General features: G+C 37.4%; 10 protein-coding genes across 21 annotated transcripts; 6 read left to right on the top strand and 4 right to left on the bottom strand.

The window, feature by feature from the left end:
- Nucleotides 1-13,624: 13,624 nt before the first annotated feature.
- On the top strand, nt 13,625-32,358 carry greb1 (growth regulating estrogen receptor binding 1). The gene is made up of 33 exons (XM_032559784.1): nt 13,625-13,778; nt 13,943-14,050; nt 14,558-14,734; nt 14,911-15,093; nt 17,134-17,247; nt 17,359-17,484; nt 18,257-18,418; nt 18,533-18,655; nt 20,131-20,316; nt 20,922-21,058; nt 21,173-21,449; nt 21,532-21,660; nt 21,748-21,957; nt 22,245-22,442; nt 22,565-22,748; nt 22,836-23,019; nt 23,106-23,242; nt 23,342-23,693; nt 23,805-23,920; nt 24,029-24,234; nt 24,328-24,892; nt 25,561-25,717; nt 25,803-25,905; nt 26,073-26,228; nt 26,355-26,491; nt 26,603-26,764; nt 27,339-27,543; nt 27,664-27,826; nt 27,925-28,043; nt 29,441-29,673; nt 30,213-30,413; nt 31,053-31,191; nt 31,505-32,358. Exons 1-33 carry the CDS (start codon nt 13,625-13,627, stop codon nt 31,666-31,668), a joined length of 5,967 nt encoding a protein of 1,988 aa, XP_032415675.1. The 3' UTR covers nt 31,669-32,358.
- A 5,721-nt stretch (nt 32,359-38,079) lies between these two features.
- On the top strand, nt 38,080-57,656 carry lpin1a (lipin 1a). 5 transcript variants are annotated; one of them, XM_032560746.1, is made up of 24 exons: nt 38,080-38,278; nt 41,855-42,055; nt 42,951-43,046; nt 46,459-46,555; nt 46,637-46,853; nt 47,661-47,735; nt 47,918-48,010; nt 48,198-48,306; nt 48,980-49,217; nt 49,770-49,919; nt 50,010-50,103; nt 50,403-50,599; nt 50,797-50,890; nt 51,252-51,321; nt 51,902-51,988; nt 52,222-52,314; nt 52,435-52,496; nt 52,590-52,731; nt 53,501-53,649; nt 53,802-53,888; nt 55,467-55,619; nt 56,118-56,232; nt 56,432-56,535; nt 56,657-57,656. In XM_032560746.1, the coding sequence occupies exons 2-24, from the start codon at nt 41,864-41,866 to the stop codon at nt 56,826-56,828; spliced, it is 2,886 nt and encodes a 961-aa protein (XP_032416637.1). In that variant the 5' UTR covers nt 38,080-38,278; nt 41,855-41,863; the 3' UTR covers nt 56,829-57,656. The 5 variants fall into 5 exon arrangements, with proteins under 5 accessions (XP_032416637.1, XP_032416640.1, XP_032416638.1 ...); XM_032560747.1 differs by having other exon boundaries at nt 38,081-38,278; nt 49,770-49,916; XM_032560749.1 differs by lacking the exon at nt 47,918-48,010.
- Nucleotides 57,657-59,952: 2,296 nt separating this feature from the next.
- On the top strand, nt 59,953-65,732 carry LOC116718622 (uncharacterized). Of its 2 annotated transcripts, XM_032560761.1 has the most exons (7): nt 59,953-60,072; nt 61,069-61,191; nt 61,298-61,414; nt 61,505-61,561; nt 61,662-61,826; nt 62,157-62,270; nt 63,268-65,732. In XM_032560761.1, exons 2-7 carry the CDS (start codon nt 61,069-61,071, stop codon nt 63,313-63,315), a joined length of 624 nt encoding a protein of 207 aa, XP_032416652.1. In that variant the 5' UTR covers nt 59,953-60,072; the 3' UTR covers nt 63,316-65,732. The 2 variants fall into 2 exon arrangements, with proteins under 2 accessions (XP_032416652.1, XP_032416653.1); XM_032560762.1 differs by lacking the exon at nt 59,953-60,072 and having other exon boundaries at nt 61,081-61,191; nt 61,272-61,414.
- On the bottom strand, nt 63,079-81,547 carry LOC116718620 (DNA damage-induced apoptosis suppressor protein-like). 3 transcript variants are annotated; one of them, XM_032560760.1, is made up of 7 exons: nt 80,058-81,547; nt 79,811-79,966; nt 79,180-79,288; nt 77,717-78,021; nt 71,928-77,581; nt 70,972-71,120; nt 63,079-69,251 (listed from the first exon to the last, which is right to left on the bottom strand). In XM_032560760.1, exons 1-5 carry the CDS (start codon nt 80,177-80,179, stop codon nt 75,955-75,957), a joined length of 2,319 nt encoding a protein of 772 aa, XP_032416651.1. In that variant the 5' UTR covers nt 80,180-81,547; the 3' UTR covers nt 63,079-69,251; nt 70,972-71,120; nt 71,928-75,954. The 3 variants fall into 3 exon arrangements, with proteins under 3 accessions (XP_032416651.1, XP_032416650.1, XP_032416649.1); XM_032560759.1 differs by having other exon boundaries at nt 79,811-79,972; nt 80,058-81,546; XM_032560758.1 differs by lacking the exons at nt 77,717-78,021; nt 79,180-79,288; nt 79,811-79,966; nt 80,058-81,547 and having other exon boundaries at nt 71,928-75,952.
- Nucleotides 81,548-84,802: 3,255 nt separating this feature from the next.
- Nucleotides 84,803-89,943, top strand: LOC116718939 (uncharacterized). Its single transcript, XM_032561243.1, has 9 exons — nt 84,803-85,096; nt 85,179-85,290; nt 85,383-85,537; nt 85,633-85,772; nt 85,911-86,073; nt 86,735-86,828; nt 86,937-87,006; nt 88,366-88,439; nt 88,520-89,943. Exons 1-9 carry the CDS (start codon nt 85,036-85,038, stop codon nt 89,433-89,435), a joined length of 1,785 nt encoding a protein of 594 aa, XP_032417134.1. The 5' UTR covers nt 84,803-85,035; the 3' UTR covers nt 89,436-89,943.
- Nucleotides 89,944-93,664: 3,721 nt separating this feature from the next.
- irf1a (interferon regulatory factor 1a) lies at nt 93,665-102,561 on the top strand. Of its 3 annotated transcripts, none has more exons than XM_032559770.1 (7): nt 93,665-94,353; nt 94,537-94,618; nt 100,065-100,244; nt 100,327-100,500; nt 100,600-100,652; nt 100,813-100,903; nt 101,757-102,561. In XM_032559770.1, exons 1-7 carry the CDS (start codon nt 94,201-94,203, stop codon nt 101,873-101,875), a joined length of 852 nt encoding a protein of 283 aa, XP_032415661.1. In that variant the 5' UTR covers nt 93,665-94,200; the 3' UTR covers nt 101,876-102,561. The 3 variants fall into 3 exon arrangements, with proteins under 3 accessions (XP_032415661.1, XP_032415660.1, XP_032415659.1); XM_032559769.1 differs by having other exon boundaries at nt 94,519-94,618; nt 100,330-100,500; XM_032559768.1 differs by having other exon boundaries at nt 93,667-94,353; nt 94,519-94,618.
- A 2,534-nt stretch (nt 102,562-105,095) lies between these two features.
- cdc42se2 (CDC42 small effector 2) lies at nt 105,096-111,267 on the bottom strand. Of its 2 annotated transcripts, none has more exons than XM_032560475.1 (5): nt 111,163-111,267; nt 108,970-109,216; nt 108,269-108,370; nt 108,097-108,180; nt 105,096-107,195 (listed from the first exon to the last, which is right to left on the bottom strand). In XM_032560475.1, the coding sequence occupies exons 2-4, from the start codon at nt 109,021-109,023 to the stop codon at nt 108,106-108,108; spliced, it is 231 nt and encodes a 76-aa protein (XP_032416366.1). In that variant the 5' UTR covers nt 109,024-109,216; nt 111,163-111,267; the 3' UTR covers nt 105,096-107,195; nt 108,097-108,105. The 2 variants fall into 2 exon arrangements, with proteins under 2 accessions (XP_032416366.1, XP_032416365.1); XM_032560474.1 differs by having other exon boundaries at nt 108,102-108,180.
- Nucleotides 111,264-114,265, top strand: nip7 (NIP7 nucleolar pre-rRNA processing protein). Its single transcript, XM_032560473.1, has 5 exons — nt 111,264-111,429; nt 111,541-111,627; nt 112,231-112,369; nt 112,486-112,626; nt 113,808-114,265. Exons 1-5 carry the CDS (start codon nt 111,374-111,376, stop codon nt 113,925-113,927), a joined length of 543 nt encoding a protein of 180 aa, XP_032416364.1. The 5' UTR covers nt 111,264-111,373; the 3' UTR covers nt 113,928-114,265.
- Nucleotides 114,266-114,509: 244 nt separating this feature from the next.
- terfa (telomeric repeat binding factor a) lies at nt 114,510-120,919 on the bottom strand. Its single transcript, XM_032560472.1, has 13 exons — nt 120,730-120,919; nt 120,020-120,115; nt 119,652-119,782; nt 119,235-119,321; nt 118,683-118,823; nt 118,482-118,594; nt 117,429-117,947; nt 117,198-117,296; nt 116,529-116,648; nt 116,291-116,434; nt 115,951-116,033; nt 115,813-115,859; nt 114,510-114,850 (listed from the first exon to the last, which is right to left on the bottom strand). The coding sequence occupies exons 1-13, from the start codon at nt 120,878-120,880 to the stop codon at nt 114,692-114,694; spliced, it is 1,890 nt and encodes a 629-aa protein (XP_032416363.1). The 5' UTR covers nt 120,881-120,919; the 3' UTR covers nt 114,510-114,691.
- A 2,283-nt stretch (nt 120,920-123,202) lies between these two features.
- zdhhc7 (zDHHC palmitoyltransferase 7) lies at nt 123,203-133,373 on the bottom strand. Of its 2 annotated transcripts, none has more exons than XM_032561155.1 (8): nt 133,195-133,373; nt 132,320-132,413; nt 128,629-128,979; nt 127,373-127,497; nt 126,915-127,011; nt 126,277-126,358; nt 125,623-125,753; nt 123,203-125,087 (listed from the first exon to the last, which is right to left on the bottom strand). In XM_032561155.1, the coding sequence occupies exons 3-8, from the start codon at nt 128,971-128,973 to the stop codon at nt 124,905-124,907; spliced, it is 963 nt and encodes a 320-aa protein (XP_032417046.1). In that variant the 5' UTR covers nt 128,974-128,979; nt 132,320-132,413; nt 133,195-133,373; the 3' UTR covers nt 123,203-124,904. The 2 variants fall into 2 exon arrangements, with proteins under 2 accessions (XP_032417046.1, XP_032417047.1); XM_032561156.1 differs by lacking the exon at nt 133,195-133,373 and adding an exon at nt 132,909-133,168.
- Nucleotides 133,374-141,492: the final 8,119 nt, after the last annotated feature.

Genomic DNA, 141,492 nt, shown 5'->3' with positions numbered 1-141,492 from the left:
TCCTGCCACTAACCCCTCCACTGCTAATTTCATCCCGGGGATTAGCCCCTACTTGCTTGTCTATCTTGTAATATTTCTGGAGGGTGGAATGGTGAAATATGGCCTTCTCTTGCTTATTATAGGACTTTCAGGGCTGGAATGGGCCATGCCTATAGTGTACCTCCCCTATTCTCCCTGTTCCTCCTTTTTCGTCCTTCTTTCTCCACTGAGACAGAAGAGAGTTGTTTTTTTTTAAGCGGGTAGATGTGGACGCAGAGAAAGACCAGCCCTGCAAGCGTGGCTGCTGCAACTCAAGTTCTACTGGGATGTGACCGCACAGAAAGGTGAAAGTGAGCACAGCGCAGCACTCTGGTAGTACCTGCAGGGCAATGCAAGCTGTTTCTTTTTGCATAAAAGAAAAGTAAGAAGGGTGGGTAAAAAAAGGAGAAAAGTGGCCAAAGGTTCAACATTCTGCATATCTACCATCCCATCTTTTGTTAAGGTACGCCAGTCCCCAGTTCTGCTACACCAGCTTGTTTCTAAGCCTGATTATTGCCATATTTCTATGCATTTGGCAATTCAATACCATAGATCTCTATCTGTGGTATAATTAATGGTGTTACATGGCCTGAATCTGACACTTTTGAATATTAACGTTTAGCAGGTGCAATCTAGAGCTAATGAACCTAAGCATACAAAAATATGTGTAGTTCAAGTAAAGAAATATTGGTTTTGAATGGATAGAAGTCAAATGGGACATGTGATAGAGAATATTTGGGAACACCTCGTGAACAAAGAACAGCACCGGTGGTTACTCAAGAGCCCAGCATGGTCAGAAACATCCAGCACAAATTAATAAGTTTGTAGGAAGAGGAAAAGGAGCTGCAACACCTTATTTTATTTTTAATGGTATGGTTTATTGATTTGGTTCAACAGTAGTAAAGTGGCTGCATACATGTGTCAGGGGGCTATATTGGTTTTTGAAGTCAGGGTTGGTTATAAACCGTCATTTGTCCCTCTTGTAATTATAACATCCGGGACTCTTCCTGTTTATTTTTCCAACTTTAATTTTATTTATTTTCTTTTACATACATACATTTCTTGTTTGTGACAAAATCCAACTTAGTGGAAAAGCACAACTCATTTTAGTGCTGTTTTAATGTGTTCTGACACTATGGTGGTCCTTGAGGTTGTACTTGACTGTTACTTTTGGCCAGGAGACGATTTGACTGAACTGGAAATAAACAACACATAAATTTAGGTTCAGTCAGAATGCAAATCTAAAGGTGCTAGCCAGTAACTGGAGCTAAACTCCTGTCTAACATAGACAAATCACAGCAAAACTTGCAAATAATTGTGCATTCCACAAGTGACAGAGATCCAAAGAGGTGTAAAATAGCTTTTTAAAGGAATAGTGCGTAATTCTTTTGGCCCCTCTGACTAGCAGCTTACTCATTTACTCATTCGTTCTACTTATTCAAAATGGTGTCCAAGGGTAGCCTCGCCATTGCCTTCCTATGCAATTCTGCTCAAAGAAAATTCTCACTTCCAGGACACTTCTCACCAGGGACGGCTGGTACAAGTGGGCTAGTAAGGCTAAATCCTCCCTGACATTTACAATTAGTGATGGGTCCGGCAACACCGATGCGTCGGCGCATGTGTCAAACCCAGAGACCAAACCCCGTATCGGTGCGCGTATTGCTTTCAGCAAGTCACGTGACCGATACAGGAACTGTTTCAAAATGACGCTGACGCGCCAAACTGTGTTTATAATGAAGCGAATCTGTCAGCGGGATGCATTTGCCAAAAATAATTCTTGATCTTTTACGGTACAGTGTTAACTATGGAGCAGCTTCAAGGCAAACGAAAGGTTTCGTAGTTTGGGAACATTTTAATCTTACGTCAGAAAATAAGTTATTGGTTCTCACTTCGTTGTTGTTTCATCCGGTTCTTTTCAGTTTCTACTTGATCTATCTGAATCCAAATTCAGCTGAAATTAACTCTTAGTTTACTTTCATTTTATGTTCTGCAGGTTAAGAGTTGCATATGTTTCTCCTTTTAAATTATACATTTAATAATTTTATTCTTAAATTACCCTCCATAAATAAAAATCTTTAGACAGAAAAAAGGAAAGTAAAGACAACCCCGCTATAAATAAATAAAAGACATTTCCAGCAAAACACATCCATAAAGAAATACGTACAAAATAAATATAAAAGAAAAAAATAAATTTATATGAACAATATACAGTGTCACTAAAATCTGTTTTATTTAAATAAATTCACCAGGCATCAGAATGAAGTCGCAGATACACCCAGGATAAACTCAGGTATACAGCCATTCTACAAATTACTCAGTTGCTTTTTATAAATTATTTCATATATTTTCATCACTTGGTACATGTTCACATTATTTATTGACTGTATCGAAGAATATCAAATATATTTTTAATTTAACTGAAGATATGACTTAATACAATATATAATATACAATAAAATACAATGACTTAAATCTTATTGTATCAGTCTAGCTACGTTGCCTGTAGGGATTTCTAATGTCCAGCAGGTGTCAGTATTCAGTGACGCAGTATCAAAGTTTTGCTATGGGTCGAAACGATACATGACGCCTCATTTACCCATCACTATTTACAATAAAGTTGTTAAAATAAACAACTTAAAAATAAATACATTTTATAAATAATGTATCACATGTTGTTAAATTTTCAACAAACCTGGTGTCAAACCGCCTGGGGAAGATCCCGGTGTCTTTCCGAAGGGCTAACTTCTGACTAGCTGATTGACAGGCGTCTAGCCACGCCCCCTCGGTTTGCGGCTCATTAGGGCTAATTTTTGTCAGCCCGCGGCCACAGGATTCATCCAATCAGGATGGACTTTCCTCGAGCTCGAGCGTGTATGGACGTGGCTCGCCGTAGACTGAGAAAGAGCGATGGCGAGCAATGTTAGCATAAACATGGTGGATTATTTAGCCTTTTTGCCCCAGAAAAGTCGTTGGATAAGGTAGGTTTCATTTAAAAACATATTGTATCTTGTTTCATTTGATCAGTGTGATTATGTCCAGTGTTGGGGAATTAATGCAGGGGAATTAATTTGGACAACTGCAGAGGCTCTATGCAATTGGTCTTTGGTATGTTTCCATGTTTTGTTTTGTTTTTATGGTTGTCTATAGCAGGTTTTCTTCTTATTTGTCAAATTGAATGGGTCTCTCATTGGAATTAGAAAAAAGAAAAGAAAAAAAGAATGTATATATATTCCACCCTTCAAATATCACCACCAGCTGCTTCTCACTTCTGGGATTTCTCTCCTTGATTCTGATTGTCTGGTCGATTTTTAACCGGGCCAATCAGCAAAGGAGAAGTTTTAGAATTGTAGTCTGTCTGTAGTTTTAGCAACGACAGGAAGTGTACAAACCTGTTCAGACCATATTTTCTACACTTCCAAATGTTAATTTAAAATTAACAGCCGCCTCATTCAGACTGGCACTTCTCTCTTTTGCAGTGGAGGGTTGTTGTTTACAGTGCAAGCAATTTCTAGTAAGCTTCCGTAGCATCAAAATGGTGCATTACACACATCATGGACAAATGTTTGAAATTTGTTCAAATTTAAAACTTAAAGAGAGTCCATGCCTCCAGGAAGCGATCATTTCCCAATAGCTGAGAGCCCAGACCCACTGTGTGAAGCAAATAACGCAAGACAAGGGGCTAGGTTTTACCAGGCTAGTGCAAAGAAGCTCACACTGCAGGTAAGATACTGACTTCTAAACTCTCCATGAATCCCTTCTTAAAAAGCTGAAGTAATTGATTAAAAGTAATCAAAATTATCACCATGGTAAAAACATTCATCTTAAACTTGATCTTGATGTTTCAGTTGAAACTTTGAGTTGTGTATTGAAATGATTATTTCCAAAATAAATTTCTATGTGACCTGTCAGTAAGCTTAAAATAAAACAAAAGGTCAGGCATAAGTAGAATTGCTTTTCACAAAAGTGACCATGTTCATGCAAAGTCACCTTCTGTATATGTGCACTTAGATGCACACAGGGCAGGTTTGGGTGTTCATACATATATAACACTATGCTGCCTGTGAGTCTGTCTATCAGGAAGCATCTGCAGGCATGTGTGTCTGATCATACAGTGAATGACCTATAGCCCCCTGTCTCTCACACACTCCTCTCCATCACTCCAGCCTCTCATTACAGCTACAGAAGCCCAGCCTGTCACGTAATTAAAGGCATAGTTATAAATGACCAGCAGGCCAAAAGCCATATTTCACAGGTGGCCATGTATTTATTTATAATTTTTCACCTTTAAATGTGTTTCTTATGCAAATGAGAGCCAGGACACTTTTCAATTAACTTTGGGGGCCAGTCCCTCTAAGTACCACAGGACCTTGTTATTGAAAATAAAGTATTTTTTTGTTATCAGGCATAAATTATTGCTGTCTGTGACAAAGGAATTACAGGATATAATGTATGGACCTGTTTTTGGTGCTGCCAGAGGTGGCAGGTGTAATTCTCATCTGTTGAAAACTTGGTGATTGCTTTTCTATGAAACCACTTTTATTACATTCTCTATACTATATGATGTCCACCCCCCAGGCTTTTTTTTGTTTTCCTTTACTTTGGTATTCTCACTTTCTATTACATGCACAACACTTCCATTTGCAGTACACTGCATAGCAATTTAAAAGTATATTAAATGAGCAATTGGAAAGCAGGCGGTTAGGTACGGTTCTTTCATGGTGGCACACTCAGAGCGCCCCTTTCTGTCTCATTTTCTCCTTAATTGACCAACTGAGGAGAAAAAGCAGAGCAACCCTGTTCCACTATCATATCGGGGAGAAATATTTAGAGAGCAGAGGACTCGACAAAGCTGGCTGTCCACTGGAACAGGGAAGGGGAAAAAAAAGTTTAGAGGAGAAAGTTAAAAGCAAGACAATGGCTGTTAACAGGGGAAAGAACATGTGTTCCCCCTGATCTCCTGTCCCGTCAGCAGCCCCGCACAGTGTGAGATGTGGAGGATATGCTTTGAGGTATGTGTGCGTTACATTCGTTACCCAGAGTGTGCATCACACATTGTGGTGTGTGTGCAGCAGTGCCCTCTCCATGGCGCGTAAAAAACGTCCATTAATTGAATTCCCCCCTAATTTCCCGTCAGCCTGGCCTTGCAGAGCGAGACGCCTGCCTGCCTGCCAGCCGAACAACGCCACACTTCAGGTATGGTGGATAATGGAGGATGACATTTCTGTCCCAACATGCCTGGGGGCAGCATGTGATACATGGCTTCCTCTATGAAGGTTAAACTCAGCTAACCTGCCTTTGGCGTTTCATTATCCACTTGTTAAATACTCTTTTGGTAATAAAATGATTAAAAATTTTATTGCTTCTCTCAAATGAGGCCTCTTTTCAAAGGGCCTTAACGACTTTAGAGGTGGATATGAGTATGTGCATGTTTGTGTGTGTGGGTGCAAGGTGTGTGTGCAGGCATGTCTGTCTGTGTGTTGAGTGTGTGTCCAGACAAGTGCATCTTTAGTTACGTACGACTAGTGTGTAAAAACCTAATGAGAGTGATATGCTTTAAAGCGAAACCACCATTATTCTCAGCCAAACGACCTGGCCCGTCATTATGTTTAAAGTAGCAATACCTTTTCCTCTGCCAGGGCACATTCAAATAGACATGTTTTACATACACCTCAGTCTGTGTCTTGAAATGATGTGAGGTATTTATACTAAAATGAATGGGCCGGACTATTTTTACATCTCAAGTTAAGAACCGTGGCTATAGCAACGGGACATAAAATATTATATTCAAGCCATTAACAGGATCTACAAGCCTTGCCTAGGCCAATATGTCTCCACTGTGGCTTAGAAAATCACCATATTCAATGTCATTTGCCTGTAAAATTAGCAGTAAAGAGGCTTAAGAAACTAATCTCAGATCTTAATTTGTGTCTGTTTTAGGCTCTGAATCACAGAACAAGAATTGGTCAAGGAAAGTCTTGCTTTAAGGCCGCACACAATGTGTTTTTCTTTCAGTTTAGTGATAGTAAAATAGGACGAAATTATTCTTAATCAAAAAAGTAATGTCTGGAAAAAAAATCTGCAATCTTTTAGTGTAACATTTTTTAAAAATGAAAACATCAAAGCTGATATTCTGTTTTTGTTGTTCTGTTTCTGTTGGGCATATGTGGTTTATGTTTGGGGATTTCTTAGATTAGCTCACCTCCCTGTTGGGTCTTTCAGTCCCAATCAGTTTTGTTAGGGTTCATTGTTGTCCTGCTGCTGCTCCCCCCAAAGCCCCCATCCCCAACCCCCGGAACCTACGCGCACATGCTCACACACTCACTCACTTAATAAATGGCTGGGTCCCCCTCCCTCGGGCCAGGGGAGTTGGTGCTGGCCGGTTCATCTGATATATCATGGCAGCCCGCTCCTCTCTGCTCCACTGGACCCTGTCCAACACCTGTTCTCCCATCAGGGGATGTTGTGTTGGCGTGGCATGGCTGTGCCACTGTACAGATTGGCACTGCCCAGTTGGGACAGCAGAAAGGATGAAGTATGGGATTCCCAGTGACAAAATGTAAGCTGTAATTAGGAGGGGGACTGGAGTCAGAAATGGTTAGGCCTTATGTAAATAATCAAAGGTTTTTAATCTGAAATATTAGCAGTATCATTTTGTTTTATGTAATTTCCTTTTTTGTGGTTGCACCTGTAATTAATGCATCAAGTATTATCTTATTCAAGTCTCCCTTTGTGCTTTAAGTTAAATGGTATTTAGATTTCTTTTAACAATTTCTTGTTTAATTATTGTATATTTGTAAATATTTTATCCCATTTTACAGTTAAAGTGGCCTTCAGGGGAATTTGAAACTTTTCACATTTTATCACGTTATAATAAGGTGATAAAACTAAATGCTTTGCGTTTTGGTCAAAATGTTCAGTTGTGATTTAATCTGAACAAAACACTTTCTTTCAATCTTTGCTGTTTTGGCAACATCTTTTTTGGTAAATATGTTTCCAAATATAGAAAATGTATATAAAATATATATAAAAGACAATATATATAAAATATTGTATAGAAATATTTTATACAATATTTATAGAAATATATATTTAGAAATATAGAAAATATATGTAAAAGACAGCCCTCATTTTATCTGTCACATGTGAAAAGCAGAGATTTTACATTTTCTTAACCTGGCTGTTAAATTAATACCAAATTACCAAAGTCCAAGAAATAATCTGTAGAGTAAAACTGAAACTCATTTGTGTTTTAACTGAAAATCTATATATGCTGAGCTTGAAAAACATTAATTATTTCATACTGAAAAAGGTGTCTTGAATGTGGTACATGCATGACATTTTTACATGGAAATGAATATTTGATATGTACAAAATAGATGATGTGTATCAATCACAATAAAGTACTTTGATAATTAAACCAATTATACCTTCAATGTGTGTAGTGTGGCATGAAAATTAACTCACCTGTTGGTTTTGTTGTTGAGGGTGCAGGAACACGTAGCACATGGGGGTCTTTGAGCTTGTGGAAGTTGTTCTGATCACAAATAGAAAACTGTTCACTGTTCTGATAACCTGACATCTTAAAAGAAGTCATGACTATTAGTTCAAGTAGTCAAAAAAGATGACTTCTGTTTATTATTAGCACACTGTTAACAAGTCAGTGTCTGTTAATCCTCCTTAATTCTACCTTAATCTGTAAAAACCCTCTGCTCAAAAATTTGATTTTGTATCACCGCTGAGCAGACATTATCCCCAAGTATTTTGTCAAGGTGTTGCTTACTTCTTTAATTCCCTTGCTGTCGCTGTAAGGCAGTCTTTTGTCCAGTAGAGAGCGACATACATCTTTTGTACGTCTGAAGTGTTTTATGAGTCGGTTTAACCTCCGAAAGAGTTTTTATTCCAAGATTTCCATCTGTAGGAAACTAGGACAGTTAGCTCTTTTGGCATTTGATATCATAATTAGGAGGTGAAAGTAGTTTAATAAAAACTTCTCTCTTTGGAGGGAAAGATTTTAGTTAGAACTTGTAAGTTGATAAAGAATAAAGCACAAGTAACCCATTTGTTGCTGATCTTCTTAGTTTATGCTGTTGCTGACACTTTTTAATTTTGACTAATGTGATGGGAGTGGTACAGTTCAAATACCCAATGTGCGTTTGAGTAATTTCCATGGAAAATGTCAGCAGGACACAGAAAGTTTTGCTTTTAGTTTTTTTTTCTTTAAGATGGATATGTTAAAAGAAAAACAAGAAAACTTGTTTAAATACCGTTTTAATCCTTACATTTAATTGCGCCATGACATGGTTACGTTTAATACCGTAGTATAAGATTAACACCAATAACCAATAACACCAATAAAACTTACAAACATGTTAAATTTAGCAAAGATTCTTTAATCCGTTTTGTTTTTGTCATTTTATTTGTTTGTTTTTCCTTTACCATCTATTTATTGTTCTGCGTCATTATTTCGTGGTCTGACTTTTTTAGACAGCTTTTTAACACAAACTGAGGAGACTGACCGTAACGCAGTTCCGGAAGAAAGGGGCGGGGCCTCGCGGCGGATCAGAGGTGATGACACGCGCGACACTAAAGCCAGTCCCGCTGCAGGTCTCGCGCCGGTGACATGGTGACAGCACGCGGGATCAATCTATTCGCTTTGTGAGAAAAGTAGTTTTTCGGATTCTGGCGCTGGAGTGTAGAGGTAAGTCCACCCTGCATCTTGTGTCTGTTTAGCTTTAGTTATTACAGGCGCTGGCTTCTAAATGGTAAAAAATTAAACTATCTATCTCTTAGCAAACTCAGTTGTTGGTGACGTTTAATAACAAATCGTTACCACTATGTAGTATTTTAGAATACCACACAGTTTCTTTACCTTTTAACATTTTACTCATTTATTTTTTTTAGCCTCATTTCAAAACCTCGTACTGAAATGTTTTAACAGCTTTGTGAAGTTGCATACAACTCTAAAGTTAAATATGAATTAATTAAGACTTTGAATTTACTTCACCTTTGTTTAAAAAACAAGGTATGACTAATTGTATTACTATTATGGACTAATCTACTTTTATCTGCATTTAAACAAATATTTTATATCTTTAATTATTTTATTTCCCATGTTAAAGACATTCCTCCAGTTAGAGAGACTGTTTTGTGTTCATTGTCATCAAATAAGCTTTAATAAGTTTTAATAATTTCTTTGTGATATATCTTTTTAATACAGTTATATCAAGTTTATAAGTTGAAAATCTATATATGCAATCTTGTCTTCATTAACATTTTACACATCTGCCTGTTTTTTTTATTTGTTTTTTATTTTTCAGAAATGGTGATGGTACAAAGTGATTTAAATTTTTAAAGGCATTCTGCATCATAAAAGTATAAAGCCAAACCAAAGCACATATTAAGCCAGATGTGCATGCATCTAGACAATACAAGTATCCCTGAAGTTACGTAAGCAGAACAGAGCAGAAGAAACAAAATCTGCTCAAGGACATTCTCTGAGATAGCAAAGCAACAGGCAGTGCAGCCACCAAACTTTCAGTGAGGAGCAGATTTATGGTGTAACATATACACTGACAATAACCTGTAACTTGCATAACCATTTTGTATAGTTATCTGCTGACATTATAAATAATTTTCCTGTTCATGCAGGTAAATAGAGCATTTGAGTGGGAGAAACTTTTAGGGATTTAGTGATTGAAGTATTTTTTATAGATATCGGTGATTTGCTGGCTATTACAAAGAGTGGATCAGTGCATGAATGCATACATGCCTATGGAGATGTTTGACCAGTTGGCAAATTGGTAAACCATGCAGTGTGTTTTGAGCAAACTGTGAATGGAAGTGTTTGCTGTGGGTCACTGCTTGGAGATGCTCCCATTTGAATATCCACTTCAGATGCTGTACATGCCGTCGGTGTCAGAGTTTATGTAAAACCAGATTTTTTATTTTTATTTTTCATTGTTTAAATTCTGCAACCCAGGACAGATAAAGATGCTGGATGATCCTCAGCTACATTATCTTATCTGTTTTGAATACAAAGGCACAAAAGCACACACAGTAAAAAGAGTCTCCCAGTCTGTGAAGACTTATCCCCACTGACCTTTCCCTAAATTACCTCATTTGTCATAAAATTAAGTGAATACTTGGTGTTCCTATGCAGTATGAACAACACATATGAGTCACAAACTGTCTCTGTGCAGTTTCTGGTAATGGTTTAACTGCATAAATCTTGTCCACTGTTATCTCCTCAGCTGTATACTGGGAATGTGAGTAAGTGGAGACCCCACGTGTCGAAGTGCACTGAAAGAAATAAAAGTCTTGGTATTGCTGCATGTTTTTTTTTATGTGTGTGGGTGTGTGTGTCTGTGTGACTGGTATGTGGGCTGGACTGAGAGAGAAAAAAGCCAGGGGTCTTTATTTGACCTCTCTCACCATGACCCTTCACCCCTCCCTAAGACAAGCCTTTTGTGTCCGCTTAGCTAGAGACCCTGGGAGAGCGTGTCTGGGGTGGGAGGTGGGGAGTCCCTGTGTTTGTGCATGTGTGTGTGCGTGTGGGGGTGCACTTGTGCAAGAAGTATAGCTCACATCAAAGCTTTACTTAAACATTGTTATCTCGGCTCACCTTTGACCTTGTGGTCATGAGACATCCCTCAAACTAATTCAGCCATGCCCTCACAGCACAGATGATATATGTGTGTTTGCATATGTTAGCTGACTTTTGCAACAATGGAAATATAGCTCTAATTGCAAACTTTTAAAAACATCTTTGTAGTGTGGTAGCTAGTATTTTTGTTTTAACATTCACCTGATACTGTAGTTGAGACTAAGCTTTGGTGTAAACACAATGCTGTTAAATATTTTTTTCTTCAAAGTGAGTTTAAATTACACATTTATAAAATGATATACATATAATACTTACATCCAGTTTAATATGTAAAGAAAGAATATTATTAAAAAATCAGTTAAAGTATTAATTTCTAAGTAAAAACGTATTTGATTGGTGGTATAGTGTTTAAATTTCTTTTTAAAGGATCGTAACTGCAACTGTGTGTGTGTGCGTGTGTGTTCGAAAATGTAGTAATGGGAATAGGGTTCAAGGGGTCATAAAACACCACAATAGTGTCTCTCTCCCTAGGGTGAAAAAGAGGCCGAAGGAAAAAAAAAGTAGAGGTGGAGATAAAAGGATCTCCCACTTCCATGTCAAGGAAAGAGGAAAGGGGGAGGTGGGAGGAGAAAAGATCAACAAAGCAGCCTTAAAAGTTTTACTTGCGGCTTATTGCTGTCATCTCTTCTGCATAAAGTTTTCTGCAATAAATACTGAATCCATGACAAAGCAAGAGCACAAGTTGAAACAGATGAAAGATAGAACTTCAGAATAAATTATAATCCTTCCTGAAGGTTCCTTTGTGCCAAATTAATTGAAACATTAACAAGAAGAATTTTATTTGAAATTATGCATTATTATTATTATTGATATTAGTTCCTTTGTTATTTTATGGATTTTTCACCAAAGAAGATTAAATTGTGTTTTACACCTACAGAAAGAAAAGCTTTGACTGTAAGCTCAGGGTTTTAGGCCCCCCAGTCTGTGGTCGTAAAATGAGCAGCATCCTCTTTGGTAGAAGGTGTGATTACTTCCTGTCAGCACTGGCTGTGTGGTGGTGACCGGGCTTTTTGTCTCCCAATCACTTCGTCTCTCTGCAAGGTGGTGCAAGGCCCCAAAAAGCCTGCGCTGCTCCTTTCAAAATGTGGGAGCAGGAGGTGGTCAGGAATGTGTCACTGCAACCATCTTCAGCCTAAATGTGTGAGGTGAATGTAAAGCTGGAAGTCTCGCAACAGTTGACCCAATAACATGTCAATGTTGAAAATGATTGTAGAAGGGACATCTGTTACTGATGTTGTACTCTGGCAGTTTCTTTGCAAAGTAAATGAAGATTGTATTGGAATTAATAACATTTAGAGATGCACTAATCTGATGCTGATTTTGACATTTCTTAGAGGTGTGACCTGACGTGACTTTTTTTTGTAGTATGACAAATAGAAGTATAAAAAGTTGCTATGGGCTCGCTTAGTAGTTTTGAATCCACCAAAAACAGATATTGGAACTAAAAGATTTTACCTTTTTATAAATTCTAACTGCAAAAACTACATCAAATTTCAGATTCTTGGTTTTATCTTTGGCGATAAATTTTCTTCAGTGTATAATCTTCCAATCACCAATCAGAGAAAATTAGGATCGATTGTTAAGGCTGATAGGGGATCATACATCTGTCCACAGCTCAGCCCTAAAATATTGTAATCCCCCCTGCAGATGTAGCTTTAAAGTAAGCTTTCATTTTTATTGGCATATTTTTTTTACTGTAAGTAATATTAATGATCTGGACTTAAATATTAGGAAATAGCAATGTGGTTTTCCAGCCTCTAAGACTTTGGAACTCATTACCAAAGACCAATCATCAAAATACCAGTGGCAAAGCTGGTCAGCAACTATAAGAGCAGTTATTGCTGTAATAACCATGAAGAGTTTTCCACACATTATAATGTAGTGTATATTTATTTTTAAAATGCTAATTTTTTATATCTTGTGCATTTTTAATGACACTTCTTTTACATTGCTTTATTATGTTCTAAAATGTCTCTGTCTCATTTCCTATCAGAAACAAATATAGCCATTAAATGAAAATAATTAGTCTCTATATGAATCTGTCTAGGTGCGGATTTTTGTCTGGCGTGTTTCTGTGAAAAATGTTGCCATCTAGAAGACGGATTAAGAGGGCTCATAAAACATCTTGCATTTTGAATGTAGATATTTAGTTTTTATTGTTTTTTGTTTGTCTCATAATACAGAATATGGTTTTGCAAAGCAACACGTCATTGTAGGACATTGATAGATGCAGCTTCTTATTGAAAACATGTGATGAGTGCTTTTAAGTCATTTGTGTGAATTTGTCAGCCAGCTTGGGAACTGCCAGAGTTTAACACAGAGGGATTAGGTTCATGCTCAGAGTCAGGTTTTATTCTTTCAATTAACAACTACAACATATTTGTCCTTCTAAAAATCTGAGTTTGTTACATTTATTTGTGTAAATGATTTGTTTAAGGTTAGCGCTGAGCTACATCATGGAGAGAAGGAGTTAGAGAAATGCTCTTGGAGAGAAAGTAGAAAAACAGAGGGAGGGAGTTGTGTCTAGGTCAGGGTGTTCTGACTGTCAGCGCAGCTGATTTTATATTATGCTCTTTGGTAAAACGCCCTGCACCACAGCCACATTTTAAGCCCCTGTTGGATCTGTATGTGTCAGTGAGAGCAGATGTGCTTCTGATGTTAAATTATTTAGCACAAGTGTGGATGTGTTTGTGACTCTGCTCACATAACTAAGCAAAGACTTTTTTAAAATTGATCCCAGAGAGATTTTAAAACATATACACATAAAATATGATTATTTAAATTTTTATAATCATTGAAACATCGGAGTTTGTGTTATTTGACCAAAACTATATCTGTGTTTGGTTCACCTTCAGTTTCTTGTGATCACTTTAGAGCAAACAAAAACAACCAAAAGACTTTTCCGTTCAGTCTGGGGTTGCTGTGTGTACTTCCAGGACGCCGATGGGGAACTCTTATGCAGGCCAGCTGCGGTCCACACGCTTCGAGGAGGTCCTCCACAACTCCATCGAGGCATCCTTGAGGTCAAACACTGTGGTGCCTCGGCCCGTCTTCTCACAGCTGTATCTTGAGACAGAGCAGCTGTTTATGCAGGATGGTGGGTTGAAGAAATATTCAGGTGAAGCAGCAGCGAGTCCAGGTTTAGGATGTTCACCATCTTTAGTCTTAAGTCTGAAACATTTGTTTTAATCATCATTTAAATTTTTACTATCACATGTCAATTTGCCCTGAAATAAAACAATGTTTCCGTATTCTAACTAGGTCGAACATTCAATGATGACGAAGAGGATGAAGATGGCTCTGAGTCTAACAGCCCACCGATACCCTATCAGATGAAACCTCCACCTGAGGGATGCTGCACCACAGATGGCATGTACAAGTTTATATATGTGGTGACAAAATTACAGAAAAGCACTTTTTCAGCAGTTTATGACAGACGTATTTTGAATCTGTTGTGGTCAAAGTGTGTCACATGGGGATTTTATTTTAAAATGTCAGTGTTGTCAATTAATGGGACACAATGAAAATGATTTAAAAAAGTGATCCAAAATCGATCCACAGCAATAAAACACATTCTGCCATGGTGGTACAACCAGATATTAATTTTCCATAGGTCCAGATTGGTTTGTAAACCATTTTTCTTAATAAATGAAGTCCCAATTTGAAAAGTTCCTGAGATTATTTTTCCTGATCATAAAATAGGTTAGTGATCTCAAACATGTAGACAAATAAACAAAACCGAAAGAAATGTGTAAGTGGACAAATACTTGATAAAATAATTTAATATTTCATGTATTTGTGTTGTTAAAATGGCTAATCTCATGGATCTACTTGGAATATTTAGTGAAAACATTTCTTTCCTTCTCTTCCTAACAGGTTTCTGTCAGGCTGGCAAAGATTTGCGTTTGTCCTCGCTTGCGTCAGAAAACTTGGATGTTCCTCCTGGGTTCATGCCAGTTGGGGTAAAATCCCCCTCCCTCCCTGACAACCTGCTGGTTTGCGCTGTGGACCGACGCTTTCTGCCAGATGAACGGGGTCGAAACGCCCTGCTTGGTAAGACAGAAGACTTTCTCAGGACAATGTGACATAATTTTCTGTTGAAAAGATTAGAATATGTAAGTAAAGTTCAGTCCAAAAATCTTTGGGTTTTTTTGCATCTGAGTGCATTGGTGATATTATCCACATAATCATTATACATAATGTGATCCGTTTGCTTAATCCTCTTTTAGGTTTCTCGGGAAACTGCTTGGGCTGTGGAGAGAAAGGTTTCCGTTACTTCACAGAGTTTTCCAACCACATTAACCTGAAGCTCAGCACCCAGCCCAAGAAACAGAAGCACTTGAAGTTTCATCTCTACCGCAACAACCAGGGCATGCTGGTTAAGGGTGCTCCCATTTGCTGGAGGGGAAATGGTAAAAGATGGAGCTACTGCTTTTACAAGAAATGTAGATTTTTCTTTTGACTTTCCACTTGAGGAATTGTACAATTTCACTATAAGGATGTTGTTAACTCTTTTATACTGTGTAATTTACTTAATCAAACATAAGTAGGGGTGATACCAGTTTTAAGAATTGCCTTGATGACGTTTCTCCATCATACACATCCTATTGAATGTATAAAATGGTAAATCGCAAAAGTAAAGCACTGCGATTTTAACCACTGGAGAGCCTTAGTTGTCATTTAGCTGTATTTTGAACTTTATAACTCTACAACAAATGCTTACTGGAGATGTTTTTTGTTTTAAACACATGCAACAAAACACCAGTCACAAAATTAACCTTTAGCCAGATGCTTGTGTTGTTGAGGATGATCTGGGTTGTCTGTTTAACTTGTAGCCAGCTTGGATTACCAGCACTGAAGCCGAAGAGCTTCTCATACTTTGCAAGACAGCAAGTATGATATAAGACATTTTACCTGAAGCAGTTACATGAATGCCTAGTTTTTCAAAAATATCAACACAGTCACCTGTAAAAGTGCTTTTAAAATTGGCAGACGGTAATCATGGTACAAAATGTTTTTACTATATCAATAAAAACAACTCATATTCACAACTGCTTTTAAAACACATGTCGGATGTTTTTCATACTCTGAAAATTGGATGAAGCTGCATTTTTGATTGCAAAGATGTGAATGTGTGGGTGTGACCAGATGGACTGGTCAAACAGGGTCTTAGGGGGGTCAAAGGTGAGATGTTAGAGAGTGCACAGAAGCAGCAGCCTGAAGGTCATAGTGAAAATGGACATTAGGTGGAGAAAGCAGTTGTGTGGATAGGTGTGAAGACTGTTTATAGAGTCTTAATGGGGTATACCCCTACTGTTTTTGGATGTTTTTGCTCATTTGGTAATTGTTTCAACTTGGTTGTTTGGAACTGAAAGTGTGATATTTAGGAGTTGATAGAAAGATGTCAGATTTTCTCCTAATCTGCTTTTTCGCTTGGGTATAGGTGTTGAGAGGCTGGAATTTAACACAAAGGAATTCTAGACTTATTTCCTGAAAAGGGTTTGGTTACATACGAACGCTGGACTAACAACCCAAAATACAAACAAAACCAGAGGTGAATCCTGTGCATAAGGCTGACATTATTGGCAAGTTTCTGGAGTCCTGTTTTATTATTTTTTTCTTTGCTTTGCTCCTCCAACAAGAAAACAATACCATGTTTTTGTGTTAACAAGATTGATCTCCAGAGAAAAATTTGATGGTTCTTGCAGATTCAAGCAAAAGTAGCTTTCACTGAAAACATTTGATCAGTTCTGAATTCCTTCCATGTGTGTCACCAGCCACTTCCTGTTGTATTCTCTAATCTTATTCTGGAATTTCAGACTAGTGACACTTGTTGATAGATCTTGAAATCAGAAGAAGAATACGAAGTGGAACTCCAGCTTAGAGCAACCAAAGGCAAAACATTACGTATAATATGCTCTGAAAATTATGCAATGAGGCTTTTTAATTATGGCTTTTTTGTTTATGTCTTTATCCAGACTTTGATTATTTGCACACACAATGAGTGAGTATGAACCTGTATGCATTTCAGAATATAACAGGATGATGCAACAACTTTCAGAATCAGATTTTGGAGAATTTGTTGCATTGTTTGCACAAAACTCAACCTTTGGTCTTCTGGACATTTCCTCAGGATGTTAGGTGAATCCTGCTGATACGTTTCACATACCATTTCAAAGATGGTATGCAAATGTGTCTCTAGAACCGAAGTGGATTTAGTTATTTTTTGGCGTTTGTCTTCTTTATGACAAGGCTTTATTTAGTTCAGCTCATCTCTCATTGTCTTATGTGCTTAACTTTTGTGATTGGTCAGAGTTTAGTTTCTGGTGTTCAAACCCTCACACTTCAAAGTATGCGCTACTTCTCACAGGCATGCCCATTCTCAAAGCATTAATGTGAAAGAGATTTCATTTGTCTCTGTTTGTAGACAACCAGTTTGATATGTCTTTCAGATGTCAGGATAAGACAGATCAGAACCAGTCTCTCAGAGGGCCACCTGACATTAGATGAACGGCCATTGAACCCGGCTTTGGCTCACTCGTCACACACACCAGGCAGTGCCACAGGTTAAAAATGACACAAAGACATATTACTGATTCTGGTCATTTCCTTGTTGTCTTCTAAAACATAATTGTCTCTAATAAATCTTTGTCATCTTTTTTTATTTTATTTTTAAGGATCACACGTGGAGCCTCAGACAGCTGATGTTCCCACCACGCTGATAAATGGAAACCACACAGCAGCTTCCTCCATTGCCCAGCCACCTTTAAATCAGTCGGGACCTGGGAGACCATCAGTTACTGGTACAGATTCCCCTTAACGGGTTTTTTCAGCTTTTTAGTTCTTTTAGGATGTGTATGACAATAGTGTAATTTCCCAGAATGGCATACACTATCCTACGTAGAATCCATGCAGGCCATGTCTGCTTGTATAACACTACTTCTTGTTTATATGCAAACGAGAAGTTGTCTTTAAGCTCCTCCCCTTTCTGTTCGTCTGCTTCACAGGAGCCCAGCAGCTACTTTTTATGTCAGGGGCGGGGGAGGAGGGTCCTTTGTTTTCCCTGCTTTGATTTGGCAGTCATCAGAGCACTAAACATCTACCTCTCTTTTCTCCTCTGTTTGCCTCTCTGTCCTTCTCACTCCCTGTCTCTCGCTCTGCCTCCTCCATAAACCCAGGTTGTAAAATTCCCTCTCTCTCTGTCTCATCTTTTTCCTCCTGCATTATATCTGAATGAAACACTTCCTTCCTGGTGGTGTTGGTTTTTTTCATTGCCCTTTTAACAAGCGCATCTTTTATGTGTTTCCATTATTGCAGCATTTTAACAGATACTTGAGAAGAAAAGACAGATAAATGCATGACTAAAATACAACTGTTTTGCATTACAGTATCTACAAAAGTCTCCCTGGCATCTTGTAGTAAATGTGTTAATTTGTGAGGTGTTGGGATGGGAAAAGTGACTTCTGTGTCCCTCAGTTTGTCAGTCTCAAAGACTCTAAATCACTGGAATAAAACACAAGATAGGACAAAATACTTAATCTAAATATGTCCTGAATTTTCTTTTTAACCTGACAGTTCCACCTACAAATGCTGGTCCCCCAAAAAAGAGACACAAAGGCTGGTCACCTGATTCATCCGCCAATAGTTTGACAGAGAGTGCTGGGAAGTCTGGACAATCGTCATTAACTTTATCAACATTATCAGTGACTTCTGTCATCACCAATGGAGCAAGATCAGGTACAAATAGGTTTTTGGAGGCGCTGTGTGTTTTTGTTATCAAGCTAATTAGCCTCATTGGAATTGTGTGCTAAATGTAAATACCTTTCTGTGTTTGTTTTCCTTTTGTGCCAGAGACTACAGCCATACAGAGTTCATCACGAGGATCAACAAGTCAACTTTCGGCCCCTGAAGTGTCTGTAACTGTGCCTGATCAGCTGCTACACACCTGCAGGCTGCAGCCTGTCATATTTAAAGGTAAGAGGGTCAGCGATGTGTGTCATTTGAAAGTCGGAGGAATTTCCAGCACCCTGTGTGGCTAAATCATCTTCATATATATTAAGAAATACCTAACACAAATCATCTTTTAAGTTTTTTCTGTCAATATTGTTCCCCCTTTAAAGCATCTACACTTCTGTTTCCAATAATTTTTGCTTGCTAGAGAACGTTGTTCTTAAAAAATTGCATTGGTGCTAAAAGATGTGACAGAAAAGGAGTTCTGCAGTGTCCAGTGCCAGTGTGTCTTCTAGGTAATTTATCAACATGCTTAGTATTGGAAACAAGGTTACAACCATTTTTATTTTATTCTTCTGGATTGTTAAACATCCAGAAGAGATGTTTAACAACATCTCTACCTGAAAGAAATAGGAGGTAAAAAAATAGAAAACCAAAACTCAAACATCAGCCAAGTGTAAGACCGTTAGACAAAAACACACCCAAAACAAAACTAAAAATACCGACAAAAAGAATTTTGATAAGTAGCTTCACTGCTTTTGTTTGATTATTTTAGACATTCTAGATGTGAGTGTTGCCAGGACACTTCTGGGATTGTTGTAATGTGATGTGATCTATTGTCTGGAACTGACATCTGTTTTTATAAACCTCCCTTGGCATCTGTCCAAAAATGTTTTCACTCTGGTTTATATCAGGGAAACAGGCAGGATGGAAAATATCTTTGTTAAACAGGCATTGTAAACTGCAGCATTTCCCGTTGAAACACTGTGTGATCGCCACTTGGGTGGGATGCCTGCTGTAACATCTCCTCAAAACCACTTGAGGTTTAATTCAACTTCACAAGACCAAGCTCCACTGTTTCATTAGTGGAAAAAGCTTCTATGATGGAACTACTCTAAAGAGATCTTCCTGTTATGTCAGCAACAATGGAAGCCATCAGGACCATAAGAATATATATTTTTCTCTTGATAAAATAAAGATTTCTTGATTTAAAAAAAAAACTTTATCTGTTGTCTGGTGCTCATTTGCACAAGATCATGATATAAAAGAATGAGGGGCCTTTAATATTTTTTGTTCCTTAACACGTTTCTCAGATGGCTTTTATGGTTATTGTGCTGCAGTCATTTATTTTGGTGGAAGATCTACTTGTATCTTTACACTTGATCTCTAAGCTCAGCATTTTTTGTGGAGGGTCTACCACTTGACTTTTTTGTTCCAACCCACTCAGAGTCATTTTAGGAATTTAAAGTCAGTCTTACTCTGTCTCTCCCTGGGGCCAACGGCATATTACATATTGAGTGTATTCTTCACAGATATCAAGGCTTAGTATTTTCCACCGTTTTGTGTCACTACAACTGCAATTTCTAGTATATCTTGCTGTAATATGAAAAAGGACGAATTAATTTAACAAACTGCTAAAATCCCAAAACTGACGTCGTTCAATTTATTCTGACTTACTCCCATGTTTTTTTTCTTCTGTACATTTCCTATTTCTCCAGGTCATGGCACTCTTCCTCAACTTACAGGCAACACAAGTGACGTACTCATCAGTTCTCTCCTACAGAGTTGTTACCTGAGCTCACAAACACTCCCCAGGGTTTACCAACATTACGGACCATCACCTATTCAACCTCTCTCTGCTGAGATGCAGATTCTGCTCACCGTTTACTACCTCGTTCAGCTAGGTTGGTGCAAAAGGCTTTTGAACACAATGTAATCTTCAAACCATGAGCTACAGTAATTTGACTTTTTAAATACAGCTACTACATTGTTGGTTATGGTCTTGCCTTTCTTTAACATCATATATATACTGCACACACTCTCCACTGCCATAACATTTAAGTGTTGCAGCAATATCTTACTTATAGTATTGCATAACCGCATTGTGTGCAATGCAGATGCTCGGTCTGCACAGTGTAAGATTCACTCACCTCCATGTGCTCAACTGTTTAACTTATAGCAGTTTGTCGTGTTATTGAATTATTTCAGCTAATAGTCACTAATCAGTGGGGAGAACTAATAAAACAATAAAGTTTAAGTCCAAGATGTTAGCAGAGTAACATATTCAACCCTGATGTGGAACAACAGTGAATTTGTTGTTCCTTTCATCCCAATACACATGACCCATACAAAACAGCCACTTACATTTTTCAAAGAGGGTAAAGAATTTCATTTTTTTTACTAATTGCTCTTCCTTTCTTCAGTCATAAACCTGTGCAACATATTTTTTATATACCATCATAAATGGTAAGATCGTAAAAAGTATGACTGCAGCTTTGTTCTCTCTCAGGCACTGAGCAGGTACCCCTCATTGAGGACTTGGAGCAGATATTCATGAGGTCATGGAGGGAATCTCACCTCAGTGAGATCAGACAGTTTCAGCAGTCACAGACACAAGGAACCCAAGGGAGACACTATGGCATAGAGGTCAGACGTTGCAAGAAAAGTATCAGCATTGTGATTTTTAAAAAATCAAATTTACATAAGCAACACTGATAAAATAATATACATCAATAAATGATTCAATGTGATCATCCTCAGGTACCCGCTAGCTTGCCCAGCCTCCCCCAGCATCTCTCTTTACCTCCTCAAAGTCAGCAGCCCCTCACCCCCAGTCAGCTTCCCTGGCTCGCCCAGCTGGCTGCCTCGTCCTGTGGGGAGGGTGTGGTGGTGTTGGGGGAAGATGTCAAATCCTTGGCTCAGGGGCTTCTGCAAATGTTCAGTAGGTTGGTGGATGGACGGCTTGAAAACACAAACTATGTCGTCATCATCGTCACTTCACCGGGACAAGAAACTCAGTCCTGTGTGGTGGTAACAGGTGAGAGTTGTCGTGTAATAAAAATAGTGATGCCATGGTAAAAGTGGACAGGAGATTGAATTCAACTGTGGATCTGTTTCAGGTAAACATCAGTGTCGTGCCTTGGCAGAGAGCATGTTTTCTCCCACTGAGGGACTGAAAGAAATCAGCCACCAACTCCACACAGGAGCTGCCCAGGAACTTGTCCACTATTGCAATTCCCTCGGACAAGGTAAGTCTCTATCTTTGGCTTGTTCATTTGCTATTGAAAATTTTGTCAGAATTTTCTAAAATATTTATGTGGCTTTCTGTTTCTCAGATGGTAATATGGATTTCCTTCTGGACAGTGCCAGTGTGGAGCACGAAGCATCACCCCCATCCAGTAGTCAGACGTTAGCTGAAGAGAAGACTCCCAAAGCCACAAATAGCCCCAAAGACAGACCTAGTCCAAAAGATTCACAAACATCCAGTTTAAAAGATACGCCCAGCCCTAAGGAGACAGCTTCAAGCCCCAAAACCCCTTGTTTAGGTAAGAAGAGGGCTCTTTGGGATTGAGTGTTATCCATTTATAGTGGCACTTGCATTAATGTTCACGTCCTTGAAGAAATGTAATTCTTTTTTACATCTGCATTAGAAGGCTGTCCAATTCAGAAAGGGCCTTAGAATAATACCTTAGATAAGATTTGCTCTTCAAACAAGTAACCATTGAAAAATCAGGATTTATTTAAAAATTTTGAGTTTCAAATTTCTGTTACAATGTCAACTTTATTTACATTTTGTATGTTATAATCTCAGTGTCCATCTTTGTGCTTGCAGAATACAGAGTAGAGTGGCGTGAGGTTCGTCCCATACAGCTGGCGGTGGCTAGAAAACTGCTGTCCCATGTTTGTGCCATCGCAGACTCCAGCACACAGAATCTGGACCTCGGTTCCTTTAATCGGGTCAGCTTCCTCATCCTTGTCCCGCCTTCCGAGGTCTCATTTCAGCAGACTGTTCTTCACCTCTGGAGCTCTGGTTAGTAGTCTTTGTCCCTTAACCTGTATATATCAGACAATAGTCATAAGTGAAGAGAAAGTGCTTTTAATTTTTTATATATTACTACTGATTTAAATTATTCATTCCTTTGTATTTTCTAGGTGTTCTTCAGGAGCTTGGGAGTTCAGAGCAGGAATTTGCGTCTCAGAGAGAGGCGGAGCGCTATGTGGTGAAGATGGATCAGAGCGCTCAGTCACGAATTGACAAGCTTCTCCAGGAAGCACAGAGCAACTCCTACACGCTCTACATCTTGGTTCATGACCATGCCCATTGGGATATTAGCAGGTTTGGATTAGGAAAGCTTAAATCAATGAAACAATTCAACAAAGATGAGCTCATTCATTGTATTTATGTGACTCCTGTCTCAATCAGCACATTTTACAGCAGCACAGACGGCAATCTGGGTCTTGTGGATCGGTTGTTAAACTCCCGGCAGGTGAAAGACGCCACAAACATCTTGATTCTGCACGTCACCTCATTCCCCTTTGCTTTGCAAACACAGTGCACTCGCATCAGCCCTTACAACGAGATTCACTGGCCATCTGCGTTCAGCAATGTGAGTTTAAGCTCTGTTTGGGATGGACATTTGGTGAGACAGTGGTCTGGTTGTTAGTCTGAATGTCAGCTATTGCTTGTGTGTAGGATGTGGACCTGTATCATGAGAGGACACGGTACTTTGGTGTGTCAGAGCTTTTAGAGTCGACCCGTTCAGGAAGCAGCCTCCCACTGATGCGATATGATTCCTCCTTTGAGAGCATGACATCAACCCTCGAAGAGAGGTTCAACACCCACATACACCATCCTTAATCAGCTAAACTCTAATAAAGTTTAAAACCAAGTCATAGTAGAAGTTCACTGTTTCTTCTTGGTGTTTTCAGATTTCCCAAACTCCACAGCGCTGTAATACGGACTACAGTTTTAGTCCAACAATACTGTGTTGCTCTGATGGCTGCATCTGGCAAGATCAGCAGCTCTCACAATCTCCACAAACACACCTCTGTGGAAACCATGGAAATTGTACAGTCTCTGCTCACCGCTGTTCAGCAGTGTCCCACCCATCATGGTCACATGGTCCTGCTGCGGATCCCCTCTCTGGCTCTGGCAGCTTGGGCCCACCGACGGCTGTCCAGAGTGAGGAGGCAGCTGGGTATGGAGGACAGTTTCGAAATCATTCTGGGGAATCCTAGCCAAGCTTTGACGATTGGACAGACTTTCACTGATCAGATCAAGGTACGGTGTTGATTGTTGATAGGATTCAGTTTGACACAAATGTCATTAGAAATGCAAAGCGTTATCATACTGTAAACAATATATATTGATATGTGTGTTAATACACTACAGATTTGGTTAAAGATCCAGGATGCTGAATGGGTTCCTCATACCTACTTAGAGCTGGAGGCTCTGCCGTGCATCCTGATCTTGTCAGGAGCCGAACCGCTTGGAGAATCATTACCGAGGTACTCGCTGAGCTTCGACTGCTGACTTTAGATTGCGTTTCTGATGAAAATTAGTAAGCTTCAATAAAGGCCACAAGCAGATAAATTTGTCTTATTTTCTTGTACAAGGTCATTGAAGTATTGCGACCTCAGAGTGATAAGCTGCTCATACCTTCAACGGACCACTCTGGAACAGGAGTTGGGACTAGCTGCTTACCTGGTGAAGGCAGAGTCACGGCCACCACACAACCCTGGACCAGGAAGTGACTTGATCGAAAGCGATGCTGAGAAACTCAGCAGCACTGACAATGAAGAAGAGGAGGGGCAGGAGAACGGTATGATGAGAAATTAAATCAGTCAACGTTTGCAAATGACCTGAATTTTTTATTCATTTAAAACCCTCTCTTGTCATTTGGGGTCATTTCCAGGAGACTCTCCTTTACAATCCTCTCAGTCTCTCCAGCCATGCCCTGATGGTAAAACTGTAGATCCCCTCCCATCTCGAATTACCACCTCTCCAAATGTTCCAAAAGAAACCCTGGACAACGTACAGTCTCCCTCAAAAGCCCAGGTTCAGCTTCAGCCCCAGACCTCCTCTCAGTCATATTTTCAAATTACCCCCAACTTCCAAAGCCAACCCCAAGTTCAAGGTTATCCTCAGGTCCAGCTGATCTCCCAGCAGCAGGCACAGCTCCAAGGTCAAAGTCAGTCAGCATCTCAAACAAATGTTCAGTCCTACAATCAAACAGCCATTCAGCAGCAGCCTGTTTCTCAACCTCAAATTCCCTCCAAATCTGCATCTTCGGACTCCTCATCTCCACGGGCCTCCTCTCCTAATCTGAGCTGCTCCTGGGCGAGAGGACTGAGTCGTCCCCCATCTGTGCTCCTCCCCCGTGCTCTCTATGACATTATCACAGCCAGTGACAGCAGTGGCCTTCCACGGTGTACTTCATTCTTGCCACACATATCTGTTGCGTGGGCAAGCAGTTTTAGGTAACAGAAACTCTTATTTCTCTATAATAAAATTGATTTGTTGGTTATCTGTAGCACTGTCCTAATGTAATGTGTTTAGGATAAATTTTAAGAATACACTACTCCTAAAACTACAAACTCTAATATCTTTATTGAAAAGGTTGTGCATATTGAAAAGTGAAAGCAACTGCATGACTACATGTCTTTTCCAGGTTCAGTGGCTGAACAATGTTTCATGCTCAAGTACTTTATATTTGTCCTGTCTTTTGTGTTCCTTGGTCTTCGTGATGTAGTTTCTTCAGTAATGTTCTCTAACAAACATCTGAGGCCTTCACAGAACAGCTGAATTTATACTGAGATTAAATTACACACAGGTGGAGTTCAGTTATTACTTAGCTGTCCTTAGAAATAAAAAAATTTCTAAGGCACTGTATTTTTCTTTTCTTTCTTCCTGAAATTAAGAAACTCCATTAGTTTACAAAAAGCAAACAATTGAAGAAGAAGATGGATTCATTTCAAAAGTAAGCTGTAAGAGCCATCAGCTATAAGTTGATTTGTACAATCCTAAAAGATGTACAAACAGCAGCAGCGTGGGAAATGGTGGAAACAACTGTAAACATAGTCTTGGGTGTAGATGAAATCAAAATGGCCTGCATTTTGAAATGAGTTTTTATTGTTTTTTTCCTCAGACCTCTGCTTAGCAAAATGATGACATGCACAGAGCAGTCGCTCTATTATCGTCAGTGGACAGTCCCTCGGTCCTACCACATGGACAGCAGCAATCGCACTGAAGGACGAACTGACAATTTTCACCCACGTAGGCTGTTGCTTAGTGGTCCCCCACAGGTAGTGTCAGTCTGGTTGACTTTCTTCTATTCATTTTATTAGTTTTCTTCTATTCAGAAGTCTTATTGTTTGTTTTCGTGGTCAGGTGGGGAAAACGGGGGCATATCTTCATTTTCTGGGCCTCCTGTCTCGCATGCTGATCAGGCTAATGGAGGTGGATATCTATGATGAAGAGGACATCCACTGCAGTAAGTTCTCACTTACATCGCTATATAAAAAACTATTTATCTTCAAATTCTAATGTAAAGATCATGTAATCATACCTTCATTTGTCAAGACATGTCTTCATTATGTTATGCTCTTAGTTCTGTCACTCATAAGGAATGTGCATTAAAAAAGCGCATTACATTTTCAGCAGCCGAGGTAGAAGGTGTGCAGTACCACCCACCCAATGCTCCATGGCCAAACACAGAAGTTATAAAGACAATGCCCTTCGACTACACCATCTATGACCCAAAGTATGATGACATCAGCATTGTATACTGTCCTGGATTTAAACCACGAGCTGATGGTATGAAGTCTGCAAATAAAGTCTTTCTCTTGGCAGTTTATTTTTTAATTTCCAAACGTAGTCCAGGTATCCAATCAGTCATCTTGCAATATTATTCCCTCCTCTCTCCTCTGTTGTGTTGCTAAGGAAACCCTGTCCGCCAGGAGGATGTGTACCTGCGCAGACGGACATCTCGGATAAAGCTGTCCAAGTACGCAGCGTACAATACCTATCATCACTGTGAGCAGTGTCATCAGTACCTTGGCTTTAACCCCAGATACCAGGTCTGCAAGTTACACACCTACTTACACTCAAAATAATAGAAGACAGTGTGAGAAATAACATTCAAGCTAGCTCTAAAATATAATTTGTAGTTATCTCTAATCAAATTCCAGATGTATGAGTCAACGCTGCATGCCTTCACATTCACCCATCTTCTGCTCGGAGAAGACATCCAGCTCTATTTCATCATCCCAAAGTCTAAGGAACACTACTTCAGTTTCAGCCAGCCAGGAGGCCAGCTGGAGAGCATGCGGCTGCCGCTCACTTCTGACTGGGTATGTTCTTTGTTATTGTTATATATATATATATATATATATATATATATTAGTTGTATATATTGTTATTATTATTGTGTGTTTGTTTATTTTACTTATTGTATATTTTGACTTTTTGCACGGGAGTTGCAATAGAAATTTCGTTGAATCCTGTTCAATGACAATAAATGCTATCTATCTATCTTTGTATTTTACATTTTTCTACAGAATTTGTCAGTGCCGATTCCCAGAGGGACCATTCAATTGTTGAATATTTTCCTTAGATTAGCTTTGAAAAGTGTATTAGTTTTTGTTTTACATATAAACATTTATCATGTTGTAGTTTTAATAAAGAGAAATTAATTTAAGGGGACATTATTCAAGGATTGGTTGCAGTTAAAACATTTCTCCACCAGGTGGTGGAATTGTTAAATCTTTGAGTAAATATACAAAAGCACAGTCAATTCATGTTTTGCCAGAAATACTAAATAATTTTATCCTATTTTCTTTTTTTATTCTTTGTCATATAGTGATATCTTGAATTAATAAAATGACAAAAATGTTTGCATTTTACTATTTTGTTGTACTTTTGTAGAGCCCAGACTGCATTAAGAGTCCAATCTTCACCCCAACCACCGGTCGCCACGAGCACGGTCTGTTCAACCTGTACCATGCGATGGATGGAGCCTCACATCTACACATCCTTGTAGTTAAAGAGTATGAGATGGCTGTCTACAAGAAGTATTGGCCCAACCACATCATGCTGGTGCTGCCCACTGTCTTCAATGGAGCGGGCATCGGTATGTGACTCTGATTAACTCTCAGTTATTCTGCTGTTTCATAGTTATTGTTTTTGTTTGGATTTAACTTTTTTTTTCAGATTAAATCACTTTTATGATCATATCTTGATGTATGTTCAGGTGCTGCTCACTTTCTGATAAAGGAGCTTTCTTATCACAACTTGGAGTTGGAGCGCAGTCGGCAGGTGGAGGGAGGTAGCCCATCGGTTGATGTCTGGCCCTTCATCATCCTTGCTGATGACTCCTGTGTTATGTGGAACGCAGTAGACAACGATAAACTGAGGTGAAAGAAAACCGTATGCTGTTGTTTGAGAAAGAAGATCTTATGGAAAAATTGCTGGGTTTAACGCAGTCCATGTTTACTTTTCGTTGTTCTCATAGTTGTCCTGCTGAACGTGCTGTGTCACTAAAACAAGTCTTGCAGCACATGGAGGCCTGCCCAGACCTTGCCCAGTATGGCCTGTGTGGTATAAGGAAGTGGAACAGCCGAGGAATAACAGGTGAGAAAACACAATGTCAGGGACAAAAGAAAGTTTCAGGTTGAATAACAAAATGATTACCAAAAGAAACTTTTAATCCAAAAAACTGCAAAACCTTATAGATTCCTTCATTTTAGTTTATTTGTTAAAAAATTACAGCAGATGTTATTTAATGATACTTTGCTTGACAAATAAGTTAAATTCACATCCTCATATGAATGAAATCTATACTTACTCACATAAATCCAATTTGAACACTTGGTCAGATGTAGTAACAATTAGTCAAAAGCAATCCCAACTACAGTGCATTATAGCCAAATCCCCTTTGCAACTAATTGTACATTGTTAACTGTTCAAAGAAGCCCGGCTGTTTGCAGCATCTAATTAAATTAAACACATTATTAGTTTATATAAATATGCATCTTTCATGAATTTTGATTCAGAAAATTGTAGCTTTGTTAATTTTCCTGACTACGTCATAGCCAGAAGTTATGTTGTTCTTAACATTTTTAAATTCAAGTATTTTACTGTTGTTGTTTTATTGTTGTACAATGTTGTTTTGTGATTGGCTTTCCCAACCAAGGAACTGTAGATGAAAATTAGCCCTGGCCACAATCTCGCATATTTACATTTTGTTCTTTCATATGAATTGACCCTTTACAATTAAATAAAAATACAAATCAAACTCATTGACTCAGCATCAGTCCTTCATTAAGCATGCAGCAACAGTGAAGAGGAACCACTTGCTTTTAACCTAGTTCAATATGAACTGCAATTTTCCATCACCTGTCAGGACTTGAGAGGATGGAGAACAGATAAAGACAAAACATGGTAGCACAGATCCAGGAGGATGTTCTTCAGCAAAAGAAAAGCTGAGTAGATATAGTCCATGGCAGCAACAGCTCTGTCACCTAATGTGTTGTCCTAAAGAGAAATAAAGCTAAACAGATAAACTCAGAGTCAGGTGTACCTACTGTTATCTGCATCCATTCTGTGATTATTTTGAGTTTTATATTTAGGAAGAAAAGTTTTAAAATCTTTTCTGAATTTAACATATAACTGCCATCTTCTTATGCACTAATGATATGTATTGTCAGTTTCAAGATCTAATTTGTATTGCAATATTATTAAAAAGTTTATTTATTTCAGTAACTCAATTTAGGAGTGAACGACAATATAGAGATTAATAGATGAATGTTTCAAGTTTTCATTTCTGCTAATTATGATAATTTACTTACATCAAATGAAAATGCATTTAAGATTAGAATGTTATACCAAGCCCCAAAAAACCCCCCTAAATATTTTCATTATTTTTCAATCATTTTAACCACTTTAACTCAAATCAACATTTTATTATATAAAAGGTAAAGCAGCATGTTCCATTAATTTCATCCTGCAATGCTTTGCTGTTGAATCAGGTATCAAACAGTGGGAGCCGTTCTCCAGAGGTCACGTTCATGACTTCCTCCTTCTCAATGTTGACCGGAGTCAGAACGTCCAATACGACCAGAACCGCTTCACCTGTCACGATGTGGACTTCACCCTGAGGCTGCACAGCGCCGGGCTCCTTGTCTGCAGGTTCAACAACTTCAGCGTGATGAAAAAGCAGATTGCCATTGGAGGTTACCGGACATTCATTATCAAGACCAAGGTAGACACTAATACATAATTCAAACTGAGCCAATAGTTTTTCTAGAACACTGCACAGTTCATGAAGCCTTGTCAGAGCCACAAATCAAAAATTATATTTTAATGTTTTTAATTAATAATTGTTTTGACTGGAGAGTCAGCATACCGAGTTGTTTAAAATGTTTATTTACATTTTAAACAACTCTGATACACAGTGTCATTAAAAAGTATTTTGTCTCTTTTTTCATCACACTTGCGTGTTTAGGTCGTCTTTCCTTATTTCTGTTGAATCATGAATACTAGCGATAATTGATTCTAATTTAGGTTCAGGATGTTTTTGTAACTTCATGGACGAGTAGTCAGTTCTGCCTTGGAGTAATTTTTTAAAACTTATTTCATGATTTGAAACATCTTGAAGAAAAACTCACAGAGAAGAAATCTGTAATGGGGAAAAACCTTTCCCCGTTACAGCTTTGTGCACCTTAGCTGCTGTATTTACCCTTCTTAATAACAGTATAAAATAATTTTAAATAACATCCAAAACTGTTGGTTCTTATTCAGATGACAGACGCTTCCACCTCAGTGGGGCCCTCACAGTACATCTGTGCCCCAGACAGCAAGCATCTGTTCCTGGCTTCACCAGCTCAGCTTCTCCTGGAAAAATACCTCCAACACACCAGCCAGAAACTGTTTCCTCTCAGCACCAAGAACTACACTCACCCTGTTCTGTCTGTGGATTGTTACCTCAACCTGGGACCTGAGGTATAAAAACACTCACCCACCCATACACGCACATAATAATAACAACCTGGCTCATTAAATGCCAGAATAATGACAATGATGATTTGTAAAAAAAAAAAAAATGGTATAGCTTTCATTGAATCCAAGAGTTTACGTACACTAAGAGTACTATAATTTTAAGCGATGTGGGAAAATCCAAATGTATAGATATATCTTAAAGCAGCACTTCAAACACACTGACAAGGACACTATGCGTAAATAGAGAAATAACATCTCAAGATGTCATCAAGGAAGTAAACATTTTGGCACCAATAGGCATTCCAAATCAACAAAGACCCGACCCATACAAGAAAATTAGTTACTGTGTCTTAAGAATAAAAAAGTTAATATTTTAGAGTGGCAATAACAAAGCCAATTCTACCAAAAATCAAGAAAATTGATATAAATTTGTGAAATGAAAAACATTTAACAAATGGCAATAATTTTGGCAGCCCTATAGCTGACCTAAATCAGAAAAGGTTTAGCCTGGTTTAATGTCTGACACTGAGGAAAAAGTTTGTTTCTCTTTATAAAGTGTATGCAAATTCGAATGTGATTTCAGGTACAAATTGTGCCATAGTTGAAGCGGATACATTTAAACAAATTGCTCTCCTTCTACAGGTGACAGTGTGTTTTATCAGTTCCAGACCTCACTGTATCAACATCAGCACCGCTGGTCTGCTGTTCAGTGGCCTTCTTCTCTGTTTTCCTGACACATTTGTGACCTCCGGGTTCCTCAAGAAGTTCACCTTTCTCAAAGGTACAGCAGCAGACCACAAACATACTGGAAAGTGCTGCATTGTTGGCAGTGGCCCATAAGAAAAAATGCATTTTATAAACAAAAACACTCAGCAGATCGTAGTGTGAATCACATCTAAGGTATCGCTTTTAATGTCAGAATGTCCCTCTGTCATCGTGGCCTGTACAAAATATCATACTTTCAAAAATAAATTCAACATAGGACATGAACTTTGTGTAGATTCGTTCTTCATGCTTCCTGCCTGCGACCTATTAAAAAAAAAGGACTTCTCTCATCTTCACAATGTCTGTCCCTGTTGCCTGCCTCTGTGTAGGTGCAACCCTGTGTGTAATCAGTGCAGATCGCAGCTCACTGAGGCAGACTGTGGGCAGGCTGGAGCTGGAGGAGCAGTGGAGGTTCAGGCTCAGCGACGAGTTCCAGACTGCCAACGCCAAAGAGGACCGGCCGCTATTCTTCCTGACTGGAAAACATATCTGACTGAAACAAATGGTCAAAAGGAGCGGCAAAGAGTCGGTCACAAGAAATTCAGTGGGGTGTTTTTTTGTTTTTTTTTAACCGCTCACAGCAGGACATTGATTATTTACTTGCTATCTGGGAAACTGTTGTTTGATCACTTGATGAGAGGAAACAGAAGGTTTTACATTTTTGTTTTTGGTTCAGCTTAGATCTATCTTTTGATGCCTTGGTGAAGAAATTTCAGTTTTCTACATTTACAGATCTTTTAAGCACATATTTTAGTAAAAAGATAATGAAGCTTTTAAAACACAAAGACATTTCAGACACTTTTTGCTGTGTATTATCAGGGTGAACAAGCTTCCTGTGTAGATGAATGCAAAACAAAAAGGTGGAAACAGGGAAGACACAATCATTTGTGTGCAATGTAAGCCCATTTTTGGCAAACGTTTTGTTTAGTTTTTTTAGATGCATGTTTTTCAGTCTTTCTTTTTTTAAACAAAAAACATTAGAAATTATATATTTTTAGATGTAGAGCATGTAAAAAATTATTTTCTTTGTGTACAAAAGGTAACACTGCCGCTCTGTATCTGTGCTGGTACAATTTTTTTTATAACTTTTATACCTGAAAGGAACATAAACGTGCCATTTCTCTGCAGCCCTTTAACTATGTACATTTTTATACACAATTTGCATAAATTCACATATTTTAAACTTGGTGTGTTTGATTGTGTAGTGAAGTATCAATCTAGTTCAAAAGTTCAGCGTTGGCTCTTTATTTTCAGGTCTGTTTCCCATTCTCAGTCCTCAGATTGAATTTCTGTGGTCTTTATGTGAGATACAGGTCTATTACCTCAAAAAGATTAACTAGAATATTAAACTGTCTTGTCAGGGGCAGTAAAAGTGGTTCTGTTATGTAGCAGAAGACAAGAACCCAAGTCTGCAGTGAGTCTGCGAACTGTCAGGACTCTCAGATTTCCTCCTAGAACTACATTCCCAGAAGACGTGTTGATAAATTTAGTGTAAAACACTTGTCACACAGGCTCAAGCTGCTTACTTAAAAACGCATCACACAGATTTTAGAGCTGGGCATCTCATACAAGAGAACTCACTCCATATGAAAAAAAACCTCTAAAGAAACTGTGATATTTGACAGTTTTGTAAGGAATTTGACCATGAAACGGTGAACAAAGACATTTTGAACACCTCAGAAGACCAGCGGGGCATTTTTTCAGAAGCTTTTTGAGACATTTCTTGCGTTTTTAGAGGGTTCTTCAGTCAATACTTCTTTAAGGTGGTAAAGCAGGCATTTCTATCTGCAAATCAAGAAATGGAGACATGACCAGTATGGAGGAGCAAGACTATAGTTGCCCCAATGAGACTGACAACCTCTCTGACAGCTGGTCTTGGGTAAGACTCTAAAACAATGTCACTTATTACAAAACAGACTCAACATAAGATTACTGTCTTGAGGAGACCAGAGAGCTAAAGATTTTTACTTCATTTTTTGATTAAATATACAAACAAGGGTACATCAAGACTGCATATGTGAGAATTATAAAATGTTAGAGCTAGACTTAATCAGCCATAGCTTAAAGAATTTCTAAGAGAAATTATAGTTATGGCTCCAAGAAATGAGCTGTAACCGGACTCTGTATGAAAATCTGTAGAGATGTTTCTGTTAGAGGGACAGGGACTTTAATGTCCGGTCAAAAGACCCTCAGTTACTTTCTAAGAAAAACTTCCTAGTGTGATTTTCTCTTTGTACTGTGGCTCTTAAAGGTGTACGCACCCCCTTTTAAATGCTTTTATGATGTAGAAAATGATACCACAATAAATCTTTCCTGTACTTTTTCCACATTTTAACATAACGTATATAATCTACAATCAATTGGAAAACAAATCAGTTTAAAGGGAAAAAGTTTATATTCAAAAATAAAGTAAGTGTAAAAATCTGGAGGCATAAGTTCCCACATCCTTAATCACCATTTAACTTAATTTCAACATTCATTCTTCTTTGGTAGGAACCTGTCAACACACCACATGACACCTTACTGATATTTTATCCTCTGTTATTTGGAAAGCAGCTCTCCTAATCCACAATATTGTGAATACAACTCTAGTTAGGTCCAAAGTTTAAAATTTCCTCCAATAATCTTTTTGTTTCTTGATTTGGATGTATGCTTGGCCTCAATGTGATCCCAATAAATGAAAAACCTCTTGATTTACAGCTTTCTAGCAAACAACTAAAGAGTTTGGGTTAAAACTGACTTGTATTTTCATAAACCATGATAAAAACTTATCCATCTGGAGAAAATTAGCCTCACATCATGTTAAATTGCATAGGATAAATGTTGAAAATGATTTATTATATTTTTTTATAGTTAAAATAACTGACATCATAACAGCAGGTTTTAAACTTTTGATAGTCCCTATATGTGGAGTTGTATTTGTGTGGTAACCACGTGACACTCACTGGTACAAACAAACGTCACATGCTGTTCTCAGTGTGTACCCTGCTTGTGCAGATTATGTCACTGAACTTGTCTACGTTTAGATCCAAGCGCCTGATAGATGCAGCTCTTGTTGAGCCAACACAGGTACACCTCTATGGCCTGATACGGTCAAACAGAAAAGGTACTGCATAATAACAACATGCTGTTATCATTCAATGCCTTTGTTGACTGTTTTTACCTCAGAAAGTTTCTACTTCTATTTACATTTTTTGCTTTCTTATATCATTATATTAGTATTGTAATGGTTGATAATAAATATGCCTATATTTAAATATCATTAAAAAAGCAAGCATACAGTAATATGGTGTCCTATAACTTTTTACATCAGCATATGCAAGATACTGCTTACAGATTAAGTGCAGTAATGTAATTTGTGCTAAAAACTACATCAAAATATCTTGAGATAGACAAACAGGCAAACCTTGTAGAACTAAGAGCTACAAATAAGTAGAATTGTTGTATAAATACTCCAGCTGTTTATTATGACATTCACAAATCACACCACAGACATTCACTGTGCTCTGTTGTTGCTGTCTGATTAGTGATAGCTTTAACAGTGTGTGTGCCTGGCATTGAAGACAAGCTAATCCAATATTTTTCCAAGTCTTGGGGTTCAGTAGCTTGGTTGTGGTGTGTGTCTCAGGCAGCTTTCTAATTGGCTCCAACCACCCATCCCCAGAGCAGACGCCCACCGTCTCTGCAGTGATGAAATGAATGCATTGTTGACCTCATAGGGTTAGTGCCTGGGAGAGAGAAGGCAAGTTCCTTCTCAGCAAAACAAACCCTGTTTTGGCCCCCAGCTCTCACGTGTTTGACACGAGGTTACCCTGTAGCTGAGAACGTATCAGAGCACTCACACAAACATAAATACCCTGAACATACACCAAGATGTAGGATACATCTAATGTATACTGATATTTCCTTTCACAAGCATTAATGCCATGCTTGGACTTTTGCTATTTAAAAAAAAATATGCTTTTTATGTCAGTCATCTTCTGTACTGATGAGCAAAAAATTGCGATCGCTTTATGATCGACACCATTTAATACTGATCTCATGATGATTCTTTGAGAATGGAAAGTAGTTTGAGATTTTATAAAGATTTTAAACGTAACATTTTTTTGGCGAATGTATGTAAGGAAAACTCATATCACCATAGACTTGTGGTGAACTACCACAAGTCCAACTCCTGCTGTCGTCAGAGTTGTTCTTAAAGAAGCTGACTCCAGCTTCTTGACCATTTTGCAGTATAAGCCTTAGCTAGCACTTAGCTAAGCCCTTAAAGTCCTGAATCTCTTACAAATCCAGCATTTTTCCCTGACCGTCATGTTTTCCTCCATCCCATCTCTCCCCCTCTCTCTTTGTTCCTTCCTGTTGAATGGGACAGTTCCTAGAAAGCCCAGCAAGTTTCCTTGTTTTCCTGCCTGGTTCTGAGAGTCCATTTGGGTGTGTGTGTGTGTGTGTGTGGGTGTGTATGAACTGTATGTTCAGCAGGCGCCAGGCCAAAGTGAATGGTCACATGATCCACAGTTACGCAATACAAGGTATGTGTGCAGTGACAGCAAAGTTTGATCGATACAGTCATTAACTCTCATGTGTTGGCTCTGGAGCTGTTTCCACACACACACGCACACACCATCTGAGTCCAATGCGTTAAGGCCCAGAATACCAAGAAGAACCGGACCCAAATAACTGAGTGTAAGTTCAGGGAGGTGGTTCTTAGAAACTTTAAGCAACAACATAAAGAGAAACAAGACTAAACTGAGGGAGACTCTAAGGATGAAAACTTTGGATTATCTTTCTTCAAGTGTTTTATTACAGCATGATTTCAAAAGTATATAAATTAGGTAATTTTCTCTCATTTTATTAGCAGAGTTCTACATTTAATTACCAAAAAAAAACCTTTGAAAGAGGTCAGATTTTTAGGTTTATTTCAAATTCTCTGGCTATCATAGATCAGATTAATGGATTAAAGCGCAGAAACTAACTTTTGAGAGGAGGCAAAACTTACAAATGATGAACTGATCATGAAACAAGAACACAAACATCTTACACAGGACACACAAAGATAACAGAAGAATCCAGCAGGGCATGAATGATACTGACAAACTTAAGTAAAGGGGACAACGGATGACACAAGATGGCTATTAAAATAGAAACGGAAGCAAATGAACAGGCAAAATCGCATAGACTGACGTGGGAACAGGAACAAAAATATGTGGGTGGCGCAGAAAAAACATAAACAAAAGGTTTGAAACTGACCTAAAAATATATATATGAAACATACCACAAAAAAATAAACATCAAATGCATTAAACAATATGAGGGAAGCTGAGGACGAATGAATAACACAATGAAAGAAAAAAATAACACGCTAAAAAAACTTTGAAGAAAGGAATGAAAAGTAAACCTGAATGGTTATAATTAACCAGGGTAACGAATTCAAAAGATGTTAGAAGCTTGTAACAGGAAAATGAAGCTAGACAAATAAACTTTCAATTATTAAATGCATTCATTTTAAAACAGGGGAGAGTAAAATGTGCTAAAGCACAAACTATATTAACTTTTACCCTTTTGCCTTTTGACTGTTTGCAAGTCAATAGTTTCACTAAAGACCCACTGGCTCTTTTGCATGACTGTTGATGCCTTCAGGCTGCGCGAATGTCAACGCTATTCTTGTCTCCACAGCCACATACTAAACTTATGTTTCTTCTTAGTGGTAACATGACCTCACTCCTCTCTCAAGTTTACATTTAGCATGTACCGTCTGTGTTTTTGAAGGTTTATATTTATTATTGCCATTAAGTGTCCTTAGTAATGAAACACTGATACTGATATAACCTGGCAGCAATAAACACATCATTCAAGGTTAATAATTTATTAGTGTACAATCATGTGTCACCTCTGAGAAGCTTTCGGCAATGCTGCTCAAAAGCTAAAAAAGAAAAACAAACTTCCAATTTTATTATTGTTTCAAAACCTCTAAAATTTTTCATCATACCATTCCCATGCTTTCATCTTAATGAAATGTCACAAGAAGAACTGGAGTGAGTAGATTTCTCTGTGAATTACATGGGGAGAAAAGTAATATGTTGCTGCTGCTCTTCTCCTTCCACCAACTAAATGACTTAAAGTAGACTCCAAAGCTTTCTCCTTGCTTATAGAAACCATTTGGACCATTGGGAACATTTTCCACTTGCAAAAAACACTGATAGTCATTCTGTGGACTATCATGGAAACATGAAGCGCCACCATAATTGAGACAACACTATTTTAAAACCACAAATGACAATTTAAAAGAGACATATGATTAGCAGAACATTGTAGGGTCTACCCAAGCAGAAAGCCTGGCTAATCATCTGGTGCTAGGCTTTTGGAAAAGCTGTAAATGTAAAAAAAATAAAATAAAACATGCATACAATCTCATCAGGGGGCCATATGTACGGTAAATGTATTTTTTATTTTTTAGAAAAAAGTTATAAGGGAATTAATATATTTATTACACAATCTGCTTGAGTGTTGTATCAAAATCAAAATAACAATGTATAAATGTTCTATAAAGCGATATCAGTATATCAGATTTTTTAGCGATAGAAAAAAATGTTTCTCTTTCCTCCGATTAAAAGCAAAAAGATCATGATGTGACGTGATGCACTTCTGCATTTGTCCTCCTTACACACACTGCACATTACACACAATTGCATAAAATGATTTAACCATAAACCATGTAACACTTTCCCTGCAGAGAATTTGTGTTTAATCAGACCAAAATACGATTTAATCTTGTCCTGAATTATAATAAACAACCAATAAATTACCAGAGTGGTTTCTAAATGGGAAATATTCCATAAACAATAATATATGACATCACCCGCAGCTCCACCAATCAGCTCCCTCCGTGCTCTCCGCTCCGAGGCGGAGGGAGGAATATTTCAGCCTTCAGAAGCAACCTTCAGCAGACAGAGAGGATCTACGATCAGATGTCAGGGAAACTGAATGATGCAGAACGTTACCGATGATGTTTGATCCGGACACTGACGCGCATTAACGCTGATGACAGAGTGGGACGATTGAATGGCAGGAAGATCCCGGAGCGCAGAGCTGCGTCAATAAATAATGTAAGCAGAGAAAGGATGGCTATTGTGGGATGTTTACACCCCACATATTTCACTGTTCTGCATCGCAGCTTCCTCGGAGCAGAGCTTCTCAACTGAATTGAAGGCAGCTAAAATGACTGCAGGTTGCAGAACCTCTTCTCTCTGTGTGTGTTTGTTTGCGCTGATATTTACATTTCGACACTCTGGCCACGCATCACACTGCATTACTCACCAACCCCGTGTAGATTCAACGTGCGTTTTTTTTTTTTCCTCTCTGTGCACCTTTTAGGTTCATAGCTAATTGTGTTATGTGACGACCGTTTTAAAACATTAAAATCCTAACAAGAGTGTTGCATTCCTCGCTGAAAGTAATTGGTAATTATTCTATTTGCAGAGAGTCATTCTGGAGCGTCAGACTGCAGCACCAATTGGTGCAATTCAGGAGCTCATCATCTGTCCAGCTTCTCAGTGACCTCTTTCTCACCTCACTGTTAATAGTGGTGAAACGTATGACTTCATCTTAAGCTTTAGAGAAGAAAGAGTCCGTCCTCAGTTTATCGTGACTATACTGTGAAGGTGAATTTAAATTATGTAAAATTTATGTAAAGATCTTTTTAAAGCATTCTGCAGGATAAAGACATATCCTGTGATTGCCTATTACATAACAGAGGGACACTTTGATTGGCTGTGGAAGAGGGGTGTCCTGGAAGAGTGGCCAAGGCTTTGGCTCTGTACAATGCTTTGAAAAAACAATTTGACCCCTCACAGATTGTTTTTTCCCCTTTGCTTTTATTTTGCACTTAGATGTTTCAGATAATCAAAGAAATGTTAGCATCATGCAAGATAACGAGAGAATATGGATAATGCACTTTTAAAATGCTTATTTTGTTTTTTAAGGTAGAAAACAAGATTTTTCAAACGAACCAGAGCCTATGTGAAATGGTAATCAGCTTCAAAACTGACTAACTAGTTGTGCCATCTTTGGTAACAACTACCATCAAGCTTTTGGGATAGCTGGGTTTGATTGTTGTATTTCATTGTGGGGAAAATTTGGCCAAGAGAATTGTTTTAATTTGTGCTATTGGAGACTTCTCCAGTATGAAAAGTCTGCCACATCGTCTGGGACTCATTCAAGTCCAGACTTTAACTAGGCCACTCCAAAACACAGCTGTCTTTAGAGCCATTCAGATGTGGACTTCCTATTGTGCTTTGGACCATTGTTTTACTGTATAAACCAAGGACACTTGAGCTTAAGGTCATTAGTGGATGATTTCTGATCAAGAGGACAATTTATTGTTACATTAATAAGGCATGTTTACCATGTCTGGAAGTAGCCTGGACCATCATACAGCCACCTCCGTGCCATATGGTGCTCTTTTTCTGGAATTCTGTTAGTTTTATGCTAATGTCATAGGAGAAAAACCTTCCAACAGTTCCAACTGTTGACCTTTGAACTCTCTGATGGATGTTATTTTTGCCTGTCTCTTGTTCTGTTGCTGGATCATGATCATTGCCCTTAACCAAGACGAACTAGACCTGTTCCATGTGGATCATACTGTATCTCTCGCCACATTGTTGTCACAAACACTTCAAAATGGAATTGCAACTCTTCTAAAACAGAAAACTGGAAATGACTCTGTTTTTATGCTGCTCTTGTATTTCTTTAGATCACAGTATGGGGAATTGCTTTTGAGATCATTTAGCCAATAGATCAGATGGGTCCTGATTTATTGATTCTACAGAAAACACAGCAAATAGCTCTTGGGATAGCTAATCAACCTCTTTCCAAAAATATGTTGGTTTTTTACTCGTAGTTTATGATTTAACAAAGGGAGTGTTTACTTTTCCACGTGATACTAGATGATTTTTTTTTTCTTAAAAAATTCAATTATCTTTAAAACACTACGTGGTGTATTTATGCAGATTTTCTTTGTCCAAAGCTGAAATGCGTTGACAGAAACATTTTAGACAAACAAGAACAGTTGTTTGTCTAAAATTACAAACGATTGTCATTTTAGGCAGAACGCTTATTCACATCACTACAGAAACAAATACTAGTTTTGTCAGGACTACAATTTGTAACAAGACAGTAAGTAAATACAGGGAGTCTAGTTAGTGGTGTAGTTAAAGTCTCAGTTAGCCTTGAACTGATTGCAGTTAGAGTTGAACTTTATGAGGATCTGAAAGGCAGTTCACCACTCCAATAGCTGTGCAAGATTGTGTTTACATGCATGTGCACTTATTGGGCAATGTTGACAGTGAAAGCTGTGCATACATGAATGGACACATTATCAGGTTGTTGCTGCAGAGACAAAGACACTAAATGGACCAGAAAGTGACAGTGAGGCAAACGGTCAGTTACACAATCAGTGCCAAACAAATCCACTCCCAGTTGTTGAGCGATCAGTCATACCAAACATATCAACATGTTTATCCAGATAACAAAAAAGCATTTCTTTTCCACACTAATGCAGCATCTCATGCCTCAAAAACAACGTATTTTTGTAAAATATCAGAACTAACTTTCTTTCCATTTTGACTTTAACTTGATGAAAAGTTACAATACTCATAACTCAGCTGTTCATTGTTTTTTCTTTGCCAGGATTTTATCACAGTTGCTTTATTATAACAATCTGTGATGAGTAACTTGTTGGTCTGTTAGTCAGCAGAAGTTCCTCAAACTTTGATTCTAGTTGAAAAAAATCATCTTCATCATAAGTCTTTCTTTGTGTCTACTAGTAACATGATGCCATCTGTTCCATTAGACATGCTGGACTGTCTGTGGATGTTTATGTACATGCAACAGTATCTGAGTCAGCACACCTACCACACACCTACCACAGATATCACATATTCTCTGTTCTTATGACAGCTCTCTCCATTCTCCCTTTGTTACATTATACATAATACATTTCACTCTGCTCTTTTTTGCTTTGTCTTTGTTTCCTGTGTGGGTGTTTGGTGTTATTTATGTATTTCAGGATACATTGTGATAGAATCTTTTGTTCTAGACTGATAAGTAAAATATATCTAACATTTTTCCTTTTATTAAATCTGAATATCTTAAGGGAAAGTTGCAATTTACACTTCGAGTTGAAGAAAATGTCCTACAATCAAGTTTTATTATGTATTATTGTACACAGTAAAAAAACAAATTTTAAATGCTCTCTGTTGCTCTAATTTCTACAAAAAAAAAACTGCATATTGCATGTTTATGTCTTTGCTTGCATCTGCAGCAAAGCTTTAGCAATTTTCAAAGATTGTAAGATTCTAGAACAATAAGGCATCTACAGTCTCTTAGAAATAATCTTGTCCCTAATTGACCGTGAAGAAGCGGAAAAGATATTTGACAATTTCATTTTTAGCATCTTTATCGTGAGACAAGAACATCTAGAAACAATATTTTCATGCATCATCAGACATCAGTCAGATGAGTAAACATACTCCTCACAAAGCAGCATCCCAAGAATGAAGAAATGGATTCGAAAACATTGTTTTTTTCTAGGCAGGAACTGACTTAGACGTAGATTATTAGCATATTGATAAACTCTACTGAGTAAAAATCAAAGGATTATTTATACATATCTTTATTTCCAGCTACAGACCATGAACTATGTGGGTCAGCTGGCGGGCCAGGTGTTTGTGCAGGTCAAGGAGCTGTACAGGGGGCTCAACCCTGCAACGCTGTCTGGATGCATTGATGTCATTGTGGTCCGGCAGCCTGATGGCTCGCTGCAGTGCTCCCCGTTTCACGTCCGCTTCGGAAAGATGGGTGTGCTGCGGTCCCGTGAGAAAGTGGTAAGAGTCTCTCTGTTTTACATTCATCTCTAGTTGTGTTTTCTGTATGCTGCTTGTTAGAGGTGGTGTGTATAGGTACAAGTAATGTCACAGGATAAAAAAATGACACAGCCAACAAAACAAACAGGATAAACAACAGTATTCTTATGTTTATTTGATCATTTCTTTTATTTTCACAACATTTGCAGTATAAAATGTAAAAACAACTTTGACATTTTTTACTGTGTAAAGGTACATTTCTAGTACCAATTTACCAAGCAATTCATTAACAAATTCCCTGCTGGATTATTTTCACTTTTTTATTATTTTCAATTCTAATTTTACAAAGATAAACTTCAATATATTTTATTGAAGTTTAATGTGATAGACCTATACTAAGTGGTGCACAGTTGTGAAGTTGGATATTAATGATACATATAATCCTTTTTGAAAATATACATTTGAAAAGACAGTGATACATTTGTATTAAATCCCTTCCCTTTCTCCAAAAATAAAATTCATTGCTGTCAAGTGCCAATTGTGTGTATAAGTCACCAAATAAAAAATCCGCCAGTGAGTATTTTAATCTCATTCTACGTCCAGCTATTCTTTGAAAGTCTTAGGGGTTTTTTTGTGCATTGGCGAAAAAACAACATAGTAAAGGCCAAGAAAGACACCAGCCAGGTGAGGAAAACAGTTGTAGAAAAGTTTAAAGCAGGATTAAGTTATAAAACAAGATCTTTGGACATTTCTGAGAACAATCCATTATTCCAAAATGGAGTACGGCACAAACGCAAACATTACATTATAATGGTTGCATCATACCTCGACTAAAATTTTTAGATTTCCATAGGAGCAAAGTAAATTTGTTGTTTGGTAACAGGCTGACAAGGGTCAACACTTTTGTTTCTCATAGGTGGACATAGAGATTAATGGAGAGCCGGTTAGTTTGCACATGAAGCTGGGAGAGAATGGAGAGGCTTTCTTCGTCACAGAGACTGAGGACACACTGGTGAGTGATGACTGACGGATTCATCACTGCAGTTCAATAAACACATGCAATTATAGCGCAGAACATAGCGTAACTTGTAGACGTAGGTTTTCACTGCCTGAAATAACATACAGACGAGTGTGATTAGTTCCTGCCACCTTTTACAGTTTTAACTCCTTCTGGTTTTACAATTCACTGTTTGATCTGTAGCTATAACTTGTTATTTTAACTGCCATTCCTGCCTAGACAAGCCTGGAAAATCCAGAAATGCATCCTTGGGCATTTTGTTGTCTACATGAAGCTGTCAGAGAAGGGAAATCCTATCAAAAACTATTTAACATCTTTTCATTTGATTATTCTGAAATCTTTGACATGGTTTGTTTTGCTCAAATATGGTAAAGTTTTGAATATGGTATCAGAAGCACACCGAAGGGCCTTTAGCCCAAGTGACAACAATAATATTATATTGCTTACTCATTAGTTTAGATGGTGCTTTTGAATATCAGATGAGACATAAATCCACAAGCATACCGAGCAGATATTTTGAGATTTCTGGTGTCATTTTGGCTTTTTTGACATTATCTTCCTGGAAAAAATGACTCTAACTAGTAAGAAAGAATCAACAACTCAGTCAAACTGGTTTATCTGAAAACACCCTTGAAACAATCCAAAATGTTTTAAGATGTCACCCTGCTACAATCAATCTTTATGCTTCCTCAATACATGTCATATGTTTTATCTTTAGTTTTATTTACCGTATGAATGTCAAGAAAATAATTACATCAGCCTCAAACACATCTATTTTTACATATGTATATAAAATGAGCAAAATAAGTGTTTGAAATAAAAACATAGTCGATGAGTCACTGTGATGTTAGCATCACACACCCAAAAGCTTTATTCAGCAGCTTTGTGACCAGGGCAGGACAGATGCATAAGAGAACAAAGCCACTGCCTGGGGCCACCAGGCCAGCAGGGGGCGACTGAGAGCCTTTGAATTCTCACACAATAAAAATAACAGAACGTATTTTGTGGTTGCTTTTAGATTTTAGACAAGAAAAAGAAACTTTTGTGCTTAATTTTTTTTTCTTCAAAATATTAGATTTAAAAGAATTCTATATTTTTAACTAATTCTGATGATTCACCAAAACATATAACTTGTTTAGATTTTTAAAGAACTGACACATACTGCGTGTAAACATGCAGTTTTACATTGGGAGTGTCACAGTGTAATGCTTTGATTTTAGCTGACTTGAATAAATTCTACAGTTTTTCTTTACATCATTTATATCCTAAAAATATTATCATAAGTGTAATTTATAATATTTAATTGATAGACAAATATTGCCTGAGTTGATAACTTTAAAATATTTCCTAAATACACAATGCGCATATAATTAAACAAGTTGATGCCCTGGCAATTAGTAAAATTTTGTCTTTTGGACAGTGGTGTCCAAACGTAAACGCTGCATAGGGCCCGGTTCAACACAGACCCGGGTCTGCCTTTGATAAAGAGAGAATGTGTCTGGAAATGTAAGCAGGGCTTATTGCGAAAAAAAACAAAACAGATTCCACTGAGAACATGTTGGCACGTATCCACTTCGCTTTCAGCTATGTGGAATAACACAACAGAAGAAATACTCTAGCTTAAAAACATTTTAGGCACACTATCACAAGGGAATCCTGTTACATGGAGGTATTTGTGGCTGTAATTCTGGCTTAACAGGAAATAGACTAAGCTGGAGGCACTTGTGTTTACTTTGAAATAAGTTTTGAGTAAAAGATAAGGAGCCCTAGAGGTTAGAGAGGAGCACTGGAGGTGGCGTTTGGCAGAGGGGCAGTGTAGAGGAGTGGCTACAACTTTTCTGGAGGAAAGAAAAAAGCCAGCCCAACTCTACTAATGGGATAAACAAATGTGAGCAGTCACAATTACATTAGTGGCACCATGAGAAGAGTTGTCTGCTTTCCTGAATGCAGAATGATTTGGAATAGGCAACTATTAGAGGGGATGTGCAGCAAATGCCTATCTCATTCACATTCAGAGTGACTAAACTCTTCTAAAACGTAAGTTTTCTGTACATAGGTGTATATAGGAAGTGAGTTTGAACTTCTCTGTAAATAAACTATACTATTCTGATTGGCTGTCGCTTTAAATCCTCTCCTTCACTCAGCCCTCCCATTCCAGAGTGGAAAACTGCCAGAGACCTATTTATAGTTCTGACCAATTCACTCTCTGTGCCTTGTGTGTTCACACACACAGAAATTCGCTGGTCACTGATCTGTGCAGACAGGACAGACAGGGGGACAGAGGATCAGACAGATGTACTGTACGTAATCTAAAAGCGGATCATAGCTTTCTGTTAGTTGAACAGGTTTAGGAGGACCTTAGGGGACAGCTTGAGGAACTTTTTAAATTTACATATTTTATGTGTCTTCGTTCTGCCCTTTCCCCCAGTTCAAATCTAAAGTTTCACATGTTGAAGGAAAAAACTTTTTTTTAAAAAAAAAGAACTATGTGGGATCAACCCCAGACGTCTTTTTCACTCCTACCTTCTCTCTCTCTCCCTCCCTTTATCTACTCCTCAGGGTGTAAAGTTAAACCTCAGGACTTGTCAGGACTTATGCATTTACAAATAATGTAGGTCCCTCTTGTGAAACACTGCTACATTCCTGTAGTGCAAAGTGAAAACAAACAAACAAAAAAAACATAATTGAATGTATCTCTCTATGTTCATAGTCATTTTCTTAAGTATTTATATTATATGTCATTGACTTATATGAAAAATCTATTTAATTAGCTTAAACTATCACTATTATTTAGCTTCATTTAAATCAAGTTTCTTGTTAGTAAAATTTCAGCTGCCTTTGGAAGAAAGGTAGTAAAGCTTTGAGGACGGAAAATTAGAAGTGAATAAAAAGTCTGAACTCAAACTGGATCTGGACTGGATGCTCCCAGGAAGGACAGATGTCAGTCCAGATGTGTTTTATCCTTGCATTGTGTGCATTCAGGGCACTACTGCTTCTTTTCCTTTCCCAACTAAATGAGTTAGCCTGCACTACGGCATGTGTGCAGCCAAGCATGTGCCAGTCTGCACTTCGTGTTCCTTATTTATCTAACCCCCCCCCTTCACCACTACCACCATGATTTAGCTAATCTTGGCTCAAACGCTAAATCTCGCCGGATTATGTCAAATCCGGTGGTGAAAAAACGTCTCTGTCTCATCAACGGGTGAAAGCTTCTGCCCATCTCCTGTTCTTTCACCATATGACAAAAATCACATTGGCTATAAAATAGAGTTCCAGAACAATTTCAAACATTTGCAGTTTCACTTATATTGCTGCCCATTCATTGTACATTTTTAACACCTCATCAGTCTCTGTTAGCTATCGAATCAAAGACCTCAAATGATAAAGGCATGCCTCCTGTCAACAGGAAGTGGTGCCAGCCTACCTTGCAACTTCACCCATCATGACAGTGGGGGAGGAGTTAATGCAGACCGAACTGGGCAGGGGTGCTTCTCACCATCATGGTACGCTTGGCTAAAAATAAATGCTGGAATTTGTCATTTTGAGAAAAGAAAATATTTATGCTGCTCTCTTTTATCACACAGACAACATCCCCTGCAGCACACTTCCTGTCCAGAGCCTGGGGCCGCAAGATGGAGCGACATTGAAGAAAAGGAGGAGGAGGAGGAGGAAGGCAAGGCCACAAGGAGGAGGGGGAGCCGGAGGGAGAAGAGAGGACAGTGGAGAGGAGTTCTCAGAGGATGAAGACATGTTTACTATTGATCTGAGTTCGGATGAGGAGAAGGGCGGGGACAGCAGCAGGTGTGTGTGGGGACATGGAGTACAGCCATGTTTAATCACGAGATCGCTGTCGATCAGTTATGCTCTCTTGGTTCAGACACAAATTCCCATTAAATCAGCAGTTTTCACTTTGCTTTAAAGATTTTGAAATGTGCTTGTACAAAACGCCCTTTAAGATCAAGAAAAGAAGGATTAAAATTTTCAACATGTTTTTTAACACTGATCTAAAGAAAATTCCCTTGAACAGTTTTAGCTTTCATATCTTTTATATAAAGAAGTAGTCATTAAATCTGTAAAGAATAATACCTTTTGTTGTTGCCGCCTGCTGTCATCATTTCTACAGAACAAGTCATTTAAGAGTAATTATGGACTTAACTTGTAAGACTTCAAGCCTGCACCTGCCAGTGTTTACTTTAGACATTTTTTTTGAAGCATCTGAATTTATTGAATTCACTCCAAGGATTAGTCCTGCTCTCACGATATTCTCCGTCTCTTTTACATTGTGGTCACTGGCCGCCCTTACTGTAATGATCTGAGGCCATTTTTAGAAAGTCCAACCACAACTGTGTGAGTTGGGAAAATTCCCAAATCCCTTAAAGACATGAAGGAATGTGTATTAATGGTTTACTTCTCCTCTGACTTAAAGTCACTCATTGCAGTTTTTAAATGCATGGATTCAGTTAAACAAGACCAGTTTGATTTTCTGAGTAAAAACACAATAATATTACTTGTAGTGATAATAGCTCTGGATCTCTTGAAACATTTGTGGAACAAATCAGTTTGGGTACTAATTCCTGCATGGGTGTGTGTGTGTGTGTGTGTGATCAGACCAGCGTACAATGATCTGGATCCTACAACCAACAGCAATTCATACCACATGACCGAGTGGACTGAATCACAGAGGTATCACTTTGACACAAATCTCCCAGGCATCCACATTTTATGTATGTCCCACCCTTTTATGCTTCGTTCCAGCAGTTTTTTTTTGTTGACAGCATTTATGTTTAGCCTCAGTTTGCTTTAGCTTTTCTGATTCTCATTTCCTTTTTCATTTTTGTGTGTATTTTACATCCCCCCTAATGAAGTAACGTGATTAAGAAGACTCTCTCCATCCATCCATCCTTTGGTCTGTCCATCTCTTGTCCTCAGAGCACGTCTCGCTGTTCTTCCTTTGCGGGGTATCTTCTTCGATTTTTTGACTTTCTGAATGGAGCATTCAACTAAGAAATGAAAATACTGAAATTGACACAATAAATCAGCTTTTGTACAGATTTGAAGAATATGCTGTTTCCTTAATATACATAATATACAGCAGTATATAATGCTTGGTCTTAATTTTGTGTCTTGTGAAATGTACTTCTACAGCAGTCCAGATGACTCGGCATCATCAACACCGAAGAGTGACTCAGAACTGACCAATCAGACGAATCCTGAAATGCTGTGGACCTGGGGGGAGCTGCCACAGGCTGCACAGGTATACACACACTGACATGTTTTTCTAATTTATCTATATTCACAGAAAAAAATATACCATGTCAGATTTAGACTTTAAAAGTTTTAGTTACTTTATTGACATCCAATAATACAGTTTTAAAGTATATCTGTGGAGGAAGCAAAAGGTTAGATTAAACTAAAAAATATGAATTAAGTTCAGAATGCCATTTTGAATAATTGTTTTTACACTCCCTTTACATTGTTGTATTGTTTTTCAGAGATATTGTCTTATTTCCTGTCAAAATCAAATCAAATGTTCTGCTTGAATAGAAATCATTTTAAGTCTAAATCAGCCAAGGATGTGAATAATCTTAAACCGCATATCTACATCATCAGTGGTGTATCCATGGCACTATAATTCCAGGAACCAGTGAGCAGAATTGTATATTTTTGCTTACTTGCTTTATTTAAACTCAAGCTTTAACTCTGAACAGCTTGCTTGAGTATTTCTACAAACAAATTCATATTTAAAGAGATACAAATAGGGATTATCAGATAATCAGCAATAAGAAAGTTACAGCTACTCAGCAGGAACAGTTTGTCTCTACACTGATTACACTTACAGGTTTGGGCTTTAGAGGGCATGCAGTAAAATGAAACTGGGAACAAACCCCCCCACAAACTCCAGAGTGAAAAATCTTCTTTTCTTCCAGCCATCCTTCCTTGCTTCTCACCAGAAGCACGACTCAGCTGCAGCCGTCTCCATCCCGCTGACTGCAAGCAGCCACTTCAGAGCCATCACGGACACGGGGTCAGCCCCGGAGGGTCCCTGTGGCTTAGAGTCGGCCCAGACCACTGCTGCTGACGGGACAATGGACATAGAAGGAAACAGCTGTGAGCCCTGGCTGAAGTTACAGATTACATCTGAGCAGAACTCTGGAGAAGAAAATGGTAAACAAAAAGTTGGTTTCTGCAATGGGACAAAAATAATTATGTCAGTGATTAAACCTTTGAAATGATTGTAATGTTTTGGTTACATCTGACTTCTTTGAATTGAAGCAGTCAAATGGTGCCATGTAAAACATTTCAAAAGTGAAATATATATGCTTTTATTTTATTATTTTATTATTTGTCAGTTTACGAGGCGTAAACTCAATTTAAACTTTACTGACCTCTAGTGGCTGTCTTATACCTCGTTATGTAGTATGTCCATTGGATGCCAAGAGTAAAATTAGAATTTGTTTACATATATATGTATATAATTAGTCATTCATTCTGGTGTGTTTGAAAATTTGTGGCTTCTCATCTTTATGGGGTTGTGATTGTGAAATGCTAGTTTGGGAAAAAAATGTTGGATCAAAAACCTCAGTGCTAACTTTTAGAAAGTTTCTGTCATTGGCCTGCGTTGGTATTAGTAGTCATAGTTATGTAGGTTTTTGGTAAATATAGTTTAATTTGCTTGTTTTCATCCTTCAGTTGGTGTCTGCTGTTTTTCCCATGTAGTTAAAGAGGCTGAGAATGTTGGCCCGTCATCTATGGAGGTGGAGACAGCTTGTTCAATGTCTCTAAAGTCTCTCCCCGGTCATCTAACTGAAGAAAGTTACAGAGAAAGTCCTGTCAGAAATACTGATTCGCCATCGAAGAGGAAAGGTAGTGGCTGCCTTTTGCATTGCCATAAACAATTCAAATGCCATATTTTTATGGGTGTTATAAATAAAAAAAACATAATCTTGTCTTTTTTAGAAAAAAGAAGCCAGCATCTGGGGGCTGATGGTGTTTATCTGGATGACATTACGGAGCTGGAGCCTGAAGTTGCTGCACTCTACTTCCCAAAAAGGTAAATTTTCTTCAGGTGCTGATAGTCTGTCCAATATCCAACCTATTTCATTTTGACTCTCTTGTTTCAGTGTTTGGTAAACTTAAGTATAATTTTTTAGCAATAGGACTTCACATTTCTACATGTTTGCATTATTAACACATTTTGCTAAGAAATTATTGTTGTGAATTCCATTTTTTTACTCTCAATCTTGTAGACTATATAGTAGTATGATGAGAATACTATAATCAATTTAACAATAGTTTTACAGAAAAATCATTTAGAATAACTGCTGAGACTGCATGTGTCTTTCTCGTCAGTGATGGAGGAGGCAGCTCTACGAGGGGGGACACAGAGATTATGATGGACGTGAGGGGCACCAACCAGTCTCCTCAGTCAGTGGGCAGCAGCGGCGTGGACAGCGGAGTGGACAGTTTGTTGGACCAGATAGCCGACCTGCCTCATGTTGCCATCTCTTTGTGCGGAGGACTGTCAGACAACAAGGAGATCACGAAAGGTAGAAAAATTTACATTGTCTGTTCATCACGTTTCTTTCAAAACATAAGGCGACATTTAGAAATGTTCAACTGAAGTTGAGAATATTCTGTATGCTTTTTGCAGAAAAAAATTCTCGTGTTAATTACTTTGTCTTAACCCTGTTTCTGTTCATCAGTTTATCCTCTTCCTATATTGTGTGTGTTTTTAAAACCACAGAGCAATTCCTGGATAGAGCAGTTTCTTACCAGCAGTTCTCAGAGAACCCGTCTATTATAGATGATCCTAACCTGGTGGTCAAAGTTGGAAACAAGTATGCATTGTTCTTTCAAAAGTATTTCAACTTACAAATGTTTTTATTTGACAAGCACTGGCTTTATGTTTTTTTGGGTAAACATGAATAAAGATGTCGAAATAGTCAGCCATCATATCTGGGAGGCACTATTTTTCAAAAGTGTGTTAATATTTCTGACATCTTTAAATAAATATCCATAGCTAATAATTTAAAAAAAATAGTAATGTATTTTGAATACCAAGTGTAATTCTTAACTGGGAATTGGGATTTTCAGAAGTTATAACCCAATTATTTAATATCCTGAGCATTTTTTTTTTTTTTACCTAAACTAAGTAAGATTTTTGACATGCTCTTTATCGCCCTCTGTGGTATGTTATAGGTACTACAACTGGACCACTGCTGCTCCTGTTATGCTGGCTATGCAGGTCTACCAGAAACCCCTGCCACAGGTAAGAGCAACACAAGGTTAGAAAAACAAGATACCCCATTTATTTAGCATTGTAAATGCTAAGGAAAGTATTACATATAATTTTATTAAGATGTAGTCTCAGTGGTATAAAGTATTTTTGCTTCTGTCATAGCATCAGTTAGTTATTTTGCTAGTTTGGGTCATTTTGTACAAATTGTGTTGCAACCCTCTGCATTACATGTCCCCTGTGTACGCCCAACATTTTGCCTCTGAATATAAAACTTTTTGCTTTTGCTTCGGATATTATCAGTATAAAAACTAAAAATTAACGCATGCCTTGCAGTCATTTCTGGCTCTCATATACAGTGATTTCATCTCTAGTGACATCAGTTCTAGGTAGTTGACGTGAATCGTTTGGTTTTAAATATCTGGCATTACCCCAAGTGCTTTGAACTATTATTAGAAGATCACATCAGTAATCTGTGTACAGCAGTATAATATTGCTTTAAATCTGTTGTCCTAGCACTGAAATAACGTCATGTCTTTATGCTCCTTCTTTTTTCCTCTTCATTTACACAATTTATTCACTTTCCATCAAATTGGCATTTGTGTTCACCAAGTGCTGGTGTCTGAGTTATGTTTTTTCTGTTTTTGGCCTCTTCTCATACTGCTTCCCCGGTCTGTTTGGCTCCACCACTTCAGAGCCTGTACGAATTTCTGCTGTTTCCTGGCTGTTGATCAGAGCATGTCTTTTCTTGTCTGATTCTGTTTTCCGACCTTTTCTTTTCTCCGTGCATGGCTGTGTGTTAGTGCGGAATAGTTGGGGATCAGTTATCTCTTTCCTATTTCTTTCTTTCTTTTCTTGCTGCCATTCCTATGCTTGTTAGTTCTGAGTTACATTTCCAGTCATTTTTGAGTTGTATGGCATCATTTTCCTCAGGCCTCAGTGGAGAATATCATGAAGGAAAAGATGCCTAAGAAAGGAGGACGCTGGTGGTTTTCATGGAGACGGAGGAACAGTGACTCTAAGTCGGTCAGTCCGCAGACAGACACATTATTCTTTTCTAATTAGTTTTGGGGAAATAATGTCAACAGGATCAGAGGATATAATATTTCAGCTTACTGAATTAGTTCTGATCTCTTTGCCCTTCAGGAAACAGCTGCAGAAATGGGAGACAGAGAAGATGGCTCGCTTACTTTGACCTCAGAGAACGGGTGATTTTTCCCATCTAATGACATCATCACTTTTTTCTCTCACGTTAAAATCAGTTTTCCTGTTTTACCAACTCAGTGCCTTGAATATCCTAGTTTGAAAGATGACTCCTCTTCAAGCGATGAGGACCACACATCATGCAATCAGATGTCAGAATCCTTTCAGCCGGAGCCTGTTTTAAACTCCGCCGCCGGTGTGTGTTATAAGAAGACTCTACGGCTTACTTCAGACCAGCTGGTACAGTATTTATTCCTACATCTGACTTTAATCAATGCTAATCAATGCTAATGCTATAAAGCTGTATGGCTAAGAGCATATCAGGCCAATGCTTTAGCACAAGTGAAACAGAAGTTTTTAACATTCAGTGCTAAAATATTTACTTTGAACACAGTAATTCTGTGTACAGTAATTTTGCTGTATAGTCAGACAAACCAAGTTCAGGGTTCAGCAGTCTTTATAACCCATATGACCATTTTTGCTCCTGAAGTTATGAGATTAAATTTATATATATATATATATATATATATATATATATATATATATATATATATATATATATATATATATATATATATATATATATATATATATATATATAAGGTTTTATAACAAAGAGAATAATACAATTTTACCAAGGAGCAATGAACTGCAGGTTAAATATTTAAAGTAAATTTTAAGTAAAACCATGCAGTTTACGACCTTCTGAAGAAAATATTTTTCCTGCATCAGTGTGATTTGCTAGTGGAAAGACTGCAAAATTGAGCCGTTATTTAAAAAGCTGCTTGTTTTAAAATAATTATTGGCCAAAGTTGTACAGTCAGTGCTGAAGGCCCCCTGCAAATATCCATCTTTGGAGCTTCAAGTTTAGGACCTTGATTGTGCTAAATGTTTGGGATCCCTATGCAGAGGACATAACACTAAATAAATTATTTCTAGAAATCCATTTACAACTCTTTATCCTGTGCTTTGCATAACTTCCTGAATTGTGGTGCATTTGTTTTTATAGGTTAGCCTGCAGCTAAAGGAAGGGCCCAATGAAGTGGTGTTTAGCGTAACCACTCAGTATCAAGGCACGTGCCGCTGTCATGGCACAATCTATCTTTGGAGCTGGGATGACAAGATTATCATCTCAGATATAGATGGAACCATCACCAGGTAAGACACAGCAGGTTATCTGCCATCAATAGTCATTTCCAGCTTATTACCAGTAGATGGCAGGTTTTCCACAAGTTTTTTCTCTGTTGAGATTAGTTTGGTGTGCAAAGTTTGAGTTTAATCACTTTTGTGTCTGTCACAATGTGCTTCAGGTCTGACACTCTTGGCCACATCCTTCCCACTCTGGGTAAAGACTGGACCCACCAGGGTATTGCACGGCTCTACCACAGAGTCAGCCTGTGAGTCTTGCCTAACAATTGTCCGTTTTGCCGTTAGGTGTGCGCTTAAGTCATGTGACTTGGAATTGAATGAGACTTCAGTCACAAATGTAATGATGTTCGACTTGATGAACTCAAAAAAGACTTTGAACTTGACTCAAACCTCTATAACCGTTGGTTATGACTTCATCTTGGACATGAGCCATTTCACTAGAAAATACTGAATGCCAAACACAAACTGTTACATGGAATTGCACCAGGTGTGCTACAATGGAACGCCTGGCACACAATCCTGCTGCAGTGCCTCTCTGGTCATCTGCCAATATTTCCTCCTCCCGTTCCTGCCACTAGCACGCTTCATTTGCCATGCTGTTTACCTTCACTGCATGTCGCTGCGCCGTGAGCCTGAACCAAAGTCAGTCCATTCAGCAGCAATAATCATGTCTAATCTAATGAACTTGATCAGAAAGTTTACTTGTTTAAATAATTCTACTTGCTGTTCTAATGATCTGATACTCAATATTGTAAAAACAGATGGCAAGTGATTAACTGGGAGATAATCTTTATTTTGCATAGAAATAATTGTTTTCATTATTATTGTCATAGATACGTCTCCCCATTTTTTTTTTCTTAATTTGTAAGTTCCAGTTCACTTACTGTTTGAACTGGCAAACAAAAACATCTTTAAAAATAATTTAAAAATCTCAAACTTGCTAATTATTACTCTGTGATTCGATGGCATATTTAGTCAATCACTTATCTAAGACTTGAAAATAAAAGTTTAGACTCAAGTTAGGACTTACATGTCTTTACTTTGGAATCAATTTGGGACTCTAATGTGTTTACTTGGGTCTTGGCTCATGACATAGATAGAAAAACTTCGGGCGTACTTGTATCTTGCAAAACAATTACTTTGTTCCACCTCTGATCTTTAAAATGGAAAATTTCAAAGATGGGAATAATCAGTGATTAAGATTTTTGTTTGTTCACCATAGATTTTTAAGTATATAGTAAAAAGAAACATTAGACCTGAAATGTAAACACTTTGTTTAAGGTTGTATTATGTAAAATTGTCTTTTTTGAGCTTTAATCCATGTAATAATATTACTCCCTCAACAAACACACACCTGCAGTTGTTTTGACGCATTCCTGCATGTTTGAGAAGTCCTTGAATCTAACTTGCTCAGCTCCTTCAGACTAGTGGCAACAGCACTTAGCAAACACCTGGTGGAAGAGCAACTCTACTGAACTTATATCAACTATTTCTCAGTCCTAAGCTCCTAAGAATGCTTGTAAACGGCATGATGGAGAAGCACAGTTGTGATGACATGCTTGGAAAGGGAGCTTCTTAAGGAGACGGAGGCAAATTTCAAGGCATCACAATAATGCAAAGTAAAATTTCTTTTAAGATATTTTTGATATACGCAGCAATTTTATAACAACTGTAGATAACATAGTTACTTGATTGTGCTATAAAATGCCACTATGTGCTGGTATATATATAATACCTCCCGTTTAATATTTTTATATAAAGAGTTTTTTTGTTTTTTTTTTACTTAATACTGTGTTTTGTAACTGAAACATCTTTTTCTGTCACAGAAACGGGTATAAATTTATGTATTGCTCAGCTAGAGCGATTGGCATGGCTGGGATGACGAGGGGCTACCTGCACTGGGTTAATGAAAGAGGAACCATGCTGCCTCTGGGCCCGGTTCTGCTCAGCCCCAGCAGCCTCTTCTCTGCCTTTCACAGGTCAGTTACACACACATGACTAGACTCAAGTAATCAGCAAAATGTTCAGTCATATTTCATATATATTGTTATTATTCAGTGGCTCAATCCCCTGAAACACAATACACAGATTTCATCATGTGCAGCACTTTGAATTAGCATGTTGCTAAAATGTGCTCTACAAATAAACTTGCCTTGCCTAGAATAATTACACAGAGTGGTGTGTTCAAGCCTTCATTGCTGTTAATTATGATGATTTTCCGCTTACAGGTAATGAAAACACAACATTTAAGATTAGAATATTACATCAGACCAATAAAAAATATACAGTAATGTAGTCTTTATGAAAAGCATGTTTAATACCTCCCTAATAATTGTTGTCTTTTAAAGGTAACCCAGTCCATCAGAATGTAACATGTAATTTATTGAATAGGACTGTGTGTACAGTTTATAGTAAGGCTAGACAGTATCGGGAAAGTATTTGAAATACAATATTCCATCAAAACTCTGTGTTTTCAGGGAGATTATTGAAAAGAAACCAGAATTGTTCAAGATTGAGTGTCTGACGGACATCAAGCATCTTTTCTACCCGAACACTGAACCTTTTTATGCCGCCTTTGGGAACAGAGCCACGGTAAGAAACCTGAACACACACTATCACAAACTGTGTACAACAGTTTTCTGATTACACTGAGACCCCTTGATGTCAGCTTTGAGTCAAGTTTCAATTTTTAAAATATTAGACAAGCACAATGAAAGCAAATTTTGTTAGTTTTTGTATTTTGACAAAAGGAATAGATGTTTTGGTGCTGAATGTGAATGTTTGATTCCAGGATGTGTATTCGTACAAGGAAGTTGGCATTCCTCTGAACAGGATTTTCACTGTCAACCCAAAAGGAGAGCTAATACAGGAGCATGCCAAAACAAACATTTCCTCGTAAGTAGTACCCACTGTTTATTTCTAATTCCCATTCATGTGATTTCACTGAAAGCACTCTTACAGTTCTAAGCTTTAAAAGAAAATCTTGTTTTTATGGCTACGTCTTTGTTTCTTTAAGATTTGGACGCCTGTGTGAGATGGTCGACCACGTGTTCCCAGTCCTGCTTCAAAATGAGGAAGCAGACATTCCCTCCTCTGATAGTTTTGATCAAAACACTGACTGGAGGAAACAGTTGCCTGATAGTAGTAGTCATGAGGAGGATGAATCCCAGCCTATTGAGGCAAACTGAAGAAGAAAAAAAACATCGGATAGAGAATCTTCAAGACTGCAGCTTTGGCTTGTCCTGTTCATGATGACAGTATCACAGGTTCACATCTGAGCTCAGAGGTGAAAATTATGCTACCAAAAACTGAGATGGAAAAACGGCCTGAGGATGTGTCTCTAAAAATGGACGATGAAAACAGGTCCTACGCTAAAAGGTTACCTTTAAATAGGTAATTGTGACTTCTCGTGTAAAATAAATGAATGTATGTATAACCATGTAAACAGAATAACTAAATAAGTACAAAGTGGAAATAATAATTAAGGGAAAAGAGGGACTCATTTTCAGGAAAAATAATTGTGGAAAAGGAAAGTTTTGGGAAAAAAGACAGAAAAATGAACCTGATACATTTCAACAAAAGGTTGAGATTTCCTCATAAAGTAAAATTAACACATGGTTTAAAGCACATATGTAAAAGTGTACCATCCCACACATACACCACACTGCAGGAAAATTTTTCCCTGCTCTTTTTTCAGTCCCACAGACCTTTTCATTTAGACTAACAGCAACAACCAATACAGCTGAATAATAAAACTACATTTCCTATTTTTAATGTAATACGTAACTTTAGGTTTTTATGCAGTATCTATTTCTATGTCTTCTTCAGGAAAGAATTTTGACATTTCTACTCAACACTGGCAACTTACCACCAAATGTTATGCAGACACAAAATGCAGTTTAGTATGACCTCATGCACATGTGAATCTTCTAGACCTCTTAAACACAGCATTACATGACAGCCATCCACGTTATGCAAAAAAAAACAAAAAAAAAAAACAACCCAGGTATTGTTTTCTATGACAACAAACTCCTCTGCAAGTGCGACTAAATATTTGTGGTATTTTGACCGTGCTACTGTGACAAATTTGTCTAGTTTTCTGTTATTGTGTTCAAGATAAATGCAGGACAATGCAAACAATGTTGTGTAACGTGGTAACTTGTGAGAATGTAATATATAAATTACACAATATTCTAATAACTAATGTTGATCAATGCAATTTTTTATGTGTATGTAGGACTGAGTAAATGCAGAGTTTTGTAATGCTCTGTACATAGGCAGATGAGTAAAACCATGTATGACGCTTACCCATCCTGTTATTGTAAAAACAAAAAACTGTGTATATTTTTGTGTCAACATTTCTTTTCCGTTCTTTATTTTGTATGTATGTGATGCAGAAGCCTTGCTTCGTGTGTAGCTCTAACAGGGAGAAAACCACTGTAAATAATGTAAATGTTGTTTGGTAGACAAAGTTACAAAAGATTTTGAGATGTTGTGCACCATGCAGCATTTTTCCTTTTATTGTATGTTTTTCTTTTAACAGGTTCTCATTCAAAAGCAGCTATTTAGTACATTGTTGAAGCCATTTTTGAGTAAAGCTGCAGTGTTTTAACAAATGTTTTGACACTTCCAATTAGCTCCTTTGGCCTCTAGTTATACAGTACAGACCAAAAGTTTGGACACACCTTTCTAATTCAATGGGTTTTCTTTATTTTCATGACTATTTATAAGGCAAGAAATCCCACTTGTTAACCTGACAGGGCACACCTATGAAGTGAAAACCATTTCAGGTGACTACCTCTTGAAGCTCATCAAGAAAATGCAGAGTGTGTGCGAAGCAGTAATCACAGCAAAAGGTTGCTACTTTGAAGAAACTAGAATATAAGGGGTATTTTCAGTTGTTTTACACTTTTTTGTTTAGTGCATATTTCCACATGTGTTATTCATAGTTTTGATGCCTTCAGTGTGAATCTACAATGTCAATAGTCATGAAAATAAAGGAAACTCATTGAATTAAAAGGTGTGTCCAAACTTTTGGTCTGTACTGTACATTTGGTTGACTGAAATGTCCCAGCATATTTCTTTCACCTTCCTTTATAAATCAACTTTATAAAAAGAATCACAGTATTTATTTATTTTTTGCTTTTACATTTATTACTATTGTTTAGTAAAAGACTATAGAGAGGATCCAATGGGCCTCCCAGCTGATTATGATTATGTTGTGTTGTAGTTTAGTAATTGTATGAGCTGCTTTAGGTCTGGTGCTGTATTAATCAGGAATTTACCCTTTAAGTTAAATGAGATATTAAGTATCAAAGAGGCATATGTTGTATGAGCTGTTGGAATGTTAAAGATCAAATAATAATCACATTTTAGAGATCTGCTTTACTTTTAGGAAGTGGAAAAACTGAATTAAATCAGTGATTACAACGTCTTCTCAAATTATTCTGTAATTGTCATGTTTTAATTCTTTCTGTGAAAGATTATTTGAAAATACTTAAAACATCTTTTCGGTCTCTCTTTTTTTCCAGTTAACTTGATCACATGTAAAGATTGCAGTTTTTAAAGGAAACAGCGGTTTTACTCAGTGTGTCGTGAAAACTGTTCTTTGCAATCCAGTCTAAAATGTAGAATAAACAATTTTCAGAAAACTATAGTTCCAATTTGTGTGATTTATTTAAGCATGAATATGCTTTGTTTCTTTTTACCTTCTTAACAGAGGATTCCTCACTTTTCCTGGATTCATATAACTCAAATCTGCATTAATCAGCACTAAGAAGCAAAGTATGATGTTTCTGCAAATGCATTATGTAGACTTAAGAGAAAAAGAAACATCTGGTTCATGCCTGGAAACAACACATTCTTCTAAATCAGTACTATCCTCTTTAAAGCCCCTCGCCTTTGGTGCGTTTTCTTTCCCACACTACTTTTGTGTGCATTAGCATTTCTTTACGCCTCATGAGTAGAGAACCTCCAGAGTGAACAGATGTATCAGTTTTACAAAAACAGGAAATCGTCTCTTGTTGCTTTGTACTCTCACACACTATTTCATCACTTTCTCCTTTAGTTCTGCATTTTTGCAGAAATAAGCTCTAAACTAACTTGACTGACTTGATACAGAATGAACCAACAGACACAACAAATATATCAAACGTATTATGTACATATATAAGTATACATGGAGTGTATATATAAGTCACATCAGAGGGAGAAAAGGTTTGAGAGGTATGAATACTGATGCAAGCGGGCATCTAACATGTTGACATTTAATATGCGGGCAACAATTACTGGACGATAAACAGTGGCGACCACGGGGTGCAGAGTTCAGACTGAGCCACAGACCGCCCATTGATGTAACACAACTACTCCAGATGTTATCCTGATTTGGAACAAGAAGTCCAACCCGCAGCACTGAGCCCACATCTGCACACGGTCTGGCTTTTCTCCTGTTATGTTTTAGCTTTACTTTGCTAACTGTACTCTGTCCTTCAAAGTAGACAGCACCCATGTTTGATTTTCTAGTCTTAGTTTATGTTCGTTATTTTACCGTAAGAGAAATTTTCTTTCCGAATAGGAGGGATTATTTATCCTTGCGGTCAAAAGCCGAGTTTGCGCGGTTAAAAGTTTGTGTGTGTGTGTGTGTGTGCGTGTGCGTGTGTGTGCGTGTGTGTGTGTGTGTGTGTGAGCGATCGAGCTGTCATGTTTTACTGAGGACGTGGTTAAAATCTCACAGCAGTGTAATCACACGAGCATGAGAACTTGGTGGGAGTTTCCTTTGTTACAGTCAGAGATGGGCAGAATACCCAGAAATGAACTACTCAAGTAAGATTAAGCAAAAGTAAAACGTAAGCGTCCGAGAAATGTAAGAGTTAAACAGAAGTTTTGAAACAAAAAAAGAAAAAGGAACTAATCACGCCATTTAATTATATTTAAAATAGAGAAAAATGTAAATTCTGGCATTTATAATATAATAATTATTGCAAATAAATGTCTAATTACTACTCTCGATAATATATTTTAAAAATAAATACCTTTATTAGTGTTCGGCTAAAACAAGATTGTTCTGCAATCAGTGCAGTTACTCATGTTGGGTTGAATATCCAGAAATTAAACTCAAGAGAAGCAACACTTCACAAATTTTATACCTAAGCAAAAGCAAAAAGTAAGATCCATGGGAATGTATGAACGTGTTCAGTTGCTTGTCTTACAACTTGAGCTTGGTGAAAATATTGACTTCTGTTACTGGACTCTACCACCGTCACCCTCAAACCACAGCAATATTTTTTTTATGACAAAATGTTATTTTATTATTTTACTGAAAATAATAAAAAGTAATTTTTTTTGCAGCATGGATCTCTAATATAGATGAATATTTTCAAACACACTTCAGACAGACTGCCACATTTTAATGTATTTTATTCTCCCTAGATGTCTGTTGAACTTTGCCCTGTGAGTGAGCCAGATGGGAATAATGAAACCACTCAGGATTTCACACTGGGAGGGAATAAGCCTTTACACCGCTTCCTAAGGTGTCAACCCAAGGTCATTGGGGTAAGGAGAACACACACACACTCACACACACACTTCAGATTACCTTTTGGTAGAAGATGACTGAAAGAGTCATTCTTCAGAGGTTGTGTGTGTGAATTTCTTTTAGACGGTTATGCTGGTCATTGGGGCATCCTCTGTGATTGTTGCCATTGCCACCCACTCAGACGTCGACATTCTCCACATGTGGATGGTCATTCCTCCAGAGATTTGCATGGGAATATTGGTTGGTAGCTTTCTAAAAACGACCTTGTTCTGAAGAAGCTGTAAGCATCGGGTTTTACAATTGACTAATTGTCTCTCATGCCTCTTATAGCTCACCATCTGTGGGATTTTATATATTGTGACACAGCACAGACCCACCAAGAAAACTGTAAGTTTTCCTAAATTACCAGTGGATTTAGCTGAGCCTCCTTGTTAAGGAAGTTTGCACTAGATGTTTTTGTTACCTTGTTCATCATCTCTGTGCTCAGGTAACCATATCATTTGCTCTCAGCATTGTGTCGACGCTCGGGGGTTTTTGGACAATTCTCGTCATGCTCATTAACTTCCACATCTACTATGCATATAGTAGTGATGAGGAACACAGCAATGATACCGACATTGCCAATGAAATACCATGGACGTCTCATATAGAAGTAATTATTGTCTCCAAAATGTGTTTTTGCTTGCTTGTTATTCTAAAATTTAAACTCCAAATCTATACTAGATTCTAAATTATTATCTGTTATTTATCATTTTGTCTTTTAGTTTGAGGACAGTTACAGATGTTTATGTCCAAAGGTTTAGCTTTGTGTTTCTTTAAAACAAAGCCCAAACAAAAGTTGCATGTATGATTAAGTAACTGTCTTGGATAAATGTCAGGCTCAGTCAAAATGTGTCTGTTGTCAATTTATGTTATCATTATTTAAGAATGAATGTTTTTTGTGTTGACATGTATTTTTGAGCGTTTCGTTTTGTTTTTCTAGGTTATGGGACTGACCTTGGAGGCAGTGTTTTTGTTGTACAGCTTCGTTGGTACAATTATCTTTATCACCATGTCAGTGCTGGCAGGAGCTGCCCTCCGTTCAACAAAGACTCAGGTACAACAACTGCAGAGCTTTGACAGATCTGTGAACAACTTAAATTAAGTGCACCATAATGCTGCTCTATTGCATTCTGTACTGCTGCTGCTTGTCTTTGTTTTGTCTCATTTAACTGTCTTGCCTTTCATCTCATGGCTGTTAGGGATTTTGCCAAGGTGTGAGCATGTGTTGATCACTGTAGTGCACAAAACAACTCGAATTTTATATTTCACTTTATTTGAGCTATATTCCACTAAGTCTCTTCAAAATATATATATTTTTTAGAGATTTTAGAAATAGCTAAAACAACTTCATAATCCTACACTAAGATGTACTGGTATCTGCAAAATCTGAATATTTTAGGTGTTTGTGCTATTGGCTTTCATTTGTATTTTGATTATTTGTCTTCAGGTTTATTCCTTAGAGTTCAATTTCTTTTTCACCGTCATGTTTTTTCTTTTGTTAGGCTCCTAAGGAGTTAGTCTATGTTTCTGAAAAAAGTGTATTTTTTAATCAGCTTAGGTAGAACTCTGATTATATTTTTCTTCCATTTAAATAATTTGGTGTTTCAGGTTTAATAAACAGTTTGTAGAGAGGAATCTATTTAGCATTTTGATATTAATCATAATTTCTTTTAGTCCCCCTTTTTACATAAGCATTAATACAATTTGGGTTGATTAATATAGTAGGTTTTTGATTGCAATAACTTCCAGTTCACAGTGGTTTTGTTATGATCCCTAAATAAACGTTAATCATTGTAAACTGATAAAATATGTTTTGCCTCTATAAATGTGTGGTATGATTGGTTTAAAGACTGAAAAAAAAATTCATCCTTCAGACAGATTTTATTTGGCGATTAAGCATTACAATCAGATTATGACACTGATATAATGATATAATACTTGATCACTGATTACATTTACGTAATGTATGACCTGAGAAGGGTCTGTCTTACTAAAATCATAGGTAGACCATTAATTTCCATTAAATCAAGCATTCTTTCTCTCCTGTTTAGGCCATTGTAGTGATGACGACGACGGCAGCTGAAGCGCCAGTTGAATGAAAAGTGAAGAAGGTCCAAACTTTTGCAAATCAGGCAGCAAAGAATCTCTCATCTATTAATAGATGTTCAAATATTGCGCTCTCTCTGTGACAGTAGTTGTAGTTGGAAACAACACAATACAAATAATCCAACTAATGTGTGGTATGACCAGTCCTGGGTCTTACTGCCAGAAACTGTAAGCCACTGTCATCAAAATAAAAACACTGAGCTTTGCCACTCAGCAGTGGCAGCAAGCTGCTGCCCCGAGCTGCAGACTGGAGTTGACTTTTCACTTCATCTTATTTTTGCGTCATCTGAACCAGCTAAACCAATGGTTGCAACAGTCAAACTGTGTGGACATTGTCAGCACTGTGAACAAGACACAGAAAAATGCATAGTACTTATTATTTCCAAGTGGTAACAACTTAATCTGTAATTCATAGATCATTTACAAATAATACATCGGCTACGGTGACTATTTATTAGTATTGTTTCACTCTCCTGTTTAGTAACCTGATTTGTTTCATGATTTTATGCTGTATCTATGAAAATGTTCAGGAACCTGAGATGCTATGTGAAATGAAAAGGAGTTTTGTGCTTAAGCACCCCTGTCTCTTTGAAACCCTCAAATTAGGAGGCCATACTTTTCAAAGTCACATAGGAAGTTCAGGGAACCCCATCAGTTTGCAGTGTAACCCTTACAATGTTTCAGTGTGTAAATGTATATTATTGTACCAGAGTGTACCTCCAATTAATTGCAAAATATACAAAAATGCAAACAAGCAGTTATCATTGCAACAATATGTTTCCAATGATGCAACATACTTAGAAAAAAAAACTGATATAAGTGGCTACTCACCTCAGATGTTACAATGCACCACAGGTTTCACAACAGATGACACAGGGAAAAAAGATACCATCCTACCACGAAACTAATTTGGTAACATTTCTTGGGAAATTAGGTCTTAATAAACAGGTACTGCTGCATACAAATATTTTCTTCAGAAATACTTGTTCCCAATGTCAATGGAACCTCAACCAGATGTTTAGTATCAAGTTGCCGTATCTGGATTTGGCAATGGGCATGAATTATGTTCAGATCTGTAACTCCAACGTCAACAACTTTAAGCATACTTAGTCATAGTAGTCATGACAATGCACCCGGTGTTGACATATTTTTGCGACCCGATGTTCTAGATACTAAGTAAACACATTCCCATGTCAGAAAGTGTCATCATTTTATTGACAGTTCAGGACTTGAGTCGAGTTTTCTGTAAAAAAATCCTATAACTAGACAAGCTCAGATACTCAGTGAATGGCATAGAATACAAGTACAATGGGAAGTATGAGTCCTATAACAATCAAAAGAAATAAAGTTGCAGAAAGAAAACCAGGCAGGTAGACTATTATTCTTAAAGCTGCTAATAATTCCAATAAATGCTTTTCAAAGAAATTTCATAGTGAAGTTAATTATGTGCTTCTTTAATTTAGAATGTTATGAAATGAAATTTTGTGTTGTCCTTAACAATAGGATAGGACAACAACCCCCATCCCTTTCCCCCCCAAAAAACAAATAAATCTAAAAAGTTGTTTTTTTAAGTCGTAAGTGGAATGCCTCAAAGTAGGATAAAAAGTCAGTGGGGCATTGTTCATATTGTGGTCATTTGTAGAAACATTATCATTTTACATGTATGTGAGGTTTTTTTATTTAAATCATAAAAAAATTTTAATTCCACAAGTTAACTTCGAAGAAACCTATTATAATAAACTTGGCATACACAAGACAGAACACTCTGGAAATTCTGGATTGTACTCAAGACTCTTTTGTTTCTTTAGGTGACGTTTCACAGCAAACCAGCAGCACAAATGCAGAGACATGCATCACACTGGACTAACAGAAACAGAATGCATAAAAAGACTTTATCACATATTTCTCAGTACAATGGACTAATAGATCACAGTAGAACTCCTAGGAATAGATTTGTAATTTCAAGAATTAGCTACCACCTTATCTCTCCTTTGGAGCTTTTCTAGGCACTTCCCACTGAGAGGAGACTCCAGGACAGACGAAGGGCTCACTTGGTCTTACCTGTGAAATTCCGAGGTATCCTGGGAATACCTTTGAATTTCCAGGATGTGTCGAAGAAAAGAAGGATATATCTTAGAGGTTTTAAACTCCCTCTACTTTCTTTAAATTTTTCTTTCAAGAAATCAGAAAAGTGGCCATGATCAATTCTCCTTTGAGGTTTCCAGGGGGTCTTTAAAGCTATTCCTTGAGACAGTTTTATTTATGCATGTCAGTAACTGATCGTGACAACATAGGTTTCTGTATGTGCTTCAGAAATAAGGCAGATAGAAAACCAGAAGATAAACAGAAGGGTACTGGCAGAAGGTGCAGGAACAAACTTGTTTTAGCAACACTCCTTTCTCCACTCCCCCCCCCAAAAAACAACACGATCTGAAGTTTTCCTTTTATGTTTTTTTTTTTAAAGGGAGAAATATCCCAAGACATAAAACAGACTGCAAGATGCATCATGAGTCAGTTCATATTCTACACTGACTTGGATTTTGAGCTAATAAGCATCACCTTGTTTGTGTTAAATTAACATTGTATGTTTGTTAACATAGTCTTTTATATGGATTCAGCTGCATAAATACAAACATCTGTGTGAAAATCTAAAATAAAATGCTAAAACTGTTACTTGACTAAGCCGCCATGTCATTTCTTAGATTCTGAAGCAATTGCTGTGCAAAAAAAACAAAACAAAAAAAAAAACTTTCTGGTAATAGCCACAAAATTTTGCAAAGTGGAAGCGACTTTTATGTTCTTCATGAATGGGGAAGCTAGGAACACTTTGTAGGCATATTTTGTTATCTCATGAGAACATTAAAGTCTTAAACACACTGCAGAAACAAACATTGCTGCTGAATTGGTAGTTTTAGTTTAGGATCAGGAAAATAAAAATTTGAAGCTGCCAATTTCCCAGCATCTGTTCTACATGTAATGGCTTACAACATCTCTCTGCAGTTCCATGTCAGGTAACAAATGCATTCTTATGGAGGTCAGAGGACTTCAAAGGAAAATAGCTGCCAAAAATAATTGTAATAGTAGAAATATAAATTAAAAATGCAACAGGACAGATTTACTCTTCATCAGCTGCTGGGGAAGATCACAATAAAAAGTGGCTAAAAATGCCTTTGCTGCTACATTTTTACACTGGATTCCAAAGAATGCCACAAACTGAGAAAAGTCAAAACCTTCACAATCTGACAGGAGTCCATCATCCACAAATAAGTTATCAATTTTCCTTCTTACCATTTTAATTTACTGTAAAAATGTTAATCAATTCTAGTTTTGCGACCTTTAATCCTTTATAACAGAGGACTTTTGTAAGCCATTTCCAAGGGCAGATCGCTGATGAACACGCATGTGCTCTGTGACACGATATTGGCGTGAGAAGGTCATTGGGCAGCAGGGGCAGGGGAAGGGCCGTACGCCAAGGTGGCTCCGCACATGTCTGTTCAGAGAACCTCTCTGGCTGAAGGAGCGATCACACAAAGAGCACTGGAAAGGCTGGTGATTGGGAGATGACAGATGAGCTGACCTATCTGTTGGCATGCTGGCTGGAAAGGTGGAAGGTATGCAGACAGATACAGTTGATGGCTTTGAGGCTCGATCACAGTCTGGTTCACAAAGAGGTGAGCAAACTATAGTGGAGCCGCTCTTAGTTTCATGCTCTTTAGGTGTGGAAACCTCCATCACACTAATGTTTTGTGTGATGCAATCTCCTGTTTGGGATGGTTTTATATCAAATGGGTTTCCTTCTTTGATGTCTCTCTGTCCAACAGCCTCATCTAACCTCTCAGCTCTGGCTACAGAGGAGTCCTGATTTACTTGTGTATCATCGTGACTCAGGATTGCAGCTGTATCCATTACAACAAACTGTTGACAGGACACGGGTAGCTCATCATGTTTGGTGTTTATATCCGGCTGGTCTTCTAACTCTATAAAAAAGTGTTGACTCAGTGATCTTTTACCTGAAAAAGGAGTATTAACCTCTTCACCTAACTCATCTGAGTCAGGAGACAAGCCGAGATTCAAGGGTTTGTGATTTGAATCTTGAAGTGATGCATCGTCACATGGTTCACCCTGATGAGGAAGATGCCAATGATTTGGCTGACCAGAGCTTCTTGTAGTGCCAGACAAGTTGTGGTCCAGGGGTGCTGATAAAAAGCAACATGGCTCCGTGTTTTCAGGGGATGAGTTTTTTCTACTTTCCAGCACTTTGCCACATTTAGAAGCAGAGAAACTGTCAGTGACATTAGTCAATCCAGATAGTGATGTTATAAATCTGAATTTGGTTTGTGTGCTACTAACTTTGTTAGACATATCCTTTCTGCTTTTGTCATCTTTGTGGATGTTTGTGTACCAGTCTGTTATAGGTCCAGATGTCTTACAGTGATTTTTCTTTATATCTGTTACATCAAGACACACACTGGAGTAATGGTGTCCCCTTTTCACTTCCACCTCAAGACATTCTTTGCACTGAGAAGCACTTCCTGTATCTTCAACCTCCATGAGAAGTGAAACTGCAGCTCCCTGGTGTTTCGATTGATCTTGTGTTGAAGTTGTCAACAATGTTCTCTGACATTGAAAACAATCAAAGTGTTGATTTTTGGAGGGAACAGGATCATAATCCCGTTCAATTTGGTGCTTTAAACCTCTTCTTGAGACATTATTCTGGACCACATACTCTCCATAGTATTCTGTGTGACTTTGCAAAGAATCCAGATGGGCAGTCTGATTGTTATTGTTCATATTATTTGATGCATTCTTGCAGGTGTCATTGAATTTAAATAAATGCACATTGTTGCTGTTGTAATCCTTGTCCACCTTGTGGTCAGTAGCACAGCTAGTGTGCCTTATAGTGCTTCTGGGGTCCTGACTTTGTCCTCCATTTTGATCTTTGCACTCAGTGGTAATTGCTTCAACAGTGTTGTCATTGCCTATGCCTAATGAGAGTGAGAAGTGGGCGATTTTGGAGGGAGGCTGGACAAAAGACTCAGATGCTTGATTGTGAGGCCACACAGAGACTTCTGACTGCTGCAGGACAGCCGCTCTGCTACTGTGACAAATGACAGGCACCGCCTCAGAGCATGGGGGTGGCGATGATGACGGAGATGAAGAGCAACTCTTTCTTTCCTTAGATTTTCTGAGTAGGTCTTCCTCTGGGGTTCTCTGTCTCATGTCTGGTTTTACAAAGTTTGGTGAATGATGCACATCTACTCCAGGTAAGTTATGCAGCTGAGCTTTGTCATCTTTGGACCTCAATGTTTCCCGTTGGGTCAGCGATGTTACCTGTCTGCGGTCACCTGCATTGTCTTTGTCAATACTTCCAAGAATACTGAAAGTATTTAAATCATCTAAAGAAGCTAAATCAGTTCTTGTGTGACCATTTACATATTGATTTTTTATTTTTCTTTCATCATTTTCAGGACTGGCATCGGTGCTTCCTGAAGTGATCCAGGATTCTTGAAACATCTCATTAGGTAATGGCTGTCTGGTTGTTTCATGGCTTTGAAAATGATATGTTGTGGTTGATGATGGAAGGTGTTTGAAGGTCTCAAAATCAATTTTATAAGAATCTTCTGTCTCTTTAAATGAGTACATTTCAACTATAACAGGAGGATTTTTACCATCCTTAGAATTCCCTTGGATCTGCAGCCAGTTAGCTCTCAGAGCATCCTGCAGTTCTTTCATCTGCATTTGGCAGGCAGCAGAGAGCAGTCTGTAATATTCCTGTTTGCTGAGAGGGTGTGGAAGAACCCCAGTGTAAATGTAGTCCAAAAGGGAAGGTAGCACAGAGTCCGAGAGACTTGGATCGTGTAGTTCCACCAGGGCACCAGATGAGGACAGGATGGATGCCAACACTGGGCTGGAGGCTGCCAGGATACACCTTGCAGAGCAAAGAGTCAAAGTTAACTTAGTGCTGTAAAGATGTATTTGCCCCCATCTAGCTTTGCATTTTTATCACCAAGTGTTTGAATATATTTAAAATAATTTTCAGATCATCAAACAACTCTTAATATGAGACCCTGATTAAATACAAAAAGCCATTTTTCAACCATGATTACATTCACTAAGGGCACAGAAGAAATAGAAGTGCAAATTGTTAAATCATGAATCAGTTGTGATAAGTCATGTTTTAGGAAAGCTGAATTTAATTTACAAGCCAAGAAGATGCCTAATTATAGCCAAGCAAGTAGAAGTAACAGTCTATCTGTTCAGTAACGAGATGCTGCATATATTGTGTAAATCTGTTGTGGAGAATATCTCTGCCATCATCTGTTTGGGTAGCAACAACAGAGCAATGGATTTATAAAGGCCGATAAAGAAGGCTGGTGCACAATAATCATTATTATGATTATTGTGCACAAGAGTCTTCATTAAATTAAGAAAATTATGGACAACCCTGAGCATCCTTTTCATGAGACTGCTATAAAAGCAAAGAGTGTCTTCAGTCAGAGACTGTAATACAGACCGCTACAGGATCCTTTCTTCCCAAAGCTATCATCATCTAAAGCAAAAATGAAAAAAGCAGAAATCACAACAAAATGTGATTTCTGGGATTAAAAAAGTATTTTTCAATTTGAATTCTGAAAATAAATGAAGCAATCAATTAAATAGAATCTCTGCAAAAACATCTCAAAACCAACATATTATCCTCTACTCCATCTAAAGAAATTTTAAAAAGAAAAAGAAACACAGTCCTAGAGACCTAGATGTCTGTAAAGGTTTTTTACGGTGTTGGATCTTATCACAATGACAGCTATTATCCACAAATGAAGCAAATATGTAACTATGGAAAACCTTGCTACAGGTGGCCTACCAATTTATATGGAATCTCACAAATAAAGCCAGATTATAATCTGAAGCACACTGACAGTTCAACTTGATGGTGGTAATCCGGTTGTCTGGAGTTGATATGCTACTTCTGGACTACCGAAACCCCTCATGGTTCCTTAATTGATGGAACCATAAATTCTGCAAGGATTTTCTACTAGAAAAGTCCGTTTGTGGTTTTGCAGCACAACAATCATATAAAGCATAACATCAACTCCACTTCTCAAAGACAAACAATAAAGGGTTTTGAAATGTTCTAGTCAAAGTCAAAGTCCAGAATGATTCAGTCGCAGCGGCGTAATGAATGAGCTGAAACTGACCGTTCATTATCAAAAATCTTTAAATTTGGCTGAAAAACAAACAAAAAAGACGAGTGGGACAAAATTCCTCCACAGTGAAGTAAAAGACCCAATTCTCACTGTTACAAATTCTTCATGTTTATAAAAAGTAATGCCATAAATTGTTATTGCTGCCAATGGTGGCATAAGCAATTATTATGCTTAGAGAGGTGTGACTTTGTCAAATAGGACCTGGGTGACAGGATAGTATTCTCTCTCTCTCTCTATCCTTTGAAAACTGCTTCGTTTTCTTCCTCTGGTTTTGCAATTGGTGTGATGATCTGAAACATTTAAGTGCAACAAAAAAAAATCTAAAACAAAAAACATCTGTAAGGGGCGTTTACTCTTTCATAATCTTTTGACAGATATCTCTGAATTTTTTTTGCCCTTTTGAAAATATATTGCTGTATTTGTGTATAGTAATACGATGCTCACCTGTGTGCATGGTAAAGCCGATCTGAGTTCTGCCCCTGCCTGAGCACACAGTCACAAAATATGCCTTGATCTCTCTGATGGTTCAGATATGCCAGCAGTGATGCTGCATGGGTGACGTCCTGTGGAGACGATGTCGCCTGAAGAATAGGCTTGAAGAAAAACAGATTTCAGTACCATCACTATATTGATGAGAGAAAATCATTATCATTGCAGCTGTGTAGAATTAACAAATCAACATCTATATTATTATGTGTAAATTGTTCTTTAAATAATGAAAAAGACCCCAATGAAAACTGTAAGTATCATTACTTATCAATAGATGTTATATTGCAAGATTATGTCTTCTATGCACCTGAAAATGAATGTGATGGGTAATCTGAAAACCTAAAGCTCCAGAAGTTAAAAACAAAGGGAAAGACTAAAGTTTCGGTGAGCAATAATATCGTTCAAGAGTTGGTGCATAATGTTCTCTGAAAAATGCTAGTGGCTCAGTAAAAGTAAAATATGTCACCAAATGATTCTTATTTGCAAGTCATAGAAATCAATGAATGAGCTATGAAAATAGTCAGCCAGCATATTTAGATCTTTTAAAAGTAAAAAAGTAACATGAAACCATGTAGAAAGGGGAAACTTGCATGATAAATCTGTTTTTAACAATACATTAATTAGTGCTCTATTTTTCTCCAATAATTTGGGTGGATAAAAGCGATATCTCTCACACGCTTCAATGTTCAAACAATTTGTTAGTCATTCTTGATAATGAAGTAAGACTCTCAGCAAATAAGCACAAATAAGCAGGTGTAGTTAGAGAGTAAAATAACCACATTAAATAAAAGTGTTAAACTCCAGCATTATGCAAACCAAAGCTTTCATAACTTTTACATGCAAGATATTAGTGAAGACCTAGTAGCAGTACAGACTGGTTAAAAGTGAATTTCAAAATTAAAAATCCTTACCTTCATAATATACCGGAAGACGGACAACAATCACTGTCTGCCTTGCTTTTGGTTAAAGTGAGAAAAGAGTCTTCATTGCGGCTATATAGTCCCACCCTACTTTATCTGCACTGGGTCTCATGTGGAAAACAATCACACGCTTTTCATATTGGGGTGAGCCATGACGTGGATGCTCAGGTGCTTATAAGGAGTGCTGGCCTGTGATGTCAAGCTCTCCATGTCCTGTTATAGAGAGGGGCTGACACCATCCTGCAGGGAAGCAGCCACAGAACTGGAGCAAGTAGAACCAGTTTTCCTGCTTGCACCACAAAAGCACTGCAGGAAGTCCTTTTTATTTAAACTATATAGATATATGGTGGCTCTTTAGGGTAATTTCTGTCTATATGTGAATCGTAGTGCACCAAAAAGAGCTCAAACTCAGAAATATTAAACCTGGCTGTGTTAGATTGAGGTCAAAGGTGAGTCATAGAATATCCTGTGATTATTTTTTAGTATTTGTTGCAACAATCAAATCTACTTATTTCACATTCTTTCCTAAGATCCTATTCTGTATTTTGCAGGTTCTGCCACCTTAGATAGCACTGACGATTCTTAGGACGATTTCTATCTAGTTCACTTCTGCACACAGAAGCTTCTCCAGTGTCACGAGCCGGTTTCCCTTCAGCTGACGTTTCTGTTGACAACCCCATACAAAGCCATTTCTCCACCCTTTGACCACGTGCTGGTCTCGGCTTTTAATCCCTCCCCCGCTCTAATGTTACAGCCACACCTCCTGCTATCCACAGGCCTGCAGTGCATTTTCCCTGACAACTGTGCAATGGAAATACTACTGCAGTACACTGAGCTGCATTGCATTGTGACACATCTAAATAGTGTGTCTTGTGGCTCACGTAGATGAGATAATACAACATATTTATCAGCATATGAAATATGCATCAAGTGATGATGTTGCCTGTTTAATGTGCAATAAGTCGATTAAACAAATGAAGCAAAATCAGTTGTAATTTTGATCCAGCAGTTTGACGACAATGAGAGACTGTGACACATTGCAGAAAACTTCATTGTAATTTTTTGTTTGTGGATGCAAAACATTACTGTCTGCTGTTTTTAAGATTAGAGAGAAACAGCTCTTGGTTAATCTAATTCTCAGTCATTACTACATCAGACTGATCAAGATCAACTATAATAGTTTGCATTTCACTTTTTTTAGCCAGTTAAACAGCTATGTATGATTTAAATTATCTGTAAATGACAGTTGTTGTTGTTTTTTTTTTTCATTTTACACTATCTCTGTTTTCAGCTGGATTATTTAGAGTCTCACAGTGGATGTTTTGTTAATTATTATTTTAATTGTTCATATTGCAAAGCATGCAACAGAAATGTAAAAAAATTAATAAATGGGATTGCAGTTATTTAAAATCATAACGTAAATTTACTTTTCAGGTCACATATGATGTTCATCCAAGTATTTCAGAATGAGAAATATTTAATCTATTTCAGAACGCTCTCTCATACTGTAATAAAGAAAAAGAAAAAATAATTAAAGATTATACCATACACATTTCTCCTCTATAACATAAAATGATAAAACAATTTCAGCAACAATCTTCCCTTTTTGTATGAAAATGTTTTATATTTTCATATCATGAAATATTTTCATATGATCAAGGAATCAACGTCAGAGAAAATTAGCTTTAGAAGATAAAAACGAGAGAAAATAAATAGAAAACCGATTGTAATCTGAGATAAAAACACAAATAATAATATTACCAAGCAAATATACACAATATTACACTACTGAAAATAGATTTAAGTTTTAAAGTATCAAATAACTAAAACAGCATGTTGATCACAATTAAAGGATCTGCTCCTCAGATGATCTGCAGTCCCTGCAGATCATCTACTTGAATGCATTTCTTTGGAGGAGCAGATTAAAGGATCTGCTCCTCCAAATAAATGCATTCAAGTAGTTGGCAATTTGCCTCAGAGCAATTTGCTGAGGTGTAGTTTGATCTCCAGGTCCAGCAGCGGGGACTGCAGATCATCTGAGAAATCCTACAGGCTGTAAGTTACAAGCCAAGACTGAGACATTCACATTCTCCGAGAAGGTCTTTGAGTACAACGTGTTTAGCAGGAGGCCGGTGCATTGATTTAAGGGTCAGAGCAATGTGACCTCTCTCCCAGACTGTAAGCTCAACACATACTGGCTCCAAGTGTTTCCATTCACTGAGTGTGCAGTGACATAGCTCACGTACTGTACCAGTGGGGTACAGAAGAGCTGCAGCTTCTGGAAACAACATATTCTGGATCAGTACAGTGCAAGAGTTTAGTGTCAACACAACTTGGGGAACAAAATTAATAAGGAAGCGTAGCAAAAGATAAAACTAGTAATACAAGTCCACTACACCCGTTAACTCTCTGTTGTCGGATATATTGAAATATTTTCTAACAAACTTCTGAGGCCTTCAGCTGGATTTATACTGAGGTGAACATGCACACAGTATGCAGCACTGCCTGCTGGGTTAAAGGAACTGAATCCAAAAGAAACCTCAGATTTGTATTTGGAAAATATTTTTTTTAAAAAAACAAAAAAAACTTGCATTTCATAATTACTTACTATTATGTGCCATCAATCACATAAAATCACAATAAAGTATATAAAAGTTTCTGATTGTACTGGGACAAACTGGAAAAATTTCAAACAGTACAAATATTTTTGCAAGTCACTGCAGCATTCGAGTTCTTCCAATTATGACCAAACACAATTTTAGAGTTTGTGAACCTGGTATTTTTACTGTAACTGAATTTTATTGCCAAATTTACCAACGTTGTCCTAATTATTCACATTCTGAAAAATAGAGCAAATGTTATTAGTCCTGTGATTACACTCACATTTTGCATATGTGAACCAAATAACTGCACCAAAGATTTTCATTTGGATACAGAACCGATCACAAATGTTTGAGTGAAATTTTTATGACAACATTTCTGTTGCCAACAAAAAAATAAGACCAACTACGTCTGCAGTCTTTATCCTTTGGAGAAAATGTGCTTTTTGGACATATACAAAGCAACTCTACTTTGTAGAGTAAGAACCATTTCCGTCTGAACCAGCAATTGTGTCACTATAATACTATACTTATTGGCCCTGACCCATAACAAATAAAAGCAAACAAACACACTCAGCTGAGCAATGAGCACATACCAGTCCCAGCACACACAGTCCAGCGCGGGACTCCAGCTGTGGACTGGCTGTCCAGTTTCCACTTTTACACATGTAACATCATCTTCGTCTTGCTCCCATTTTGTTTTACTCAGACATCCAGAACATAGCCATCGTGACAGCTAATCTTAGCTCTCTGGCACGGCATTGTCCACACTCGTCCCTACATAACTGACCCTGCACACATACACACAGGAACCCGGAACAGCAGGTCTGCTCACAGGGTCTGGGTGCTGCCAAGAAGGGCAGGACTCATTTAACACTACAGTGTTAATTGATCCGGTGATGAACAGATGTCCAAATTGTTGGTTTTCTAAAAGAGGACCTACAGTATGTTATGTATTTGACCCCTCTACTAAATTGCTATCTCCTCCCTCTCAGCAGCAAATACATCATCACAAATGCATCTACCAATATGCATATTTTGGATACTTATTATTAGTTAACATTTATTAAATAACTACGATGTAATAGTATTATTAATTAATATTTAAAAAATAATTATGATGGGGCAAACAAAAAGAACTGAAAAACCTAATCTGTTCGACATATTTCAACAAAGAAAACACATTTGATTTTTAAATATAACTTGTAAGAAACAAAAAATGCTTACATGTAGGTTATTAATGGACTTTTAAAAGCATTTTTATAAAATGTGAGCTGATCTTTAGAGCATGCAATAAAAAGCATGTCGAAGTGAAATAAATATTTAATTAGCTCATTAAAAGAGAAAAAAGAAAGGTGACAGCAGCTGATCCATCTTAAATTTTTAACACATAAGTTCTTCTTTTTGTTTTTGCAGAGTTATGAAATCAGATAAGAGTCTGAAAATAAATCCCTTGACCAGTCACACGCAAGGCTTCCAGGTTCAGTGAGGTGATCCTTAGATCCATCAAGATCTCTCTCACCTTCTGTCTCATTAGCATGAAATACTGTCTGAGTCTGATCCCAGAGATCTCTGCTATCATTTCCTCCATCTCCCGGAGATCGTCTCATGTTACAACCTGAATCCCTGTGGCCATTTTCCGTCTGCCATTTTTCTCTGAATAAGACACTCAAGAGCATTTTATGAGCAGGAATAGGAGGAAGAACTCCATCTGCATCGTCATAATCACAAAAAGTCACATTGTTTGCTTCAGAGTAATGGTTCTGACTGGTTGGACTGGATGATTCAAAGCTAGTTGCTCCTCTTTGCCGCGCTACCTGCTGCCCCACTGGATGTCTTTCTTTACATTTCTCATCCTTCCTGAATCTCATTCCTGGAGTGATTTTGTTCTTCCGCCTCCTGGATCTTATACTGCATCTTAAATTTTCTTTTGATGTCTCATCTTTCAAACTTCTGCAGGAAGTGACTGCAGGTGAGCGTGTCATTCCACCTACTTTTACAATGGGAGTGGACTGAGAAGGAGGAACAAAGTCAAAATCTTGTAGATCTGTAAAATCCCTTTTAGCGCACAGATTGCTTTTTAGTTCCCGTTTGTCAGGAGTTGAATGTGACACACTCGAGGCCTCATTCTTTACATGCTGAACATTCATCTCAGCGAACCGGAAACAGGCATCTGAAGGTGATCTCTCGGTGTGTGTCTGAGTTGTGTATGTTGCTGGGTGTACAAATGAGTCACTGAATAAGTCAGCTGAGCAGTTGTAACCGTCCACTTCATTTTGCTCTTCTTGTTTTTCAAAAGATAAAAAACCTTCACCATACCTTGGAATCATGTTATCTTCAGGTCTGCTCATGCGTTCACCACAGTTCTTCCAGTTTTGATCAGATAAAATATGTTTTCCCTCTCCCTCTATTGTTGGCGTATTAGTGATATCTTGGAGGTGGTCTGTGGAGATTATCTCTGCAGCATTCAGACAAGCAGAAGCTGGCTCAGCTGACCGGTTTGCGATTTCTGCAAAGGTTCCTGTTTGTTTTTCATGCTGCAAATTGAAATTTGTCGTTTTACTGAGAACATTTAAATCTTTGTCTTGTTTGCACAAAAATTCGGACAGACTTTCAGAGAAAGGCAAATCATCCCAAGCAAACGAGCTTGATAAAAACGTTTGGGATTGATGTGTGATGGGAAGCTCCTTCGGAGTGAAACTGCAGCTTTTGTACCTCGGCTGTGACGGACTACAGCAGGTTTTCACACTGAAGCTGTTTCCAACACTTCCTGTACAAGAGGAGTTTGAATCCCCGGTAAAAGATGGATGGCTGTGAAAGCTGGACTCTAGCTTTAGAGGAGCTGGTCTCTCCTCTGTGCCTGGATGGTTCTGCGTGTGAACTCTCTGCACAGGAAGTGGCATTGCGCTGCATCCTGTCAGTCTGCTGCTGTGATCTGCGCCATCCTGACTGGATCTTTCCTCCTGCTCTGCTGAGGACGTCACAAGTCCAAGCGACTGCTGCCACGGAGGGGTGGAAGTAAATGACTGGTTCTGGTGTTGGAAACTGGGATGGAAACAAAAACACTTTTACTTATGTGTGCACAAATTTTGTATATTAAAAATAAAATGAACGAGACTCTAAAAGGGTGAGGCTTGAATATTTCTGTACAGGAAAAACATGATTTCTGTCTTTTCTTACCGAAGTAGCGCTTGGGACAGATGACCTGAAGGATACAGAGAGACGTCACTGAGGGTGCTGCTCGGAGAAGAACCAGAAATCAGCAGCAGGGGGGCTGCAGACGGTCTGCCGGGATCAGCAGACTCCGCTACATACTCAGAAGCTCTCTGTAGGAGGCGCTGATAATAACTGAGCACGGTGCAGCCCGTCAGGCCTGAGGCTGCGGGAAGAATCATCTGACTGGCAACAAACTGGGCTCTCCCTCCTCTGCCAGACTCACTTCCATCAGGTTCTTCAAGCCAGGGTTCCCGTTCTGTTCCACTCACCTGAACACACAGACGGACAAAAGAGCAGAGACCAAGTCAATCCACGTGGCCACAGTTTCACTTTTGATTCATTTCTCTTTATTCCAGTTAAAATCCAACATAGAGAGAAACTTGAAACTTTGATGTGGAGCTAAAAAACTAAAGAAATATAATAACCGATATTACACATAACTTGATTAGCAGATCCAGAAAACAATTTCTGATTATCTGATTTATAAGTACAGGAAAACTTCCTTCTGTTTTACAATAATACAATATTTTATGATGTGCATAAAATGTAATAATTATAAGTAAAGATCTGTAGAACTGATTTAGAATTAATACAGACAAAATTCCCTTTACAAAACTTATTTTACTTAATCTTACAATTCAGAAGGCTTTGAAATATTTTGTAATTAGTCCAGACTTAATAAATAACTATTATTATTAACAATAAGAACATAATAACATAAGAACCTGTTTTTTTATTATTCAGAGGAATCACTGCACATTCAAAATGTGAACCAGCCTTAAGCAGAAGATATTATAGCAGCATTATTGTAGTACCTTTGCTTTTTGCTTGTTTTCCATTAATTTAGTTCATCTTTAAAGAATACAAATTTGCTTCATATTACATTTATTGCTCCTTGATTGATTCTAAATATGTGTTAATGCGGAGAAATATACAGAATCCTCTTCATGTTTCTTTTTATATGAAAGAGTTTGGTCAATGTAAAGATAAAAGTTTCATTCTTCAAATTGATTTGGATAGATCATGAGACTATCCCTTTATCTTTTGGTTTTAGCTTTATGATTATTTTTTTATTGTAGCTTAAAGACACTACAAATATAAAATGAACAAATGATAAAAAATAAAGAAATCTTGTGCATACCAATATACAGTAGATGGATATTACTTTCCTTACAGGTTACTTCAGCATAAATATTTAGACTTGGACGTTAAACACAACCAGTGTGCCATCCTGACCAACTGGTCAGATTTGTTTCAGTTACCTGAAGAATTTGTAAAACCTGGCACAGTTACAAAAACAACATGATCCATGATCAAAATGTACTAGCACTTTTTTTTTAACAACAAATGTGAATTTTACCTCAATGAAAAACTAGTAAATATGACGTTCTATAACAAAAAAAAAAACCCTATTCAAACTCTATTACCTTTATACCAAAGATGAAGTATCTACCGAGGAAACAGTCTTCAACTGCTTTCGCCAACAATGTGGGTCTTGCTGATGGTCCGATAGGTCCCTCCGAATTTTCAGCTAACCTACAGATAATAAAATAAAAACCCAGCAGATTTTCTCAGTATAAGTGCTAGTGTATTATGCATCATCGGTTGACTCATCTCCATTGTTATCTGCTTAACAATGTCTCCTTTGAATTTTCTTGTTCATAATAACTAGCAAAAATGTAGACAATTAATTAGATTAGATTGAGCTACACAGTAGATCAAAGCACTGTTGTCATTTGAAAACCAATGTGTGCAGTTCTGCAAACAGCTTGAATGCAACATTAGCTGGAGTGGTACATTTCAAATGCAAATTCTGCATGTCAGTAATTGTATTTGGCCTGTTGGATGGACTTTCACTGCCCACGATTACACACACTTGATTTATGTTTTAATGACCCAGACACTAAAGTTAACAAATAGTATACTATTGTATGATTACAAAGACACAGTTTTAGTTTGAGTTGAGAGGGGATAGGATTTAATAACCTTTTTACTGCAGCTCAACAGAGCTACCAACTGTCCCACTTTGAATGCAAAATAAGACATTAAAAAAATTACCTCTGTAATCCACTTGCATGGATGCCAAAAAAGGAGTTCAAGCTATTTCCAAACACTGTTACACCAAATGTGGATGTATCCCGGACCACTCTCAGTGAGAGACGGTACCTGTACTCCACGTGATCCTTCAGACACCTGTAATCACACCTGGAGCACCTGTACCTGACAGAGAGGACACGTGACTGTGGATTAATGTCTGCAGTACAGAAGTATATAACCACTTATTCATATCTTTGCCTGTTTGTACCTTAAGGTGTCTCTCTGTTCAGCATCGATCCGGGAGAAGCAGCCTTTGCAGCAGGGATAAAACACACAGGCATCTTGCAGAGACAACACCGTACAACCCACCAGAACCCGCCGGATAGACATCAGTTCAACCCGGAGAAAAGACTTGATAAGTTAGCTAACAATTAGCTAACTCCTTAGCATAGATGAAGGCTGATTCAACAGAATTGAGTTAACGGTGTTAGAAAGAAACGCAGGAAATAGGGACTTTCTAAGAACAAAGCGTTTTCAAATGAAAAGCGACACAGACTGTTTTGGTTGGAATTTCTTCTTCGACTAGTTATTTACAGACTTACTGAATTCATTACTGCCACCTTTCGGACTATGCATAAAATGGCAGGTTTTTGTGAAAATCATTACTTCCTGTTTTCGGTCCGTCAAACGTTTTATTCTAAGCCAAAATGTTTCCCGGTTTGTTCAGTGCAATTTGAATAAAACTGGGACTGAATTATTCTATATCTAATGCACACATTTTAGAACTTGATCAAATTTATGTTTTCCTAATGAATAGGCTGCATTAAATGCTGTCCATCAAAAATGTATCTCCAGATACAGAAGTATTTCTAGATACATAAAAACTTTTTGTACAATAAATATAATGATAGTAGCTGTTTATCATTCAGGTCAGATTACGAGTTTTATTCGTGTTCAGTTCAATAAAACACAAATTTAGTTTTATTGGCCGCAATGGCTGTGTGCAGTGGGAGAAGAATATTACAAGTATCATATCTTTCAATAGTATTAACAATCCTCTAAGATTAACATTTTGTTAGGTAAGATTTAAAAACATAGCACATTTTATTTGGGTATAATTAAGACCAACACAAAGCAGTAAACTAGATTTGAAGTGCAAAGAAAATGACTTAAGATTTTATTAAAATACAACTAGAAACATATTAAAGAGCATTTTAGCCTCTTTTGCTTTGATACTTTTGATATTTAGTGCAGCCTGTTGCTTCCAAATGTGTGTGATTTGCTCTTCTATTTATGTGTAGGTGTTCTGTGTAAGGTCACAGAGGTATAAGAGAAATAATCCAGCATCATAAAGTCCAAGGAACACACCAGAGTACGGAACACCTGTAAGCATATAAATACCTACATAGGGATGGCAAAGAGAGCATTAAGTAGGAAAGCAGCCACAGTAACTCTGGGGGACTTAGCTCAGGTGGGTGAACCTGTTTACAGAACAACCTGCACACTCCTCAAATTTATCTTCAATGGAAGGAAGCCAAGATTGTGAAATTGGTGAGAAAAAGTCAGAAGTAGTTACGTCTGCAAGAAGGAACAAGGTGCTCAAGGCATCTTGTTCCTTGAACATGTGGAACAAGGTGCTCTGGTCACAGAAAACAAAAATTAAACTTTTTGACTTATATGGCAAACTCCATGGCTGAGGGAAAACTAACATAAAACATGTCTGTGGCAGCATCATGCTGTGGAACAGGCAGGCTATATATATATATATATATATATATATATATATATATATATATATATTTGGCATGACTAACCTGACACTAAGATGGCATCATTATGAGTGCTTCTTGTGCTTTTGACGTGTTGTGACAAGCAGTCCCTTGTTATGCCGTTCTGTTGTTTCTACGCAACTTCCCAAATCTGAGTCTTTTTAAGGAGGAACTTTGTTTTGAGAGTAAAAGAGAACAATGACAGCAGATACTACATGTGGTTAGTTTGGTATGCAACATTTAAAGGTGAGGATTTTCTTGTTTGTTTAATGATGCACATGTCCTTTGTGTGTTGATCCAGTTATACATACAACAACACTGTAAAACACCTGCAATTCCTGTCTGACTTTTGGTTTTACAGTCCCAGCTCAATACTACTGGTAACTCCTGGCAACCCCCTCAAAATGTTTCTGGAAGCATCTCTGAATATTTAAACATGATAAAAAAAAGATAAATATACATTTTAGATTTTCTTTAGATAAAGCACGGGCTTTTCTTTTCTGAACATATATAACAGCATTTTTGTGTTTGAGTTGTTTGTGAAATGTGCATCACTTAATTATAGTTACGCTCAGAAAATATTTATCTTTATTATAATAATAACTCAGAACAAAAAAAAAAAAAATATATATATATATATATATATATATATATGAATGATTTAGTTTGAAAATACAAAACTTTATCTTCTCTAAGTTTGGATGAAATTGTAATAGAGATGTTTGCTGTTCTACTTCAGATCATGTTTTTTTTTTTACAATTTAAGAATAAAAAATGAGTTTCTTCACTATTTCATTGTGACACCTATAGATCTTAGTGGAACAAATCAAGCTAAAATTGTAATTAGGTAGTGTCAGTTATAACATATCAGTGATAGTTTCATCACTTGGTGTGCCATGTTACAATTTAATTATATATCTTGATGAAACATGGGTACTTTGAGGAAGGAAGGAATTTCCTCAGAAAATGACATTTATGTATTTCAGAATACTTTAGTCAAGACATCAGTATGTGGTCAGTTACATAAAAAACCCATGTCAGTTGCCAAGTTTGAGGAAACTCTATAACTTAGATTCTTTTGTAGCACAATACATATGATAATGTAACATATCTGTTAGCTCAATCAAGACGAACAAAGCATTTAGTTATTGAGACAGACATATAAATTTGAACACTGGCAATGAATCCTAAAGATCAAGTTAAAAAACAAAAACATGCATGCCATATTTCATGTAAATCCAAATTTCACCAACCGGATTTTTAAAACAGACTTTAAATTATACTTTTGTAATTTGCAGGATAGATTTCTGTATTGCTCGTCTTTCTGTTGTTTCTTAAAGTACTATGGCGCCACTGCATCTAATTCAGATTTAGTCTCTAAAATGCTGTCAAAGAAGCGAGCTCGCCGATCTTAAAATCTCTTCACTGGCAAACTGTCCATTTTAGAATAGATTAGTGATGCTTTCACCACTGGTCTTAATGGTTTTAGTTCAACATATTTGAAAGAAGTCATCCAGCAACTCAAAGCCCCTCTGATCTTCAGGAAAAAAGTCTTTTGTTGGTACATATGAGCGCTAGAACACAAGATGAAGCATCTTCCTCCTGTTTGCAGCCATCAGCTGTGGAAGAGCCGTCCTGAAGACAAGGGGGCAGCCGAGAGATTGGCTGTTTTAGAAAAACAAACTAAGAATGCATCTATTTGGTTTGGCTGTTAAAGTTTATATTTATGCATAAGCTTATAGTTTACCATAGTTTTTTATTTTAATTCTTTAAACTTTTGTATCTACTTGTATTTACTGTTTTACTACTGCTTAAATTATTAATAATGATTATTAATATATTCATTGTGACACCTATATTCATTCTTGAAAAATAAATAATATTTTCCTTCTGCATTTTATTTATGTTTCTGAATGTTCACTACATTCAGAAACATGCAGTGTTTCTTTAACTTTATCCTTTATAGATGTTATACATTTTTCTCCTTTAAAGATGTTCATATAAATGCAAGGTTTCCTTGCAAATCTACATGATTGTATTTCTACAGTTTCTGATCATCTTCATTGGTTGATTATCTCACTTTTAAAATTCACAATTTTACAGTCAGTATAATTATTTGTTTTGCGTGATTTGATCTTTTTTTGATATGGGCCTCTTCAGAGGGTAAAAGTCTGTCCTATTTCTAACCTCTATGAAGCTCTTTGTGCTTCACCTGACTGTATGAAAAAGGCTCTATAAATAAAGTTTGTTTTGCTTGACATCATGCATTTGCATTTGTCGGATTATTGATGAATACAACCTCTTCCTCACAGCCACAGTCACTGGTCTAGATGTTCTTCTAATTTACATCTATGGAAATAGAAATAAAAAAAATCCTATCTCCTCCTTTCTGACTTATCCAAGTCAAATTATATGAAACTTAAATGCATTTCCTGCAGTCAAAGGCAGCTGTGCACAGAAATCTGATCACAAAGGTTTTAAGGCCACAAACTTCCCACCTTCAGCATTGTGACTTTCTCTTTATGAAGTTGAGAAATTCAGTAAAACTTGAAAGGGAAAACAGGGTTAAGCTGAAACAAGCCGTTGATCTGTGTTACTTTTATCTTCCTGACAGGGTGAATATAGGTATAGGACTGCATCATCCTTTGAAAATATTTTTTTCAGGATTTATCCTGGTTTATTATAACATATTACATTAAATGTAAGGACCAAAAATGATTATATAAGGCGTGTGTTCTACTGACAAATATTTTTACAATTGTAGTAAAAAAAAAAAAAAAAGTGTATTCATAGAATTAAAAAATGACACATTTATACATCTTTTTGAAATTGTTATATATTTCCATACATATTTTTGCTGCTAGACAAAAACTAAGTTTAATCCTTTGCTAATACGTCGTTTCGTTTCTTTATTTCTTTGTAATAGGCTCATGAGGAATTAAGTCTCTACAAAAAGGTACAGAGTGTGTTTAGTCAAATAACAGACAGGAAGTTATAGTTTAGTTTAGTCTAGTTGAGAGCAATACAAATAACGACATCTGTGTTTATTATTGTAAGATGTCGACGCGCTTCCTAAAGGTGCTCTCTCACCAGCTCTTTGTATGCTCCTGCGCTCTTATTAAATAGATATTACCTTATTTCGTTGTAAAATGAAAATAAAAGCGTAGATGTGTTTTGATTATGCTCTGCTTCAGCAAGTATCCGCTGTTAGAGGAAATGGGAGTGGTGGGACGCACTTCCCTTGAATTCGTGGCGCAACACATACAGGAACAGTTTTCCACCAGCTGCAGAAAAAATCCTCCCCGATCGTTTCTGGTCATTCCGCACTTCTGGTAGCGGCGTGAAAGGGTCATTTTCGACAAATAACACCGTGGGACGGTTTTGTTTTGATTAAGGAGTCGATTGGAAATAGTAGAACGAGTTTTCCTAAGTTTAAATGTTCTCGTTTTTGACTTTTACTTTTCGGCACGTTTGAGCATGGCTTCTTTCCAGCTGCTTCTTTTCTTGGGATACTTTGCGACTGCGCAAGCTGCCATTGGTATGTATGTTCAGCGGCTTATTGGCAATGTAATTGTGAAAATAAAGTAAAAATCATCATTTTAATCTAATACTTTTTGTAGACCTCGACTGTTTCAACGACTATGAAAATATATTTTGCCGACTGGGGGTGAAAGATATTTTGCCGACTGGGGAGTGTTCACAATATACCTTGATCGTTGATGATAAATATGAGTGAGTTTTTTTGTTTTAAGATTTACAGATTAATTTTATACGGAGATTCAGAACATTGTTTATGATATTGTTTATAATTTTGTACTCTATAGCAAATACAATCGCTCTTTGGAGAAGTGTAACAGCGAACAGTGCTGCTTCTGCTGCTGCTCTACGACATTTGATCCCATCTCTGGAGTTTATTCTGTAAAAGTCTTCGAAGGGGTCAACGAAGTTCATTCAACAACTTTCGATGTCCTGAAGAGCTGTACGTAGAGATTCTCAACGCTTAAAAACGCTGCCAAATGTAGACTAGGAGTAGTTTAGAAAAACTGAAGTCTGTTTCCCTTTTCTTTTACACAGTAAAGCCTAAAACTCCAACGATTGTGTCCGTGGATAAAACTGAAGGGATCTTTACAGTCTACTGGAAGACACACATGAGTGAGTTACTTGATAAACTGACCGCTGAAGTGACTATCTCCAAAAATGGAACCCCGTGGAAGGTAAGACCAAACATCCTAGTACTCATCACCAAGTCCATTGGGCTTGGTTTTTAATTGTATCTTTTGTGTTATTCTATGTTCTTAAACAATACCAACCACACAATACCTTGTCTTGAAATACTTTCCTTTTCATACCAGGTTTCTAGCGACATCACTCCAGCTACAGCTCATGGACTAGAGAGTTTTCAAATAAATAGTCAAGATTTGGAGCCAGATACAAATTACACGGTCAGCGTGAGGAGCTACACGAGCTACAGTCATAATTTCAGCTACAAAAGCGAAGAGTTTAAATTTGAAACCTGTAAGTTTTGTCATGTTGTGATCAAATCTTAACTATTCATTCAGTAAAAATTGTTCATTGTAGAAATTTAAAGGGGAATATTTAAGAGCAAGAAGATTAAGTGCTCAAAAATAGAAAGTGGCCAGACAGGTGCTTACTCAACTGTCAAACAAAACAAAACTTTTAAATTGTCAAATAATTACCTAAAAAAAAAGTCAAATAAATCAATTTGTTACATTTAAACTTGCTATGCACATTTAAAAATATCTTATATATCCTGAGACTCAAATATCACTGATTTAAGTAAAACCTCAGAGTTGTGTACTCTGTGTGTGTGTGTGTGTGGGTGTGTGTGTGTGTGTGTGTGTGTGTGTGTGTGTGTGTTTTCTAGTGCAGATTAATTAATCTGACCCAGAATATTTCTGAAGTCTCCTGATGAGGCGTCCCTACATGCAATGTGTTTACAGATAACTGGTGCAATAAGGAGCAAAAATGTGGTGGGGGGGAAAAAGTAAAAGATGCTTTGACATGCCTTATCCCTGCGATCGAAACTTATTATGATCAGATTTGTGCTCACTTAATGACCCCATAAACTCAGAAGTAATCTTTAGGCCTAGATGTCACTGCTGGTGAACAAACTGCGTTTCTCTCTCTAACCGACTTCTCACTTGCCACTTCTCAGCTAGCGCACCAAACTCGCTTCTCCTGTGGATCATCATTTCCCTTAGCATTTTTGGAGTCATCTTGATAGTCTCTATTTACATCTGCTTTGTAAAGTAAGTCATGTTAGCAAAATATTTGCATTGTGTGCATTACAGGCTTCTGTTAGCTCAGTATTCTAACCGCTCTGTGTTTATTTATCTTTATCCATTTCCATTTTGTAGGATGAAGAAGAAGTGGTGGGACAGTTTCTCGGAACCGAAACAACTTTTTGTACCAGTCAGAAATCCACAGGTGAGACCCCATTTTGGGCTGTTTTATTTCAGCGAATTAGACAAAAAACCATTTGAAGTTCCAGTTCAGTTCAAATTTATTTTGTCAAGGACAGCACATTAAGCAATGTTACATGTGAAAAACAGAGCAACTGTTGCTTTGTGCATAGGTTTTCTAGCCACAGACCAATTTCCAAACCCAGTTCTTGGTTGGACCTTTATTAAAAGACAGCAAAATTTAAAATTTAAAATTCCTGTCACACAAACGCACAGACACCTATGCTGATTTTCTGTATGAACAAGAAAAACATGTAAACGTATATTTGAGAAAGCTAATTCTCCACAACAAAGAAGGTTAGTATACATCAGTGTTCACACATTTGTTTTTGTTTTAGACATTGTTTCAGCTGAGAACTTAAAACTCTATGATCTGTTTCCACTTTTATTACTGGAGGGAAACTGTTCCAAATATGAGAAACTCTGAATGAGACAAAACATTGACCAAATGATGTCATGTATCTGCAAAGTTTTTTAAAAATATTCTACTCACTTGCTTTGCAACAACAGCATTGATACATTTAAATGTCATTTTAAAAAAAAGGAAAATAGATAAAATTGTCAAAGCTTAGAAGACTATTTTGCCAGTATTTTACAGTGGTGCCACTTCATTGGTTTTTGGTCTAAGACTTTCTTATTGGAACAACAGTATCACAGCTTTTAAAACAGATTGAATAGTCAGTCAGTGTATGACTGACATCAAAAAAGTCTGGATGATAGAAAAAGTACTATCTTTCCTCACAGGTGCGTTTCTTCGTGTTGTGGTCAATGTTTGGCTGGTTTGAGACTTCCATGATGCTACAAACCACATTGTCATAAAACAACGACAAATAATGACAAATAAATAAATACACAATATACAAATAAATAACATTATTAGGGATGTACTAATCATGCTAGTAATTAGTACATCCCTAATCATTCGGATTGTAGTTTTCTGAATGATCACCAATCTTTAAAAAGCCTGAACTGCTGATTCAGACTATGGTAAGTAGCACAAGATTTGTTTTTATAGACGATACTGTATGGTGTTATAGCTTATAACAAACAAAATTGTTAGTGTGGTCTCAAAAGTCACTAAATATAGTGACTTACAGCAGAGCAAAAAGGAACAGTGGCTGATTTTCAGACCTTTGCAGAGGTAGTTTAAGTCAGTGGATTAGTTTTGGTCAATCACCCAAAATTAAGGAAACTGGGTCTGATTGATTGGTGCATCCCTATGCATTACATAATCATCCTCGTAAAAACAACAATTATTTCTGCTGCCGCTAAACAAACGCTTCAGTACATTGTTTTCTGATTTAATAAATCCTTCTTGTTTCAGTTTTACAAACCTCATCATGAACCCACCTCCCCTATCTGGGTTAAGAGCCTCCCTTCAAGGGACGACGACCAAATGTACGTACTGCAAATTTGCTGATATTTTTGTCTGTGTGGGATTACATCGGCAGTTTGAATAACTCTTTCTCTATGTTCAGGCTGCCAATTAAACAGAGAGAAGATGGCAGTGTGAATGGCAACAGCAGTGGAGGCTCTTCAGATCTTTGTTATGGTCAGACGGAGCCACTTGAGCCAAAGGACGACATTTCCGATACTATAAATAAAGCTTTATTGGAATGCCTATCAAAACACTTTACTTTCTCTGGTCCACTTCAGCCTCCTGGTCCCCAAGATAAAATGGTGCCTCTTTTCACATCAAAAAAGCCGAGTTCTGTATCCTCTGGGATTGTCAATCGTAGCTATTTTATGTCTCTTTCCAAGTCCCTAGATCAGTCGAAGGAGGACAGTTCTACAGTAGAATTCCCAGACAACTCAATAAATTCCTGCAAAAGCGACACTGTGGACTGTCCTGACCAACAGATACCTGCTGGTCTGCTTTCGGCACAGAAAGATATTTCATCTGTTGTGCAGGTAGACATGTCATATCAGCAATGCAAAGCAGATGCCAACCAAACCCCTCTTTCAGAAAACAGCAGCTTATCCTCCACTTTCAGTGGCACCACTACAGCCACCTCGTCTGGGTTTGACTCCAGTAATGCGTCCAGCTTCAAGAGATTTGATGAAGCGAACCCCGACTTCTTAAAAATGCTGTTTTCAAGCAGTCTGCCTTCGGGGACACGCCACTGTCCTGTAGTTGCAGACGACTACAAGCCATTTCCAAACAAAGTGGAGCAGCCAGGTGTTCTGCCTTCAGAAAACCAAAGCATTGACCATCAAGGTTTGAATGTGATTCAAGGCGAGAAAGTCCTCCAGACGCCTCAACCGTGCTTTATTCCAGATTTGAAAAAATGGAATGGTCCAAGTCCTTCTGTGCTGCAGATACCACACTTAACCTTACTCTCTTCTGACAAGTCTGCCCCAGTAATTGTAGTTGATGGCTATAAATGTGTTTAGTTCACCAGCTCTGGCTTAAGGCTTTGTATGGCAAAATGTGGAAGCTTCAGGAAACCTTCTCAACTTTAAGAACCAGTTTGTAGCAATGCCAGCTGTTGGGTCTGTTTCATGTCATTTGTAGAGCGGGTGACATTGGTCAAGTTGTTTTCAAGCATAGCTGTTTATTTTCTTCTTTTTTAACATTTCATGTCCTATTAAACAGCACCATCAGGGTTTCATTGTATTTTACATGAATGAGAATAAAATAAGTTGGCTAATAAGTTTACTAAAAACTACAAAAACAAGTTGAACATGCTTACACATTTAGCTACGTATTATCTAATGTGATGGAGATTTTATTTGTGCTGTGTGAAATTGTTTACTTTTTTGCTTGTTTTTCACAATGTAAAATATGTAGATATCACGTTTATATATGTTCTGAACTATGAGCCGGCGGCGTCTGGAACCAACATCTCTTTTTTTGAAAATGCTTGAAGAAAGCAGAATAAAGTAATATATTTCTGTGTAATTTAATGTGTTCTGTTTGTTCCTTAAATAAACTTTTTAATGTGAGTAAAACTGGGTAAAGACCAATCTATCTAAATACTGTGCCGTTTAAAGAAAAACAATCACTAAAACTGAGGAGTGTGACTGAAACATTCAGTTAAAACAGAGCCTGTTCTGTTCAGGGTTAAGAAATTACTTCCTTATTGCAGTTCTCTGGAGCTGGTGACTCATTTCCACAGAAGTATGCATCACGATTACTGAGCATGTTTTACGACAACAAATGGAGAAGAAAAGATGCTCAATGATAAGAATAAAGAGGATTATAGTGTAGTGGGCAACAGTGAAACCAAATTAGCACTAACAAGTAAGGATTTGATTGTGCAGTAAATCTAACAGTAAAAATGCTTTTGAAAAGCACAAATAATAAATCCTTATTTGCATGGTAGTTTGCCAACAGTCGTGTTTTCAAAGTATTTTAAGATGTAAAAATACAACTGCTATAAAGTGCAATTAGGTAACAGCAACCATAAACAGATTTTTTTTTACAAATATTAGCAAAAATATATACTTTGTTTTATTAAAAAATGACAATATTTGTTTTGTTTCGTAACAGTCAACACCTCAAAATGTCTCCGTAAAAGCTCTCCACAGCTTTGAACCATATCAACAAACTATTTCTTCCTCATTCTCCTCATCCTCTAGTATCACCAGCATATTACCATTGTACTGTCAAAACACATAAAAAATGAATACAAACAAGCAAAAATTAAATAAATCTTAAGCTCAAATCCAAAATTGCAACCAACGGGAGTATGATTGTTGGATTAATGTGCTGTCCTTGGTGTGTATTTAAATCGAGATTTGAGTATTTGAAGCTGGCTGAGTATTTCTTTTGTATGTATCCACACACATATAATTGCAATAATCTAGACAAGACTTAACAAATTCCTATAATAGTTTTAGCTTTTTAAAACACATAAACCATGTTGTTATTGCAAAGGTAACAACATGCTGATGTATGGTTAAAACTAAGGTCAATGTCAAAAGTGTCTCAGGTTTCTGATCTCTAAATATAATAATGTTGTTCTTTTGCATCTAATGTCAAACAACAAGAATCTGTTTCTGTCTTTAATTGTAAAAGTGCTGAGACATTGGTGTGTTTCAGTCATCTATTCCAGCAGGCAAAGACCTTTCAGTTCTGAGAACATATGGAGACAGAGATAAATATAGTTTTATATGTCACAATGTTAGTTTATTACATTTGCCAGAAAAAATATATGGAATATAAAAGAGCAATGGGTCAATTGCCCTGCCTCTATGAAATAGAAAACACTATGAAGAGCAACAAAATATAGTAATTTGAGAATGATTCCAAGCGATTTAATACGGTGTCAGAAAGCTCAAACTGGTTTCATAACTTGTTCTGTAAGATAACAGGGGCAACGGTGCAGAAACCGCCACTTTCAATCGTTCGACTGCATGAGAATAGAAAGTTTGCAAAATATTGATTCGTCCTTAATGGAAGCACTTCCAGAAGCACTTTTCTATGCTGTAAAGGCAGATTAAACCTCTTGATGGAGATTGTTTTTATTAGGCCTGAGCAGCGACAGCGCTGCGAAGGCCTATTGTTTTCATACAGTTTATTATTATTATTATTATTATTATTATTATTGTTATTACGATTCTTTTTGGGGTCTTTATCATATTCAAAAAACTCACCAAACTTGGCGGACGCATACAGCCTGTGTAAAATTTACGTATTTTATACTTTTTTATACTAACCCTAACCCTCTGCATTTACCTTACTTCATCGTAGAGACAAGAGCTCCCCAAGATGCACAGAAAATACAATTAATGTCATAGTTCAACTCAAACAGGAAGTCGGCCATTTTGGATTGAAGTTCCGATTTTGACCCCATTTTGGCCGTTTACAGCATTTGATCAAACTCCTCCTAGGGATTTCAATCAATCAGCTTCCAACTTGGTCAGATTGTTCATAAGGCATGGCCAATTAAAAGTTATCAAAGTTTTGCGCATGCTGAAGGGGGGTTTGCCTGGGCTCAAAGTTCGCCTACTTGCCATGAAACACGAAACTGTTATATCTCCTACACAAAAACTCACAGAGGCACCAAACTTTCAGTGATTGATCAACATCGGGTGTCCTACAATACCCAAAGGTCAAATGATGACATCACTTAAGCCACGCACGCCGTTGCCATACGTTTGCTTCTAAATTCCACATTTTCGAGCCGGGCTGCACCAAACTTGGCATGAGTGATTCTGGTTGGATGCCTGACGGTCCTATATCGTCATAGTCTGACGTCGTCTAATCCCCGCCCCTCAGAACAAGAAGTGCTTTTTTTTCTTGGAAAGCTCCATCTCTGGCTCTCTTGACCTAATCAAGATGATTCTGTGTTGGATGACAAATAACAAATTGGTCTCACTTGCTTTAAAGTGCCAAGAGTTTTCCGTGGAGGGCGTGGCCATGGCGGCGCGGCGAAGTGACAGGTAAAGACGTTGCCTTACGTTTGGCTCTAAATTCCACAGTTTCGAGCCGAGCTGCACCAAACTCACTAGGATGCATCCTTATCCATCCCCGAACAGGAATCCATAACAGTCATTGGTGGGCGTGGCCGAATTTCTCAACAGCGCCCCCTAGAATTTTTAAATGATCAGCCCCAAGCCATGGTTTAACCCAGAATTATGAAACATGGCACACATATGTATCTTGTCAGGACGAACAAAAAAGTCTCTTGGAGCCATGGTCCAAACCCAATAGGAAGTCGGCCATTTTGGATCAAAGCCGCCATTTCTTCTTTTTTATACAAGTCGTATCTGATCTAACTCTTCCTACAGCTATTGGGATACAGACTTCAGAATCACTCAGGAGAGTCTTCAGGCATGGAAGGTCAGAAGTTATCACAGGATTTTTTGTACATCAAAGCATGTGGGTGTGACTAAGTGTCAAACTTTGACTATTCGCCATGAAACATCAAGGTTTAATAATGTCCACATGCAAGGTCACAGCTGCATCAGATTTCATATGTCTCACTACAAACCAATCCTGATCACATTGTCATGTTCAATTGATAACATCACCTTAACCCCACCCACTTCCGACAGGAAGTCACCTGTTTTTCCTACTGTATTTTTTACTTTTACTTTATGATTCATATGGGTTTAATCCTGTGCCAACTGACATAAAATGACATGATGATGAACTCTGTCAAACCTGGCTGCTGGCTGAACTGTGTGGGCGTGGACAAATCAAATGGCAAATATCAGTCCCTGGCCATATGCATATGATTGTCTCTAAATCACACATGGATCATCCGATTTGCGACAAACTGGATATGTAAGAAACTTTGATCACCTCTAAAGAGCCCAATAGCATTGAAATATAGTTTGACTCCACTGCGCCCCCTTCTCCCAAAACCTTAAACAACATCAAAGCAGCCCATGAAATACAGAACATTGCATCCATCCAGGCCATGTTAACATAATAATTATGTAAAAATACAAGTCTGCAAGTTTGTCTATTTTGCCTTGATTAAGATTTAGACCAGAATTTGAAGAACTGTCATAATAACATAAAGGGCAACACGTCTTTGTATTCATACTACACTGATAAATCATTTATACTATGTAATATCTTTTCTCATATGTGTTTTGGAACATAGTTCAGCAATCTCCTCTAGAATGCCATGAACAGTGTGGATACACTTCTTGTGTTTCTAATTTATTCTGTAGCACTGTTGCAGGCTCACGTGACATGCCTGCCGTGAATCATGTTTGTTCTGCTTCCATCTGGTGTTCTTTGTGTGGACACACTGTTGTACTTCAGGTGCAGTAAACTCTCTTAACTCTGGCTTTCACACCTGAAAACCTATGACACACTCATGAGAAAGAAAAAAAAATCAGATTCCAACTAATTTTAAAAGTGGCAGCAGGACTTCATTAGTATAATTTTATTCTTATCATTTCAAAATGTCACATCAATCATAGCCTATTTAAATACATTAACACAATCCTAAACCCATCCAACCACTCCATGCAACTTCAAAAGAAAAGAAAACCAGTGTGATTTCCTATAAGAGGAGGAGCCCATTTTTGAGGAAACTTAACTGGAGGAGGAGCTGAATCAAGTTTACATGTGTGAGGAGCTGGATGAAAATTACCTGTGATTGGAAGATTCTGATAGAGTAGGACGGTTGTTCCAGTAGAACTTGATTTGATCACCCCACATCTTTTTTTTTTTTATTTTACTACTTGGACTCCCATGTCTCTTGTGGCACCTATTTCCAAACCACCTTTCTGCACACTTGAAGCGCTGACCTGCAGTATGCAGCAACCGGTAAGGCAGAGACTGAGACCTTGGCTGGAGGAACAGATTCAGTCCGGGAAGTATCCAGGTGTCAGCTGGCTGGATCAGGTATGTTCCTATATCTCACTCTAACACTCCTTCCTTGCACCTGCACAGACATGTACATGCACACCTGGGTTCATGTTGCTTCCTGTGGGAGAAATCACATTTTTTAACCAAAACGTAAAGTTAAGTAACGTGACGACTAAAATGTGACTTCATCTCGTCCGACAGTCAGCTTGCATCTTCCAGATTCCATGGAAACACGCAGCTCGCCATGGTTGGAGCATTGACCGGGATGCTACGCTCTTCAGGAGTTGGGCTATGCACACAGGTAAGACCCACAAACTCTCAAAATTGCTTCTACTCTACCTCCTGGGTCTTCCTGTTCATGTCAATGAACCACAGGTTCTCCACCTTCCTTCTCTTCTACTGGCTCATTTAAGATCAGATTTAGCATCACAGTGAGTGGAAGGTCATGATAGATAATGTCAATGTTCTTTGATGTAACCTATTGCAACAAGTTGGGTTACTGTTGTTGAAGCTGTATGAACTATAATTTCACAATCTAATGTTGCTAGTAAAGAAAACAATAATACTTACAATCCCTAATATTTTTAAATATAATGCTGAATTATTGCACAGGGCTGTAAATAAATGTTTCTGATTCAAGCTCAGAGTTTTTGAGTGTTTAAAATGATGCTGAATTTATGTATTTTCTTCTAAATTTGAACCAAAGCGCAAAATATTACCTGGACTTCGTTTTTATTGTGCAACTGATAATACATTGTGCGTTTTACTGCTTCATTGGAGCAGCACAACAGTATGATCCAACAAAAAAAACAAGGTTTTCTGTAAGTGGAATCAAACTATAAAACAGATTGAATGTGGAATCAAAACAATATCCAAACATCGACTAGTTTAAAAATAAATACAAAACTATAACACTCACAATGTACAGGGACGAAGCGGATGACGCATCTATGTAGTACGCTACAGAGTTTTCTTTATTTATTTTGTTTTGTGTTACATTAATGTTGCTAATAGTTTCATTGTTATTTTTCTTATCATTGTTAGTGGTAGAAGTAATACTAATCGTATTTATTTATCTAATTTTTTTGCGTAACGAAGATCAGATATTAAACTTCTTGTCTGTTTACGTATTTAATTTTATAACAAAATTGGCTTATTGTTATTCTTCTTATTATTATTATTAGAAATAATAGCAGCAGTATTAATATGTGTCTGTAAATTTGCTTTTTCATGTTATGAGATTTAGTTTGTGATCACTTTGTTTTTACATATTATTTTATATAATATTTATTGGTTGGTCCTTTAGCACTGAAATACAACATGCATGTAGATACCAAACATTTCTGATAATTACTGAGTTAGTAGATTGTATATTTAATTAAATTGAGGTAAGAGATAGAAATAAATAGGCTTTTACTTCTTCCCGCTCCATTGGGTAAGTATGACAAGCTTATTATATAGTTCTTGGTTATATATGCACAGGTTTCCCTTCTCTTGTCCTAGATATTACTTGGGTTTTTTTTGTTTGTTTATTGTTGGGGTTTTTTTTTTTGCTCATTTGGTTTTTAAACCTGTTTTAGTTCAATTAATAAATAGAAACACAAACAGCATTCAAAAAGTTTGTAACTGTTAAAATGACAATATATTGGTGAATAAAAAGACATAGATAGGTTTCCATCAGGAAAAACAATATAAGCTCAAATAGAAGTTGAGAATAACTATATTCTATGTAAGAGTGTACCTCTCTGAAGGTCCAGGTACAGAATCATTCGTCTCAACATTTCAAATTTTTATTGTCCTGGATTTTGATGCAGATTGTTTCTTTTCTCATATCTAGATATCTCCAAATGGTTGGGCATCAAAAGAAAGAACATCAGTCACTTTGTTAAAAAAAAGAAGTTTAAACCCCCCACCCTCCAAAAGCTAAAAAGTAGTTGTAAAAATCATAAAAGTAAAAAAAAATGTAAAAGGTGTTTGCATTCAGGATTATCTTTCCCTGTTGACCGTTTCTCTTTGATTTGATTTCCACTGAAGAGTCGCTTTATCGCTCAGTTTTTCTTGATGAACCACATTCCAGTCATAAATCCCTTTTCCAGATAACTGATGAGAGCTGCATAGAGACCCAAAATAAACAACCGACGCAAATAATTATGGCTAGCTTTCTTTGAAAACAACTAGGCACTTGTCCCTTGTTTAGATCTCGGTGGAATCCATCCAAGACCCCATTGAGAGTTCAGAGCCAACATGAGTATACAGCCAAGAAAAATACTTTCAACTTACAGAACTATTGCTGCATACAAAAAGCAGAGTAAATAAAAGGGGAAAAAAATCTGCAAATCAGATTTTTTTCCTTGTAATCTATAAAATGTCATGCTCTGTCAACGAGGTTGATTCTCACTCTGCCTTTCTTATAAGATCACACATACACATGCACAGACGTGTAAATCTAAGTATATTTTCTTTCTTTTTGTCTTGGGAAAATCTTTTTTTTTTGGATCTGCATCACGTCATATCATGGGAAAGCTGCAGTTCACTTGCAGTGAGGGTGAAAGGTGATCATATTGCTGTCAAAGTACATCTTTAATGGTTTTCATGAGAATGTAGACTGAAGACATTAACAGTAGCTTCTGAAAGAACTCAAATTTGTTGACGTTGCAATGTAAGAAGTATCTCAATTATTTACCTGAGTCTGATGATCACAGCGATTATTTTCCTAAACCTTGTAATTAAGGTCTAAGGTGAGACTCCGAGTCAAACCATACAGCGGTGCTAAATTTGAGAAAGGACTCGTCTCACCTTTGCACTCATTTTACAAGATAGATGGTCTGCCAGCTGATGACATTTGATATTTTCAGGGAAATATATGCTGTGCTAAAGTGTTCCTGCTCCATTTAAAAGTAGAAATACCTGCTTTTTTACAAAGGTGCAACCTCGTTTCTGACACATATAAGTACCACAGTGGGTATCCATATTTTCCTAAATATGGTTGAAGTCTTTTCAGACAGGGCACACATTCACTGTTGTTCATACTTGGAGGTATGTTCAAAGCATATTTAACTGGCAGGCCGTTGGAGGTTTTTCCTGCTTGAGCTGAAGGCATTCTCAATCCTTGCATTTTTTTTTAATTGTTTGCATCTACAAGTTCCTTTCAAGGAAACAAATGATTAATAGAAAATTTCCAAGAAAGGCCAACGTCGCTGAAATGTTCTGTTACGTTCAACCGTGGCGCTAGTGAATGTTTTTTATGTGCCGCAGATTCAGTCTCTGTACATTCGGTTTCACATTTTTAGTTTTACTCGTCTTTTCCCTCTTGTGAGTAAGACCCATTAGTCAGGATGATTATATGTATAATATATATTTCTTTGTGAAATTATGCTTCCTTAAAAATATTTAAATTATTCACCATGTTAACAGTGTCAGGCTGCACATTCATTAATATTTAAAATTAAATAGAATTGAATTAAGTAAGAAATAAAATAAAGTTTATTTATTTAATACTCTGAATAGATATAAATCACAAACTGCTGTAAAACAAGAAAAAAAAAAAAAGAACATGCTTAAAATATTGAATTAACAAAATTACTGTACTAGGACAAAAATGAAAAATAAACATATCCAATTAAATAAAACAAAGGTTGCAGAGCTTTTCTTTACTTGTTTATATAAAAACATATTCAGCTGCTTTAAAAAAAAGCCTCAGTCATATGTTTAAGAAAGTCAAATTTTCAAAATACTATAAACAACACTACTGCCTCAAAAGGTGGAGCCTCCAGGATGAGCGGGATGATGAAAAATCTTTGACCTGGAAATGGAAGCGCCAAGTATTACAAATAAAATCAAAACTAAGACTAACAGGCGACAGCCTGGAGAACTCAAAGCTGAAGTGATGTGAGCTCTTTTATTTGCACCGGATAATATCACAGAACCTAACGGTCTGAAGTTGATCTACAACTGATTTGATAAAATAGCTAAATCTATTACAGTAATCTAGGAGAGTCTAATCATCTCCGCATTTCACACTCACTGTCTCAGTTCAGAAATATTTCTTAAACAATAAAAGAGATTTTATATCAGCTTCTTTGAATGATACTCAAGCGGCGTTGAACTGTTCAAAATCAACACCCAGATTTCCGTTGCTCAGTTGTATAGAAGACGTCATAAAACTGAAATATATGCTTATTAAAGTGTAATTAGGGAGAACATCATAATGTCGGTTCTGTCTGTGTTTACCAAGAGAAATTTGGCACTTTACCATTTTGTAATTTGTACTACAGTCAATTAAACTAGACAGTTAATCAAGCTTTAGAAAGTACACCTGGTCCTTCGTCTGAGATCATAAAGAACAGTGACTAGCACACAGCCTTGAGGAGCCGACAATACAGAGCTGCCATTTCAGTTTGAACCTGATTTATAAACACACAAAATGTACAAAGACAGCAGTTTTAACAACCAATCAGTAATCCTACTAAAGTTTTTCAGTCTATTGATACTATACTCAAAAGTGCCAGAGATGGAGGAGAGGTCTAAACTTTTGATTTATTAGATCAAAATGTTATTAATTTTGATCAAAATGTTATTAATTTTGATCAAAATGTTATTAATTTTGATCTAATAAAACAAAATTATAAACTCTCATTTCTCTGCTAACTGGAGACTGTGAAATGAGATCTCTGAAAACAACATGGAGACATATTAATCGTTATTCGTTCATATTTATATCTATTAATCCTAAGGTCCACAAAGCAGTGCAGACTATTTTCATTATAGAAATATTTTTATTTCTAACTGCCAATGTCGTGTCAAATAAATCAAAGCCTGAGGAGAGGTGGTTACACTTAGTCCATAAATTATTCATGAAGCTGCCAGATTCGTATTTAAAATGTATTTCATTCAAGTAAGAAGTGTGTCTCTGATAAGAAGTGAGACAAATATCTCCTAAAACATATTAAAAAGATTTAAAAGGATGATTAGATTCAAAATTAACACATTTTTCTGTTTTTATTTTTATCAATAACTAAATAAAAAAAAACATTGTAGTATTACAACAATCAAATCTTTTCTTCTCATTTGCAACCAAATTTTTCCAGATATCTGTCTTGCTGTGTATAAACATTGATCTTTGGTGATAAATGATAATGTTGATAAAATGTTATAGATGTGATCAAATGTTGATGCATTACTTTAAAGCTAAATCTGACAGGGAAATGAATAACTAATTTGCTTTAAAGGCATGCATGATGTTTTTGTGTCATTCCATAAAATGACACATAAAAGTAACACCTAATGAGTAACTACCCGGAAAGACAGACATTAATAGAGGATTGCAGGTGTGCGGCAAACCTCTTCCTGTACGTATAATTGCTTCCTCATAGTAATTATACATTCAAGGTGTGTAATACAGTTTCTACAGAAACTGATCACTATGGAGCTATGCTGTTGTTTACCCACCCCATGGCTAGCACAAGTAGCACAAATCCCTTTAGGTCAGTTTCCACAGGATGATGCTGACCTCACTTCTTAGGTTTCCTGTGCAGCTGACCAGCCGGATCTTAGCAAAAGAATACATCTTAATACTTATGAACAGACAAAAATGTAATTTTCTTGATTTGTTTACTTATCAGTTAAGGTATTCACATTGGTTTTGACAATAATTTGAGGGACGAATCAGTGTTTTGCAGAAACGTAGTCTTCTATGGGTGCTAAAAGCTCCCCTCACTAATGTTTACCTCTATCTTCATTTGTTTCAGGAAAGTACCGTCCAGGCAGAGACAAGCCAGATCCCAAGACATGGAAAGCAAATTTCCGGTGTGCCTTGAATTCCCTACCGGACATCTGTGAACTGCGGGAGCACAGCAGGAAGCGAGGCAGCAACGCCTACAGAGTCTACAGGATGCTGCCCAGTTCTCAAACACGCAGACGAAGGAGAAGTAAGCAACTTAAATTGCTACATCCTTTTCATTTCTTCAAAGTTATTCTCTCAATTCAATCCGGCTCTCCTCTTTACATCAGCAGGACTGTTCCACAGGCCGCAGGAGAGGCCGAGAGGTTTGGAAAACTCCAGAAGTGATGACACATACACCTCACAGCAAACCTGGCAGCCTACAACAGCACTACCTGTTACAGACCCACCACATAAGGTGGAGACCTGTGTACAACACAGCTTTAACAGCCCTGAAGTACAAGGTAAGTTACATCTCTGTTTGGAGTGCCTTGTCTTTCCTAGATTGAAGGATGCAAAGTCTCTCCAGTTCAAGAAGATTCATAAATATTGTTTCGTTTCAGGAATGTGGGAATCCAAACCTGTGGATCAGGAACCAAGTGAGGCTGTCTGTAAGGTAAGCACTAATTTTTCCGACAGAAATGGAACAAAAAAATGATGAAGTAGCAACAGTTGCCTGAAAAAGCTACTATAAATCCGGGATCCATATCATTATATATTTTTCCCCTGTACGTTTTTTGTCTTTTTTATCTGAGTGAGTGTTTTGTCTCTTGTAGCTAATGGACCATTTAGGCAGCACTGACCTCTGGAACCAGACATGGGAGCAGAGAGGATGGAGGACACACACTCAGTGGGAACAACCGCAATGTACTACACTTGTTTTTTTTTTCTTTTGACCTCAGTTTCATGCTGTTCATAAAATTTGATTATTATACAAAGTGTCATTGATTCATAAATTTGATTATATTATGCTATATGCTATTAATTAATAATAACTCTACAATAAAATAAAATTAATTAACCATCTGCTATTAAAAATCTATCATTTTATTTCATAATTCCAAACAGCAAGTGCATTGTGAGTAATAATCACTTTTAGAGCTACAAACAACCAAGCACATCCTCACATTTAATTACTGTCTTTTTTTAAGATTCACAAATTAGTAGCTAACAATTTTGTACTTTGACTGTGTTCAGACCTGAGAAAACCAGCAATAGGTCAGAAGGAATAAGTTTTTTTTTAAAAAGTCAAAAAGAAATACTTCAAATCTCATTTAAGATATTTCTGATCAAGTTTAATCAAATATTATATTATCTTGTTTTCTAAACTATAAAATAACTATTTAAAGGAAAGATGCCATTACTCTGTTGCTGCCATGCTGCAGGGCAGCGTTTTGCATTTGTCAATCTTGTAAAAATCAAATTTGTTCTTAAAGAGTTTTGTGTTTTGAACAGAAGTTTTGTGTTTTGATGCATAAGAAACAACTAAAATTTAAAGAAATATAAATTCATGAAGCAAAATATGATTGCATTGTTTAAAGGCAATTTTGCATTTTACTTTCATTTTGAGATCCTGATTCTGTTTAGGAAAAGACAAGCTCATCTTTCATCAAGCCTGATGTCCTTATTCAGTGCAACCATATTAATGAGAGTTTGACTGAATCAAATCCCTTTAATTGTCCATGCTAACACTCTGATTTTAATATTGTGAACCCCTCAGGTGCTGGTGAGGAGAACCCGTATCCTCTACAGACGGAGGACTACAGTGATCTGTTTGGCCCAAACTACATCAAAGAACTCTCAGACTGGTCCACACATCAGCAAACACTGATGCTGTAGCTGTTTGTCTTCTCTTTTTGTTCTGTATTTATCATACATTTGTTTAAATGACAATTTCCTTTATATACTTCTGGTTGTTTCCTTGTTTCTGTTGAGCTGACTGCAGAATGAGTAACCTGAATGAAATAAAGCTGGGGAGCAACAGACGTTATTGCTGTGTCAATCAGCCTGCGTGCTGGGAACGCTGGAATGAGAGGATCTGGTTCCAAGCCAAGCTTTAGTGCTGCTGTCATCATTTGTGTTCACTCTGGTTCAATGACTCAGACTCATTAAAAAGACTCCAACTGCACAGCAGAGCTTTCAGAGTAAACAGCTCAGATTTCACCCAAGCGCAGGATTTGGTATTGATCTCCTGTCTATTTTTGACGGTCTCTGGATGTTTTTACTAATAACAATTAGGTCAGAGCAAGAAAATAAAACAAGAAACATAATAATGTGTGTGTTTGTGTTTTTAAGCTCAATTCATAATTTGCTCTAATTTCTTTTTACAAAGAAAATTGAGTTCAGCCTCATTTTGTTATGCATGGCATAAAAAAATGTGATTCTTTGTCTTTGTGAGTTTTTTTGTTATTGTTGCTGGTTTTGAAGAATTGTCTGATTTTGTTTTTTTTTATGTCAGTTTGACCACCAGTTTTATGCCTTTATTGTGAATTATGAATGAAAAATTAAACATGGTTTGTGCATAATTTTGACTGCTGAATTTTCCTTCACTCACATTTATTGTGTGTGGAGCTACATTGTTATACCATATATCAAGTGCTAATGTGCCTTTTCCCAATTCATTTAACAGAGTTCTGATTTTAAGTAGACACGAGATGGTCTTTATAACATGGAGCAGCATTATAATCTACTGTCAGTCTTTTATTTTGTAGCTTCAAATGCTCTTTGCTTCTGGTGAGTTTAAGGCTTAGTCACAACAATTCATTTTCAATTGCCCCTTTAGTAACCAAAAGTTACCCTACAGTTATCCAGTAAGAAGAGGTGTCAAATCAGACATGACCTGACAGAGCCACCGGCTTCTTTCCACAGCAGTTATGTAACTATTGAAACGTTGGCTGTTCAAATTTACAAAATATGTATCATCTCAATTAATGGGGAATATGTCAATTCTTAAAATTTTTTGTTCAGCTATCATCAGTCTTGTAGTTCTTTATAGTTATTTTAATACTAATACTCAAAATTAAGAAAAACATGGTATATTTGGCATTCTGATAAAATTTCAGAATGGGCCTTACATGCGTCACACTCTTTACAGATTAAATTAATTAGAGCTTCTCTTAAATTTTGAATGCAGGTGTTCAGCTGCTCAATGTTTCAGGACTGTTTGAGTTATGTACTTTCCTTAAGCACCAAATGTTCTGGTTGTTCCATGACAATTTAGATTAATTAAACAGTCCTTTTCTTTTGTTCTTTTCACATTTGACAGCCTGAGAACAAGATAGCAACAAACTGTGCCTGGATATTTCAAGGCTTCAAACAGGATGCTCTTAGAGGAACTGAGGTTCAGTCATAACAAAATAGAAGTAGATACACTTTGTCCACATTACATACTAAAGCCCACTTCCTTGTGAACAGCACCCCATGGATCCAGATGGTAAAACTCACTCAAGTAAAGACACATTTAAAGAATTTAAAACTGCATACATTGACATGATTTGGACATGTACAGAGTAGGGATAGTGAGTATATTGGTAAAAGGATATCGAGTATAGAATGCCAGACAGGAGGCCTAAAGGAAGATCCAAAAGGACATTTATAGATGGAGTGAAAAACGACATGAAAGCAGTTGGTGTGAGAGAAGAAGATGCAGAAGATAGGGATGGAAACCAATGACTCTCTGTAGCAACCCCAAAAGGGAAAAGACAAAAGGAAAATAAGAAATGGGCATGGTCTACATGCCAGACGACCTGTGAGGTGCCTGAAAACATTCCCTGACATAGGCATAATCCCCCTGACTGAGGGAATATTCATTGGGAACATATGCTTTGGATGAAGAACCAGTGAACCTCAGTGCTGTAGTTTCAAATGAAGGATAAAATGATGCCTGCCAATACTGTTGGGAATGTCAAAAAGCACCTTATGGGACTACTCAGAGCTTTCACCAGACAAATCTTTGAAGGTTTTTTGTGTTACAGTGTGGGCAGGTGGGCCAAGATCTAGTATCAACCATGTGAGAGGTTGATGCTAGATCATTAATCAGTTATTGTGCCTCTAATTGTGCCTTTCTTGACATGCTATGTTCAAGAAATAATTGACGGCTTAAGCTACTGAGGCTCAGACATGTTTGTTGTGATATAGCTACCATTAAATTCTGTTTCAATAAATAGTTTGAAATGAAGAAGTCATAATTGCATCTACTGCAAGACCTTCTATTCATGATGACTAAAGTTTGACATTTTTACATTTTCCATGTTTTCAAAAGTCAAATATGTTAAACTTTTTGGGAGAATATATATATATATATATATATATAAACACAAAAGAAAAGAAAGCATCCAGGGAGCAGCACAAATCTGGTGAGGAGAAAGTCAAAACCATTAGTCAAACTCTAAACATTTGGCCGCATCTTTGTCTTGGAAGGTCCGGACCTGGAGTTGAACGGTGGAAATTTGAAGAACCGGCCTTGACTCCATGCCCTGTAGCCAATCTGCTTGAAGTTCACCCTAGTGATGAATTACCACTTGTAACAAATCTCAAAATGCCGAATTTCTGTCAGCATTCTGATAGATGCGCTGAGTTGTTCTGCTCAAGTTGTGATGAGGATTATTACTCGGATTTGCGAAAGTGTATCTCGTCAAGTTCCTCCTAACAGCTGTCACTAGAATAGACTTTTATAATAGCGATCCATGCAGGTGTCATGCAAGTGTCACTTTTTCTCACATAACCAGGCTGTTGTTTTACTTGGCTACAGAAACGTAGCTCTTGTAACCCAATTCAGAGAATGGAGTTACGAGGGGCAGCATGTTGCTAAGCCCCTTAAAGTCACTTAAAGACAATACCACACGTTGTGAGTTAAAGTGAACTTTAAGTACTCGTATGCAATCTAACTGAAGCTGCAGTGAAACACTCCCCAGACATGGAGGGAACAAAGGTGCCAGAGCTAATAGTATTATGTCTAAACATGCAAACAGAAAATTTGGAGAAAGCCAGTATTGATTTAATGCCATCTGGGGACATTTCTGATTAGTGCCTTATACTGAAGTGACAAAGACATTGCAAGTTGGTGCGACAACATATAACATTTATTTGCCCAGAAAAGGAAAAAAAAACAAACAAACAGTTGAACATCCCTTTAAAGTGGGAACTACATGAAGTTAAGTCCTGAGAAAAAGAAAAACATTGTGCCAACTCTGCATTCCCTGTAACAGCTTACAGAAAAGAAAATAGGCATGAATTTGAATACATATATATCACGGAGTCATCACTTTTATACATCACTTATTTTATGTACAGCATCATCATGAGTCATGAAAGATATCCCAAAACGATTGATCTATTTTGTCACATTCAAGCAGTCCACTAGCACAGCCTGCTGGTCACACAAACGTACTGCAAATGCCAGTTCGACTACTTCATGTTTAAGATTTTTGTGGATAAAAAAATGTTTACATAAAAGTCTGTTTTACAGAGAATCACTACACAGACAATACAAAGAAAACAGGCTGATGTGTCAAAATAGTATTTCCTAAACCTGACTTGACTTAATTTCATTAAATCTGTCATAAAATAAGTCCAAAAGAGAAAAGTTAAGGCTGCATTTACAATTACACTGCATTTTCTAATGGCTGGTACCAACGTTAAAATTTTAGTTCTTTTGTACCTTTTAGCATGCTGCACCTAATACATTCAATCATAGGATTAACAAAATGCGACGATGTCTACAAAATTAAAGCCTCCTTGATTTTTACATATTTTTTTTATTATTTCTGATTTCATTTTCTTGATATGGAAATAACAAAAAGGTCAATCTCAAGTGAGAAAAAAAAAAGTTAGACAAAAGATGTAAAATCCACCCTGATCACTGAACAACCAGCAGAGTCAGACAATAGCTGCATTTGTTTACTTTTCCCCTTTAAAGGAAAGTTTGTGTGCTTGTGGAAAAGGCAAACCCTTCAGAGAGAAAGGAAAACTACAGCAGTGGGAGAGAATTTGTGCCTACATGGTAAGAGAATAATACTTTCTTGTAATAATGAAAACTTATTAAAGTCTACATGAGAAACTAAAACAACTAAAGACAAACATATGACAACTTTAAGAGACGCGTGAGCTCAGTTCCACGTAAGACGTTCCAAGACCTTCATGGGGACAGTATTACGCCAAACTAAAACAGGGATTACCAGTCACATAAGCTGGGATTTCTTGGTGTGCTGGTGAAAGATACAATCAGTTACATTTAACCGGATGAACAACTTACATTAAATCTGTCGATGGCTACAACACTAACCTACCAAAGAGAACAGTCTGCACTTGTGGTCTGTTTGAACGAAGGTTCATTATTTGCCTACAGTTTGTGCACAATGATGGAAACAAAATGCTTTTTTTTTTTTAAATGATTTTTTTCCCCTATAAAACACTACAAGCATGGTTGTTGCAGCAATGCGCTTCTAACATTTAAAAAAATAAACATTACTTAGGAAGGCAGATGAGGAAGTTTATAGGTTATTAAAATTCTATATGCTTCAATCTGAATGATTTAAAAAAGAAATGGTTGAAACTAAAGAGAAATTCCTAAGCATGTGTGTGTGTACAACGTATAGTCCAGTGTATCCACTTGTTTTCAAGTTTATTACAAAACCAGCAACCTTCAACCCTGAAAGCGACTCAGAAAAGCAATAGCAGTTCTCAGAATAAAAATCGGAACCTTCTTGCGTCGCTTAATTTTAATCTGTCGTTTGATAAACCTCTGAGAATGAAGAAGAAACTGAACGTTGTACATATCCAGCGTGGCCCAGCCACCATGAGGTCCGTTCACAAATCAAATCAATAAATTACAGGCATCCAGTAGGCTACAACAGCAAATATTTCTGAAAATGTTTTCTCATGCATACACACAAGCATACAACCGACTGACATTATGAGCTCTAAACACCTCAATCTATCCTTAACATTTGCTCCTTACAGTGCAACATTATGGCAACAAATGGATAGCAGTGCTTTCATAAAAAAAGGGGAGGAATGGAAAATAAAAATATGTACAAGATCTTGGAAAAGCAGTAGTTTCATTTTTTGGTCCTGGGTCCGTTACAGACAGAACTGCTTTTTCTTTTCTTTTTTTTTTATTCTTCCATAAAACAACAGTAGTTTTCACAAGTCTGAAGAGCTGTGGAAAAAAAAATTAGAAAGAATCATTAGGATTTGCAGCACTGGAAGACAATGTCTACATTAACTTGGAAGTTGTTTTATTAAATTTGTTCTGATTTTAGACCTCTAGTTAAAATACAGTTTCTCTCTCAAGCATGCTATTGTTATCCTAGCTCAGCTGAATAAACTACAGCAGTTTAATTAAAAGAGAGGAGCAACTAAAGCAATGTGAAATGGGAGTTTAAAAACAAGGCAGAGTGCCACATCAACAAAAAAGATATGTCACAGTTTAGAACCTGATACGCGATACTAAAATTAAATAAATACATAAACACATTCTACTGACAGCTAAGTCGGTGTCTCAAGATAAGCTGAAGCTGTTTCCAGCAAAACAAAGTTTATCAATAGGGGAGAAAGTCCACTGGTTTCCTCCCATTTGGGGAGTATTTTCTCAGTATAATATGATCAGTCACAGTATAAATGTGTTGTGTTGCATTGCTCCAGTTTCCTCATAAACACACACAAGAGCAGCTTGCAGATGTGTGCCGTCAATGGTGAGACATAGGATGGGTGGGGTCGAAACAGAGACTTTTAGCTCTAAAGTAGATATTTATTCATGTGTTAAACCGAAAAGCCCAAAGGCTGCGGTATCAGAAAGTCTGCAGAGAGGACTTGTTGATTTGAGTTATTATTTTACACACTGCAGTAAAAGAGACAGAGGAAGCTTTCAAAGGAGATGACAGGATTAAACATTGCAACCTACTTATCAGACTCTATCAAGAATGCTGCTCTGCTCCGAAAAGAAACACTCAAGAATTAATAGAATCTAAACTGCAGATTCTATTAATTACAAGCAAAAAGAAAAAAAAAATACTGGTTGAAATAAATTGATTTTTTCAAATAAATGGAAGCAAACCCACCTCACCTCACTACAACTGAGAGCCCTCTGAGCCACCGTGTGTGTAGCCTCCTTTAGACTTCATCTGAGCCTGAACAAGATCTACCTACAAAAAGATTGGAAATGTTAAGCAACCAATGATCACAGTGTGGTGAGTTCAGTCGATTAAACCGTGAACAGTGAATGAAGCTTACTGATGCCAATCCAAGGCCCATATCTCCCGAGCCTACATGTGTGGTGTGAACAAAGTTTGTTGGCTCCCCGATCATGGAGCGGTCGATTCGTCGCCGCCGTTTCTGAAGAAAATGTAAACAAATATATTCTTTCAAACCTCTGAAAGACTAAAGTTGGCACTTCATTAAATACAACATCCAAACAATAATTGTTTGGATGAACTAATGTTCTAAAAATGTATTTCTGTTAATCAAAAGCACACAATTAAAAATCAGAAGGTGGCAACATTAACAATTACATAGTATTCAAAATGGCTGGAAAAGTTGAGCCACACAAACGTACTATAATAGGTCTAAATTTATTCAAATTCCACATGTTTCCTCTTCACTCTAAAAGCAGAATTTAACATTAGTTGTGCAAAATTTCTTCCTTTTTTTTGCTTAGTTTCCAACCAACTCCATAGATATATTATTATTCTGCAGTCATTGTAAACAAATGTTCATTTAGTTTCATTTGACAATTTCCTTCCTTCAAATTAGATGCAATGCATATTTTGTCCCAAGTACATCTGAAGCTATTTCAGCATGTTAAAATGCAACATGTCAGGCCACTGCACAAAATTACATTTGAATAACTTCTTAAAAATAACACGTATCCACTAAAACGCAAAGGTTTCATCAAGTCAGGAACAGTTACTTTTCAGAGGAAATGTCTCACTCACTGGTTGCGGCTGCTCTGCAATGCAGCAACTGAAACAAACCCAGAACTCAGTCATTCTGAGGCAGACGAAGAAGCCGCAGCAGTTTCCTCTCTCAGCTCAGACGTCTCTCAGCGTCTGTCTTCCTGTTCGCCGTTGCCAGAGTCACAAACACGCACCGGAAACTGCTGACAGAAGGGCTGCTGGTTCCTTCGGAGTAAACTGTTGGCACAAGAACTGCTCCGCAGAAAAAACAGGAGAGCAAACACACCTGTAAAGAGTGAAAAACCATAAATTGATATTACTGTGATAATGTGTCACAACTAGCCGTGAACTAGCTCCTTATCTGTGGTAGGGGAAATTCAGCCGAAAACGCCCTTATTTTCTGCTACTGATTCTTGTATTCTCTTTGTTTTGACATAAAAATAATAATAAGAAAAATCACTTAACAGATTAATATTTCAGGATTATTGTCACAATAACACCATGTAAATGTCATTTATCTTGTGCTATAAAATGTTCAACGCTGAGCAAAGCATGTAAAAAGAGTAACTCTCAAGCTCTGAGATCTTAGTCACTCTCCCACAAGCTGAATAAGCAGTTGAGTTAATAAGAGTTACTTTAGCCATTATAACTTCTGACTGTTGGTAACAATGATCAGCACATTTTTCAGTTCTTAAGTACTCTTATTAGTTTATAGTTTTAGTAAAGCATCCTTGAACACTTGAACAAACAAGTGATTAATTGACAGTGCTGATGCATTGTACTGGATTATCAAGTCTGAATGAAAGTTAGGGGGTTACTGAGGATATAAGACTGACAAACAGCTTTGTGCTTAATGAAATCTCAAGAAAGTTGATTAAGAAGAGAATGAGGCCAACAAATTCCAGAAAGAAAGACTTCCTCAAACTATGGAAAATGAGAAAAAACACACAGAGCGACAAGGACAGCGTAATGATGCACTGAACTCCTGTAGTCTCAACCTACAGGGCTCATTCACTGCAGTCTAATTCAAATGTTAAATACTTGAGCTGTCTAAAGGGACTCAGTGGTTTTACCCCAACTGGCTAAACGTGTAATTTCAGATTACTTTCTCATTTGACAACTCATAGCTATCAGACATTCCTGGACCTCATGAAAACAAACAGAAAATGTAAAAGCCTGCAATGAGCCATCATAAATATTACACCTGACATCCCTTACCCGGAAAGAAGATTAAAATAGCTAAACATTCCCGAACAAAAACATTTTTTGGTAATGAGGTTACAATAAATGTTTCGGATTTATCTTTTTTCCTGCGACTCTTCGCCTCTGATAGGCCAGGGACTTTTTAAACTTGATATTTGGGAGATTAAATACAACATATATTCCATTGTAAACCTAATGACTCTTCCGACATTAGTCAAACTTAACTTCAGTTAATTCAGATCTTTTACAAACAGATGCCTTCGCTATTTCTGCATAAACTAGCACATTATTCGCCAACCTATTTTAAAAAAAAAACTGGATCAGCTGTTTTTGCTGCCCAACAGGCAGTGAAGGGAGGATCAAGTGTTCCCTCAAATGCAAAGAGTCTGCTGACAAAGTCGCTCTCCCAAAACTGATTTACTGACTCTGCAGCTGACAGCACACTCGGCTGACATTGAAGTGACAGAGCGCATCCACAGCGTAGGAGAAGCACACACTTAGCTGGCACCGAGTACAGAGAAGCTTAAAGTTGGTCCTAATTGCATCTGATGTCCTTAAAGGATTAAGTGTTACTGCCTGTGATCTGAAAGTAATTGCTATTTACAAACAAATGAGCGTTATGTAACTACGCGCCGCTGCGGCAAAAAAAAATGACTCCCGTCTTCAAATGATAAACGTGACAGTTACAGTTAGGTTTTAAACACCGATTATTTCCCACTGATTCAAGATTTATTTCTAATTTGATTTATTTGGTGGCTAGGGCGACTGTCAACAGCAAACTAGGGTTAACTGTCAGCTGCTACCACGGTTAGCTCACATGCTAACCTCGCTAGCACCCAAAGCTGAGTTTTTTTTTTCCTCTTGACAGCTGCTAGCCTGCTAGGCTAACTGAGCTCATTTCCGATTACCAAGACAAGAATAGGAAGGTAAAACTAGGTTTAAAATACACAAGCGTCCGTGTGTCTATTGCTAATAATATATCAAACATCCACAAGGCGTTTTATTTTAAATTTAAGAAGTTAAACTCACCAGAAGGTGGTCGGTTTACCGGAGGGAAAGGCAAGCTCGACTTGAAAGCAGAATACCCAAAAAAAACCCGGAACTGTGCCGACTGTTTACGTAAGACAAGTTCCGCTTTAAAGTGTGACTACTTCCGCTGGTACCCACGTTTTTATCCCTCTACGTACGGACTAAAAACCTCACATTCCCTGCTAAAAAAAGACGGCTTTACATCCTAAAAATGAGACCGTTAACTGAGGAGGAGACAAAAACGATGTTTGAGAAGCTGTCAAAGTAGTAAGTGAGCTTAGAAGTATCTTTATTGGCCCGAAAGGGAGCAACTTTCAATAATATATATTAGCATGCTTGTTAGCATTCATGTGATCAGTGTATTTTCTTTCCCAAAAGCATAGGGGAAAACATTAAGCTTCTAGTTGACCGACCCGATGGCACCTATTGCTTCAGGCTACATCAAGACCGTGTGTACTACATGAGGTAATTATTGGTTAATACAAATATATAATTATTTCATAAGCACATGGAGCTCCGTCCTGTTCATGCATTTTGTGATGGCATGTTTCAAATTGTTCAAAACCTGTTTTTCACATGTACCTGATCCGAAGCACTTCCTCCAAGGTGTTGTCAATATCAGAGAATCATTTCTCATTCGTTTCAAAAGCCAAGAGCTAAAAAAATCATTTAATATACTTTTACTTTTTGTAAATAAGTATGTAAATGACCATCTAGAACAACCTTCTTCAACATACATACAATGAAAAAAAGCTTTAATCACAGCTAAATAAGACACAATCTTTTGATCTTGTCTATTATGGTTGTTAAATTTGTATCTTTTTGAAACTCTGCTCATGTTTGTTTCATTTGGTCAATCTTTGAGCTGACTTAAATATCGAATGATCAAATACAGTACACCTTTTCTATTTTGTCTTATGTGTTACAAAGTGCTTTTCTAGTTTAACGTTCTTTTTTCTCATATTTTATTGATAACACCATTCTTTTCCTTGTCTCACCTTCAAAAGCTAGCAGTTCCGCCTTTGGTTAACTGAGAATCTTATTTAGAACTACTTTCTCTGTCCACAGCGAGAAAATTCTCAAGTTGGCCACAAACTTTTCCAGAGACAAACTTATTTCGGTGGGAACATGCTTTGGAAAATTCACAAAGACCAAGAAGTTCCGCCTGCACATCACAGCTCTGGATTTCCTGGCTCCCTATGCAAAGGTGTGTATTCTCTGCACGAATCTTTCCCATGCCAGTTGGGAGTAGAGATAAAACAGAGGCGACACTGGTTAAAATTGAAAGAAGATGTACATAATCTGAAACTATGATGTGCTCAGTTCAAGGTGTGGGTGAAACCTGGAGCAGAGCAGTCTTTCTTGTACGGGAACCATGTGCTGAAGTCTGGCCTTGGTAGAATTACTGAAAACACGATGCAGTATCAAGGAGTTGTGGTTTACTCCATGGCTGATGTACCTTTGGTAAGTTTATTTCTGACTCCCACTGTTTTGGATTTAAAATACTTGACTATGGATCCTCTTTTTCAAAAGTATTATGACTGGAAAGGCTCAGTTGGATTACCATGAAGTGACTTTAAAACGTCAGACTCGTTCTGTGGCAGCATTCTTTGAACAGTTAAGAGTTCAGCCTATTCTAGAAGGACTAGAAAAGTCAGTGCCATTCAGATGATTGCAAGGCTTTCAATAGGATTAGTTCATGCTTGTTAATTGATGTAACAGAAGTAACAACAGCCACTCACTCTGAAGTTTGGGACTTGTCAGTAGCTTCTAAAAAGTAACATTTTAAAAAAACAATTTTTGCAAAGTTACACTGCTACATTTGAAGTTATTTTTAAGCAAGAAGTTGCTTTCCTGCTGGAAATGACAGAGGCATCGGGAGAGGGAAGAATCACTGGCATGCCAAAACCTCCAATGTTGTCCAAGATAAAAATACTTTTTCCACTATATGATATTGCTGAAAATCTTCTAGTTTTCTATTATCATCATGTCAGTGAACCTAATTGGGATTGTATACTTTTGTTTTTACAGCAAGTTAGAAAAAAAATTGACCAAACAGATTTAGTCTGGTTTCAACAAAGAAGCTTGTTTCTGATTAATGAAGTAGATTACAAGGCCTCATTGCCATTAGCCTAATCTTTAGCTCCCTTCCCAGTTTAAGTCAAAACTCTGGATGAGCCACTCCAAGATGACAACATTGATTTCAGTCAGAAGAAACATGAGCATCAAATTAAAATATTATTTTTAAGCTAAATCTGGCTAGGGTGTAACCAATTTTGCTTAACTGTAAATGTGGCCCTGGAGCCTGTCACTGAGCTGTGTGCAGGTCATTTCTGAGCTCATTTGTTTTAACCATGACTTGCTGCAAACCAGCTGCAGAGAGCTGCCGTTTTTCCATGTGTGAAGCGATGAAAACAGCTGCTCCAGGTAATCTATAGCATTTAGGATGCTTTAAAACAGCATAGTGAAATGGTGAAGGATCTTGAATTTAGCATCACTCTTGATTTTCAATGGTTAAGAATTTCTGACATGCTAAACTAAATATAAACTGTCCTAGAAGTAGAGCGATTGTCACATAAATTAGACAATGTGTCCAATTTCTTGTTTCACCTAAAGCTTTGAATGTTCTCTGCTTTTATTGCCAGGGTTTTGGAGTAGCAGCCAAGTCCACACAGGAGTGTCGGCGAGTAGACCCCATGTCCATTGTTGTGTTCCACCAGGCCGATGTGGGAGAGTTCATCAGGAGCGAGGACACGCTGACATAAACTCCCTGCATCTGGATGGACAGTTGTTCTTTTCTCATTTAGAAATGTGGATCCAGAACAGCTGGAGTTCACAGCTGCTCTTTTTGCCCAGGTGACATTTCATTGTGACTTGGCGGGATGAGACGTTGCCTTCTTCTTGCCGTGGGATCCGTAACATCAGGAGAATATTTTTCTGCAGTCCCTCAACGGCGATATGTTTCTATTGACTTATTGTTATATTGCAAACCTGGACTATGTGGAGTCTTTTATAGATTCCTTTAAGAATCACCAAATTGAAGGTGGTGTTCCTGTTTTTTTTCCTTCTAAATGTTTTTCTCTTAATAAACCAATTATCCTACTCTTGCAGTGATTGGGGTTTTATGATTACACTTTTATTTTATCTATGATAAACTGGGGATTTTAACATGAACCAGGGACCTCGTACCTTTACCAATCAAGTTTAATGCAGGCGTAATAAAAACACTGGCCTTTTTATGCATTTGTTGGTCATTTATTACCTGTGAAAATCAAGATGCTTTACAGAACAGGGCTGTAGTCTGCCATTCTTTTCCAAAAGTCCTTTAAAATAGGACTGCTTAAACATGGATGACTCCTTTAGCAAGAAATAGGCAAATTAATCCAGTTTTTTTTTTTGCAGCTTGTTTCAAAGAAAACTCAACTAAACAGGAACATCTGATTCAAACAACTTTTAAAAGTTTTCTGGACTGAACATAACTGAATTAAATAACAAAAACAAAACCCCCCAAAAAATTAACAAAATAAAGTTAAACCAATTTTTGCCTTTTCAATGTCCTCCATCGGTCTTTCAGGTTCACGTTGGAGCGATCGTTGAATGTATAGTACGCCTTTATCTTACTCCAGCTCCCCTCGCCAAAGTTTCTGACCCCTTGAATTAAGTTCTCCGTTTCGCTCTCAGTCCATCTCTGTAGCAATGGAAACAATAAAAGATGGTCAGGTTTGTACTGCTTTGAAAAGATTAAACCTTTTATTCTAAATTAAGAAGTACGCATCTGCAGTACAACTGGAATCAAGTTCTTTAAATGCTTAATCTGAGTATCACCAAGCCTCTGACAACAAAATCACAAGGATGTTCAGTTTACCTAAAAAAGCCTTTGAGCAAAAAAGTTGGTGGAATTGCCTTGATCATAAACATTACTTTACCCAAGGATACAAGAAGCGCATTAGATACTTGGCATTGTTCTGATTTAGCGAACATTTTATGCCGCCTATATAGATGTGAAACATCCTGGTGGGGGGAAAACAACTGCCAAAGAAAAGGGTCCATGTTTTGGTAGTTAAAAATGATCTGTTAGGGAGAACTGTCACTTTTATCAAATCCAGTCAAGTTGGATCCTTATAACACTAAATAAAAACAAAACAGAGTTTAGGTTCCAAACATGATTAATCAGTTTAATTTAAAAATTGAGCAAAAATAAATATGTTTAGATTATTTTTCCAGGCCATTATGTCTAATCTTCAATTTCCTTTACTGAAGGCATCAAAAGAAACCTACTTCATATTTCCAAGCAGGTTCTTTTGACCCTGCTTGGAAATCTGGCATCTTATTGCTGCCAGATTTCTTGAGAATCTGGCAGCAATAAGGTGTGTGTGACTGTGTGTGTAACTAGTAGAACTAAACTTAGAAAAGGTGAGTTAATCACTTTCAATACTTAAATTAACATAGCTTCGGAAACAGGATTTATTTCCCGTCTCATTGGTTTAAATAGCTTTCTTTGTCTTAAATTTTGTTTAAACATTTAAATACGCAAAAGAAATGAAAAGTGGAAAAAATCTGTTAAAGGGGCAATAACTTTTACACAACACTGAAAACCTAAGTTGGCACCGAATCTTTTTAGTTGACTGTTTTTTTTAACGTATTGCTTACCCTTCTGTGTCCTGAATGTGAGATTGTGCTTTCATTTGATCCTGATCCTGTAGCAAAAAGCATAGATAATATTTATATTGTTAGATTTTCACAGTCAGATTAGCATTGATTAGATTCTGATAGCTGAGGAAGTATTACCTCTGTTCTTTATGGAGGGGAAAAGGGAGTCCTCATCGGTCCACGTCTCCTTTTCCTCCGTTATATTTTTGTGGTCTTCTCTCCTGAACAGACGAAGAAGCTTTTTAGAAATTGAGTTTTTCTCTTACTGGCAAAGCAAAAACTTCCCATAATAAAAACATGCATGATTAAACGACGACATGGCTGAAGACATTGATTAATGCATAACAGTTTATAATATATAAATTCTTAACATAAATACAGAAAAAAGTGAATATGGTAATTTTACACTTTCAGATAAGGATGAAAACACATTTATGTTCATTAACTGACAGCAGCTGACTATCTCCGCTTTACTAACCAAAGTCGTATGACGGGAATCTTTCTTTGAGCATCTTTGTGAGGAGTGGAGCTCTTCTGAGGAACAGGGCGAGGAGCAGACACGTCAGGCGACGAATCCAACGAAGAGTCTGACAGACAAACATGCTCTCCACTGCTCGGGTCACTGGGTAAAAATGAAGTAAAGGTTTCCCACACAGACCTGAGTCAACTCAGATTTTACACTACATTAAAAATATGTAGAGCATGATTCCTCTCACCATTGTTTAGAACTCTTGGATATCCATTTGAGCGGTCGCTTCTTTGAAGTTTTGGAGACGTTTGTCTGCGCCTGTTGCTCGTCCTTGCTTTGTGACGCTTCTCTGGATCTGTTGGCTTTTCTGCCATGGAAGTAAATCAATGTTTTTAGCATAACAAGAGTGAAAATATTCATCTATTTAACAGATAGCAGCCAGACAATGAGAAGATTAAACTCATGCAGTGATTTAGTTCTAAACTAACTTTGGAATCTTGATAAAAGTTTCTTATTAGAAATTGTAGAGGGTGACAGTGAGTGTTTGCTCCGGTCTTCCCCATAATTGTTCAGATCATCCATTTTTCAGTACAGTGCAATAACATTTTTGACTTGATTTCATTTAATGATTCTCCAGAAAACTCAATAATAGGATTTCACAATATATAAGCTACGGTCATCAAAATGATCAGAATTAAGCAATTTCATTATGTGTGTAATAAATCTGTAATACGCATGATTTTCAATTCTGTATTCGAAAGACTGAAATATAAAACCTTCTCAGTGGTATTTTAATTTACTCAGATGCCACTGCGGATGTTGTTATTCTGAATAGTACTGCAAACTGAAAAATTGCTGAATCTTTGGGACTCCGTGAAGCCAGGTCAGTGTGAGGTGACACTCCACTTGGACTTACTTGCTGGATGATTCATTCAGCTGCTCCAGTTCTTTTTTCCCACTCTGAGGGGATTCCTCTTCACTGTCTGATGAGTCTACAACCAAACTAGTTGAAGCTCTGAAAAACAAATGGTTTTTTTTTAAACTCACATACTCAGTCACACAGTTCTTAAAGAAAGAGCAGAAATAAGACATGTTGGGATAAAATGTAAAAGCAGCAACTAACAGAGGAAGATGGAGGTAAACTAACCTGCTCACTGTATTGCTGCCCCCCCTGGGAAGCTTTCTTTTGGGCCTCGAATGTTGTCTGTCTGAATCTGAGCACTGCAGGCCGTTCACCTCTTTATTTGATGCAGACGGCATCTGTGGAGACTCCGTTGTCCTCGTCTCGACGTCCAGCTCCTCGGCAGCTGTTGTGCACTGCGAGCTCGGCTGGCTGTCCGGCTCGACCACAAACCGGGCCACCGTGTAGAGAGTCTTTGAGAGGGACCCTGCTGCTGCTTGGCGCCCTGCGCCTGTCTGTGTCATCTGGTCAGCTGGGGAAGCTTCCAGAGGGCTGACTGACTTTCTCTGAAACAGGGCTTCTTGCTCTGAGCTCTGAGTAGTGCCTCGAATAGAAACAGTGTGTCTCTCCAGGCAGAGGCACATGCTTTCCTGAGATTCTTCCTCCACTTCTTGCTCCAAGTCAGAAAATGTTTTCTCATCCAAGCACTGAGCCAGGGCTTTGTAGGCTACTTCAAGTCTGCTCTTCTGGATGAATGGATACCTTCTGAAAGGTGTGGAAGAGAACAACAAAAAAAACTACTGAGAAGTTTTAAAACCACACAACAGGATTCCTAAAAAAGTTCTGAAATCTAAGAATCTCGAATTTAGAGAACAGATACTAACTAATTATGGAAATGGCAAAACTAGACATTACGGAAGAAACAGTTGGATGAAAAGATGGATGGACAGAAGTAAAGATGGACAATAGAACAGATAGACAAAGGCAAATAAATGGACAGATGAATGCACAAATTCTAAAAAAACACAAAAAGTTGCTTTTAGAAATCTACATTTTTATCATGTTGACAATAAGATATGGAATAAAATGTATAGAAAATATAGATAACATCATATTCTAAATTCACACCTTTCCAGTGTCTGGAGAAATTTCCAGTCAAATTAAATTCCATATTGTTAAAGTCTTTTAAAGAGTGTAGTAACTCTGGCAAGATAAACACTTCATAAAAAATGTTTTAAAAAAATCACAGAGGTCATTAGAAAGATTTTAGAACATAAAAACAGATGAAACTGGCCTTACCTTGATCTGAACTGAAAGTTGTTTACTTCGGAACTGGCTTTGTCTTGCTCGTCGCTCCTCAGTGTTTCATCATGTTGAACTTCAATTCGTGACTCAACAAGGTTCAATGCAGCCTGTTAAGCACACACATATTGATATTACCATCTTCAAAACAAAACATCCAAGAGGCGGTGTCTTAAACTCAATTGTCAGTGTGCAAACCTGGTGAATAAAAGAGAGAGTAAAAGGGCAGAGCTTCTGGCAGAAACACAGCATCTCCTTCCTAAACTGTGGGAAGTTCATTTGGTCGATGACCTTGTGTGTGTTACTCTTCTGACAGATGAGACTCATGAATGTGGCCCTCTACGGAGAATCAGATGTTGACAAGCAAAAGATCAGTTGGAAGCCACTTACATTTGTAGCCAAGGAAGGTAACAATTGTCTGTTCACAAATAGTCAGGAAATTCATGTTTTCTAGATGTTTTCTCTACAATCTCAAACATTTACTGAATGAACTGGAAAAAATGCTTGCGGGTTTACTGCTTCCCTTCAATCACTGAACTAATATTTAGCTCCTCAACCACAACTTATGTCAAGAAATATTTCAACCCAGGGGAACTGTCTGACCCAGAGGAACTGAACAACAGTTCACAATTCCTTTGTTTGCATTGTTTGATTTATGCCTCAGAAGCTGCAGAGACACCATATAATCTACAATATTAGTTTAGAAGTTGCAGAATGGGAGCATGTTAAAGATTGATTAGGTGGACTTACCTTGTCATTCCCTGGACTCGGAAAGTACAAAGTGAGTGCAGCTTTTGCCTTATCAAATACTTCATTCTTTATGAAAATCCCCAGGATCTAAAAAATAAAAACAAATAATTTGCTAGATCAAAACGGCCTTTTCAGGATATCTCCAGGTTTTTACTTTAGAGAAATGATCAGCACATTTCTTCATCAACAATATGTAGCAGTATTTATCTACTACAATGTGTAGAATTACTCCTGCTGGTAAAATCTTAGGTTGGATGATTTGCTGGACTTATCAATTACAACTGCTCCAGCCTCTGACTTTGCAAAGATGGATTTTTGGTGTCTTTGAGTTAAAAAGTATAAAAACTAAACCAGAGCAGTAACAAGTTTATATATACATACTGTATATATATAAATAAAATAAAATAAATCACCTACCATCTCTTTAAGTAATGTGGATACATGGTCGAAATCAGCTTGAGGAATTTGGAAATTTGCCTTCATACTTTCCAGCAAGTTTAGAGCCGATTCCAGCGGCGTTGTGGACTGATCGGGTTCAAACCACAAATCTGAGGGACAGAATTAACAATAACTGCAAGGCTTGATCACCATAACAGCAGGACTGACAGTGGGACGAATGGAATGAAATGAAAGACAAGATCAAGTAATATTTTTCAGGATTAAAAACATTTTTGCCAGTGCACTGACTAAACCAACATACGCAAAACTATAAGAATATCACAAGTTGTTCTTAACATTTCACTTAAAATGAATGCAATTGTGTTAACATGGAGACATTAACTCACCAAGTTTTTCTCCTTCGTTTATGCGAGACAGGAACTGCAACAATCTGATCTTCAAGGGTATGTCATCAACAGATTCAATGGGACGTTCAAGGACACCTAAGGAGATCAGAAATTGTACACTCAGTAATCCACATCTATAATCCTTCCCTTACTCTTCAGGATTTTTTCTATTAATTTAAGGTTCATTTGAGGCAAATTATGAATCAGTTTCATATTATTATAACATAAGGGATAAAGCTCAAACTTTGTCTAAATGGTAACGTATTAAGTGTAATTTAATGCATGTTTCGGTGCTGAAATAAACGGGTTAGAGTTGGCTCAACACCTTGTGTGGCAGGAATTATTATTTGGGAATTTACAAACACGAGGAAGCTCGCTGAAAAGACCAAAAACAAAAGTCTGCAATAGCAGGAGACCAGTTAAAAGCAGCGCAAAATAAAGCAAGTATTTCACATAATTTTTCCAGTTGTTTCATGTCGCTCTTCTTGTTAGGCGCTTGCTGAATTCAGAATATGAATCCAGCAGGTTTACATTTCAGTCTGCAACGCTAGAGAATGTGAAACTGTCCTACAACATTAAGCGCAAACATAATAAACATTTGGTGTAGTTAATAAACAACCAGTTGTTTCACTTTGTTGAAGCTTAAGTTACTACAGGCAGACATGAGAAGCTAGGCAAGTTTAAGCTAGTTTAGAATAGAGGGTGCTTACCGTCCACCACTTCTCTACTAGCACAAAAATCCGCATACTGTTGGTTCTTGAAGAACTCCACCATCAGAGAAAAGTAATATTCCACCAGCCAGCGGTTAACTACCTTCTCCACTTCTACTTGATCGATGTTTACACTTTCTTTGGCTGCCATGTTCGCGCCCACTCCTCTTCTTCTTTCGTTTTAATGGCGGTTGGTAAAGTGATCTCCGGCGCTATAACGCCTCATCAGGGCGTTATGTGATCTGCTGCTAACAACCAAGCCGCTGTTTTTGACACACCCTCGACACAGAAGGGCGTTGAATGGGTTATTTTATTAATTAAATTTCATATACAGCTGTTTATATATATATATATATATATATATATATATATATATATATATATATATATATATATATATATATATATATATATATATATATATATATATATATATATTCCCTTCTCACCCACCGCGGGTGGTTCTTATCCTCTGAGCTCGGGTCCTCTACCAGAGGCCTGGGAGCTTGAGGGTTCTGCGCAGTATCTTGGCTGTGCCAAGGACTGCACATTTCTGGACTGAGATGTCTGATGTTGTTCCTGGGATCTGTTGTAGCCATTGGTCCAGTTTGGGGGTGACTGCCCCGAGGGCCCCGATGACCACAGGCATCACTGTGGTCTTCACCTTCCAGGCCCTCTCCAGTTCCTCCCTGAGGCCCTGGTATTTCTCTAGTTTCTCGTGCTCCTTTTTCCTGATGTTGCAGTCGCTTGGTATTGTGGATCTGTTGGAATATATATATATATATATATATATATTTAAATATATATATATATATATATATATATATATATATATATATATATATATATATATATATATATATTTGTGTGACCAGCCAATACGCTGTGTGTCGTGATTTTGTAAAATATCTTAAAGTGATTGAAAGAGAACATGTTCAAGTGAAAAACGAACAAGGGCTTTTTTAGTTAATTTTTATTATTTATAATGAAGTTAAATATTCAGATTTTCTCCATGCCTGCAATCCTTATTTCAAAGCAGTTACATTTCAGTAATCTTGCATATGAACTTTTATTTAATTCCCAAACAAAACCAGTTTCCCTGATCATAGAAAAGTTTTCAAGAAAATCTACATCAAATAACTACTTGACACACAGTTAGTGCTTTGAATTTTTTGTTTAGAAATAAACCAGTGAGTGTGGTGGCTAAGGGATGCACGACATATCTGCATTAGCTAATGTCATTTTTACTTATTGATCCAGTAAGTAAAACCGAGCTTACGTCATTGTTTATTTCCATCTTTTTGCCGCTTTTGTGTTTCAGAAGGGAGAGGAAGTTGACCAGGTGGTACTTGTTCATCAGTGATAATGACGCAGCACAGGATTATGGGGTGTAAACCAAAGCAGAGAATGTAGGTGGTGTGGTCACTTCCAGTGTCAAAAGTGTAGCAAAATATTTACAATATTGGTAAATATGTTATTGACCTTGATAACAGTAATATCGGCCCAATTTTCATATCTGTGCATCCCCTATAAGTAATCATTTTTCTTTTTTAAGAAAAGCAGTCACAGTTCAGAGCACAAGTTATTTTATTAAAGTTTATTATGGAAAAAAATGACATTAAGGATGACAAAAAATGTACACAATTTAAATAAAAATAAAACTCAACATTCAGTTTATATTGTTAATAATTACTTTTATACTTTGTTTATAAAGCTGAAGGATTTTTGTTCTTGAAGACATATTCCCTCTAACCAGAAAACCCAATCTCCCATAACTGTTGATGGTGGAATTATAAATATGTATTAAAACATCCATCCTGCTACTATACATGACAACAAGTCTCTGCATTCAAAGAAAATCTGTTTCAACTTTAACCTGCATCCTTGGTGGAAAAACCTCCTTGACAGCATAGTGTACAAATGGGTTTGCACTATGTCCAACCACCATCCACAGTCAAGTAACACACAAAGATCCCATTTAAAATTAAATCATACAGAATTATTTGAGCATGAAAACTCTGCCATGTTAATATATTAACTCGATTAGCTAATAGCCCTGACTGGCCTCTACTGCTTCTAACACTTTGTGTTGATTAGTGACACAGTACCTTTTTGCTTCTGAATGTCCTTTAGCAACGATTGTTGCTTGATTATTTGTGTGCCCATCAAATAATACAACATATTTCCTGATTTTTGTCAAATCTCTACCAATCTACGCTTTTTTACGCTTTATTAATTTTTTACTAAGCATGCTGCTTGAACAGTTCTTTATATAAGCAAGTAGTATACCAATATTATGCTGTGATCGTCCTAAAGAGCAGCTAAATTAGAGGAGAAATAAGAGGCCAGCATTAGGAAAGTCCCCTGATGTCACTGTGTGCTCAGTGTTCTGTCCCCTGCTCCTAACGTAGGTAGCTTTTACATTCTTATGATAGCGTTTTCCAAAAAACAAAACATTAAAAAAATAAAATCATTATGTCCTCGAAGGTTTTAATATGTAAACAGATGGAATTTTTCTTTCCTGACCACCACAGATGAGATCAGACAGCAGTATATAATAACAACAACTAAAGGTATGAGACTTAAAAGATTTAATTTGACAATACTTGAGCACCACCAGCTTTTTAGACAATATTTAACTATAAATTCAGGAAGCATTGGCCTCAAGTGCATACAGGCTGATCATTCCTGCCACAGGGTAATGTGAAGGTGGGCATCTTCATAAACACGATAGATCATTTTAACAGCTTTAATGCTCTGATACACTCCTGCTCTGCTGACAGATATTACAGGGGTTTAAATTTGTAGAGTGGGAAAAAAAAGAAAAAAAGGCATTGAAAGAATCTGTTGAGCTGCTCAAGTTATGGTTCACCATTAAAGATTGTGTAATGAAATTAAAAAAAGCTTGGTTTTGTCACCCAATAATGTTGTGCTAGTTTTTCAGAAAAACTGTTTAACAAAAAAAGCACCACACAGTTGCCAAGCAGCATGCAAAGCAGCCATGTCTCAGACTTGGCTCGGTCTTGAACAGCTTGAGTGGTTGTTTTCAGTGCTTGAATGCAATGTAATCTCATTATCATGTTCTTGTATAATCCTACCAGACATTAAAGTCTCCGCCAGTTCACAGCACGAAGAAAAAAATACACAAAAAGGAAAACAATTCAGACTCGGTAACAATCAATCCAGGGCCTGAATTATTTTGTAATGAAAATACAGAGAGGCATATCAGTGATCTGACCATTTGTTTCAGAAACGCTCCAGAGACGTTAAGCAGCATGTAGGCAGGGGTGAATGGCAAATCTATAGACATGGAAAATGACTTTCTAATTCAAACGTGGAGTCAGACCAGCAGTAGTCATCTCCTGTGAGTCGTCACAGTTAGCTGGGGAGGAGTGGTCATGGTGATAAGGCGTCAGCAGTCACTCAAAAATGGAATATTTTTACAGGCTCCCGTAAGCACACACACACAAAAAAAAAAGTCAGCTCAGACGAAAAGTACAAGACGAAGAGGACGACTTGAGGAGAAAAGCCATTTGGTCCTCTTGACTAAAAATAAGGCTTGAGTTCACCATGGCCTGTTTCTTTAAAAGGCAGCCATTTCCAGGCTGACTGATTGGTTTGTTGTACATGCATGTTGGAGCACACAGTTCAATCACTGCTGTTTGTTGTGCTCTACACACCAAGCTGTTTTAAACAATGTAGTGCATTTCCTGGACTGTGATTCCCATGTCTGGCTCCAGAGGAGTACTGAGCATTTTCCCCTTGAGATCCTTTTGCCTTCTTCCAGAGACAATAAAACATACTCTGTTCACCTCCCTTATGACGAAGATGCTCGCTATAAATCACGTATTTGCATCTCCAACATTACTTTTCATTGTGAGGAATAAAAACTCTCTAGTTCTGTTCATGCTTTTCCAAAATCCACACAAACAAATCAAAAAGGACTAACAGCCCGATTATTGGGAACACAAGCGCAGAGCAACACAAATAGTGTTGGGTGTTAAACAGTCGGTGTGAGTCAAGAGTTGTGATGCTCCAGGGTCCTTCTGTAGCAGCCTGTGTGTCACCCCCTCCATAAGCGGGCTCTCTGGATGAAAAGGTCCATCTTAGCCCCCGCATAACAAGAAATCCAGCCTTAGACAGCTAAAGTGTGAGCTCCATCACTGCCCAGGTTGTCAGACGGAGAACTCGGAGCCACCGCGGCGACCCTGGGTCACCACCAACAGACGGCGCAGACGCAGGCCTGTGAATGGGTTGCACCACAGAAGGGACGGCGGACCCCCAAAAACAGATTTCATTCCGTCCCATCTCATGTGACGCTCCCATGTTGGCTTCTCGTTTTTAAGACGTTCAATCTCCTGGAAGACATTGAAATCAGTTCAGAAAGACTCAAATTGTGTGACTTTTGAATAAATGATCTCAAGTGAATTTCTAACATTTCTGTTCCCCTAACAAAACCTCAGTAGCATAACGGAAACCTGACCTACTTATCTTTTACCCATCTAGATGTTCAGTTCATTTATTTATACCTGTTTACCTGCAACTAGAACAGAATAATAAGTACAACCTGAAATCAGTCATTCTGACTTGAGAACCTATAACCAAAGCTTGTTTTGTATGTTTGTGCACCGGTTTAGCATATGTGCTACTCTAACTTTTTACACCAAACAAATTATTGTAGATCACAAATTTTACAAACAGACTTATAAAAGGCAAGTGTAATATATTCAATTAAAGTTTCATGCAGACTTCTTATCAGTCTGTCTAATTATGCATATGTGCATAATGTACGAATAGTTTGGTCGACCTTCCAGCTTTACGCCTACCCAGCTTGGAAATCACAAATCTAAACCAAGAGCAACAAAAGGTGACGGAGTTTGCATGAATACTGACCGTTTCATCATTGCAGATGGAGTGAATCTGTGTGCCGAACATCACAGCTGTAAAAGTGAGGAAGAGGATGGCTTCAAGACAGAGGAAGATCAGCAACAAGACCGACACCCCCGGTGAGAAGTCACTGCACTCTGAACAGGACAAAAAAAAAAAAGAACAAATTAGAGGTTTGTACAGTTTAGAGGAGTGACTGAAATGAGTTTCAAATGAACATTTTTGCTATGCTTAAAGCAGGCTGTGTAAATCTGAATAGCAAGAAGACACAATCCTGAGGTTCCATCTCATAAAGCAGTGGGAGTTGGTAATCTACTGACAGATGTAGAAAAACTCATGCAGCAATCTTGTCGGTTGCAGAGACTGTTTACAAAGCAAAAGAAAAGCATTTTCTTCATAGCCAAGAGATGCAGTGTAATTTGAATTAATACTAAAAAATTTGCTGATTCATTCCTGCAGACCACAGTGAAGCATAAAGAGCAATAACAAGTGAATTAGGATTGTGAGAAACAATTCTGGTGATCTCTGAACAGAAGCTGGAGCAATACCTTTATTTCCTCTGATCTCTGCATCTCCACTTGTGTATTTTAAGATGCAATTCTAAATTCCCTTCACATTTTGAAACATCTTTTAATGCAAACTTATCTTACGAGTTCTTACCGTTCCACTGCACCTTAATACATGTGAAGAAATGCATCCCACTGAGGCCCAGAGCATGGGCAGAAATCAAGGCTATGTACATCTGTGGAGCAAAAACAGTGGGGAAAAAAAAAACAGAAACATGAAATTTCTACATGAAAAAAAAAAAAAGACAATTCACACAAAGTTCCTGTTTTATAGCTTAATTTTCTATCAATGAAAGTGTGAATGGCAGGGGGAGCTGCAACGCCCAGCCATAGATGGCAGCTTTATTTTTCTGTCTTCAGGATAATCCAGTCAGCGTTGGAAGCCATAAAAAGTGCTGATCTTATCAAGGGAGTCCCAGATGGCAGCGAGTGCACATTTAATGTAGGCCTGCTCCTGCTCTACACTACAACACAGAACTCTGAACTTCAGCTGATGAAAGGGAGGTTCTGCGTCCACAAAATAAGCATAGCATCATAAATGTTATAAGCTCTGACAATTTCAAATTTAGTCATATTTGTCAGAAATATGTTTCTTAATTTAGAAATTAAGAAACAAAACAAGCGACATGCACACTTTACTACAGCAGTGATAACATTTCAAAAGAGCTGGCGATCTGTGCCACACCATCTTGCAAGATCCACCACTTCCTTCCTTAACGTCTGTGTACTTACAGTAAAAAGAACGAAGAATCTCTGATTCTTTTCTCCTACGCAGTTATTGACCCAGGGACAGTGATGATCCATCTTCCGGATGCATCGTTTGCAAATGCTGCAGGGAGGAGACACAGGTTAGTTTGTGAAAACAGGAATATATTCATAAACACAGCTTTAATAAACATCCATATTGTTGAGTTGTCTTCTGTTAAGCTGGGTTAAGCAATTTTAATTTCAACATATGAAAGAGTTTGTATGTGTGAGTAGTACTAGTTCAGAGACCAACTGGTTCAGCTGAAAGTTTGTTTTAAGTTTGCTCTTTAAAAAACTGTTGACTACACTGGAAATTTGCTGCAGTTTAAGTGCTGTCAAACACAAGTGAGTGTTTTTTAAGCATTAATGCTTCAAACCATCCCATTGCTAGGCAGAAGAAAGGATAAACAGCTTTCCAAAAGTTGCCGCTGTGTCACACTGACCTGCAGTGGTGTGCTCTTTCAGGTTTGATGCTGCAACACTTTGGACACTTGTAGATGACTTCTCCAGGCTTCAGCTGCAGGCTCTCCATGTACTCCTTGGTTGCATTGCCCTTAGGAACTGCACCCTAAAGGGTGGCAAAGGCAGCAAGACAACTGTCTTCAGTTGATGCATAATTTTATTATATTACATTGTGATTTTATGTCTCCATTAAAACTGGTACAACTAAAAGAGAGCAAGTCTAACTAATATTAGCATCCGTTCGCTGGCTCCACATATATCAGATCATATCCCTCTGCCTGGTAAGCAGCTGAAAATGTCTAAAGATTCCCAGCCCCTTGAGGTTTGAACTGCTTTATAACTTCAATTGTTAAATGTAACTCTTCTTTATAAACTCATCTTTTCTCTCTGGCCTTTGACACAGTATAAGACATAAACTATGCTGTACACTATTTTTTTCCTCCTTCTAATAGTTCACTTGTTTTTTATTCCTCTTTTTTAACTTTGTGTTTTTTTTTACTTCTGGGCTGTGCTTTTTGTGTGCAGTTATATTGTGCAGGACTTTATATTAATAAAGAGGTTTCAAACCAGTCTGGTTTATAGTTTTAAGTGAAGATTTGCTTACTGGCATATTTTGTAGGAAGAACACCAGTACAGCTCCCAGGGAGCTTCTGGTTTATTTGAGCAACATTAACTGGTTTGTCATCAAAGCTTGAAGAGACCAAATCATTTCCAGTAACAAAGTGGAAGTAAGATTTTGCAACATTTTGGAGGAAATATTCAGTTTGCAGGGGAATGAATGCTCTACTAAATACAAATCGTAGTTAAATAAAAAAGCACCATCAGTAATGAAATTAATGTAGTTCTATTAAATTAACTGTTTGACAGGAAAATGTTAAAAACTCATATGGAAATGAAGTGAAAACTTCAGGTGAAAATGTGAACTCTGATGTTGAATTACATTAAAGCGCTGATACTCAGTCTTGGTTAAACGAGCTACTCTCCAGAGTCTATGCACAGAACATCCTACAGCAAACGACTCCCAGCTCGGTGTCCCACATTATATCAGCAAATGACTGGCTCTGTACCGGGGCTGTAACTTAAACTCTTCTGACTGCAAAAACCAGAATAAATGTATATACCTTCCTTTTCATGTACAGTAATATGCTAATTGAAACTTCTTTCTTCACTCCCCTTTGCATCTAAGTGTTTAATACATCTCATATCTTCCTATTGTACTGAGCGTGACAGTCCTTACTGGGTCAGTCAACATGGTGCGCAGGTGTGATGCCAGCGCGAGCACAGCCAGCGAGTTGAAGGTGGCCCCATTCAGCAGAGAGTACCAGAAGTTCTTAGCAGGCAGAAGCATGACAAAGTTCACCACAAACTCTGCGTACAGGACCAGAAACCAGGTCATGGTGGCGCACACCATGCCGCAGCTGTCCTGAATGAACCAGACCGTGCGGTTCCCTGCTGAGTGTCCTGCGTTTGGACCTCCGACCATCACCCCGGTTCCCAGGCTGCCCGCCTCTACGTCTGCACCGGCGGCCAGCAGCGGGTGGTGCTGCTCCATGTCTCGTAGTCGGTGGTTTGAAGACTGCATCGTGCCCTGTGGAAGAAACAAAAACTGACTTTAGCCTTCTGGCTTCATTTTTGACAAACTACTACTTTTATCTCTGTTTTAATTACTATAAAGGACGTAATTAAAACAGAGATAAAACTACTTAAGTGAAAGACATCTTTAGAAATGGACTGCTGTCTGCTGTTATTTTATTTTACACCTTTAGAAAATGCTTAAAATATGGTCACTGGTTCTCAGTTTGGCTTGCAGCTCCCCCTGTCAGAAGCATGAGTCACCAAAGCTTTTAAATTTTGTTTTCAAGCCAAGGTCGGCGGGTAACATTCAGTAGAAACAGGAAGACAAAGTCCACAGCTTCAAGATAAATCAATGGCTACCCATGTCTCTTTGGAAAACTGATCCAAAGGCTGCAGTTCATGTGGGCTAATAATAATCTGCTGCTGCTGCCAGGCCTGATTGTTATTGACCCATAGAACTGAATAAAACAGAGTTTCAGGTTTTTCTAGAGTAAAAGAGGAAACCCGAAATGCAATTTACTTAGAGGTTATTTCTAAAAGCATCCACCTGTCTGTATTAAAACAGACACCGGAACTCAAACTGTAACAAAATAGGGGGAAAAAATCCAACATTGTCAATTTCTACCAACCCCCCCTCCCAATATTTAATGTTCCTTTAAAAGATTAATGACTCTCACATCTCCTTTAAATTGCAATGCTTCAGCAACAATTAAGATGGATCAATCGAGGTTGTAAATATTTTATCCTCACAAGCATGTGCCACAACTGGAGAGGATAAAGACCAAATAAGGACTGTTTTAATATTAGAAATAATTAAATAAACCAATCCCAAAATTCAGAACAGATTGGGAAGTCTTTCTCCTTACTAACCTTCAAAACACACAGCTGCTGTTGCTACATACACTGACATTGATTCTTTGTTTTTTTGCATTGTTTTAATTTCACTCTTCATCACAAATATGAGAACATGTCTGGGAAGTGATAAAGGGTTTGAAATCGTAGACATGGCAGTAAAACTAGGCTCAGGTTTTAAAAGTCTGACATCATCTTACACACAACCGATATGCACAACTCAACTGCAGGTGTCTGTATTTGCTGATGTTTTTAGGAACTGAACAGAGATATGAGCTACAAATTGTTTTGGAATCTGAGCAAAACTAGCATTTATGTCAAAAACAACAGGGAAGAAATGTTTTATCATTCTCCAATAAAAAAAAACAAAATAATGAACCTAACCCGTAAAAAAAGTTACAGCTTAAACTTAAAATTACCCAAATATAATGCATAGTAGCAGAAAACAGGAGCAGTGGAAATCATCATTAAAACAGTATAACTACTTTTTCTCAATTAGCTAAACACCAAATTTCAGGGGAAATGCAACATGTATGTAAATTTTGGCCTGCTATTTTTATTAGAGATAATTTAGATAACTGCCCGAAGATGTGGTAGAAAAAACTAGTTTAAGTCGTAAACAACTTCTAGTTTGGTGAACTGGTACATTCAGCAAAATGTGACTCATTTCTCTAAAGTAAATGAGACATTTCCAGTGACATGGCTGGTGCAGAGCTGTCAACCCTTAGCCAGCAGTCTTGCAGATGTTTGTCTTTCTTGTCATCCACTCACTTCTTCTGAAACATGGAAAGCAAGACTCAAAAGATTTTTGTCCTGCTTCCCTGACTGTGGGTGTTCTCTTAGTGAGACCAGTTTTACTGCATCAGACCCCACCCGCTGTTTTAAAATTACCTGTAATTTAGATAATTTATATATGTTATAACTTATACAGTATATTCCTGTTGAATGAGGAACAACAGGAATGAGTGTTTAAGGATTTTTCTTTTCAGTTGTGTAACTAATGTGGGCTGCATATTTCATGCTGAAACGTTGACTTCCCAGCAGCATATATCAGCTTTTGCTCCAGGCTTGGTGTAAGAGCTGCAGACAAGCCTCTAGATGTTTGGAAAAGGAAACGGAAAATAAAACGATTTTAGTTTTTTTGCTTATAAATAAGTAATAGGAAAAAATGGCCAGTTGACAAACTACAGTAAATTCCTTCTTACTGTCCACATATGAATCAGAAGATAGTTTTAGCAGTACAACAGTATTGATTTTCTTGAAGTGAAGTCAAGAAGGATCAATTAGAGTCCCACCAAATGATTGTCCAGCTGATTAGCCGGCCAAGTCTCAGGGAAAAATATTTGTCTCTCTTATATTTTCTTTACACACCCAGCAAGCGTCATCTGGCCAAGACCACCTTACAAAATAGATCGCTGCTGTCAGCACATCCAATGTGTCCATAACACATTTTCATTAAACATCAGCCCACATGGAAATCAACACCAAGAAAAAACAACAATTATAATTGTGATTTATTCTGCCGGAGGTTTCTTCCTGTTAAAAGGGAGTTGTTCCTTTCCACTGTTGCCATTTTCAGCTGGGCTTTTTAGAGAACTGCTTATCATCTGGGATCATAAAGGGGTTTTTACTGCACTTTTATAGAACGAGAGTTGAACTGAAATGTCTGTAACAGAGCTGCCTTTTGGAATGGATCGTGTATTGGATTCGTTTGTCTTGTCCAGTCTCTTGAGATTACATTTGTTGTAAATTGATATTTTATAAATAAACTTAATGTAATCATATATTGATAGCTTAACTTAATCCAACTACATACAAAATAAAAATAAAAATAAAAAAAGCACCCTTGCTGAAGTCCAAGAAAGAATAAAGACATATTTTCCTGAGACTATTGTCCGAGTAAAATTCCCTTTATTCTGATACAAACGGAGGCTGATTTTTAAGAGTCACATCAAGAAACAAAATATCAAAGTATTGAAGATGTATCAATTAAATTAGTGAGTTTCCTGATTTCTCATTGATAATCAGTAATTCAAACAATGAAAAATCTGAGTAATTTCACAATTTCTTGTCTTTAAACTCATATGCAAATACAGTAGAATTTACCTTAATATAATATTCTTTTTAATTTTTGCTCAAATAAACACATTTTGCTTAAGTGCAAAATGAGGATACTTGGAACACCATCAATTTAAAAGCAATACTTCCTTCATGAAAACACCTCCAGCAATTTTTCTTTGTTATTGTATACCCTTAAGAAAAACTGGAAAGGTAAAAATTGGAATCAACAGGTGAGACCAAAGCCAGAATTTATCAAGAAAAACTTGACCTTTGAATAATCTTTTTCTTTCTGACTGTATCATGCATCTACCCATGTTTTAATTTTTCTAACCCACACTTAAGAGTAAGGAATGCAAGTTCCCCACTTTTTAAATAAGACAAAAAGAGCTAGTATCTATTAGTTGGGTTTAAGGAATGTGAGAATGTCAATTTCAACATACCTGATATTACTGAGCTTTACAACAACACGCTGTGGTGTGCTGAGCACCATTCAGGAAGAAGCACATGTGCAGAGATGGGAGTGTTGGCTGAGACCTGAAAAGGACGGAGAATGGAAAATGTGTCACTGCAGAGCAAATGCCTTCAAAAAGTTGAAGATTTACTGTAAAAATACTAGCAACACCAAAAATACTATACAACACCAACGTGTATCTGTCAGCATTTTTTTTTTTACTAAATACTTCTAAATATGTCAGTAAATCTTAGAAAGAAAGTACCACAAACTACACCATTATTAAACGTTGTACTGAAGAAGTCAGCTCACGCTTTCATTTTAGATATTTACAGAAACCTGACTTCCTCTCTGGATGTCATGTAGGATTTGCCAACTACTCAGGAAACACGCCCATCATTTTTTGTAATAAAGTGACACTGCATTTGTTCTTTTTTTCCCCAACTAGTGTGCTCAGGTTTTACAGACCCTGTCGCTGCCAAAGGTTTGGTATAATTCCCTCCTTATTTTCATTGTCAGTCAAAATAACCTTTGTAATAATAAACCAAGAAGCCAGATAACCTGAAATCTCTACTCACCACCTTCAGTTATATCATCTGATGTCGGTGTGGCAAAGGTATGAGCAATATTCAATAAGTCATACGCAGAATTTGCATTTCCCCCTTCCTGTTAAGAGTTAATAATAACTGAAAGGGCTCTCTCAGACGCGCTAAGCCCAGACGTCTCCATCTGCCCCAATATCCCTCATCACACCGAGCTGGCTGCTGGATCTCGCTGGCTAACTAGCCGCTGAAAGAAGCTAACAAACGATAGCATGCTAGCTTTGTATGCAAATACCTCAGCACTGTCAGCTGAATTACATACCTTTGCCGACTTTACCTCATACGCGAGGAACTCCTTATCAGTATATTTCTATTTCCATTTATATTAAACCCGCAGACAGCACGGCGGAGCATCGGCAGATTGAGCACATCGCTCAAACAACAGGCTGACAGTGACCAGTAACGACGAAGCTTCCGGGGCTCCGCTTCGGCTTTTCCCGCTGTCATTCGCAACTCTCCGGCGACAGATGTCTTTCCAAATAGCGCCACCCTGTGCTCAGAGGCAGAAGTGAAATACGAAAGTGCATTAATATCAAACGTACACTGACTGGCGCTATTGGACAGATTTCGTAACATTTTTGCCAGACAACCAAAGAACAAAACGTCAAATATAAAATGCTGAACTGAAGTAAAGACTAAATAAGCGATCATATAAAATTATTTGTTTCTTCATATATGGCAATGTACATAAAAACAAAGCTAAAAGACAAAAGATGCACGACACCAGATTATAGCTTTTTTCCTGCTAATTTCTTTTTAAGTTCCAGGAACAGAAAAAATGATTAACTGATAAAACAAAAACAAACAAACAAACAAAAAAAACAACAACAAAGATATCAAAACTTAAACTGCAGTGAAGCTAATTTGTCCCATATCTTTCTTACATACACTTTAGAATGAACATGTGGTATATATAAGATATCCCAAAGTCATTTATTAGATGGAGCCAAGCGTAAGCACATCTCAATGTTTAAGAATTGTTGTTCTTAAACATGTTGCATAAAAAATCATACCATCATTTCTTATTTTGATTTTTGCTTAGCTTCTCCAGCCTCGCTGGAACCAAGCTTACTGTGTTCTGAAGATGCTGCTTCTCACTATTAGCTTAACCTGTAGAAGGTATGAAATCATTCATGAGGAATTCAACAAAGCAGAAAACAGTTTCCGTCCTGTTTGCTGCAAGACTAAAACATTAATGCCATCCACTTTTCCAGTCTTCTTCGGTATTGTTGGATATGCGCCAAGAATGCCACTGCAAAACAGAAAATTCTGATTCAGTGAAATGTTTGGATTGACCCAAACAAAGTCTCTAATCAGCTGAGGACAGATGCCCAATAAGCCTCCCCAGTGGGGGCAGCGGCCCCTCTTGTCATGTGTCTCCCAGGAGCAGATAATAAAGCCAAGACAAAGCAGCTTGGACGCTTTCTTCTCTGAGTCTGCAACCCCGCACTGAGTGGGCTGCCCTCTCCTGTTCTGGTTCAGAGCCAGTATCAGCTGTCTATTTCAGAGGGAGCAAGAGAAAAAATACCCAGCAATCCTCTAAAGCAGCTTAAAGGCTGAATCAGGGGACTGAAGCCTTTTCCATTTTCAGAGTTGCTTCTCTCTCCATCACGGCTAGATGAGCATCTGAGTGACGGCCAAAGCAGCCGCCGCAGTGGCTACATGCAAACTATCTCCTGCTGTACACTCTCTGAGGCTCTTCAGGTCCAGGTTCCTGAAAAAAACATCTAGGAAATGTCTGAAGAGCAGCATTAGAACCAAAAAGCCTCAATTCATTTGAACTCTTATAATCAGGAGGTTTGTCTGTGACTCAATAATAAATGCTGAGTGCTGATGTGTGACACAAAGTCTGGAAGCTCTGGGTTTTGGTGCACTTCTTTCCGCCCTTTGTTGACACGCAGGCTTTTGGAGGGAAATGAAGTGAAACAAAGTGGAGTGGAGAGCAGAGGTTTTAAGTGACTGTGTGACGTCAGACTGTCTGCTTGCAAATGTGTGGGCTTGTGTTTGTGTTGCAAGAATAAAATGGGAAAGCTGGATGCAAGGCTTGGATGCATCAGAGAGAAGAGAGGAGATGAACAGAGAAGAGCAGACAAAAGAAAAGAAGAAAGAGAACAATGACAAGGAAAGAAGAAGCTAAAGTAAAGAACCAAGTGAAGTTCTAGTTGCACTATTATGACAACATGAAAGATATGAGAGAATTAAAAATAAATTATAAAAACGTTATATTGGAAAGATGCAAATAATGCAGAGAACACACAATTACAATGAAAACATTCACAGAAAATGTATTACTATAAAAAAAAGAAAAGAAAATGGTTTGCAGAAAACATTTTAAATTATGAATAGTCCTGTCCTTCCTGGCTACCTTGACTGGAACAATATGTCTCTGCATGGTTTTATATTTCAAATATATTTTCCCTTTTTTGACCCAGAAGCTGACTAAAACATTCATTTTAAATGCTTTCTGCAGGGCTGATGTCTGATGTCCGGAGGCATTTCTTACCTCTCTGTTCTTTTCTCTAATCTTAACCAGAGATATTCAGATGTTTGCTTCTTTTACTTATGGTAGATATAAGCATCCAAGCAGCCCTGTAAAAATAACAAGATTTTGTGACATCAAACACAAAACAAGACAAATGTTATTTTATAACTTTTTCACTTGTACAAAATATATTATTTAACAAAAAATAACCAAATATATTCCAGCTACATTTTGAGTATCTGCTACTGTCATTGCTGCTGAAACTAATTATTGTAAGGACAGTTTTCTGACATAATGGCTCAGTCTTCACTGTGACATGCACCATCAACAGCAAGAGTTTTCTGAGTGAAACAGAACTGTTTCATATGATTTTTTTTACTTTTAGTTTCACGCTAACTCAATTCTAGTTAAGTTGCAGAGGTATAAAATAACCAATGTTATATGAACTGTGAAATCCCTTTGAGAAGCAATAAAATGCCTCAGCATCACTTTGCCTTCTTAACATAGTACATCTTTGTACCTTGTCAAAATCTCTCAAACACCTTAGTAAACCACTTTTTCTTTTCTTAAACACATTAACTCTGAGGACAAAAAGTTTGCTTTCTGCCTAATACATTCCACCCATTAACAGGCATCACAATAAATAAAAAATCAGTGCTAAGTGATCAATAAATTATGTCTGATCTGTGTAGTTTGATGTGGAACATTTAAAAATGTGTTAGATCTCTGTCACCCACTAACCTGCGTGTTTAAAATACTCTCCTGCTTCATGACGCCTGAATTGAAAATGCTGGATGATTAAGACACTTCATAACATCCTGAGGAGATGATTTATATCTTGTAGTCAGAGGTTTTCCAGCAGAGAGATGCTTGAAACATGCCTCCTTTAAACACACACATGCATGTTTGCCGCAAAATAATGCCTTTCACTTTCAGTTAGTTTACCTACAATCTCCAGCATAAATTAACAAAACATTTTTTAAAAATCAATGAAATTAAGCAAATAAAATGAATGTGAATGATATCTGACTGACTTTTTTGTGTCATAACAAAACATTTCACGTAAAGCCCATATGTATGGAGCTGCAGATGGCACTATAAGTTCAATCGCCTAGTGACCTGCTTCTTTTAAAAGTTTTAATTCTGCTAATGCACATCTGTGCCTCACTGATCTCACACAGATCAGACTCGTCGCTCTCAAATATCAAAGACGCATGTTCATATTCAGACTCTTCTTCACTCGAACATAAACGGGAGAGCCGAGGCTTTGACTGCAGAGAGAATTATCCCCAGTGATAAAGAGGCTTGACCAAGATTGAGAGGCCTCTGACACTCCCTGTGCTTATCTCTGCTGCGTTGCCACACCCATGAGAATTAAACCACAAAGCATTTTAGTGGGGATTTTCTGAGGGCAGTTGATTAACTTTTTTTTTTTACAGGTGAACGAGGACCGTAGACCTCATGCCCTGCTGACCAGAGGATCTTCTTCTTTGTGCTGCGGCAGCATCGAAATGGATTAATAAAAAGCAAATGATAGCTACACTGTTGTCAATTATAACCAACACGAAGCTCCTAAACTATGCTGCTGTTGTAGTCTTTTAAAAGCCTCGTGAAGGATATCTTTTTAGTGCACTTGTTCAGGCTTTTCATTGCTATTTTTGTCATCTGAAAAAGGTACAATGGATCAGGCTGCATTAAGGCTTCAAAGAGAAGGAGGAAATGAACCAGCAAGTACCTTCTTCACACACAAACATCACAGGCAAAAAAGCTGGAGTTTTTGCTATGAGGACTTTATTTTTCATTAGAGACTATCATCTAAAACAGAGAACAAAAGACTTGGAATTTGAAAGGAAGCTGATACCAAATAGTTGTTTTTCAAATAATTTGAAATTGCAGCATGCAGAGTAACTGACACAAATGTTAGCAAGCTGTCATTATTTATCTGTTTTTTTTTTCTTCTTGCTTTTCACACTTGCCAAACCTCACCTGGGTTGTCTGCAGCTCACCTCATATGGTTTACCTTGATGGGATGGGATTAGAGCTAAGCCCTGACCCAACAGATGTCATGGATCATTGTGGCTCATCTGAGTTTGGCATAGAAGCCATACTGTGGAACTACTGTAGCACATCAGAAAGGTTTACGCTGCTCAGCTAAATGGTTAAAAAGATGTTCATGCTTTAAAAGCAAGCCTATTAATTATAATTCCTTTTCATGGCAATCCAGGCTTTTGTTTATCTTGGAGGCTGGACTTTAAATGCTTCAAAGGGAAAAATCCTTTTTTATGTTCACAGATCTTTTCACAGATCTCAGTGAAAAGATCTGTGGCACTTTGTTGTACTTCAGTTACGACAAAAGCTCACCATGGAGAGTCGGAACAAGCTGGAACAGGAAGGCTTATGCAGTTAAGGGAAAAGAAAACATTTCCATGACTGTTGGTGCAGGGAAAACGCATTGCAAGTTTTTGTGATTATCAGCACAATCCCTTTGTACCAGTGGTGGGGAAGTGATGATAATGATGTTTGCAGCTAGTCAGCCTCACTGTCAGTGTAGAGATTATGAACGCTTTTGTAATATAAAATATTTAGTTTAGAATCAAAAGTGAGGACATCACTGTGGCAGTTAAGGCTTGGACCAAATCATGTTCTGCAACATAAGATAATCTCAAACATGACAGAGAAGTTGCAACAGAATGGCTGAACAGGAGTGGATCCAGGTGTCATAGCGATCCAGTAAAGTTCCAGACCTCAACCTGACTGAAACTGTGTAATCAGACTTCAAAAAGCTGCAGAAACACTATATGAAGAAGAAAAAGTCACAACCTCTCCACAACAACGTGAGAGGATAACAAAGGCCAAAGTGAGGCAGCTACTTCAAGCTGTCGTAGCTAAATGTGGTGCTACAGTATATTGGGTTCCTCTTAATTTCATCAATCACATTAGAAAAAATAAAGTTTCCAATTCTGCAGTGAGAGTCTTTGAAACTTGTTTTTTTTCCATGCAAAGCTAAGTGTTGACTGAAGCGTATCTAACGACAAATCAGTGCAAAAACCAGCAGCTTCAGGAGAGCAAAGCAGATTTTAAATCATGTCTGTATCATCTACTCTCACACACACTGCTACACACACCCTCCACATCCAGCAACGCATCACTAAGAGCTGCAGCACATTAGTTGCAATCAATACAAAGTATATAGTTTTTATAGGCTTTTAAGATGAGCTCAACTTTCCTTTTCATAGAGAGTTTTATTCCCATGGTGGTTTTATTTATAGCTCAGGTAGGTACACTTACTTTTTGTGAGGGTATAATTTTGCATGCAAAACCTATGCATGAGTGTGTATGCTGACTAAAAAGGACCTCAAAGTGCATAAATCATTAAATGTTAGTGCAAACTGTTGGCTTCAGATGAGAATAAAACCAACAAACTTGTGACTTTTCATAAATAAATCATTGTCAGTCAGCCTGATACCCTCTGCACTAACATCTGTGTGCAGATAGACATAGGTCTGTATGTCAAGGTTAAGTAAAGAGTCTTCACCTCCGTGAAGGCATGACTCATGGTTCCACACTGTGCAGTGAGTACGAGGGCACATAGTAGATGAGATAATCAATAATTCAACAAAGACTGACTTCCTCTGTCTCTGCTCTGCACTCACCCTCTCACTGCTCTGTCTCCATGTTTCTGACTGTCTGAGTCTTCTCTTTTTTCAACTTGGCTTTACAAACAGCTCTTATCTCTGATCTCATCATTCAACCTGTATGTTATGTTAGGATTGCTGAATCACTTTATACAGGCTGGAATGTGCAGTAATTCCAATCTGAGTCCAGTTCATGTGATCTTTAGCTTTCAAAGGATTTCTCTCTCTGTAACACACCAAGGTTTTTAATGCTTAAATTAGTTATGCAGAGTGAGACAATCCATTTGCTGATTCCTATTTTAGGATGTTACAACTTAGTCTGGCCTTCGAGGTTTGATTGGTACATTTGAGGGATTTAAGAAACTGTATTTTGACAGCAGAGCTGAACTGGAAATAATCACTGCTGCTATGATTCCAGGCAGACATTTAAGTGCACACATTACTTGCATGAATGTCAGTTTAACTTTGGACATTTCGTTACTTGTCTGAACTATTTTATTTCCATAGTGAAATAATTATACAACCGCAAATAATGATTAAAATAAGAATTTGTTACAAGGGTTTGAAAATATAGTGAACTTTATCAAATACCTGGATGCTCATCTGATCAACCATTACTCAGGATAATGGAAAAGTCTTGGGGACTCAGTGAAGACCTAAGAGGGAGGGTTGTACAGCCACACAATATGGGAATTATTTAGATGTGTCACCACCTTGGCAAAGTCTGGAAGTAGATTCACAATCATCCAACTCAGAGGAAAGGAAATTGCTTTCTAGTTTTAATTCTCCATGGAGTGAAAAAGGTGCAAACCAAGTAGGAGGCAACTGCTCAAAAATGGACTCTTAATGTTTGCCTGAATCTTATAACTGATCACACGGACAAGTCAAATGTCTTCTGTTGAGACAATTTCTGATTAGATTAAACTGACTGATTTGGTTACATGGACAAAGATATTTAGTTATGATGAGACTTTTAAAATGAAGAACAATGTAGCATCATGGCTTTATTTTTTATTTATTTATTTATTTTTTTTACCAAGGTGGACAGTGTAATAATAGAGAAGGATTCCCTCTTAGATTTTTTACTGGAAACTTTGACATGTTTGGGTTTTTAAGAAGGACAAAGATCCTCCCCCCAAAAGCACTCACAAAGCCATTTGCGGACTGGATAAAGAAGAAAAACATCAACACTACTGAATGGCTTTCCAGAGGATGGAACATTATTGAAAACCTGTGAATAATGCTTTGATGTATTTTTTTTTCTGGCATAAAGATGAATCTTAAAACCCCCAATGCAATATGACATTCTTGCACATTATCGTCTGACCTGAATATATTTACACCCTTGTCTTCATGTCTGACAGATTTGTTTCCATTACAAGTCTGAATCTTCTTGTGGATATTTTTTAATCAGCTGTAAAACCAACATGGTCAGACTGTAGATTCAGCAAACAGATGATAACTCCATAGTAAAACGGCTTGTTATCTTTATCTTTGCCAGAAAGCAACATTGGACTAAAGCGAGAGCAAAAGTTTTACTCCTTGGATTATCAAGAGTTGACAAGGCTTTTAAAAAGCCCTCTAATGGATTTATACAGAGGTAGTGAGCTTTGATGAAAGCACATTAATGTTTTTAGCACCATTTCCTGCCTAAAAACATTGATTCCATAGGAAGAAAAACGTGAACCATACATTTGACATTCTCCATTAAAAGATACATTAGTGCGTATTACACTAATAATCCAGGGATTTGCAGAAATGTGCTAATCTGGATTACAGTTTGAATCATCAATCTTGAGACTGCAGATGCTTTTGTTCAGCTTTCACATGAATACTTGGCTCCTGGTGTTGTCACGGCATGTCTTCACTGAGCAATGAAATCCCATTTGGCCCCTGAGAAACATTTGAAAGTGCTGAAAATCAATTTCAATAGTTGATAAAAATGTGAGAAGAAAAAGGTGCATTGAGGAGGAAAGCATGCTTTTGTAACATGTATTGGGTTAAAAATACAGTTTAACATATTAAACAAAAAACATATACTTTTATGTTGACACAATGGGTTCCAGCACAGACTAGAAGAAGTGACATACTGTATGTGTTGGAATAGAGAAAAAACTTTGCCTGTATAAATTTTTCATAAAATGAATATACATTAATAATGAGATCACGGACATGTGAATGAATAGTTTCTTGGAAGAAAATTATTTGGGAAACAGCTGAAGACTTTCACATAGTGAAACTTGACTGTTTCACTTGACTGTTTCGAGATTACAGGAAAAATCCTTCTTTGTCCAATCTAAGGCGTGATTAAAACTCCAACGCCCATAGGCAAGACTTGAAGGCGTAAGTTCAGACAAGGTTTCAATCCAATCAGCCAGGACAGAAGGAAATCTTTTGAGCAAGGCTTATTAAGCTTTGAGTACTCAGTTCTTTACATACTGCC

Source organism: Xiphophorus hellerii, chromosome 4 (assembly GCF_003331165.1).
Source record: "Xiphophorus hellerii strain 12219 chromosome 4, Xiphophorus_hellerii-4.1, whole genome shotgun sequence".
In the NCBI taxonomy this organism is placed as follows: Eukaryota; Metazoa; Chordata; class Actinopteri; order Cyprinodontiformes; family Poeciliidae; genus Xiphophorus; species Xiphophorus hellerii.
The sequence above is the reverse complement of the archived record's forward strand: the minus strand, read 5'-3'. Positions and strand labels throughout refer to the sequence as shown.

Bases quoted from the DNA above. Each gene is read 5' to 3' on its own strand.
- zdhhc7 (XM_032561155.1), bottom strand. From the start codon at position 128,973: ATGCAGTCTTCAAACCACCGACTACGAGACATGGAGCAGCACCACCCG. The intron at 127,012-127,372 runs GTCAGTGTGACA...TCCTCCCTGCAG, and splicing joins GAAAGAGCACACCACTGCAG to CATTTGCAAACGATGCATCC. The intron at 125,754-126,276 runs GTAAGAACTCGT...TGTCCTGTTCAG, and splicing joins TATTAAGGTGCAGTGGAACG to AGTGCAGTGACTTCTCACCG.
- terfa (XM_032560472.1), bottom strand. From the start codon at position 120,880: ATGGCAGCCAAAGAAAGTGTAAACATCGATCAAGTAGAAGTGGAGAAG. The intron at 120,116-120,729 runs GTAAGCACCCTC...TGATCTCCTTAG, and splicing joins TAGTAGAGAAGTGGTGGACG to GTGTCCTTGAACGTCCCATT. The intron at 116,034-116,290 runs GTTAGTAAAGCG...TCGTCTGTTCAG, and splicing joins ATTCCCGTCATACGACTTTG to GAGAGAAGACCACAAAAATA.
- nip7 (XM_032560473.1), top strand. From the start codon at position 111,374: ATGAGACCGTTAACTGAGGAGGAGACAAAAACGATGTTTGAGAAGCTG. The intron at 111,430-111,540 runs GTAAGTGAGCTT...CTTTCCCAAAAG, and splicing joins TTTGAGAAGCTGTCAAAGTA to CATAGGGGAAAACATTAAGC. The intron at 112,370-112,485 runs GTGTGTATTCTC...TGATGTGCTCAG, and splicing joins TCCTGGCTCCCTATGCAAAG to TTCAAGGTGTGGGTGAAACC.
- greb1 (XM_032559784.1), top strand. From the start codon at position 13,625: ATGGGGAACTCTTATGCAGGCCAGCTGCGGTCCACACGCTTCGAGGAG. The intron at 18,656-20,130 runs GTAAGAGGGTCA...CTATTTCTCCAG, and splicing joins GCAGCCTGTCATATTTAAAG to GTCATGGCACTCTTCCTCAA. The intron at 29,674-30,212 runs GTAGACACTAAT...GTTCTTATTCAG, and splicing joins CATTCATTATCAAGACCAAG to ATGACAGACGCTTCCACCTC.
- LOC116718620 (XM_032560758.1), bottom strand. The intron at 69,252-70,971 runs GTGAGCATCGTA...TTGCTCTGCAAG, and splicing joins CGGCTTTACCATGCACACAG to GTGTATCCTGGCAGCCTCCA.
- LOC116718622 (XM_032560761.1), top strand. From the start codon at position 61,069: ATGTCTGTTGAACTTTGCCCTGTGAGTGAGCCAGATGGGAATAATGAA. The intron at 61,415-61,504 runs GTTGGTAGCTTT...TGCCTCTTATAG, and splicing joins AGATTTGCATGGGAATATTG to CTCACCATCTGTGGGATTTT. The intron at 61,827-62,156 runs GTAATTATTGTC...TTGTTTTTCTAG, and splicing joins CATGGACGTCTCATATAGAA to GTTATGGGACTGACCTTGGA.
- LOC116718939 (XM_032561243.1), top strand. From the start codon at position 85,036: ATGGCTTCTTTCCAGCTGCTTCTTTTCTTGGGATACTTTGCGACTGCG. The intron at 85,538-85,632 runs GTACGTAGAGAT...TCTTTTACACAG, and splicing joins TTTCGATGTCCTGAAGAGCT to TAAAGCCTAAAACTCCAACG. The intron at 86,829-86,936 runs GTAAGTCATGTT...TCCATTTTGTAG, and splicing joins ATTTACATCTGCTTTGTAAA to GATGAAGAAGAAGTGGTGGG.
- irf1a (XM_032559768.1), top strand. From the start codon at position 94,201: ATGTCTCTTGTGGCACCTATTTCCAAACCACCTTTCTGCACACTTGAA. The intron at 100,245-100,326 runs GTAAGCAACTTA...TCTTTACATCAG, and splicing joins AACACGCAGACGAAGGAGAA to CAGGACTGTTCCACAGGCCG. The intron at 100,501-100,599 runs GTAAGTTACATC...GTTTCGTTTCAG, and splicing joins TAACAGCCCTGAAGTACAAG to GAATGTGGGAATCCAAACCT.
- cdc42se2 (XM_032560475.1), bottom strand. From the start codon at position 109,023: ATGACTGAGTTCTGGGTTTGTTTCAGTTGCTGCATTGCAGAGCAGCCG. The intron at 108,371-108,969 runs GTGAGTGAGACA...CATTTTCTTCAG, and splicing joins TTGCAGAGCAGCCGCAACCA to AAACGGCGGCGACGAATCGA. The intron at 108,181-108,268 runs GTAAGCTTCATT...ATCTTTTTGTAG, and splicing joins TGGGCCTTGGATTGGCATCA to GTAGATCTTGTTCAGGCTCA.
- lpin1a (XM_032560746.1), top strand. From the start codon at position 41,864: ATGAACTATGTGGGTCAGCTGGCGGGCCAGGTGTTTGTGCAGGTCAAG. The intron at 47,736-47,917 runs GTATCACTTTGA...CCCCTAATGAAG, and splicing joins GAGTGGACTGAATCACAGAG to TAACGTGATTAAGAAGACTC. The intron at 50,104-50,402 runs GTAAATTTTCTT...CTTTCTCGTCAG, and splicing joins GCACTCTACTTCCCAAAAAG to TGATGGAGGAGGCAGCTCTA.